Genomic DNA, 144179 nt, shown 5'->3' with positions numbered 1-144179 from the left:
AAAAAGCTATGTAGTGTTGGGCCAGTTCACCTGAGCTTTGGGATAGATTTAACTTATAAAATCTTCATTGCAGTTAAGCCTGGATTACTGTTTTTACAAAAAATATTTTTCCATATAGTAAAATTTGTGTTACGGACCCTGCACAACATTAATATAATTGCACACAACCATGTGTATTTTTGGATGTCCTTGTGGCAGCAGAAACATTTACCTTGGAATAAATATTTTTAGAAAGTTTTGATTTTAAGTAAATAAGTTAAATTATACTTTAAATGGTGCCTTAATGAATGCCATCTGAGTGGAAAGCATTTAGCAAATTCTCTAAAAGAACACAGAAGCCGTTTTGGTCAGTGTTTAGCTTTGTGTAGAATTTTACATCTAGAACTTCCATAAAATCTAAGCTATGTGTTAGCATTATTGTTATAATCTAAGGTCTCGATGGATTGCACAGTGAATTCAGTAACTGTGGAATCTGAAATCTTCTGTGGGAACATAAAATTTTTTAACAGTACATGCTGGGAAGGAACTTCCTTTCCAGGATGTTTTCTAATGGAGAAAGAGGGTCATGCACATATATCTCAGTACAGGATGTTTGCCAAACTAAATAAAGTGAGGATAGAAGTTCCAGATTGGCTTGAAACTGAAGAACCAATTTTCCAGAGCCAGCCCTAAGTGTCCAATACCACCTGTTCCTTCTCTTGCTTATTTTCTGTGAATTTGCAATAAAACTTTAAAGAATCTCACTTTTGGTCAATGTGAATATACTTCTAGGTTGTCAGGTAAACTGTTTGTTACCCATCTTACTTTTATATCACTTAATTATTTGATTCTAAAGTCTGTAAGAAGGAAGTGAGAAGGTAGGCTTTAAATACACAATCAAGCCTTTTCCATGACAAATTCCTAAAACTATGTTGTATATGAGTTTTTCTTAACCTAGGGAACCAGAGTTATTGATCAGTCTTTAAATTGTTTCCTACCAAAGCAAATCTTTAATGTCACCTGTGTGTTTTGGGAAACACCTAATACATTGTCATCCAACAATATAAATGAAAACATGGTTTTACATTAACTCTAGCTCTCAGTGAAAAGCTTATTATTTAAGATTTTGTTTGAGAAAATTCTGTTCTCAAAAGTGTAGGGAAGTATTTTGATAAGGCAAGAAAGTTGTTTCAGTTCTTCCTAGGTTCAGCTGAAGGATATACTTCAACAAAACCCTGAAAAAAAAAAAAAAAAAGGGGGCAAGACAATTAAGAAATATGAAGTTGCCATATTGAATGACTTCTCCATGGGTTCTGTTCAAGTCATGTTTTGATGCCAAAATATCAATACCAAACACAATAAGAGAAGTGTTACCACTGCTGACAGACAATTCTACTTGAACTGTGCAACAAACCCTGCTATTTAAAAAGCACAAATCCCTTGCTAATTAAACATAATCTTTATGACCATGATGCAGAACTTTAGCATAACCATTAAAAGACTCTTTTTTTTTTGTACAGGATCACCCTTGCTTACCTTTGAGACATGTATCATGCTAATCACTCAGTTTTGCCACTGGAGATTTTTCATAATTAATTACTATCCCCATTCTCTGTTTAGCCCAGAAATGTTTAATCCCTTCCATTTCAAGATGATATACATTTATCTTTCTTTTATTTAAGATGTAACCTTGTGATCTGCTATGATAGGCAGTATCAGAACCTCAGTTATCCTGTTTAAATAGATAGGAATATTTTCTCGAGAGCTACCATCTCTCAAGAGATACGAAGAAATTAATGGAAATGAATGTCTTTGACAGATGGAAAACTTCACCTAGCAGCATGTAGTGTCTGTGAGCTAATTCCCAGGAATACTCCAAATGATTGTGGTTTTCCTTTAAAAAGTGCAAGATACTTCACAAATGTTATCTTGAAAGACGGATAAGCATGTTGATTGCAGGGAATTCAAGTACATCGTTGATTTTTCCAGTTAGTCTGATTAACTCTGCTGTAAAGACAATTCTGCATGGGAAGTTAATGCAGAGTAACTTCTGTCCAATACATTAATATCCTAGCTTATGGTGTAGTAACTCCTACAGGTAGGCAACCTCTTAGTGTGGATGGATTTACTTGGTACTAAAGCTTTTTTGATAGAGATATTAGTCCAAATGTGTTGGTGTTGGTTTTTTTGTTTGGTTGTGTTTTTTTGTTTTTACATAGAGTTTTTTTTGCTACAATTTCACCCAAACTACAGTAAGATTAGAGATGTTTTACTGTGTTTGATTTTGGTCTTATGAGATAGCAACAGTTAACTTGATCAAATGTGTCATAGTGAACCATTTGTACTATTCTCAGGGAAACTCAAAGCAAATTATGTAAGTCCCCCTATGGCACTAAACAACATTTTACATGGTTGAAATACTGCAGATGGTACTCAAGAAGTGGGAAAGAAAAACAACAATGACAACAACAACAACAACAAACTAAATAAACTGTATAATTTTGCAAATTAAGAAGAATGCATGTTGATGATGTTTGTGTGCTTGACTTATTTTTTTTTTCTTTTTGTATGTTTGGACCAACAGGAACAAAGCTGTACTAAGTGCCCATTTTCTGTAAAATCTTTAAAAATCTTTAAATCTTTAAATAAAGTGAGTACAGAAGAAGAAAATAAGATCATGCACAAATTATACAGAAAAGATATTTGAAACAAAACTGTAGTATAAATTTCAATATATGCTTAGGATTTGTTTAGAGTTTGGGTTTTTTAATATATATATCAGGATTCATAAGTATAAATGAGACTGAAGTACATAGCTCTCAAAGACAAAATTGTGAAGTAGTTAAAAAGCTGAATCTTGAAGAATGAGTTTTGAAGAATGACTGTTGTAATTACTGGTAGGTTCATGCTCTTTCTGAATTCCATCATGTACTTTATTAAACATATTTTATTATTATTATTTTTATTATGGTATGCTCTTTGCTGTTTTCTCACATCACAGCACTGTCATGCCATCAATTTTCCTTCTGACTATATCTGCAAAATTCCACTTTTCCGTTAGCAGGCAAAATGTACCATCTACTCCAAGGACACTGATAACACCACTTCTGTTAATCAAACATTTGGGAACTCCTATGGAAATACATTCAGCATCCAGTCCAAAAAGCTCTAACTAAAAGTCACCTCCACAACATCCCACCATTCCTGTAGTAGTTGTTACAATATGTTAACCTCCTGCTTCTATTATCCCATCAGGCTGAGCCTCAGCTAGGGCATTTTTGTTTAGCGACTTCTTTAAATTAGAAGGTATAAGTCCATCTGATTGGTATAACTTGCATTATCCTCTGCCTGCCCTACTTAACATTATTTTTCTAGCAACGTGCATGCTGATGTGTAGGTATACTATTTTTATTGTCTCAGTTTCTCTACAGGTTGAGTAGTAAAAGTGCCCTTCACATTCTGCTTACTTGATTATTAATAGGCAGATAACCAAAATGCTTTAACTACATGCATGGCATATACAAAGCAGTCAAAAATAAAGTCTTTTGTTTATGAATTCTCAGATACTAACTTTCTCCTACAGTTTTGCCTTCATACTGGAAATAATTTTAATTTCTTCTGAGCTTGTTGATGCTTAAGAAAGTTTTATTGCAACTTAAGGTTATGCTGATCTGTATTTCATGGCAACAGCTCATTCAGCTGTTCAAGATGTGCAATGGTGATAACCATTGTCCCCAGTTGTGTATAAATGTAGCTTAAATGTAATCAGAATACCTAAGCATTTACAATCTATCTGGTTGGATACTCCAGGCTTATTTTCTAGTTTTCACTTTCAGTTGAATTCTATTCTGTCCTATGGTGAACATTAGTCTTGGTCAGTATTGTCCTATCTCTACTATGTCTGTCTTGTATATCTGGTGTATTTGTGCTTTACTGTACTATAACGTAGTTGTTTGTTTGGGATTTGTTTACAAACTCTTATTATTGTAACACATCATATAATATACTGTAATGTAATATACCATAATGTACCATAATATACTGCAGTATCCCATAATGTACTGTAATACTATACAATGGAATACAACATAATAAATGGAATAAAATAAGGATAAGGATAAGGATAAGGATAAGGATAAGGATAAGGATAAGGATAAGGATAAGGATAAGGATAAGGATAAGGATAAGGACAATGACAGAACAGAACAGAACAGAACAGAACAGAACAGAACAGAACAGAACAGAACAGAATAGAATAGAATAGAATAGAATAGAATAGAATAGAATAGAATAGAATAGAATAGAATAGAATAGAATAGTTATAACATTGCAGACCAAAACTTCTGAACTTTTTAGGAATTGGATGAAAATGCAGATGGTGGAGGAGCCGACTAGGAGAGGTGCACTGCTGGATCTCATCCTCACTAACAAGGAGGGTCTGGTTGAAGCAGTAAAGGTTGAGGGCTGCCTGGGTTGCAGTGACCATGAGATGGTGGAGTTCAGCATCTTGTGTGGCAGGAACAGAATAGCAAGTAGAATTGCAACCCTGGACTTTAGCAGGGCTAACTTGGGCCTTTTCAAGCAATTGCTGGGGGAAATCCCATGGGCAAGACTGCTTGAAGGAAAAGGGGCCCAAGATAGCTGGATTGCATTCAGAGATTGCTTCTTCCACGCTCAGGATCAGAGCATCCCCACATGTAGGAAGTCAAGGAAGGGAGCCAGGAGGCCTGCGTGGTTGAATAGGGATTTGTTGGGTATGCTCAAGCAGAAGAGGAGAGTTTACAGGTCATGGAAGCAGGGGCTGGTCACTTGGGAAGAATATAAGGCTGCTGTTAGAGGATGTAGGAAGGCAGCTAGGATAGCCAAGGCCTCCTTAGAATTACAGCTGGCGAGAGGGGTCAAGGACAGCAAAAAGAACTTTTTCAAATACATAGCAGATGAAACTAATACCAGAGGCAATGTAGGCCCACTGATGAATGGGGTGGGTGCCCTGGTGGCAGAAGATACAGAGAAGGCAGAATTACTGAATGCCTTCTTTGTCTCTGTCTACTCTGCCGGAGGCTGTCCTGGGGAGCCCTGTACCCCTGAGATCCCGGATGAAGCCAGGTCAATGGAGGAATTTGCTTTAGTCGATGAGGACTGGTTTAGGGAGCAATTAAATAGTCTGGACATCCATAAATCCATGGGTCCAGATGGGATGCATCCGCGGGTGCTGAGGGAGCTGGCTGAAGTCATTGCTGGACCGCTCTCCATCATCTTTGCCAAGTCTTGGGAAACGGGGGAGGTGCCCGAGGATTGGAGGAAAGAAAATGTCACTCCAGTCTTCAAAAAGGGCAAGAGGGAGGACCCGGGTAATTATAGACCAGTCAGCCTCACCTCTGTCCCTGGGAAAGTAATGGAACAGCTTATCCTTGGTGTCATCTCAAGGCATATAAGGATAAGAGGGTTATTAGGGGCAGTCAGCATGGCTTTACCAAGGGTAAGTCATGCTTGACCAACCTCATAGATTTTATGAGAATGTCACAAGGTGGATGGATGATGGCAGAGGGTAGATGTGGTCTACCTTGGCTTCAGTAAAGCCTTTGACACAGTCTCTCACAGCATCCTCACAGCTAAGTTGAGGAGGTGTGGTCTGGACAATAGAGTAGTGAGGTGGGTTGCAAACTGGCTTAAGGAGAGAAGCCAGAGAGTGGTAGTCAATGGTGCGGAGTCTAGTTGGAGGCCAGTATCTAGTGGAGTGCCTCAGGGGTCAGTACTGGGGCCAATATTATTCAATATATTCATTAACGATTTAGACGAGGGAATAGAGTGTACTATCAGCAAGTTTGCTGATGACACTAAGCTGGGATGGGTGGCTGACATGCCAGAAGGCTGTGCTGCCATCCAGCGGGACCTGGACAAGCTGGAGAGTTGGTCAGGGAATAACCTAATGAAATTTAACAAGGGAAAGTGTAGAGTCCTGCATCTGGGCAGGAACAACCCCAGGTTCCAGTATAGTTTGGGAAATTACATATTAGAGAGCAGTGTAGGGGAAAGGGACCTGGGGGTCCTGGTGGACAGCAGGATGACCATGAGCCAGCACTGTGCCCTTGTGGCCAGGAGGCCAATGGCATCCTTGGGTGTATTACAAGGGGAGTGGTTAGTAGATCGAGAGAGGTTCTCCTTCCCCTCTACTCTGCCCTAGTGAGACCACATCTGGAATATTGTGTCCAGTTCTGGGCCCCTCAGTTCAAGAAGGACAGGGAACTGCTGGAGAGGGTCCAGCATAGGGCAACGAAGATGATTAAGGGAATGGAGCACCTCCCTTATGAAGAAAGGCTGAGGGAGCTGGGTCACTTTAGTTTGGAGAAGAGGAGACTGAGGGGTGACCTTGTTAATGTTTATAAATATATAAAGAGTGAGTGTCATGAGGATGGAGCCAGGCTCTTCTCGGTGGCAAACAATGATAGGACAAGGGGTAATGGGTTCAAGCTGGAACACAAGAGGTTCCGCTTAAATTTGAGAAAAAACTTCTTCTCAGTAAGCGTGACAGAGCACTGGAACAGGCTGCCCGGGGAGGTTGTGGAGTCTCCTTCTCTGGAGACATTCAAAACCCTCCTGGACACGTTCCTGTGCGACCTCACCTAGGCGTTCCTGCTCCAGCAGGGGGATTGTACTAGATGGTCTTTTGAGGTCCCTTCCAATCCCAAACATACTGTGATACTGTGATACTGTGTGAAAATGCTAGAAACCTCTTTACCTCATTTTAGACATTGGCTGAAAATGCTAGAGGCTTCCTTATCTCACTAGTGGACTAAGTTGCCTTCTCTGCCAGGGACAAAGGTATTCTACAAACAGAAGTTTCTATTCCATTTCTTAGATACTCAATGTGGAATGATTAATTTACATCAGCATTGCAAACCTTGACCCAAAAATTATTACCCAAGGAAGAAAACAAAATTGTCCTCATAAAATAGTTATTACTATATTACACTGTGGCATTTCTGAAGAAATGCTATTGCTGTAACAGTGAAACACATGTAGTAATCTGGTTTTTATGCACAGAAATCTGCTAGTTAACACAACCAATGTATAAATCTACTGATCAATACAACCAATGGTTGTCTTTTATCTTGCCTTGACATTTGCTTTTGCAGTTTTTACCACCTGAAATTAGAATTGAAGAACTCGTCGGATCTGATTTGTAATCACTGATAAGATCCTCATCACTGACTCGTGGTGTTTTTGTTGACTCAGACTTCAGTGAAGGCCAGATTTCTTAGGCACTGTCAAGGTTTAATTGCAATGCGACAATAAACCATGGCAGATGCTCTCTGTTAACCCCTCCCACCATAAAAGGTGATACCAAGATGAGGAAGAGAGTCTTCAATTTAGAATGAGTCTTGGAAATTGGAAAAGTTTTAAAGGCTTTACTAATGCTACTAATAAACAGGGAAAATATACAAAATATACAAAACCAATCTAGAATGTCCTGGGGTAGAGCAGCTTTGCTCAATGTGGAGTTGATGTGACTCTAGCAGCTGCACAGCAGGCACCTGGAAGTCCTGGGTGGGACTTCACAGAAAACCAGAAACTGGATTAAGGAATGCAGGTTTTGGAAGTAGGCTTGGGATTTGCAGGGACAACAGGCAGGGTCCTCTTCAGATGCCGACCATGGTAAGAGAATGAGACCCTTGTGATCTCCCACTTTTATAGGGTGTATGACATGTATGGGATGGAATAGTCAGTTGGTCAGTTTTAGTCACCTGTTTTGTTTACCCCTTCTTGCAAACGCACTCCTCTCGTGACATAATGTACAAAATTTTATCAGAATTCTTGGTTGTCATAGCAATAAATCTAAATATGAGCTTCTTCAGCATTATATTAGTCACTTTTATCAGTCTGGAGAGCGGTGTCCGAAAAACATGCAGTTACTTAAAAGGTACTTAGAAGAATTTAGGTGAAAGGAAAATTCACTGAAAGAGATCTGGTCTTGTTTTTAACAAAACCAGGACAGGCACATAATGCTGGGTTTACTATTGCAGTGTCACATTTGACCAGCACTCTGTTCCTGATAACATTCACCAATTTTTCTTTTTTAAATCTTTTCCCTGTGTTTTAATTCTGCATTATATCACTCTCAAAGTAACCCTTGTGAATATTCTCCCTGGCCCCATCCTGCCAATGCTTGTAAATCATTATTAAAACATGTTGATAAAAATCCAGCTCCATAAATGCCTACAATGCATCTCTACAAGATACTAAATAGATCTTCAGACACAAAAGTAGGCTTTGTGAGAGGTTTCTGCATCATTCTTCGAAAAGTCTGTTTCCTTATATATATTGGAAATTATCTTTCTCATATTATAAAAATTTGCTACTTTTCTCCCTTCCTTACTAGTTTTGCTTTGCTGATAGGAATTAGGACATTCAAAGACTCTTTGAACAAGGAAGATCAGTATTCTCTAATGTCTTCCTGATAACATTTTTCTGAATGATTTGTAAAAAGAGCGCTCCTGCTTTCCTCTCTTTCCTTTGCATTTAAACGTTCTTCTTCCAGACGGAGAAGTAAAAAAAAAAATCTATGTGTGCCAGCTGGTTGAGATAGTTTGATTATGTTACTGTCATGTAAATAATTATTTATGTCAATGTAGTGTGATTTTGAAGTATTACATTTTAACCCTATTCTACTACTGAATTTATTAAAAAAAAAAAAAATTACCATAAATATTAAAACCTGGTTACTGCATGTGTTCCATAAGTGAGACAGCAAAACAAAACATGCAGTAAAATAATTGACAGGGGAAAAATACAAGAAATAAATTCAGAGATTTTCTGTTTTCAGAGTGCCTATGCAGTAATTGCTACTCTAAAAGCCCTTTAGTCTTTATGAATTTCATATAACTAATGGAGTAAGGGTTAAATCTCTGTAATTTAGTAGGGTATTAACTGTGAGACATAGTTACAGTTAATGCAAAGCATTATTCCATGTTCTTTCTCCCCAAAATGTAAAACTATGTGTTATTAAGACACGTTTAACAAACAAGCTTTGAGTTTACCCTTTGAGAACTTCACAATATTCTGCATTAAACTCACTGAAGAGAGCTGCATTTCACAGCAGTCCCAGATAAACTTGTTGCTTTGTACGTCTTTCACATAGTTTATTATAAATGCTTAATAACCTCTGGATAAGCCCTGACTTAGCCTATTTGGTTGCCTGGTTTGTTTGCCACAATTTTATATGCAGGCATCAGTAAGATTTATTATTTTTGTACTGTAAATAAACACAATAAAGAGGTAAAATCACCATAAACAAAATGCTACTGTTTGTTTTATTGAGAGATATTTTGTAGAAATTTGTTTGCCTGAAACTCTTCTCCATAATGCCGTTTTAGTAGCTCTGATACCCTTTGCCTCAGTAAAAAATTTGAATAGATGCATTTTTTTTTTATAAACTTCAGCAGTTTATTTACTTTTAAAAGGCTCTTCAGAGGGATAGAACATTTCCAAATGTTCTTCAAAGAAGAACTGGTGTGAAATTTACTATAAAGGACAGATAAACATTGTAGATTATGTTTGGTGCACTAAATAGTGAAATAAATATATTTGTCAAAATACGACACTGTACTACAATCATCCTGTAGCAGAGGAACAAGAGTTTTTTTTCATGCACCGATCTTTTAAATATAGTGCAAATTTATTTGTGAGAGATTGTAGTTACAGTACTCTATGTACAACTGTAAACTATTTATTTGATGATAGCTGACTTCAAAGAAGGATTGATGTATAGATTCAGAGTACAAATGGGTCGTTATTCCTTTGCACTACTAGTTCTTCAAAGCAGCAAAAATATACAGTGGAAGCCCAGTGACCAGTATCAGCACATCCTCCCAGAAAATGCGTATCTGGTGAAGTTATGGCTCATGACATTTGGTTGAAGAAAGCCATGAAAGCGGAAATTGCTTCAACCTTTGTCAATTATTGTCTGTCTTTCTACACCCCTTCTAACTTGCTTTCCACTTGAACTGTGATCTCAAAAGCAATTTTTCACTCTGAGACCTATAATTTTTAGCTTATCTGCCTCTCAGCCAAATGCCCTTCCCACACTCATAAGTAGCTGGGCTTTTGGTAAAGAAGGTTCAATATTTTACTCGTTGCCAGGAAGCTGAGCAATGGCTGTGAATTCTGGAGATGTCTAGCGTGTCCAGGATGAGTTTGCAGTCTTGAGACATCTGATAAATTCTCATTAGCAGGGTAACCATTATATTGCTAACATCTTGGCCAGTACTGCAGTATTAATGTCTGTACAAAGAACCACAGAGATAGATGAAGTGTTCTGTGTTTGTTTGTTTGGTTGTTTTATTTTGTTGTTTTGTTTTCTAGAAAATGAGAATATCCACTGTAATGCATATCAGGACTATAAAGCTGACATATTAAAAAAACCCCACAAAGCTTACATTATGAATGTAAAGTTAAAGATCTGCTGTAGAATTAAAATAAACTTGTTTGTTTGGACTACCTTAACTCTTTCTTATGTATATTCTCCATTTATCTTTTAAAGTATGGCAGTGACTGGTTCATTAGAATTGTAGATCAGCAACATGATAAGCTTAAGCCATTTCTGTCCTAAAAAGTTTGTTCTTTTATATATTTTTTTTCTCTTATTTTTATTTTTCCCTAACAGGTAATGCAATGAGGCAAGTAAGGAAAAAATAACATGTGAATCATGTGACTTTTACGTTATTGTGTAAAGATCCTTTTTATAAGCTTGTACTTGATGAAAACACAAGTTGTTTGTTTGTTTGTTTGTTTGTTTGTTTGTTTTTCTCCTGGAGGTTACCTGAACTGTAGACAAAATATGACATTATAGAAGTAATTCATAATTCACAAACTGCTTTTTATGACCTGCCTTAGGTCTCGGTGCAGTGCAGCATTTCCCTAAACAAACATAGGAGCTTAATAGATGCTAACAGCAGTGTCTGATTTCTATTCTCCTTTCCAGTCTGTAGACATACTCAAAAGAGCATGTGTAGTGCATTAATAGTGCGTTTCTTTTCTAGGCAGTGTTAGGCAAATCAGAAGATGTAGCAGAAACTTTGATGAGTTATAGAGGACAAACTGTGGTTTCAGCCAGTAAGGGCATCTCTGAGACAGTTTTGCTTGAGGAACTAAGGTTACTTCTCATAGTTGACATCTTGTACCGTATACTAACATAAATCGCCAAGTGGCTTTTATCTGCCTCAGATTCATGATAAAAAGCTTTACAGTTTGACCTTTGCAAGGCACATGGGTTCTAACCAAATTTTACAATGTAAAAGTCACCTTTAAAGAAAGAAACGGGACAGGCAGAATAACAGGAATCTCTTTAATTGTGTATCATGCAGGGAGGTCATTCATCATGTTGTTCATTCTTATAAACACAGTGTTTTGGCTATAAAAGTTTATTTTCGTATCAGTACAAACGTGGAAAATGAACTTTGAAATAAATTGTTTATTTTTGCATTTTTCTATTGTATAACTAGCCTGCAGGCTAAAAAAAAAAATAAAAACCAAAATGTTAGTTTGCCTAAAGGATGTTCATTTAAGTTAGTAGTGAAAATTTTTCTGACAGCTGGTAATTTGCCTATTTACAGCTTCCATATTAAATCTTCAAGTACGATAGATACAAATTAATAACCTTCAGTTGAAGAGCCATTTTATGCTTTTGATTGCTCCAGTTGCAAGGCAATGAAACTTCCTTTTGCCTTTTCTGCTTCTAATTATTTTCTTGTGGCACCCTGTTCTATTTTCTCTCTTCTACAATAAGTTCAAATATGTTTCTATAAAGCGGAAATAATTATTTATGAGGCCAGTTGTATAACTCTCAGTTACTTAGTTGTGGCATCAAAATTATTATACACTGGATTTTGGTTATTTTTTTTCAAGAATGATCTCCCTTATACAACTTTCATTTCATACTAGAAGCATAAAGCAAGAATAATGTAATTAGATTATTGCAAACATTTAAAAGTACATACAGACACAAAAAGCAGTTAAGAAGTCTTGTTACTAAGATAGCCATGATTTTCAATGTTGTTTAGATTTTTCCTTTTTAATGTAGTTTTTTTCTACTATCTATTACTTTTATCATTTTCAAAATTAGATTAATGCTTTCTGTATAGCTAGAGTATTTGTTCAAGAATCTGCCCACCCACATACTGGCCTTTCTCAGACAAAACACAACATCTGTGCTTTAGTAGTCTTTACTGACTCCTGGTTCATTTTGAAGTGCAGTTGATCCATTAAAAGCCTACCCCTTAATAAACTGAAATAATCTCATTGGCTACAAGCAGAAGTTAGCAAAGATTTAGTGTAGTAACATATTCAGATTATGCTGAATAACAGATGTAGCAATTTTAGCAATGGAAGAGTAACAGAATGTACCAGAAGCCTGAGGATTCAAGAAAGGAATCTCTGTATATAATGACACTTCCTTTTCACTTCTATTTTTGCTTGTACTGCTGATATTAGGCTTACACAAATACATCCATCCATAAAATTGCCATGAATTTTTCCAAAATGCAGCTGTATTTTTGAAGTATCTCTATAACTCCCAAATCTAACTCACTCACTGATTAGGTCTTCAAATTTATCGACGATATTTGTGTATGGGACACTTCATCTGTTTGTCTAGAAAGTAGTTAGAGAAATTATACTACCAAACCTTTTTTCAGGGCAGGAGTGCTTTAGCCCAAACCCATTAAAACTGATATGAGATGAAGTAAACAATTTTTTGTATTTGGTTATTAGTGTGGTACACTAGAGACATTTGTTAGATCCTTTTCAAGATCTTGTAAAATAGAAGGAACCTAAAAGAATCTAATACGTGGTGGATTAGTTGGTTTGATGAAGTCAGTGGAGTTAGTGAAACTTACAATAGTGGTGAATGCAACCAAACTGAAAGGGGCAGGATTCTTGCAGACAGGCAAAAGTTACATTTGGTATTTCTTTTCCTGCTTATGTTGGGTGTTTTTTTGGTGTTTGTGGGGGTTTATGTTTGTTTAGCTTTGGGTTTTGGGGGTTGTTTTGTTTTGTTATATATATATATATATATATATATATATATATGTGTATTTGCTTTGGTTTAATTTTCTTCTGAGGTCACGCTGAGCTTGAGAGTTTCGCTGTTGGGAAAATTGTCCCTTTAAGTACTGGGAAAATGTAACGTACTCATACTTGACAGACAGTAGAGGCATTGAACAATTTGATAACTTTCCTCACGATAGATTTCCACCTTGAAATTTTATATTTATTAGGTCAAAAAAAAAGTTACAGAACACTTTAGTGAGAAACAAACTTTTTTTCACATGGTCCAATACACTATAGGGAAACTAGATTTTTTCTATAGGTTCTGTCCATGTCCATGTCACTGTTGGTTTGAACATCCTTGTTACTCACATGTTCCTTTATTCTTGACATCTTTATTTGAAAAGGGAAATCTGACCACATAATTTGTGTATAAAGTTTATATACCATAACAGTGAAATTATACTTTGTCTGGCTTATCTTTCTCATGAGGAAAGACTGAGAGAGCTTGATCTGCTCAGTCTGGAGGAGAAAAAGCTGAGAGAAGGCTGAGAGGGGATCTTATTTATGCTTATAAATATCTCAAGGATTGTGTCAAGAGAATGGGACTAGACTCTTTTCAGTGGTGCCCAATAACAGGATGAGAGACAATGGGTGCAGGCTGAAACACAGGAGGTTCCACCTGAATGTGAGGAGATACTTCTTTACTTTGAGGGTGACAAAACACTGGAACAGGCTGCCCAGAGAGGCTGTGGAGTCTCCTTTTCTGGAGACACTCAAAGCCTGCCTGGACACATTTCTGTGTTATCTGCTTTAGGTGAACCTGCCTTGGCAGGTGGGTTGGACTAGATGGTATCCAGAAGGATGTGTAGTACATTTTGTTTGTTTTCTAGGTACCTGACCTGAAACTCTGGGTGTGTGTTTTGAAGAACTGTTGGATCTTCAGAGGGCAAATAGAAAGTCCTGCCCCTTTTGATTTTTTGTTGTGTCTTAATATCTGTATTGATATATTAAAGACCTCGAGGTGTTTAGCTGCTAGGGAAACTACGTATGCATTTCTACATACACTTAAAAATCACAGTGTCCATCCTTTATGTTGAATTTCCCAAAGCAGTAAACATTCTTGCATTGAAATCTCTATGTATTTGTTCTCCATTTGCAAAGTATGATGGATGGTAGTAGTTAGCCATATTGCAGTTTGAGAAACAAACTAATTTTTGGTGAGAAGCTAATATGATGTGAGAACATCAGAGTAAATTTAATGAGATTATCACATAAATTAATCATTTTCACCTTACTCCAAAAACTGAATGGAACAGACAGAAGATTACAGAGGTCTGCATACTGAATACAAAGTCCAAATGAAATAGTTAATACACTTTTGCATAAAGTACACAATAGTTTGAGCTGTTGAAATAAGCAGGTTTTATACAAATTGACAAACTATGCTGTATAAACACACAGAAAGATGTATTTTGGTCTCAGACAATGACTGCATATAGTAATTATAGTACTTGGATGTAAGTTTGCATAGTCTGTCAAAAAGAAGCTGAGTTTGCTTGGAGCACAAATATAGCATTTTTGGTTTTATCATGGAATGTTTTCCACCACTGCTTCTTCAGAGATTTGGTTCATTAACTGAGTTTTATTCTGGTTATACAAATGTAATCTGGTGTCTCATAAAAATGTGAAAATCAAAATAAATACTCCAGTTATCACTTCAGTGAAACTCAGCACAAAAAGAGACAGTTCGATTAATTTTGTTGCCTTTTCCTTAGAAATAAATGGTTGTGCTACACATTGTTTCTAATATTATATGAACAAACCAATAATAATATTTATCTTTGGAATATAAAAACAATAGATTATTCAAAGCTACTGAAGGATTATGCTTTAGGCACAGTTTAGACAATCCTATGCTATGAAATATATTAATAAATTCCCTTTTAGAAAAACAAAACAAAACAAAACAAAGCAAAACAAAACAAAACAAAACATTTTATTTAATCATTTGAGACGTAATGCATGTGAGTGAATTTTCTATCTCTATACAACCAGTTTAAAATAAGTCTTCTCAGCTAGGCTCCATCTATTGCATCAATCTGATCATGGGGGTATAAGAGTCATCCTGTTGCCAGGGAAATTTTCTCTCATAGAGCTATGTTCATACTGTTTTGTCTAGTACTGGTTTGCTTGCAGGATATTTTGTCTTTGTTTTCTTTCTCAGTAGTATTTCAAACTGACTTTCTTCATAAAGAATCCTATATTTTATCTTCATATTGTACTCAGCAGCTGATTTTCTGTTTTGTTTTGTTTTAGTAACCATCAGGGAAAAAGACTTTTTGCTATTGATATTTTTCTCCATGCTCATATACTTCTGGCTACATCTGGATGAATGCTAAAGGAAAAAGGGAAAAAAAAAAAAAAAAGATGACTCACCAAAAGCAAATACAAACCAAACCAAGCCACACAGAGGCACAAAACGAAAACAAACAAACAAACAAAACACACACATTGTCTCAAGTCTGTTGAAAAATCCTTTGGAATTTTCTCCTACACTATTTCAGCAGATGCACTCGCTGGCACAGATGCTTCCAAGAGAACACAGGTTACGCAAATGGTGGAGAATATTGACTGACGGAGAAAAATCACATACAATGCCTGATATAAAGGTTTTCAGTCACATAAACAGTAGGGTGAAGTAATTCAGTTCATTTATACTGATTTAATGGTCAAGCATGGTTTGATACTTCTTGAAAATAAGGATTACTTTGTCTTTCTTCTTTTTTTCTTTTTTCTTTTTTTTTTTTCCCTGTTGGGGGGAGTGGAAATAATTATATTACTGTAGCACTTGAAAGCCTTTTACATGTCCTTGGATTTTATTTTCAGAGGCTGTCAAGAACAGGTTTTTTCCATATAATAATGCCAACTACTAAATAAGTTAAATAAATAGACAATGCTTAGGTGCTTTTTTATCAAACATTTTATTTGCTGCAAAATACATATTTTCAATACTCACCTTGTTAATGCCTGCTTCTGCCATTTGTCAGTTCATGTTATTTCAGAAGGGATCTTTTTATTCCTGAAAAGTTATTTGCAAGAATTTTGTTTGGAAGATTTAAAAAAGAAAAAGATTGGATAACTGGGGTGAATTTGGTAATAATTTACTTAGGAGTGGTAGGAGGTTCCGCTTAAACTTGAGAATAAACTTCTTAGTGAGGGTAACAGAGCACTGGAACAGGCTGCCCAGGGGGATTGTGAAGTCATCTACTCTGGAGACATTCAAAACCCGCCTGGACATGTTCCTGTGTAACCTCATCTAGGTGTTCCTGCTCTGGCAGGGGGATTGGACTAGATGATCTTTCGAGGTCCCTTCCAATCCCTAGCATTCTATGATTCTATGATCTGATATATTTCTTAATACATTGATAAAAGTAAGTTGTTTACTTTCAGTTTTGACTTTGTCAGACATCGTGTCATTGTCAATTGTTTAAATATGGAGAGTCATGCATAATTTTGCTTTGTGATGTTTTGCACACATTTGAGAAGTATGAATGTCTTTTGAACCACAGATTCTACTTCAGAGTACATTGAATCACATTTATCTTCGCATTCCATATAATCAAAACAATTTTCTATTTTGCCCATGCAGTTGGTAGGTGCATGCCACAGTTTCATTTCTCACTGCTACATAGGTGCACCAGAAAGGGAAAAATAAATAAATAAATAAATAAAATGACATATTCAATGGATTTAGGTTCTATTTAGTTTTTTTCATCACTTGCATAATGTGTAGTATATAGACTTGAACCACATAAGAAAAGCAGATGTTGATCAAAGACTTTCATGCAGCTTCACATCTGTTGTGGTTTAACCTGACAGGCAGCTAAACACCACGTGCAGCCGTTCACTCAATCCCCTGCAATGGGTTTGGGAAGAGAATTGGAGAAAAGGTAAAACCTGCGTGTTCAGACAAAGACAGCTTAATAGGACAGAAGACAAAGGAGAAAAATAACTAAATAATGATAATAATAATAATAATAATAATAATGATAAAAGAATAGGCAAGCAAGTGATGGACAATGCAATTGCTCACCACCCCCTGATCAATGCCCAGTCACTCCCCGAGGAGTGGGCCCCCTAGTTAATCTTCCCCCTAATTTATATGCTGAGCATGACATCATGTGGTATGAAATATCCCTTTGGTCAGTCAGGGTCAGCTGTCCCAGCTGTGTCACCTCCCAGCTTCTTGTGTCGTCACAACATCCCCACTGGCAGGCCAGTATGAGAAGGTGAAAAATCCTTGACTTAGTGTAAGCTCTGCACAGCAACTAAAACATTCTTCTCATACTAAATCCAAAACACAGCACTATAGCAGCTACTAGGAATAAAATTAACTCTATCTCATATGAAACCAGGACAACATTTAAAAAATGTGATTAGATGTTGCCCACCCAATGTTAAGCCTCCTGTGTGCATTGTCTTGCGCTGTGTTCTTACGCTTTGAGACACAGATAGTCAGGTAACAATGTTTCAGTTTAAACTGAAGGTTAAGCTGTTTCTGAAAGGGGGTTAGATTCTTTACTCACACCATGGAAACCACATGAAATGCTTAAGCGTCAAAATACAAGCTCAATGGGAGACATTTTTACTTTTAAAATCCGTATTAGCCATAAGGTGGCAGTGTGGCAACTATTTTTAACTAACGTAGAAAAAGGGAACTGTAACTTCTAGACTGGTGTAAGAAAAGTAACACAGTAACACTTTCAGTGTTGAGGAGATTTTTATTTTTTCTTGAAATGTAAAGACCTAAACCAACTTAGGTTACTGAAAGACAGAAATTCCTAGGAGTGAAATCCCTTTTGCTAATACCTGACTTCAAGCAAAGAAAGATTCTGGTGAGCTATAGAGGAAATATGTAAAAGTATGTTAAATATGTAGTCTACAAAATATTAATCAGAAGCAGAATAAGATGTGTAGTTATGAATATGTTACAGGGTTTATACACTTGCCTTAAATGAATTTCAGTCTTTTCTTAGAGAAATAACATTTCTTTAAAACATTAGGAAAGCAATAGTATGCATGTGCATATACTTATATAGGTACATCCACACATGAAAACAATTCCAAAAATAAACCATTTCTAAACAACCCAAACTTCTAAATTCACAGACATCTTCCCTCTGCTCCCCTCCTCCTATATCCCCTCAGCATCTTTCTTTGTTAAACACCAAAGCTTAGACAAAACAGATGTGGGAATAGTCAGTGGATTCTTCACTGGCTTCAAGTATGCATCATCCCAAAAAGCTTTCTCCCAAATATTCTTGAAAGATATGAAATCTGTCACCAAGATGCAGATGGAGATCTCAGTGCCTGTTCTTCTCAGATGTTTTCAATAGGTTTGATCTCATTTCTGCTGTAAAAGTACACATATAGAAAGCAGTCAGCCATTCCTACTCAATTCTGAACATGCAGTGGATAATGAGAATTTTGGATCAATACCAAATGTGTAATTTTGATACAAATTATGTGTTCATATGGAGTCTTCGCAGAGTTAATTTTTCTTCTGAAAATATTTACTATAAAGGCAGGGAATTTCAACACAAACAATTTTTTTTGTTTGTTTGGATTTGGAACCAGAGGACTTTTCTATTCTAAAGAATTAAAATACATGAAGAGTGAAAAAGAAAAGGACAAGTTAATAATGTTCAGAACTGAATGCATTGTGTTCTATTATCTACAACACACTGCTGATAATCACTGGTTTTGCTATTTTAAGTCAAATTACCATGCCTAAAATCTAGTTCCAGTACCAGATTTGCAGTTGTGCTTTTTGGCTTTTAATCCTTTGGATTAACAGTTTTTTTCACAGTACTATTTTATACAAATCACATAACTACAAAAAGAAAATAAAATGAACCTGCATTCATGATGAAATTATTTAAGCATTTTTCTGTGCATTTATTAAGGGCCTACAGAATGTCTTTTCTGTTCCACAGAATTGCTAAAGTTAATGTGTATCTTCTTAAGAATATCTTTTCTTTCATGTCTTATTTCTAATTGATAATATAAAACTGTAGCTATTTGCAAACATAGTAACTTTGCCATTCCCTCTAAAAAAAAAAAAAAAAAAGCAACCAAGTAAATAAAAAATATATGCTACCAGAGAAGAAACTGCAAAAACTACGTTTTCCCAAGCTGTAAAAATGCTGTCTTAAACTCTGAAATATATCAGCAATAAATGCTCGTATTTCTGACAAGTATTAATCAAAAACAGTTAGAAATGGTTAATCATATGTTTTATATGGAGAGTACTGGTGTTTTCTTAATAGGTAATTATTTTTTGCATCTGCTGAGTGTTAGGCACCACCATTTAGGTATCAGTAAACCAACCAGCAAACAGGAATGAAACAAAAAAAAAAAAAAAACAACCAACCAAACCCACAACCTGCTAAAATCAGATTAAAACAAAATAAAAACAAAGAAACCAAACCAGACAAATGAACAACCAAAACCTGTCCTTTTGGTTACTTAGGTATAGAAATGGTCAGAAATAGACTGAATTGAAAAAAGACAAGGACCAAAATCCACCAGCAATAAAGCAGTGCATAAGCTGCTCGGTGCTTTAGGTGTCTGAAATAAATGTTTAAAAGCAGACAATAACACAGCTAGATTGGCACTGGATTTTGTCACTTCACAAGGGTAGTTCCCTCTTGAACCCTACAAATTAAAAATGGAAGCAGGTTGCAGCTTTCCTGCCTAGTCTCCCTAAATAAACAGGTCCTGAAGATATGGGTCCATAGACCATAGCTGGCCTAGAGCTCTGCACCTCGTCAGCTCACAGGTGAAAGGGATCTGCCTCCTGCAGCCCTTAAGCTGCTTGTCTTTCTGCAAGGCTGCTTGCAACTTCCACCTAGTGAGTGGCTATTTGCCCTGTGCATGTGCCCAGGTGCTGTCAGTGGGTTCTGCAGGGGTGAGCTCTGTGAAAGAAAGGCTGGGGCCTGCTCTGTTTCGGGGAGAAACGTCTTGGTTTAATGCTTGTCGTTGGTCTCACTACCTGGATATGTTTTAATGGTCAATAAGTTCATTCTCACTAAAACAATTATGTTTTTTCTGCAGCAGTAATTAGTAAGTGATCTCCCTACCTTTACCTTGATTCGTGAGCTTTTTTCATCTTATTTTCTTTTTCTGTTCTGCTGTGATTTGGGAGTGAGGAGCTGGGTGAATGTTTAGCTGTTTGCCAATGCTTAACAGCACAACAGGCTTCCCTCTTTAGTGCCTAAAACTGTCACTCTTACTACTGCAGGTCTGTTTGCTTTCACAGTTTTTCGTCAGTTATATCCTTTCCTTTGCCTCTCTTTCCACCCTGCTCTTGTTAAAAGGGTAAGTCCCAGCCCCTTGTGCAACTTGACCTATTTAGACAGCAACAGATTTATATAGGAACACAGGTATGCCTCAGTCATTTTTTGTTTCAATTTTCTTCATTTTTTTTTCCTCTCATTTCATCCATATCTCTTGCTGCCTTCTCCTATATTGTTTATAACATGTTAGATCTTTCCTCATTTCTCTCCTGTTTCTTTGGTGATATTTTTTCTGTCTGAAATTTATAACACCTTATTTAGAAGCTCACTTTCCCACTGAGAAACTATACTACATTTATAAGAAAGGAAGATTATAGGTGTCATTATGAAAAAGAAATGTATTGGAAAAACAAACAAACAAACACAAAAAAAAACAAAAGAAAAAAAAACAAAAAAGAAGGAAGGAAGGAAAAAGAAAGCAGTTTTCTTGAGAGGGTTCACAAGAGAATTAAACTGCAGTGAACAATATTGTTTTCTCTTGCCTGGCTTTGGGGTCTTCAGGGCTTAGTCTCTTGAAAACTCAACTTTAAAAGCTCAGGTCTCCTTGTACTCCTAGGCATGCTTTTGACATTTTGCTTTCCAAAGTTAGCAAAATCTAAAAGAAACCAGTGTTTGGAAGTGTATTCTTCCCTTCTCTATACTTACACACAAGCATATGAGTAAACTGCACAATACTTGTTTTCTACCACCATGTGTTTTGGGAGAAGGTGCATCTGGGAAAATGGGGAAGATAGTAGATGGCAGGTATGCCGTGACAGGAGTAATAGAGCAGAAAGGTTCCCAGAATGTGATCTTTCCCTTTCTTCTGTTTTGTCTACTCAACACATTGGTGATCAAGGAAAACTTTTCTAAGGTAATGTCACTTGGACAAGCAAAATTCTCATGTGTGAAGCCTTTTCAGCCTGGATTTCATGTCATTGTTTGTCCTTAGACTGTATAAGAAATTGGTAAAGCACAGGGTCATGAACTGGACCACACTTTTTCTTGTTATCACACTGTCAATGAGTCCTGTTTAAAACAAAACAAAGCAAACAATCTCAGTATGGTGAAGAGAAGTATATGGGTAAGAAAAAATGACTGTTTATTTAATGATCTCGGACTATTTCTGTTATTTTTAGAAAAGGGATACTTAATTTCACCCTCTTTCTTGTCCTTTCTTCATACCTCTGTAATTTAAAAGAAAGAAATAAACTCATACTGAATAATTTAGTAATCTGTTAAAAAAGTTATTCTGTGTTCATCTACCAAAATACAGTGTTTCAACATGGAGAGCACTAGCCCTGTGCAAATCAAATAAGATTCTTAAATTTTACATCTTGTTCAGTTCTGAGTACCCTTCCTGCCAGCCACCAATATGATTGTTTAAGCATTTGAGTTTTTACACTTATCTTCATACTGTGGCAAAGTTAAAATATCCCCAGACTATTCAGTGATCAGTAGTTAATCTTCTCTGTATTCTTTTTCTCTTCCCTCTGTTCCTAAATCATAGTTTCTGCAAAATACATTTCTAAGCAGTCTCAGCAATATTTTACTTTCAAATATATATGAAGGAATTGATAATTTCCATTGCCCACTCAGATTCTTTGTGACAGCACCAGTCATGAAACAATTTTCAAAATATCTGCAAGGAAGGCTTCCACATTGCCAAGAATTATTATACTTTTTCCAATATTATAATAGTGGCCTGTTACTGTTTTTTTGCAGTGAAGTTTTTCTACTCCACTTTCAATCCTAGGGTGGATTTCAGAAAACAGTCTAACAGCATGCACAGTTTTGTCAAAGTTAACCTTTAAGGAGCCTTCTGAGTTGATGATTAGTAATGAGTATTTCCCAGACCCTAGTTTCATCACTGCAGGTTGGGGCACCTAAATGTACCTCTCCCCCAGGGGAGGGAATTTTTTCAGGATTTTTGGTGGAGTAACTATGAATTCTTTATTAGCATTGTAGAAAGTGAAATCCAAAGATCAAGAGTGGCAGAAATTTCTCCCAGCAATATCAGTAGGGAAAACACATCACTTTCTTCAAGAAAAAAGGAAATAGAGATGCCTTAGAATAATTAATAGCAGATCCAGAGGCTATTTTGCAATAAAAAATCCCTGTTGAATCTGAATCATGTTAGTCCAAAATATATTAACCTTCCCCCACTGTCCAAAATTTGAAGATCTTGTGAATCTTATTAGCAAGGAATTCATCTAGGTCTGCAAACTACTGTGTCAGAGTAAGACCCCTCAATCTCAATAAACAAATTGCAAGAAGTGCTTTAAAAGTTTAGAAGATTTTTATTCTTTGGCATCTCTACATTTTATTTAGTGTGTGTTAAAAGGGTGCAAAATGAAAAAACAGTGAAAATAATCTAATCTTAACACAAGTTTTGACGAGTAATTTACTTTTGTGATCAGGACACCATATTATGCTTGAGTGGACTAAATGCTATGAGCATGTTATCATCTGAGGTAATCACAGTGAATTTTAATTTTGTTGTGGGATGTTAATTTGGAATGTTATGGCCACCAAGCACATGTTTTGCCTGAGAAGGCTTGATCAGATGATACTATTATTTAGCATATTATTTCCCATGGACAAATTAAGCTCAAGTGTTTAGCTCTGTAGATCCTTGAGACTCTAATGAACTACTTCGGGATGACACACAAGACAACAGTGCATACACATTGTTATATAGCAAATCTCACTTCAATTTCCTCAAACAAATAAATAAGTTCTGATATTTTAGGGGAAAAAAAATAGATTTTCTTTCTATTTTAACACTCAAGTAGTTAAACATTTATGCAATTATACAGCGCTTAGCACTACATTAATTTGAAATAGAAAGCAAATGGAATATATCACGCTATCTCTTTTTTAGATACAATGAAGAATGGCATTTGTGCAGCCTTTAGGTCTATTCATCTGACAATACAATGTAATTTGGGACATCAGCTAATACTATATTAAAAAAAAAGCTATCTTTATCTGTTTCAGCACAAAATGTCTGTTTCAAGCAAGTTTATGAAAGATATACTTTTGTGGATTTATGAAAACTTTATTTGTCGAAGGAAGGGAATTGTCTACTGAATCCATTAGCTGTGAGATGCATGTATGAAGACACGGAAATCTTCTGAAAGATTTAAAAAATCCAAAACAAAACAAAAACCAACAACAAAGCAATAAATAATTCATCTGGTACAATTTTTACCTGTTAGTGGGTAAGTGACTTTTCTATTTAATTTCACTCAACAAACAGAGAAAGAAGCTTTTGCAAGACCAGTTCCTCATGCTATGAATTATCAAGACAATATCTTACTAGGATGAACATGCTAATCACCCACAATCTCTCATTTGTCTTCTGTTGTCAAGGACAAGGTCATATTCTCCAACTTCTTTATTTTTCTCCCTAAGAAAAAGGCAAAAATAAAGATGTAGGAATCAGAACATAACTTAGGAAACAAATTAATGAATTTGGAAAAAATAAAAATATGTAACAAGTATAGATTTATTATTTAGAAATTTTATGTGCTTATTCTTTTAAATGATTAGTTGTTTTTTATATTAGAAAGAATTTCTCTTACTGTCCGAAGTCAGATTTTAGTAATATAACCCACCACCTTATTTACCATGAGTTTTAACAAGCTCCTTCTTCTATTTCCCAAGTATAAAAACAATCCAAAATTTTAAAATAATAAAAAAATAGTATGTGTTGTTGGCTTACGCTTGTAATCTGAAATACATTTTTTCCTGCTATTCTGACTATTTGACTGGATAACATTCAGTTGAAACATTTCAGGTTCCAAACTGAGGAAGCTTATTCTTGCTTGATCCATTTTGTGTCTCATTCTACTCTTTCACTGATAGAAAAAGTTTTTTTTTTAATCACTGTTACTAGGATTTTTATTAAAAAATAGATTTAGCAGCGGTACTAAAATGAGAATAGCACGGCAAAAATACTTAAGGTACAATAAGTAAAGCTCAGATTAGTTTGGATGATTACGTAGCAACTATGTAAACTCTATAATTGACCATTTTTAGTAGAGTTTTAATAAGTCACATGGAAAAGGAAAGATTATCAGCAATAAAAAAATGACCCAAACATAATCCTATGCCCATTTCACTGAGATCCAACATTTCTGTGAGCAGTATTGTATATTTACGTGTGCATCTTTGCAGAGAACTTTGTCAGGAAGGAGGAAAGGAATCTATTTCCTAATAGTTAAGAATGCTTTTTTAAATTATAAGCACTGCATCTTATAATTTTCTCATTGTAAGACAATTCTAATGAAGAGAAAATAACTATAATAGCCTAACAACCACATTTATCTATAAAGAGGGTTAGTTTTGTATCAGATCTCACCTTCAGCTCTATGAACCTGTGCTGTGATAGAAAGAATTCAAACAATAGGAGAGAAATCTCCAGAACAATGTTGGGGTTTTTGTCAGATATCCAGGCAAATCTCTGTATCATTTTACAGTTGCATAGTCACAAATCTAAGGAAGCATCATGATCACTGGAACTAAGGAATGTTTTGTTTTCTTTGTTTTTTATAAACATATAGTCAGAGCCAAGAAGAACAGTCTATCATTTTAATCTCCAGTCCAAAATCATCTGTAGATGAAGATATATCTGAAAAATGATACTTCTTTCAATAATGGCAAAAGCATGCTGACATGAATCAAATCAGCTGGTCCATTTTGTGCATTTTGTGTTTGGCAAGTGTTAAATGCAAGATACTGAGGAAAGTACAAAAAAAATCCACCCAAACTTCAAACCTCCACATCAAGCCTTTCAATCTGCATATATGGAAGTTTCTTCTTAGCTGGAGGTTTTTTCTACCCGTTCTTGAGCTTGAATGCTTCTCAGAATTTGTTTAAAATTTGCCACGGTCTGGGTTGCCTTGCATTTGCCAGGAGGTGGTCACAGCAAGGACCATTCTGGGTGCTGCCCTTCACTATCTCCCTGATGAAGCAGGTTTTCTAGAGCTCCCATTGACTTGTGAAGGTGCTTTAGTGATTTTTCTGTCAATAAGAATCTGCCTGCAGGGAATATCTAACCAAGTTAATCTACCATGAGCACTCAGCTTTTAACATATATATGCCTGGGCTCTTGCTGGAGTTTGATAATTCTACTGTATAACCAGGAAAAGAAGAAAGAGCCAATAACTTGGACAGAGGAGATTTCTAAATACCTCTGTCTGTGTTTTGGGTTTGGTGTTGGGTGTTTGTTTGTTTGTTTGTTTGTTTCCCCTCCCCTGATATTACTGAGAATAATTGCTTTTTGATTTATTATTTTAATCAGAGTAAACAAGAGATAAAAGAATTTGGGGGTGGGGGAGAAAGGCATAAGAAAAGAAAAAACAAATAACAACAACAAAGAAGAGCATTTCAGAGACTTCCTTTCCCTTTCCCTTTCCCTTTCCCTTTCCCTTTCCCTTTCCCTTTCCCTTTCCCTTTCCCTTTCCCTTTCCCTTTCCCTTTCCCTTTCCCTTTCCCTTTCCCTTTCCCTCCCATTCTCCTTCTCCTTCTCCTTCTCCTTCTCCTTCTCCTTCTCCTTCTCCTTCTCCTTCTCCTTCTCCTTCTCCTTCTCCTTCTCCTTCTCCTTCTCCTTCTCCTTCTCCTTCTCCTTCTCCTTCTCCTTCTCCTTCTCCTTTCTTTCTCTTTTATTTATTTATTTATTTATTTTTAAATTTCCAGAGGACCATTTTTACCTCCTCACTGCAATTACAGAGTGTAAAGCTATGTACTAAAAGCTGATGGTGAGACATTTTCTTGGTGGGAAGAAAAAAAACAACCAACCAAACAAACAAAAAAACCCAAACAAACAAAAAAAACTTATATCTATTAGAAAGAGACTATGAAAAAGGTAGGGAATAACTCAAAACTAAGCAGAATTTATTTATTTAATTACTCATTGATTTGTTTTAGATCAGAGTATATTTACTAGCTATGGTCCTCGGTCAAATTGCCACAGTTCTGGTTTTCCAGGAAAAGAGGTGACTGTTCAGATATGAATGAGTTAATTTTAAACCATTCCTCAGTTATGTAAATGCACAAAATGTAGTGTCACTTTCTATTCTTATTACAATAGTGCGACTGTCACTATAATTGATTAATTTTGTGCCATTCTTTGCCAGTGATCTCTTTGTCACAAGAATGAGCTATCACAGAATTTTAATGCTTAGTACATTTTAGTTTTCATAATATATTCTGATTCTCATTCTAATGACAAAGGTTGGCACAAAATCAGACCATATTCATAACAAAGGCTGCAAAAATAAAGCAGGAAACTGTATAGAATCCATCTTCATGACAATCTCAGAACAATGAGAACAGAAATATCACAAAACAAAACTCTTTGTTCTTGTGGCAGTCTTGGTATTGTAATATCACAATACTCCAAAATTCATTTCTGAACTTTTTGGGTTGGATGTATTAAACTCATTTTTGAGTATGGATATCTTTCACAATATTTTAAAATAGGGACAGTGTGAAAACAAAAAAAAAATCAGAATGTGATTTGTTAGGAATAGTTGAAGTTTAATGGAAAACAACATTTGGCTGCTTGCTAATTTCTAAATCCACCACTGATTTCCTGGGGGGAAGGAGTGGGGGAAAGCAGGAAGGAAGGAATGAAAAAAACAAGAAAGAAGGAATGAAAAAAACAATGGTTGTTTTCATAGCACCTTTGCAACACAAACTAGTTGTTTATTTCTGGGCCTATTGTTAGTACAATTATTTGATAAACTTCTAACATGGCAAACTGTAAGTATCAGATACAAGAAACCTTCAGTGAGTTAAAAATAATTGCCATGTATTGAAATTGTGGGTTGTGATGTTACGAATTATGTGTATTCTCCATGTTCTGCTCCTAAAAAGAGTGGGAGCCAAGAACCTATGGTGGATTTATTTTCAGTTCTATAGGGTATACTAAGCTATATTCTGTAAAACCAAACTCAGTGATTGCATACAACCTGTACATTTGTCTGTCCTTCTGTCTACTGTTAGTTTTTCTTTTAGCACCCCAACTTTTCAAACTCTCTGTTGGAATGAAAAATGCTATTTTATTTTATATTAGTTTTTAGATATAATTTTGCAATCTAAGAGGAGTGGGAGGGAATACCAAGTACTTGCAGTAGTATTACTAACTTTTAGTGTACTACAATGCAACTTTAGAAAGCACACTAAAGTGTTTATGAATATATGGGACATCCCCTTTCACCTGTACTGCACTACTGCATGTAGAATCTTGATACATATTTAAATATTGCAGACTGGAATCTAAGAAGATATACTAGGGAAATACTCCATGCCTAGCTTTTATGTTCTAAACTTTGTCTCTGCTATTGCTCACTGTTGAACTTGGAGTATTTCACTGGGTGTGTTTCTGGTCTGACGTGACAGAACTTGTCTAATAGCAGTTAGATACCAAGAAGTATACAATCTTTTGGAAGAACAGTATAAAAGAAAAAAGTATTTCTTGTTATTTCTTGTTTCCATCGCACTGCAATTCCAATAGGTATTATAGTAAGAAAAGCTTTCCTAGCTTTGCCCAGGTTAGTACATATGTGATACCACTGTTTTTCAACATTGTGAGATTATTAAAAAATAAAATAAAAAAAAAAATAATCCCTTGTTCAGACTCTGGAGAAAGATCTCTTCTTCATGAGATCAGGATTAGAAGAAACAACTCATTTAGCTCTCTGAATGTGTAAGTGTATGATTGTCTACTGCCCTGCGAGTCCATGAACAATTCAGGAGGGAAATACAGAGGGTCTTGCTTGCAGAAATTGTATTTTTAGACCACAATTTAGTACCACAAAAAGAGATGCAAGCATCTGTTACTGAAGCCAGTGAATTTTAAAGCTCAGCTTCCAAACACTGATGACCAAGAACTACGCTCACATGTGTAGGTGTTCAGATGTCCTTTAGAGATTCACAGTGTCCCTGATACATCTGGAGTAAAGGCTGAACACATCCTCTAAAAGGAAGCAGCCAGAATCTTATCTGAAAAGAGACAAATATGCAATTGTTTTGGAATAAAATTAGTGGAAACCAGGTCTGGTTTTATCCCAAATGAAAATATCTCAGGAAAAAGCAAAAGCAAAACCAAACAAAGACCAAGACCCAAAGATCAGGGATTTCATCATCTATAAGCTATATGTGGAGTTCCTCTTTACATTTGTCTGCGTGTTTTTATCTTTTAGGGTCAGAGAAAGCTGTGCAATTGTCTATGAATCTGTGTCCACATACTAGATTTTCCAAAGTACACAGGCATTTACTAATTTTTGCTAACGTCGTCCCCATTACATTAAGAAAAATAAAAATTCTGGAGGAGTAGTGCCTATATTCTTGTTAACAGAGCAGGACCTGTTGGTATACATTGCATGCTTTCTTTTTGCATGCCTGAGTCTCTCCAATCAAAGGAAACAGGGCTATGGGAGGAGAGAGGAAACAAGTATTTGTGACCTTTCACAGTATTCAGTGAGTAAGATTTTCCCTACATCCAGGAACAGCTAAGGGAATGAAATGCTTCCATTGAATTAATTTTCTCTGGGAAATGCTTTCATAACTTTCCTGTGGTACATGATACTGCAATCCAGGAGCCCATTTCAAGAGTTTTGAACTATCCCTGCTAAGTGTTATTGTTCATTGATAAGGAAAGCATCAGCCTTTCTCCTATTGTAGTAGGCATATGCTTTCCATGACCACAGCTGATTTGGGTGTCCATGAAAGGATTACTGAAGGTGGCCACTGCCCAGGCATCTCAAACGTTGAATCTGCAGGGTTACCAACAACTGTTCAGAAAACTCAAAGGGAGTAAAACTGTTCTAATTTGTTCAGACTTCCACCAGTGGATACCTAGCCAATGTTGCTGGGCAGGGGGTACTGTTCTCCTAGACCACTGCTGTCTGTACTGCTGCATGGACTGAGGTGATCTTTGGTTATGGAGGAGGGATAGTGAGACCTGGCCAAAGACCTGCCACCACCTTACCTTCTTCAGCCCCAAAAGATGGATTTGCACATTCTAGGCAGGAAGGACATCCCTAGTCTGAGACAGCTGGGTCACATGGCTACAGCAGAGGGGAAGAGTGGCCGGGCAGCACAGAAGCTTCCAGCAGGAGCTCAGTCTGGTGACCCAAGAGCTCTCCAATAGCAGGGGCCCATGCTGCCTGCTTCAGCGACTCCAACACTCCAGTGCCACCTGGGGGCTGGTACACCAAGCTGGTTGTGTGATTGTATCCAACTGTGTGTGTGACTGTGGGTGTCCTGAGTATTTTACCCTGCATCCTGCAAATTTTGCTCCTCTGCTTCAAGCAGAAATAAAACTCATAAACAAGACAAAGTGCAAACGGTTTATATCAGACTAGTTATCCCCCTGGGTGGCAAGTGCAGGACGATGTCCAGGTTGCTGCTCCCTGTTTACACTCCTCTCCCTACCAGACCTTGAGTGTCTGTGATTCCTCCTCCATGTGGTCAAGTGTTTGTGCTCTCACTCTGAATTGTAATGGATGCAAAACAGGCTAATAGGATTAGAGCTCCAAATCTTTGCTCTAGTGAGTATCCTATCAAAACCACCATAAAATTAACATTCAAATTTCTCCCCACAAAAGGAAGTGCTGCCAAGGATCACACTTGTGTAGCTGCAAGTAGACTCAAGAATGAGGGTCAGTTCTATAGCCTACTCTGTTCTGTACGTTCAGGGAGAAGAGTCTATTTTGCTTCTCTGAGGAACATTATCCCAAGTACAAGTGAAGGGAGAAGGGAACCATGTCTCAAAGAAAGCAAGTGACCCATTTCTGTATTTTTGTTTGGTTTTTACACATATTTGAAACATTATGTGGATATATTGTACAAACTATGAAAATACAGTATTGTTTTATGAAATTACAACTTTCAAACCTGGCTCAGAGGAACTTTAAAAGTTATATGCTGGCAATACTCTATCTTCTTCACTTTTAAGAATTGTTCAGGGTAAAGTATACTTTTTTTTTTTTCTTCTTTTTTTTCCTGAGGAATCAAAACAATAGGTAGGATCTACAGACAAATCTCTTTGTCAGTCTTAGTATCAATGGTGATTCTTCTGGATGCTCTAGAAAGGCAGTGGTGAGATAAGACAGTTGACTGGAGGATGCTGCTTGCGCACATTGAACGTGGCTACTTACAGTTTCTGTGTGTGGACTGTTAATACTGGTATCTATTATGACAAGCCTCTGATCAGTTGCTCTTTCTCAACGCTCAACTTCAGCATTTCTCATGTCACCATCTAAGATCCCTGTGGTAGTAAATCTATAATTTTTTTGTGGCTAGTCCAGTTTCCTTGCATCTTCACATTCTGTCACTCCCAGAAAAGATGATGGAGGCTCATTTTCCTTCTCATTTATCTGACTTGTGCCTGTCCAAGTAATGTTGCTAACAAATTCAATACTTTCTAGCTCCTTGTCACTATCACTATCAGTTGTTATCACAACTGGAAAAGAATGTGCCAAGTTACTTGTGTGATTTTTCTGTTTGTTTTAATGATTTTCCTTTTTCTTTTTACACTGCCTCATTGCATGATTTTTCCTTCATAGACTGTCTCCACACTTCAGTCCCTACTCTCTTGTTTTCTTTTTCTTTAACTTTGTATTGCTCCTTGCTTGATTGTCAGAAAGGCTTTCTTCATTTTTTTAACAGTCTTTGAATTCTGATAAAGATTTCTTCTGGTCATTTCCTTTATTTAGAATGGTCCTGTCCCTACCTGCACTGTCCAAGTGGTTTCACACTTCCTTTTTCCAAGAGGCTTTTCACTTCTAATTCCATCACTACCTCCAGAAGGTGACCTTGACATACTGCTTGAATGACTCCTTGACCTGCAGCTTTCAAAATAACAATAGTGTCTCTCATAGAGCCCCCTCCAGTTATGCAGACCTATAATTTCAATAAAAGTCTGTAGATATATTCTGGACTAGTAGATTGCCCTCAATATTGAGCATTAGATTGAGTTATCCTCCTGCATGAGTATTTGTAGGCATATTAGGTGATGTTTTGACTATAAAAAGCAGAACTATCCTGGTTTCTACTTTGGCAATTGTCTCCCATGGAGTAATGATGACTGTCTATGCTTTTTTTCAGGGCCTTTATTATGTGCTTGTGATCTACTTACTTCTCTGGATGTAGTGCTTTCATGTCTTAGTCTCTCACTGGCTTTCTTGAGAGATGTTGGTGTCATGAGTTCTCAACATGCTCTTGTTTCTTTTGCTCCTGTGTATGCTACTTGATCTGTTACTTGAACATCTCTTTGTAAGCTGGCTTTTGCCATGATGTATCTTCCTAGTCCTATGGCCATATCTTGCCTCAACTGTGCTGTTAGTAGGACTGCAGACTCATGCACTTTCCTTTTCTACACAATCTGTGATTACAAGAAGACCACATTGTGTTCTTTCCTGAAGAGGGACACTAGATCAAGTCCTGCAGAAACAGGCCTTTCACTTTACATTTGTCCTTATCATCTTCTCAGCTGCAAGGGATGAGCAGCTTCTAAACCTACCTATATTCTCTGAATACATGAAGGGGTATGGCAAAGAACTTCTGCTTGGTTCACTGTCACTGTAACAGTGTAACTGATTTGGCTGCTGTTTCTTTTTTTTCTTCCCTCTGACTGACTCCTCAGTCTCCAAGGGTACCTTAAGAGGTTCTAATGTCCTCTCTGCTAATGGCTTGACATAACAAACAATAACACAATTGTCCAAAGAACAACCACTGTCATTTAAGTCAACATCAGCCTGTATCTGAGTTTACTGTTCAGTTGTCTTCACAGCAGTCCTCACCAGGACTTTCTGAAACCTCTAGAGCAGAACGTATTGTGACATGAACCTCTCCCTCCAGAAATGAAACATGATAGCCCTGGAGTTTTGTCACTCAAGGGGGATGATCAATACCAGTAAATAGATGAACCTTGATCTGGTTCTTGAGCATCTGCCTCATGTGGAGATATTGTAATAACCAATGAGTTTGAATAGTTTTCTTCATCATACAATGGAGCAGGAGACTGATATTTGGCATTCTGGTCATATGCTTCTAAGTTAAAAGGAGACAGGGAGAAACTGACAAACTCAGCTGAAGTATGGTATTCCCACGTTAGGGAGAGCTCCAGCCCTCAGGGCTGACAAAAGAGCCATTTTCTCAAAGTCTGAATATGTATACCTTAAAGTCATCCTCCTCAAGAATTCTGTGGAAAATAGAGTAGAAAGACTACTTGAATGGCTGGCAAAACAGAAACAGAACTTGTAAAAGCAGTAATTTATACAGCCAACATTGTCAAACCTGTCCAAGCAGATGGGGCTTTAGAATCAGGAGATGCTTGTTTAGAACCCCCAGGTATACTGATTTTGGCTGGGACAGTGTTAAATTTCTTCATAGTAGCTTACATGATGCTGTGTTTTGGATTTGTGATTAAAATAGTGATAATAACAGCAGAATATTTTAGTTATTGCTGAACAGTGCTTACACAGCCTCAGGGCCTTTTCTGCATCTCAGACTGCCCTGCCAGTGAGTTGGCTGAGGGTGTGCAAGAAGTTGGGAGGGGACACAGCTGGGACAGCTGACCCCAGCTAAACAAAGTGACATCCATGTGACATCACACTCAGTAATAAAAGCTATAGGAAGAAGAAGGAAGTAGGGGGAGTTTGGAGTTACTGCATTTGTATTCCCAGGTAATTGTGCATGATAGAGCCCCAATTTCCTGAGGATGGTAAGACACTTCCCTGCTCATGGGAAGTAGTGAGTCAGTTCCTTTTTTTTTTTGCTTTGCTTTCACGTGTAACTTTTTTTTTTTTTTTTTATTTATTAAACTGTCTTTGTCTCAATCCACAAGTTTTCTTACTTTAGCCCTTCCAATTGTCTCCCCCATCCCACAGTGTGGTGTTAGCAAGCAGCTGTGTGGTGCTTAAGTCACTGTCCAGGGTTACAGTACTATAATCATAGAATAGTTTGAGTTGCAAGGGACCTTAAAGATCATCTAGTTCCAACCCCCTACCATGGGCAGGTATAACTTCTCCTAGATCAGGTTGCTCAAAACCTCATCTAGCCTGGTCTTGAATACTTCCAGGGAGGGGGCATCCACGGCTTCTCTGCACAAGCTGCTCCAGTGTCTCACCATCCTCACAGTAAGTAATTTCTTCCTAATATATGATCTGAATGTGCCCTTTTTCAGTTTTAAACTGGTACTCCTTTTCCTATCACTACACTGCCTGATGAAGAGGCCCCCTCCTCATCTTTCCCTTTTAAGTACTGTAAGGTGGCTACAAAGTGTCCTTGACACCTTTTCTTCTGCAGGCTAAACAACCCAATCTCTCTCAGCCTGTCCTCATGGGGGATGTGCTCCAGCCACCTGAACATCTTTGTAGCCCTCCTCTGGGAGGTCCTCCTCCAATATGCTTGCATGTGGTGCTACTTACTTGTGTCAGCTTAGGGCAAAAAGTTACTGTTCTCTGCGAACTCCTTCACTGCTGAAGTCATATTCTACAAAAGAGTGAGACACAGAAGTCATTAGTCTTCCAGAGAGAAAAAAAGTGTTAAAGTCTAGACAAATAAACCCATACCCGTAATATTCGAGGTTAAAAAAGCCAGCAATAGCTACAACTGAGAGCATATGAAACAAAGACAAAACACAACACTACTTTGCTTGGTTTCTATGCAGAATGCTTGGGAAATGTAGGTATCATGGATAAATTTCATCCTGACACAGAAAGGAAGGACTTCAGAAAATATCCAGTCTTAGGAGCTACATTCCTTCAAAACCTGCTCTCCCCAATTTCATCTGCCTTCACTAATGAGCAGAACTGTCTTTTCTCCTCTGTTTTTAAGCACAGGACCTCCTTTGCAGCACCACCTCTTTCAGGGGAATGCAGAAGTCTGTATAATCATGTGTTCACAACAGTCTTAAAACAGCTGGTCCTTTACAAAGGCAGACATGCCAAAAATACAGCAACTGACACCTGCTGCCATCTAAATACTGACATTCTTTCCATCCTTAGAAGCCCAGCCTTGACACTCCTGTTTGTTCTTTCTGATTTCTAAAGGGCCACATTTTTGCTTTTCAGTTCTACTTTTCAGTTTCCTACTGATGCTGTTCCTCCACTGTCCTCTTTTTCTCTCTGAAGGATCAGCAGCTGTTCCCTTGCTGCAATCTCTCTGCAAAGCTCTTCAGGAATAAGGCACATGAGAAACTGGCTGAAAGCGGGTCTTCTGGGCAATCAGCATGCTGTAGCTTCTGCTCAGTGGTGCTTCTATACTGCTCAAACAGTATCACAGAATAAGAATGTATCTCCACAGAACAAGATATATTGAAAATGAACAAGAAAAGTAACAGTGGGGTATAGTAAGACTTATGGTGGGAGAAGAGACAACAGACCAACCTAGTGACTTTGGAAACAGTGGAAGAACCAAGAACCAACCACATTGCAAGGTGTGCTCCTGCACTAAGCTCATTACCCTGTGACATCACAGCAAACTCTGAGTTCTGCTGGTGTCAGGATCGATTACTACTAGTACATAATGTGCTGTAGTTTACCCAAGCTGTACATGCAAATAGTAATTTTTAAACTGTTCAAGCAAATCCAGGTCTCTGTTTCACACTAAAATCAGGCTTTGAAGTGTTGCAAGTTTTGAGTGGAACTTGAATAATGCTAGCATATGGGAAGGACTTGCTCTGTCTTCTACCCCATTCTTAAATGACTGTTTTGAAGCGGTTCAGTAAAATTCTGGTTTACATCCTGTGAAGCACATTTCCAAAAGAGACCAACCTTTACATATTAAAAAATATGAGAACAGTTAGCTCCGTCCTTTAAGAAAAACCAAACCAAACCAAACCAAAACAATTATAGAAGTATTAGCAGTTCTGTAGGTCCTGTACTGCTCATACACCATCTGCCTCTGCTTTGTTGGCCAAAGAGTGCTGTCTACTATTGACAGACCACACACAGAGATTGTTGGCCTAGATGACCTCCAGATATACTTTACACCCTAAATTAGTCAACTGTAGTTGAAACAGACAAATATCATTCCTACACCCATCTTCATCTATGCAATGCCTTTGTATCCAGTCATACCATCACGTACGCCGTCTATTTTATTTTATGTATCAAGATTATGCTTGGGCATTATGAGTCAGTAGAAGTGAAAGACCATGTTACTTACTCAAAAGTGATTAAACTGTATTTTGCAGCATGCCTAGTGGCAGGTTGTAACCACATGCTGAATTCTGGGCAAAGATATTTATGCCTTACAGACGTATGAGTCATACACATGGGCACACACACGGGCACACACACATGGACAGAAAAGTTGTGGGTTTGTGGAGTAGCCCAGCAATGAGTGCATCTAAAAGGGTGTATTCCATTCTGTATGCAATCTGTCCTGATAGAGCCCTCTGTGCAAAGACCTCTGTAATGTCAGAGTTGGAAAGATTCATGTGAGAAACAGTTTTCTCACAAGAACTCAAGCTGCTGCAGAAAATTAGTCTTTCAGGTTGCATTTTTCCCATTTTTTATCTGATGAGAATACAATTGCACAGCAGCAGTAAATTGAATGTTAAAAAAAAAAAAAAAAAAAGGAACCACAGCAAAACTCACCTAAACTTTAAAATAAGTATTTGGAAATGTGTGGGAGAGGTAAAACCATTTCCACACATAGAAGAGAACTGTAAAACAACAGCTAAACTAATATTCCAGCTGAAATTATGCACATTCAACACTCTGACATCCAGATGTTGATATTCCTGACACTTTATTTTCCTAAACAGCCATAGAAACCCGATTGTCTCATCCCTTCAGGCAAAGAGATGATGCTATGCTATAGAAATCTCTGTTCTGTTTGAAAATGTTGTGTTTTTCTTTGATAGAGGCAAGTTAGTATTCCTGAAGCACATGATTTCTCTGTTTTCATAATTATTTTTAAGAAGGGATTAATTATATTTCTTTTATTATATCAACTTGTGAGTTTGTTAATTTAGTTTATAAAGCTTTTTGACCAGGATTTACAAATATCATTCTGCAGTTTGGACAGCTGAATTTTAGCTGACATATTTGATTTCGATGTACTTTATAAATTATGAAATTTGTAAGAAAAAGTTGTGCATTCAACCTCAATTTGACTCTATTTGATTGTGAATAGCTTAAATTGTGAGTATCCATAAATTAACAGAAACAAAAATTGTTTTGTGAAATCCAGGTTTTAGCTTTTATATAAACAAAGGTTTTCCATCGTGCCAGAATTTATAGTTGATCCTTCAGTGAAATTAATAAAACCTTGAATGTGCTGATCCCGTTTATACCTGTCATATTAATCCTTGAATACAATGATTTAAGATTATTTTTTCTGATAAAAAGAAGACTTCAGAAATATATAGATAAAAACAAGGCATTTATTTAAATTAAAATATTGGATAATATAAAAAACATCTAGGAAAATGATTGTTAGGTAAATGAATATTTTACTTTTTTAAGTATAACTGCATATAAAATGATGTCTCTTCCTTCTTAAACTTTCTTCTGACCAGAAGAGGGAGTTAGTAAATTTTATCTTGTAATTTTGAATGTAATATATGAAAGAAGTATTTTGTAGTAAGTGTAGAAATAGACCATTCATGAAATATCATAAAGGTGAAATTTTATGGAGATTTCTTTGGATGACATTAAATTAAAATGAGAATTATCAAAAACCAATTTGCACAAACTGAACTCATAGCAGAACCAACACAACTAAAACAAATAAAAAATATAGTACAAATTATTTTAAAATTAATGTATTTTCTTCAATTTTTAGTCTGAAATGCTAGTGTATCCTTAATCTAAGTTCATTATTTCACCTAAGGTCTTAAATATATTTTAATTATTTTAGGTTCTTTTATATTCTTCTGGTGGTTATCCTCCTTCTGTGTCAGGAAAAAAAAAAAAAGTGTGTTTTTGCTAAAATTAATATTTTTCTTCAGACTAAATGCAAATAACTACTTGACTGAAGCATTTTTGACATTATGATTTCAGAAAATCTGTTTTCAGTCCCATTATGGATAACTTTTCACCTCTGTTACTTGGCCTCTTAAAAGCCTTTCTGATCCAATATTAATGCAAATTACATTGCCATGTTTTGTGACTTTTCTACACTTATCACTCAGATATAGCCTAGATTCATATATTTTTAAAATTTATTTATTTTTTTTGATCACTAATGGATTTGCAGCTAACCTATGGCTCCAGCCGTGGTCAGTTGCTTCAGTATCATTGATGTATGCATTGTGCTGATAAGTACTGTGGTTCATTTTCCTCTTGGGTAAGCACAGTCAAAAAAATAAGGGGGGCTGGTGAGAGAGAGACAGAAACTCTCAGACTAATAATTACCTTAGCCTGAGATGCGAATGGCAAAACACAGTTGATTGCTTTCTAACCTTCAGTGCTGTGTAATGAAATATGGCTGCTTCAGGACAAAAAACGTGTGATAGCTTCTTGTCGTTTTAATGTTATTTCACTGAATTCCTCAAAACTGCATTACACTCAGCATTATCAGTCTGATAATGTTTTAATTAAAGGACAAATCTTGGTCTAATTACAAATACTTTCCCTATATCAAAAGGACTGTTCCTAATATTCTCAGTGTCATCATTTCATATTACATTTTAATTTGTTACTTCATCAGTGTGAACTGAGTATCCTAATATGTAAAGAATCATTTGCCATGATTCAGTGATCTAACAAAGCTTGTTGAAAGGTGGTTAGTAAAAGGGAAGAATATTTCAACCTTATGGAACATATTAGGAAATGAATTTTGTATACATAAGAGTATTTGTATCACATAGGGATACAGAAAAGACTGTTCTGATATTTGTTTTGATGTATCATATACTATTTTGTCTGTTTCTTGATCTGAAAAGGAAAAAAAAAAAAGGAAGACATTGAATTTCTTGCTAAAGAGATTTTAATTCAGCAATAGTCATTGGTGCTGTACAAGAAGTTAAGATTTTGTGATTTTCTTACATACTGATTACAAAGATCCAAGGTAGACTTGGCCAGATAAATCAGAAATTATGTATATCTCAAACTATTAAAAAAAAAGTTGATCTCTATATTGACATGTTTACACAGTTCCTGTCATTAGTATCCCATAATTCCTTTACCTAGAGCTAGAAAGTAAAAAAGGCAAATGAACCAACCAAACTAGAGAAACATATTCATATATAGCTGATTAAAACCAAAAAGGACTTTGATTATAGATAGTCATGCTTCTTTTAATACGATTTAATTTTAGGAAAAATCACACCTATTCTTTCCTTCCTTTGCTACAAAATTAGTGTAGGTATCTCTAAAAATCTATCTGTTGTTGAGGTTTTGCTGTATTGTAAGCATTTCTTACATCATGTTATCTGTTGACATCTTAAAAAACTCACAGATACTTTTATGGCTTGCTTCATCTGCAGATGCTTTTAGAATGTATGAACCTGAGAATTTGAGAAACACCACCTTTCTAGAAATGTTTTTTCCAGAGTTGTGCAAGCAAGGAGATCTTGGAATAAATCTCTTACTGATTTGCCTTTCACTTTGAATTGTATCATCTGCAAATGTAAAGTCAGTTTCATTTACTGGAAGATTTACAAGTAAAGTGGGTTACAATAATATTTTGCAAACAGTATTAACATTAACATTACAGTTCGGATCAACCTTTTGAAGTGAATCTTCTGACTGTCTCTACTGACCGAGCATTTGTTCACTTTGTGTCCTGGGTCTGCAAACAGATGAAACCCAAGTGAACAACCTGCTTCAGGAGTGCATAAAATATGACCCAACTACTATTGGGCATGCATGTTGAATCACATATAGATGGGATGCTAGCTCAGTCTTCTGCCACACAGCTTTTAATATGCCTGTGTTGTACCAGTTTTCAATGACTGAATTTGAATCTTCAGTGCTGAAATCTGACTCTTGAATCTTTGAATGCTTGTTTTAGGTGCCGCATACATTTGTGTGGAGAGCTAAACTGAAATTCACAACCACTACTCCAAGAAACTACATGTAGCTTGACTACAGGTCATGATAAAGACAAACATGATTTTTACACCACATTTGCTCCAGTGTTTCAATATTTTTTCCACTGATGCAGACAAATATCTTACCTAGTTCTTTGCTCTGAGATCTCTTCCAAAATTTCCAGAGACCTTTCTCCTAGTTAGGTCATTCCTTTCTACCAATACACAGAAATGGCAATCACACCTCCTATGCACTCCAGCTACAGCTAGGTAGAGATTATTCACTTGTGATATGATAAAAGTGTTCCAATTCTCTGTTTCTTCTGATGGAACTCATAAGCATGTATGGTTTCTTTTCAGTAGGAGAAGAAAAGTAGGAAATATTGACAGCTGTGGACTAATGGTATGCACAGCTGTTCCTACACAAAGTGTTCCATTTTACACAGAATGCAACAAATAATAATTAAAGAAAACAAAAAACAAAAAAGTTCTATATGCTCAAAGAAGAAAGGTGATGTGATTGTGGTTCCCTAGTGTACTTCTTATTTCAGTGGGTAGAAATCCTGATTTTAAGGATCTCTCTGTATCTTTGTGTTATACCAGATATCTGACTCTTTCCTAAGCTATCTGAACTTTTTCTGAGAAACGCTACCGTCACAAAAATCTCATTTTTCTGATATAGATTGCAGTTTAAAAGTCACAATGCAGCTAATTGAAAGCCCTGTTGTAAGGCTCATCTCATTAAATACTGAAATTCAAGCATCTCCCGAGTGAAATGTGGCAGCTGTTAAACAGTGAACAGCAATACTGCACAAGAGCTTAGGACAGTGAAAAAGAACACTGTATCTAATTGAAACTGCAGGAGAATTGTTAGTAGACAGAATGCAATTATCCAAACTGGAAAATGTCCAAAATACTAGGGTTAACATACATGCCTTTTCCTCATTTTTTAATGTTGGAGGAGAGGGAAAATGAGGCTATTATTGAGCTACATTAATGTTTAAATCATTAGAATTCCACTTGTTTGTTCCAAACCATAAGAAGATTCTTTTTGGAACGAAGTCCACTACATTACAGAATCAGAATAAAGCTAACTCAGCAGGAAGCATCATCAATTTACCTCCTTCAGCACAGTTGTCCTTTTGGGTCTCACAAGTTGTTTTCTGCACAAACTCTGAACTCAAAGTCAGTGTGTTGGCTGAGAAACACAGCATCTCTTAAAGAGTGGTTTTACAGAATGAAGTAATGCAGAGAGCAAACATTGGTAAGAAGGTACTATTTTCTTTGCAGCATGATGCTATTATGTGGTGATGTCCACGCTAGCTGATGATATTATTCCTGTAAAGATATTTGAGGTTAAAGGAAAAACAGTAGATTTAAATAAGCCACATTATGAAAACAACAGTTATAAAAAAAATGGCCATCCTTTTAATGATAAAGATATTACATAGTTACATAGCTGTTTTACTAGAGTTCAGAGGCTGGAGAGAGACAGACAACCTAAATGGCTGACTGGAGAGAAGGAACAGGGAAGAGGAGAATGAAAGTAAAGCTTTCCGTGAGCTTTTTTTTGAGAGAACAGAGTGATGTAAACACTAGGACGTGGCTAACAGAAATGATTGAACTAGTTGGAGTATCTCTAAAGGTACAGAAAATGGTGAGACTTAAGGGAAGATGAGAATGTTTAAACATTAGTCACTGTCTTTTTTTTTTTTTTTTTCCGGTAAATTTTAGTACTAATAAACAACCTTCCCATAGGTCAGGTTGACTATTTACTGGGCACAGTTTCTGGGAACACTTAAAGTGAGATAAACAGGCTGACATTGTAACAGTACCTGAAGATATTGACGCTAACCCTGTGCTAAAGGTTAGTGTGTTGTGCAGCTCTTCTTGGACACATGTGGTGATCTGAGATCCAGACTTGAAAACAGAGGTGCCTGAAGGTCTGAAGTGATGCTGTGAAGGTGTCTGAATCACTGTAGCAGAGGTTAGAAATTAGTTTATCATGGTGAAAGAAGGAAGACAAATCACATAACTCAAATTTATTGAGCAGATGAACAGTGCTCTCTGGGTGTGTTGAGCATGCTTTTGTTGAGAATACTATCAGCAGGTTTACACAAAGGAAAAATGTTAAATAAATCTAATAGAGAAAAAAAATAATAAAGGAGGTGCATAGGTATTAGTGTGGTATCTGTAGAAATATTCCTTCACATGTCTTGCACATACAACATTTTCTCTGGTAAAAAATGAAAAAGAAATCAAAGACAAATATTACCTTTCCATTAATGTAATGGTATAGTGCTGTGACAAATTTGTGTCAGTGTTGCAGGCAGATAATATGGTACAATTACCATTTTGTCACTCACAGGTGCAGTTCAGCTGCCAGAACTACAACAGACCACACTTACACAGATTCAGACCTTTTACCCCTATCAGAGGTTCTGATAGTATTTTATGAGCTAATATGAGTAAGTCTGGGCATAATTCTGACACTGCTGTCATTGCACATTAATATAACTACTCGCTTTGGCAGTAGCAGAGTCCTGCAGTGATTTTGAAAGAAAAATGTTAAGACATGCTTTTAGGAGTGTGATGTAATGTGTATGTGATGAAGAATTATTGCATTTATTAAGTCATTATGAGTATAATGATTAAGAATACCTCTATATCATATATATATAAGAGCAGAATGGGAGTCAAGTATAGCATGATCATGCAGAAAAAAAAAAAAAAAGTTTTCTTTAAGATTAACTGTTTCAGTGTTGAAATATTCACTGTTGCTTAAACTTTCTACCTCATAATTGTTATGAAACTCTTCATGAACTGTAGGTAAATAACCTTAGTGATTTTGGCCCAATCTGCATGCTTTAGTGGGCTTACTCATGTCTTGAATATCAAATTCGAAGACTATGTGCTCAAATTTATGCTGAAATAGCACAACAGTATTAATTTTCTGGAAAATTCTACTAATGAAGCTAGTGAATGAAAACAGTAATATCTTTCTAATAGACCTGATAATAAAGGAAAATACTGAAATTTGACAATTAATGGTTGTTCAGTGTTGCCGAGGTAGAAAACAAAGAATTAAAGCACTTGTTGGAGTTAAAGTTGAGACTATTAGAAAACAAAGATATTGAATGCAATTTATGTTGCTTGTTTGTTTTGTACAATAAAACAGTTATGCATATTTTTCTTTAAAGGAGCCTCGTGGTTATTTTTTGTGCCTATAAATTTAAGTCAGGGTTTTAACAAGACTTTCCCATGGTTTTCTCTTCTTATAGGAGTAAAAATGGAGAACAGTCACAGCTTTGTCCAGCTTTCTTATTCTGATACAAAACTGAAGATGTAATACTTTCGACTGAGTGTTAAGTATTTGTATTAGATAATAGGTAGTTAAGTAGGAAGAGAAAGATCAGGCACATTCTATGTTTCTGAAGAGCTAGTAATATTTTAAAATTATCATTTAGTGGTAACATCTGAAGAGGATTTTGGGGATTAATATGCTGTGACTGGAAGTGGTTCATTTCAGTCCTGATTCTAAATCTAGCCAGATACTATTTAAGAAATCAAATTCTCCTCTCCTGTGTACTGTGTTATGTAAGTAAAGTCACACAGATATGAAATTAACCATGATAAAATGAGGATTTCTGGATGATATGCCAAGACACTGTTTTTTATATATTTTCCTCTTTTCTTCCTCTGCTGTGAATTAAAAATATGTTTATGGACCCATGTCTTGGAGAAGGCTTTTCTATTTATTTTCTTTATGTAGGTGTTTAGAAGATGCAGATTTTATCTGTTAATACCAATTCAAACAAAGACTTTGGTACACAAATAACTCTTTAGTTTACTACCCCTGTTCTGAATCTTCTTGCTTTTCCAACGTGTATATTTAGCTATAATTGACAAACCATTGCAAGGAATTAAGTATGCCCTACATAGCTGGCTTTTGCAAAGCAGAACCTTAAAATGCAGTCAACAAACTGAAACATCACACATTTTCTTTGCCTGAAGTTCCTAATAAATCACTATGAGGCAAATATTCATACACTAAAGGTTAAATAATTTAAGCCTTTAGACAGTAATTAAGTGTATTTTCAAGAGAGGTTTAATTTTTATAGAGATTCTTTTTTTTTTTTTTTCTTTCAATTTCATCACCGTTTGCCTGAGATAGTAAAAATTTCATACAACTGACTGACACTTCACAGTTGGTGCAAGTAAGTATACAACAGTCAGATCTAGTTTAAAGGCCTCCAGCTGCAACTTTATTAAGAAATACCATTCCATAAATAAAGCTAATGTTTGCTCGGTGGCTTTATATCCATGGAAGCAATATTCACACACATATCAGATCTGCAATAGCTGAGACTATAAGTCTCCCATCAGTCCTAGTCCCAAAAGAAGCATCAGATGCTCTTGATTAAGTTGCCTCCATAATCTCGGAATAGCTGTTGATGTCATTAACATCTGTCTAGTCATGGCAACACCTCTTTAATTTCGAACTCTGAGATAAGGCTTGCAGACTATATTTTCAAAGGAATTAGTATGCTTGGAAAAGCACCTGAACACCTAACCTACACAGGTGCTTTTAGAAATCACATTGATGAGAGTTAGATGATTAAGTGTTTTGGCAAATCTACATATATCTTTAAGGTACCGAAATATCTTTCAGAAATCTTAGAGCTTAGACATCTCTAAAAACAATCAAGAAAAAAACATAAGACAAATCCAGACAGAACTATGCCTGGGGACAGCAATATACTGGCCAGAATAGCTTTTTCCTTTTCTACATTATATACATCATGGTCATAGGATAATTGAGGAACAGGCCTTGGAGTTTGGAGCATGACAACTCTGCTATTCAAATAAAACCGTTTTTTTTTTTTTTTTCCTTAGTGCAAATATGCCAATCATCCAAAATACTAAGAGTTATTTGAAGAACAAAGCTGCCATGTAGTGTTTTCTGGTTCCACACATCATGAAAGCTGCATAAGTCTGAAACAGCTCAACCACAGTTTAGTGCCTGATCAGATGAAGTAAGTTGGAAGATTATTTTCTGCTCAGTTATGAAGCAGGTTGCCAGATCTTGCTTAGCTTTCATTCACAAAGCTGCCCAAAAGTCAAGCAAATGAGGTTGAAATTTGTCAAACAGATGTTATCATAAACCATTTGAAAGCATCATAGAAGGTTAAGCTATTTTTGCCCATTAGCTGATCCTATATTTGGGCAAAATTTTATTTTTTTTCTCAAATACATATAGTCCTAAAGTATCCTTTCCACTTTTGTAAGTGAACCAAGTCAGTTCACAATTTTGGTGTGAAATCTTGTAATTTATGTTTACTTTCATCATTGTAAGATATCAATTTCACTGACCTTGTGTTCAATTGATACTAATGTAAATAAGGTAAGAAGGAATTATTTCTCGCTAACTAAATATCACAGAGGTCACTCAGTTGCTGCCAAGCAACCTGTTTGTTTTCTTAAATGATCAAGAAAAGCTCAAACCACATCTTTGATCTCTGTTTAGGTTCAGTGCATAGTTCTTTTTTTTTTTTTTTTTTCAGTTCCTGTCAGTCTTCTCAACACTAACTATTTATGGAATTCTTGTAAACATTAATCCTTCAAGTTAAACATAATTAATCTTCAGGTCCAGGAAAACTGACAGAGTAAGAGGAGACAGGGCTGTTATTGGAAGCCAATTACTAAGTTATGTGGAAGGACTATTGTCCAATACCTCTGATTTTAAATGATAAAGGAACACAACAGAAAATTTTGTATTTTGAGGAAAGGTTAGGAAAGATGACAGAAGGGGGTAACCGTACTATGAGGAAACATGTCACTTAGCTGCCAAACAGACTTCACCTTGGAGTGTTGCTAATCTAGGATGCGACTTGTTTGCAGAGTAACTGCTTGGTGGTCTATGGAATATTTATTATTCTGAGAATGACATCTTGAAACTAGGTATTTGTCTTGTGAAACAAACTCTTACCTTCTTCTTCCTCCTTTTTTTTGTTTTTTTTTTTTTTGGTTGGTTGGTCAGAGGGGTTTGTTTGTTTGTTTTTTTCAAAAGTCCTATGTGCTTTCACTGATTCTTACAGATTCTTAACTTAAAGAAACTTAAAGAAAATGAATGTGTTATTGAATTCAGCAGACTTCCCTTTCACTTCAAAGATATGCCTTCTAAACTCAGCTAAAGTATTCTTGACGAATATGATGTACTGTTTCTCATGCCCTCCATAACAACATTGATCAGTAAACCTTGACTGAAACATTTCAACAAATCTGACAAGTGATAAAATCAGTCACTGCTCTTAAAGGTGAGCTGTAGAAGGCTTTTAGAATGTCTGAATTATTCTATTACGTTCAAAAGAAGAAGGAAAGTAATAATTTACATTGTCACTGCTAATTACAGCTGTAACCTTGCAAAGATTAAAAGTGTGAATAACTCACAGCACTGTAACTCAGCTTCTGAAGTAAATAAAACCAAAGCCTAACTAGCATGAACACAAACTGAAATTTGTGCATTGTGAGCACTTGGTTAGATTTGGTTATTTTTTGTTTATTTGAATGCTTGCTTGCTTTTGGTGGTGGTTTTGGTGCATGTGTTTTTGGTTTGGTTTGGGTTGTTTTGTTGTTGTTGTTTTGTTTTGTTTTGTTTTTTGGTCAGCAGAACTGGAATTGTCAGTAACTGTTTAGGCGAGAAGCTGCATGTATAGAGTAGTAATAAGCTATGTAGTCCGTCATGTAGTCAACTGACTGTATATTATTTCTGAAGTAAATCCTGATTGAAATTCTTGCTTTTACCTGTTTTCTGTCCACTTTTCCATACTCTCAATAATATATTTGAAAAATCTTGATCCCAGATCAGTTTTAAGTATTCATTATCTATACAGTCACATTACTTAAGAAATGTATCTTCCTCTGTCCCCATAGAATGAAATATCCTTCCTGGAAGCAATCAATCTTTTACCATTTGGACACTTAAGATTCAGCATTTCTAATTATTGCAGGGCTAAACCCAAGATCTTTGTCCACTGGTATGGTAGATTTCAGTTTCCTAATAATATCTGTTGTTATTGTCAGACCTTGCAGACCTTAAAATTTCACATTTATAACAACCTTAATCTTTTCTGAATAGAAAATTTGGAAGACTTACGTGAAATTTGTATATATATATCTTTCATGCTTGGGTGCATATATACTTGTATCAGCAGAAGAAGGGGTGAGGTAAACTGATGAATAGAGCTTTTGAACATTTGTCTTTTCAATGCGTGAAGATCTTAAGAGGTACAAATTAGAAATGTTAGTACCGATATTACATGTGATCAAATCATTTGTGAATAAAGTGCCAGTTCTCGAAACAATCTGATTAAGCTTTCATCCTTTCATTATAAAACATTGCAGAGTTCTGAAATGACATAATAAAATTCTATATATGAGTAGATCTGTTGCAACAATATCAAGAACCCAGATGTCGGAACACTGAAGTTAATGTTGATAGCCTACCCTGGTTATTATTATCTAATTGTTATTACTTGAGTATTGCTTTTCCAATTTTTTAATATATATTTAATAGAACGTTTTATGCATCCTTGCAAACAGTGCATTTAAGTTCTTTGCATTATATCTTTTGAGTTGGTCTTTAAATATCATTAATATCTGTAAACCAATGGAAGCCTGAAAAAATGTTTCAAGAATTACAAAGGTATATATCTGGAAATGCTGACCCATAGTACAAATATTGAATTCTGAATCACTCTAGACTTTCGCTCGTGCTATCATTTAAGCATTCCATTATGAAAATTGCAATTAAAAATGTTCTCTGATATGATTTGAAATTCATAATAAGACTTGTAGAAAATTCAGAAATATCAGATACATTTAGAAAGAGGGAAGAAATAACTTTTATTGCTAATTTTTCTTTTCAGATATTTATCAAGTATTTCAATGTTTATGAGTCGTAATTCTTTCTGACTATTCCTATCAAGAAATGTAGATCTGTCTAGGCATAAAACACAGTGTTTGGTATTTGACAATGATTGTTACTACTAGTAATATCAAATGCCTTTTTTTTTTTTTTTAGATCTCTATCCTGAGACAGAACAACAGGATGTGCCTTGGAGAAGAGTAAGTAAAAAAATTCCTTGTCTTAGATATATTTTTTCATTATAATAAGAACAACTGGATACCGTTTCTCGAGATTCAATTAAATTAATTCATTATCCAGGAATTCTAAAAATCATAAGCCAAGACCACTAAATCCTGTTTGCTAAGTCCTACACTGTTTATAGAGGTTTACCCTTGATTTTGACAGGATCTTTGCCTCAGTAACATTCTTTTGAGTATACTGAGTGTAAACATTAACAGCTTTAGTAAATTACTATCAAATATTTAAGCAGCTATGTTTCTCATTATTTTCTAAAATTTTATGAACAGTAAAACTTCCTAAGTGGTTTTGTTCCTCCAGAAAAGAAACCCTAAGGAAGATGATTTAGTCTTGCAAAACAAAGAAACAAAGGAGGTGATAGAGTACACTTACAAGTGTCTTTTCATTGATGTGCATCTCAGATACAAAAAGACTGAATTTTTTTTAATGTGTTTAACTACCTAATAATCACTAGGCTTCCTTCTTTCTCTATGCATTGAAATGTCTATTTTCTCTTAGTGCCTGAAAAGTTGTTTCAATTGCAAAATAAAATTACATAAGGCTTATATAAAATTTATGTCCATCACATGGCATACTTGATGAGCTTTAGAATGGAAGCATTTTTCATGCACATATTTTGTACTGTTTTGCTTTATCACAATAAAAACAAGTTAAAATGCTAGTGACTCAATGACAGCTTATGCAGAAATGAACGATGTCCTTTAACTGCTTGGTATTGAGGAAGTGACTAAACAGCAAAGTCTTTGCTATGTCAAGTCTCTGCTGAGTCAAGAAGGTGTCATGCTGTTTTCAACAGCAAAATTAGTGCAATGTAAGTAATATTGATTTCCAAGTGGTATGATGTTACATTACAATGCTGGCTGTTAATTCTTATTTCTACTTGTTAAAGATGCCTCAAAGTGTATTTGAGTGCAAAAATTCAAGTTACTATAATCTTGCCATTGTATAAGAGAACAATAGCACACTTGGAATTTTGCCTTTTGTGATGAGTTTGGGACTTGCATTTTAGACCAAAGATTAACCCCAGTTCCGAAAGGAACAGAGTTTCTCTAGCCAGGAAAATTAATATTGTTTCACTGCACACACATACACACACACACACACACACAAAAAATAAAAAGTAATGAGTAAAGGTAGGAGCACTGGGAGTAGATCATCTGTGCCTGGCTCCTAGGGGAATCTTTCATTTTTCTTTTCCCCAAAAATAAAAGCAATCTTCTACAGCCACTGAAATCACTTGAGGTATATCTTCAATTCATTTCAATTGTCATAGTTCCATTTCATTCAGCACAGTGGTATTAATTTTCATCACCTCACTGCTTGAACATAAATCTTTATTCCCTCAATTAATGAGTTTTCATTTTTCCCTTCCTTTGGTATGTTTTGTGAGAATATGCTATATTTCCAGTCACATTTGCAGGGTACTCTAAGAGACATTTGGCATGAAACCACCTATTTTGGAGCTATGCTGTTTTCAGGACTACTGAGAGATTGGTATCATACTCAATTCATTAATGTCTTTTTGTTCTGAACTAGTCTTTACTATTCACAGTTGTATCCTCATAATGCCTCAAGATATTTTCACTAGATGGGCAGAGACAAAGTTTTAATGGGAGGAAGCAAGCCAAGACAAGAAAACAAAGTTTTCTTTCTTTAAAGTGATTGTGTTGCAAATATCTGATCATTCATAAGCAAAATCTAAATGACACGTTTAGACGTTAGAAGGATAACTGATCTTTTCCTAAGTCAAGACATTTTCAGATACGAAAAAGTATGGATGCAGTTTACTTCATACAGTTGCAAGTAGCACTAGCAAGACATTTCTGACAAACTAGGAGGGAAAAGGGATAGTGAAAAGGAAAATGTGAGTATTATGTCATAAAACCAGTATTTTGATTGAAAATACGTTAGAATATTTATGCCTTGTTACCTTATACTCATTTTAGGTGTGCTCTACACTCGTAGTCATAGAATCATAAAAAAGAATCATAGAATCATTTACATTGGAAAAGACCATTAAGGTCATTGAATCCAAACATAAACTGAATGGTACCAAGTTCGCTAATAAACCATGTTGTCCCTAAGTGCCATGTCTAAAAGTCTTTTAGTTACCTCCAGGGCTGGTGAGTCAGCTACTTCCTTGGGCAGTCTGTTCCAATGCTTGACAACCCTTTTAGTGAAGAAATTTTTCCCAATATCCAATCTAAAGCTCAACTGGCACAACTTGAGACCATTTCCTCTTGTTATATTACTTGTTATTTGGGAGAACAGACTGACACTCATCTCACTATGAACTCCTTTGGGTAGCTGTAGAGAGTGATAAGGTGTCCCCTCAACCTCCTTTTCTCCAGGAAAGGACAGTTCCTTCAGCCACTCTTCATAAGACCTGTAGTCCATCCTTTGCCAGCTTCATTGCCCTTCTCTAGTTCAATGCTTTTCCTGTAGTAAGGGGCCCGAATTGAACACAGTATTTGAGGTACAGCCTCACCAGTGCTGAGTACAGGGAGATGAGTCCTGCTGGCCACATTATTCTTGATGCACATGAGGATGCTGTTGGCCTTTTTGGCCACCTGAGCACACTGCTGGCTCATGCACAGCTGACTTTCCACCAACACCCCCAGCTCCTTATCCATTAGGCAGCTTTACAGCCACTCTTCCCTGAGCCTGTAGTTCTGCATGGGGTTGTTGTGACCCTAGTGCAGGATGCAGCACTTGGCCTCATACAATGGCCTTGGCCCATCTATTCAGCCTGTCTGGATCCCTCTGTAGAGCCTTCCTACCCTCAAGCAGATCAACACTCCCACCCAACTTGGTGTTGTCTGCAAACTTACTGAGAGTGTACTCGATCCCTTCAGCCAGGTCACTGAGAAACATATTAAAAACAACCAACTGCAATACAGAGCCCTGAGGACCACTGGTGACCGACAACCAACTAGATATAACTCTATTCACCACAACTCTTTGGGCCCGGCCATCCAGCCAGATTTTTACCCAGGGAAGAGCATGGGCATCCAAGCCATGAGCAGCCAGTTTCTCCAGGAGAATCCTGTGGGAAACACTGTCAAAGGCTATACTAAAGTCTATGTAAACGGCATCCACAGCTTTTCCCTTATCCACTAAGCAGGCCAACTGTCATGGAAGGAGATGAGATGAGTCAAGTAAGACCTGCCTGTCATAAACCTATGCTGATTGGATCCGAACACCTGCTTGTCCTGTACGTACTGCGTGATGGGCCTCAAGATGATCTGCTTCACAAACTCCTTTGGCACCATGGTCAGACTGACAGATCTGTGGTATACATGATCCTCCTTCTGGCCCTTTTTTAAGACAGGCATCACATTTTCTAGCCTCCAGTCAACTGAAACTTCCCCGATAAGCCAGGAATGCTGATGAGCAATGGAAAGTGGTTTGTTGAGCACTTCCACAGTACCCCTGGGTGGATCCCATCTGACCACATAGGGTTGTGTGTGTTTAAGTGATGGAGAAGATCCTTTGGATTATGGGGTCTTCATTCTGCTCCCCATTGTTGTCTTCCAGATCAGGGCCTGGGTACACCAAGAACAGCTGGTGCTTCCCTTTAAGACTCATGAAGGCAAAGAAGGCATTAAGTAACACAGTGTTTTTTCCTCACTATCACTATGTTTCCCCCTGGATGGAGATTCTCTTGAGCCCTACTTTTGTTGCTTATGTATTTATAGAAACTGCTGTTATTATCTTTTGCCTCAGTAGTCTTATTAAGTTCTAGCTGGGCTTTGGCATTTCTGATTTTCTCCCTGTACAACTTCACAACATATTTGTAATCCTCCTAGGTTACCTGCCTTTTCTTCCAAAAGTTATAAACTCTCTTTTCTTACTGTATTACAGCCAAAGGTCTCTGTTCAGCCAGACCAATCTTCTTCCCCACTTATTTGTCTTTCAGCACATGGGGATGGTTACTGTTGCACCTTCTAGATTTCCTTCTTCAGGAATGTACAGCCCTTCTGGACCCCTGTGCCATTCAGAGTTGTCTCCCGAGGGACTTTGTGAAACAGTCTCCTAAACAGGCCAAAGTCTACCCTTTGGAATTCCAAGGGACTTGTTCTGCTGACTCCCCCCCTTACTTCTCTGGGAGTCAAAAACTCTTTTATTACATCATTGCTGTGCTGAAGACAGCCTCCAACCATCATATTCATTTGTAATATTCTTTCAGCAGTACGCTTGGCCAGAGCTATTAAGATAGCTACTCCATAATCATTGCTAGTACTTACCAGAAAACAAAGGATGTATGTATAAATCATGTTGCCAATATTCAAAACACTCTCACTTAATAGACTATGAACAAGTAAGTTTGCCTTTTGTTCTTAGCTTCTCTCATTTCCCAAAACATATGTAAGTTGTAAAAAAATACCATCCAAGATGTTGTTTAGTCTTTGAGGAAGAATGTGTGAGACAGGAAAGGTGCACCCACAGCAGCACTGATGAAAAAACCTCACTGCCAAACTGCTTTGCAGCGATGACAGCAGGGGGTACCCATGTCCACAGACATAGTGGTCACCACCTAGACACTTATATTGGCTACTATTCCTATTGAAATATTCCTAGTTTTACCTTCTTCTGGCAGGTAAAAGTAGGTCCACTAATTTGCAGATTACTCCTTCATGTCAGCAGAGGTGTCATTAAAATAAACATATGTCATAGTTTAATGTGAGCTAGCAATACAACCACATTAGCCACTCACTCACCTCCTCCCCCTCCCCCAGCCAGGGGAAAGAATCAAAAGGGAAGGGAGAAACTTGGATTGAGATAAACACAGTTTAATAAAATAACAAGATACTAATACACTACTAATAAATATATATATAGAATAGAAATAGAATTTAAAATAAAAGATACTCAATGCAATTCCTCACAAACTCTGCCCACACTGAGCAACACCCTGGTCCTGAACAGCTGATCCCAAAGAGAGAAAAAAGGAGGAAAAAGGCAGAAAAGCCCAGAGGCCTCTGCAAAATGGCAAAAGGTCAACCTAAATGTCCAAAACTGAACCGCCACAGCTCCAACAAAAAGAACAAAGAAAAAGCAGGTGAGAGAGAAAACTCCTGAAAGCAAACAAGAGTGAGAATGCCTGACAGAGAGACCAGAAGATCCCAACTTTCCTTAAGTATGAGACATGATGCTAATGGGATGGGGTACTCTTATTGATCAGTCTGGATGTCAGTCAAGCTCTGCCCCATCCATGCCCCCCTTCCTTGATGCCTCACACCTGTGGGCAGAGAACTCAGAATGTCCTTGGCTCTCAGACCAGAGCAATTAAAAACATTAGCTCTGTGCTGAGGTGTTATCTCTTGTTCTCAAACTAAGTCCAAATAATGACTGTGCTAGCTATGAAAAATAAAGGTTTCTAACTGAATGAAGAACATTAACTCATTTTCAGTCAAAACAGCACATGTTTTCACACAAAGTTCAGATCACAGAGTTAAGCTAACATTATGTCAATAGAGATCATATGATAATCCTTGCAAAATTTTATTTCATTAGGTTGATCCTGGACTGCACTAAAATGCAAAGCACCTTAACAAAATCAAAATGTTTTTAATTAAAGCCTTTTAAAAGTCTTTAAACTTAGCAAGGATGCTTTAAAAAAGCTTTAGAATATGGGAGAACAGGATTATTTCAAGAAACAAACCAGGTCTTTTTCTGGAGAAATAACATGGGTAGCTGAAATTTAGTTTTTAACGGATCCTGCTGTGTCCTGTCAAATGACAAACGTTGAACACCTACTCTGCGTATTTGCTGTATCAGTCAGACTAAAATGAAACTCCATTGAAACTTGATTAACAGATAATGTATATAATTGAAAAATTTCTAAGCAATAGTGCCAGAAAGTAGGTATTGTTTTTAATTTTAAAATTGTTTTCTTGATTCTTTTAAATGACTTCAGGGTTCAAAGTTCATACAGAGTGAATATTTTCTGGTTGTTGAAAAGGATCTCGGGGTGTTGATTGACAGCTGGCTGAATATGAACCAGCAGTGTGCCCAGGTGACCCAAAAGGCCAACAGCATCCTGGCTTGTATTGAGAAACAGCATGGCCAACATGACTAGAGAAGTGGTTGTGCCTCTGTACTGGCTCTGGTGAGGCCCCACCTTGAATGCTGTGCTCAGTTGTGGGTCCCTCATCATAAGAAGGACACTGAAGTACTAGAGAGGGTGCAGAAGAAGGCAACAAAGCTGTTGAGGGGTCTGGAGCACAAGTCTTGTGAGGACCGGTTGAGGGAACTGGGGCTGTTTAGCCTGGAGAAAAGGAGGCTGAGGGGGGAGACCTTATCAGTGTCTACAACTACCTGAAAGGAGGTTGTAGCATGGAAGGTGTTAATCTCTTCTCTCAAGTAGCAAGTGATAGAACAAGAGGAAATATCCTCAAGTTGTGTGAGGGGAAGTTTAGACTGGATATTAGGAAAAAACTCTTCACGGAAATGGTTGCCTGGTACTGAAACAGGTTGTTCAGGGCAGTGGTGGAGTCACCATCCCTGTAGATGTTTAAAAGGCGTTTCAGATTAAGTTCTTATGGACATGTTTTGGTACTAGAGTTAGATTATTATTGGATTCAATGATCGTTAAAGTCTCTTCAAACCAAAATGATTCTATGATTCCATGATTCAAAACCTAATCTCCCTCATAATGACAGAAGATGTTATTTCTTACAGTAAAACAAATCTAGATCTCTAAATATATTTGGACTAGAAACTTCCTAGAAAGGTAGCATGTGCAAAAGGACAGAAAATTCTGCCTTTCAGCTTTATTATTCTTTGGATATAATAATATAATTTCCCAAAGTCAACTAAACATTTCAAAAATGTTGGATTAGAAAGAATCTTCACCTGTTTCCTTTCTTCTGATCAGCCAGCAGCAGTGTTCAGGTGTGTTATTGGTTTAACCACAGCTGGCAAGTAAGCACACAGCTGCTCACTCAGTTCCACCAGCTGAATGGGGGAGAGAATCAGAAGAGTAGAAATAAGAGAACTTGTGGGTTGAGATAAAGACAGTTTAGTAGGTAAAGCAAAAGCTGCACACACAAGCAAAGCAAAGCAAGAAATTCATTCACCACTTCTCATCAGCAGGCAGGTGTTCAGTCATCCCCAGGACAGCAGGGATCCATCATGCTTAACAGTGACTTGGGAAGACAAACACCATCACTCCGAATGTCCCCCTTTCCTTTTTCTTCCCCAAGCTTTTATTGCTGAGTATGACATCATATAGTGTGTAATATCCCTTTGGTCAGATGGGGTCAGCTGTTCCAGCTGTGTCCTCTCCCAACTTCTTGTGCATGCCCAGCCTACTTGCTGGTGGGACAGTGTGAAGAGCACAAAAGGCCTTGACTCTGTGTAAGCACTGCTCAGCAAAACTAAAATATCTCTGTATTATCAATACTGTTTTCAGCACAAATCCAAAATACAGCCACATGCTGGCTACTGTGAAGAGAATTAGCTCTATCCCAGCCAAAACCAGCACAGGCTTCAAGGGAGAATAATTATGTTCTTTATTTGCAAGTAAAGGTTTGAGTTGTTGTTACAACTGCTATTATGCAGTAGTAGAGTTAACAAAATAAATTTAAACAAATACATATCATAAAATTGTATAATGTAGGTAATAATTTGCAGATGATTGTGTTTACTACACATTACCCGTTTCAAGGAAATGGAATAAAATAATGCTATGCAGTTGCATTTCAAATTGATACTTCTAAAAATCTTGTATGTTAAGATAAAGTCGAAGGAGATGAATGAAATAAATATATTACACACATGTACAAAAAAAGAGATTCATATGAAAAAGAATATAGAAGTGCTTAAGTGTTCACAGTTTTCATTGTCAATATGAATTGAGACAACCATGTTCATATGATTTCCAGCAAAATTCTTTCAAACCTCCACTTCAGCTGATCACTGCTGAGATGGAATACATTTCAGTGATCTTTGGGGCTGTATAGTTAAATATTTTTTAATTCTGTGTCTGTCTCTCTGCATATATCAGAATTTTTCTGTTAGTACGTTTTTGGATTCTTTTACTCTTTTTCATATTATGTGTTCCTTAATTAAAAAGAATTTGGTAACATTTCTAATTCTTTTTATTTACAACAGTCAAATTAGTAGAAAGACATTAGTGTTATTTGTAACTCGAGGTGAAAGAGATAAGAAAACAGTTCAGTCTTAAATGTGCTAAAAACTGTATACTATTTTGTAAAATGCATCTACATCTTACCTACATATTACAAGCAGAAAAAATGGCATATATATGAACTGAGAAAAATTTTATAGTCTCATAAAATGATTATGCAGCATATGGCTCAAATTAGAATGGCCAAAAAAATTCAGCCAATAAAAAGTCTGTGTGTATGTTTTTGCCTATGAATCACTGCTTTTTCTCCTTGTGTATTCAAAAGTGACTACAAAACTCCAAACCTTAGCACATTATTTCTGTAATGTCTGAGAAGGTCCTGAAAAAAATAGCAATGTTTTCCTTTTACTTGCTCTAATACAAAAACCTTATGTTTATTATAATGGCAAAAGTAAGGTTTGTTAGTGTTTCAAAAACAAACTCCAAAGGTGATATATCCTACATGACCACATTGGATATGCTCACTCTTTTTTTTTTTTTTTTTTTTTAATGTCAAATAGTGGAAAACAACTGAAACAAAAATAATCAAGCTACATACATTTTGTGAAAAGAAAAAGTAAATCTCCCACTTGGGAGATCTCAACAAACAAATGCAACCCCAATACCTAGAATGGAAGCGAGCGATATTTGCAGTTTCAGGACGGCAACCTCCATCTCTGAAAAGCAAAGACCCCTAGTGTATTAACCAACTGGCACAAATTCCTTAATACTTTGTAAAGTATAACAGGCAACTTAGCACAAATTTTTAGCATTGTGGTGCTTCTGAGAACTCTACATGTTTAGAAGCCTATAGGCAGTTACCCCAAGATACGAGATTTTCTACTGCAACAATGACAACATATTCCCTACATAGCTTCCTTTAATAAATGATCTGCTGATGTTCAACTTATAATCCAGAATAACTGTCCATTTTGGAAATGATTAATTCACCAGGTACTTAATTTCATCAGGAAAGTTGTAGGTGAAAAGTAGGAGTGAAACTACCTCAATAATATCTTCCTCAGATGCTACTAAATTGGTATGTTTCTGCTGAATAAAATACATCTATTAATTAAACTTATGCTTCTTTCTCAAGGGGCTGTTTTTATTTTGAAGTCTTTACAACACATTGATTTTATTAAAAAAAAAAAAAAAAAAGAAAAGGAGCACATTTGGATTTGGCCTTTTTCTGTTTTGGTACTTAAAGTGTTGGAAGCTTTGATCTCGGTTCTGATCTCAGTTCTGATCTCAGTTCTTACAGTTACTATGGCTGCACAGAGTTTCTGTTAATTATTTTATTGTTTAATTTGACACATTATAAACAGTATAAAACATTGCAGATGGTTGATAGACCAGTGGCAGTAATATGTAATTTTATGTAGAACAACATAGTTGGTTCTGACAATAAATTTCTGAATTAACTTAAGAAACTGATATTATTGCCATTTAAGGTAAATACCATTTTCTCTTTTTTTTTCCTGTGTGAAGACAGAGTTAAGATGAACAGTGAGAGAATATTTTTCTTCTCTTGTATGTGATTCGTATCTGAGGTCAGTACATGAGAGTTGAAGGAGTTGCCCACAGATGACTGCTATGCCATGTCTGGGAGAGGGAAGTTGCAGTCTGGTCTGATTTTCAAGGCCAGAAGTCAAAGGCAAGTCTTGTCTGTCGCAAAGATTCCTAGTATTTTCCCACCTTTCTATTTTAATGTTCAGAATGTTTCTAATTAAATATTTTCTGATAGGCTTAATGCTAGGTAGGGCCAAAAACCTAAATGTGTAAATTTTACACAGATGGAAAAGTCTCTATTGAAGTTTGGATACGAAGAGGTCAGACAAAGAATTTAAGTGTTTTATCTGAATTAAAAATTTTCCATGAGGTACCTGAAGATCTGCATTGTAGTATTTTTCATGTTCAAAGCAGAGGGGAAATAATTAGAAATGTGTTATGGAGAAAAGTAAGGCAATGTAGTTTTTGTCATTATCCAAACAGTAGTGTTTTAAATTGTTCGCTTTTCTGACTGTATTATTCTAAGAGCAGTGAGTAGTCAAAATAATGCTAAATGTAGAATTTTTGTCCTAATGATGATGTTTCTTTAAAGCACCATAGCATTTCTCGTAATATATTCACTGAAAATATTTTAACTATGCTTATTTTGAAGTCTGTGATATTTTGCAGATTTTTATAAGCATTTTTTATTTTAGTCATCTTAAAAAAAAGGGGGAATACTATGAACAATATACTTGAAACAATAATCAGAAAAAAAAATAATTTCATACAGTTATCAGTAAATGATTGTAGACAAACAGAATGTGGTATTTTCCCTCTGCCAAAGAGATAAACATTTTGCATTATGCAAAATAAACAGTTTTATTTTGCTACAGTTCGGAATTTTGCCTACTCATTCCAATATCATGGATCAGGCAGCCAAGTTATTATTTCTCTTCCAGCCACAGTGTTTCTATATGTTTACCCATTTATGACTTCCAAATAGATTGTTTTGCCAGGCTTGTATTGCTAAGGAAGACTTTTTTCAAAGAGTTAACTCTGTGTGATTTGAAACTTAATTCAAAGGGAAAAGAAAGAGGCAACTAATCAAATATTTTTTCAAAAAATCTGAAATAATCTTCTCTACTTTATAATCATAAAGGCAGGAAGTTCAATATTTCTACTCAAACAAAAAGGGTGGTAGACATATTTACCAAAGGCCTTATGATGTTTGCAGTCGACTTTGCAGAAGACAACATTTATAAAACCTTTACAGTGTCTGGCAAGTGCCATGCATTCTCCTAGGGATTACTGTCATTCAGATATTGTCTTTCATTTGAACTTCAAACCCTTTATCTTTTTTTTAGACACAGCTTTTTAATAGGTTTTTGAAATTAAAACACTTTTATTTTTGTCACTGTAACACTCAATATGAATTTACTTTTGGGAAATAAATGCTAGTAAATCTGAAGATTATTGTAATTTTTAAGAGGGAAAAGAAGAGGAAGAGGTATAAAAGTAGTGTGAATCACTAAAAGAACTAAAAAGTATGACCTGTGCCCTGTTATTCTTTCTTTTTTTCAACTGAGTAGGGCAAATGCAGGCATTTTCCAGTATTTCCATCTTTCAATACCTAGATCCACAGGGACCTTATTGTGCTATAAGTAGACAAAATATTGTGCTTATTAAGACTTAGTCTTAGCAACAAATATCAGTTAAAAATTCCGTTTCAGAAGTGAAAAATAAGATCTGAAGAAGAGCGACTTAACTCATTTTGCTTCTTTAAAACCACAAACGTAGGTGAAAGATGTAGATTCCAGCTTTCTAGATCCTAGATTTCTAGTATACATAAATTTGGGAACAACAGAAAGAATTTAGGAACTCAAACAAAATGGTGCTCAGAGAGAGAATCACTAGACGGTTGCTTATAAGTTGTCTTTCCTTTCATGCCTTTTGTATTTAAAGAATGTGTTTAATTCCATAGTATAACTTAAATAAGTTCAATGTAAAACTAAAATGTAAAAAGAATAATCTTTAAAATATCAATAACAGAATTCAGACTGTCAAAGATACCTGTGTATCAGCCAGGTTGATATATTGTTTGTTTTTAGAAATAATAAGCACTTCTTTTCCTAGTTACTAAAAGGAAAGGTTTCCAAGGATCTTTTTTCCATCCTGTCTGGTTTAGCACTGCTCTTTTGGGGACTGAATGAAAAGGCAGTCAACAAAGGTCCTACCATTTTGTTCCTAGAGCAGATAAGAATCTTTTCAGATCTCAGACCCTCTGACAGCTGAATGGAAATATGTTTACATTTTTGCTTGTTTGCCTTTTATTCTAGAAATGCTTAGTAAACAAAACTCCTTTCAGCCAGGCTTTTGGCTGCTTTCTGCTGAACTGTAGGCCTGTGGTTCCGTCCCATAAATTTTCATGCTGCTAATTTCCAGCTGTCTTCTTCTCACCTGGCAGCCCACTAGAACATTGTGTCTTCTGGATTCCTCTGTGCTAGTGCAGATTCTCACTGCTTCTGCTTGGGGTCCTTATAACACTGTTTTCATTGGTTATAAGCATTGCTGCCAAAGAATCTTTGAGGTACAGCTCCAAGAGGAAGAATAAACAGTTTGATAAAAGCTGTTTTCAACAGCAGTTTTAGTTGGTTTTGGGGTAGCACTGGGCTATAAGGGTTTTTTGTTATTATTTGGTATAGCAAAGGAAAAGGATGGAAAAATGCTGTGAGAAGCTGCACTGAGATTTCTGAAGAAATAGAAAAATGAGCACAGGGCTTGCTGGCACATACGGACGTGTTAGTGGAGAAAAAAAAAAAAAAGTGCAAACTCTGAAAAAGGTGAAAAGGAAAACAGGAAAGAACCAGAAATGTGAGAAGGTCTGCAAAAGTGTGAAGAACTTTGTACTGTCAGATTTACACCATCCGCAAACTGGCAAATCTCCACAAATGCCTGTCACAGTTACGTATTTTGGTCACCTGGAAAGTTTTCCAAATAAATTTCTGGAAAATTGATATTTGTTAAAACTTGTTTGTGTCTTAAGCTGGTTCCCATAGATTTCCTGCTCACTCTTAGATCTTCCCTGACATAGAGAAAGTTGTTTTTAGAGTAAGAGAGGTTTAATCAATGCTTAGCTATGTGTGTTTCATATCTTGTTGGTTGTGAAAGGCTCAATCTAGCAACATTTTTTATATTGTTGTATAAAAAACTATATGTGTTCCAAAAACTCCTGGATGAACTGCTAGGCAGGAAATGGACAGTTTCCCCATTAGGGACCTTTAAACAAAAATAGACAAACAAATAAACAAAAAAGTTATTAAAAAGGATGATAGTACTTATTTAATAATTCAGTAACTAATATGAAACTTTTTCACAACTTCATAAAGTGGTCTGATATTTAAGATGTTTTCCTCCCAAAGTGAGGTGGAATCATCTTTCCTAATTTGAATTTTAACTTATTATAGCAAATGCCAAATATTAACTAACATTCTGCAGATATGATTACTATGTGATTACTTAACAAATGGCTAAAAATGTAAATAATCTTTTTAAATCAAATTGTTTTCTAGTTTAGCGGGTTTTGTTTAGCTTTCTCCAAAAATAAGTCTGAAAGACTAGCTAGAATAAATTGGAAAAAAAGCACATTTATCATTTTATATTTCTCTGATTCTTTTTCCAAATGTAGACAAATACCTGAGTTTCTAACCTGATGCATACTATTTCATACAGTTGTGTGCAAACAGTATGCTTTGTTAGTTGCTTTATCTCAATGCACATTCAGAGAAGTAACTGTGGATTATTAATCAGTGCTCTACAGCTGTAATTAGTTTATCAGACAGTGAAGACTCTTCCAGAAGATCTCTCTGCTCAGGGAGATATGTTTTGAGAGGAGTGAAGTGAAGTGAAGTGAAGTGAAGTGAAGTGAAGTGAAGTGAAGTGAAGTGAAGTGAAGTGAAGTGAAGTGAAGTGAAGTGAAAGTACAAACTTCTAACTGAAAAACAAAAAACTTTTTCACTGACTTACTAGCAGAACCTGAGTTTCTTTTTAAAAATAGTGCATTTTTAACAAAAAATACATTTTTTTGCCTCTCATGAAATGCTTTGGTTTTCCTTTTAAATTTCTTTTCAACTTGTATGAACATACATTGTAATTCTGACTACACTAGCATAATGATGCATCATGACTTTCCTGCATTTTCCTGCATTGGGTGATCCACATCACCCAAAATAACTTTATATCTGTCATTAAGCACAAGGTGGATGTCTTTAAAAGTAAGGAGAAAGACTGAACTAAGGCCAAAGGGAAAGGTATATATTTTGATTTTTTTCTCTGTCAAAAATAATTTATGCCTACATTTAAGGAATAAACTTCTGGATCCTATAGAAATTTAGAAAAGCAGTAACTCAAAGCAGCAATTTGGATTGCTTATGATCTGAAACTGAGTTTTAAGGGCTAATTCAGAACAGCATTATAGGGCAACCTTAGTTCTGCAGTTCCCTCCATACTAGAAAAGCCTACATGAAATTGATCTTATTACACTGTTGGCTTACTACTTTTATGGTCTACAAAAGCTTAGTAAACTTTGAAGAACTAAATAAAGGAAAGAGTTTCTACTTATGAGCTCACTAGAAATTATAGAAATAAGAGGTGATGTAATGAAAGGTGAACATTCAAATGTCTTCCTTACAGAAACTGATAATGAAATGTAAGTTTTGCTTTAATTTGGCTATACATTTTACTTTAACTCAAAGAGAGATTTTTCCCATTTCTGACACCAATTTAAAATGTAAGTTCCGCCTGGAACATTATCTTCACTTTGGATCTGTTCAACAATTAAGAATAGTGAGAGTCACAGAGTGGTAGAGAAAACATATTTTATGTCTTTCTCTTTCTTAAACTACATAATCTTATATTGGTGTGGGAATTCAAAGAGAAGGAGGATATCTACTAGAATATATATTCTTTCTGGTCATTTTCCTATAGGCAGTATTATTTATGTTAACCACTTATCTCCTGCATTAAACCTTTTCAAATGCATTTTGAAAAAGTAATTTCACAGAATTCTGAGAATTTATTGTATCTGTCATAACAGAAATATTTTCAAAGGATGCTTTGTAACAAAGCATGAACTCTTCTGCCTGAGTAGCAATCCTAAATCAAACTGTGCTTTTCCAGGTGTTTCTGCAAGTCTTTTAGACTATTTCTATGCATATCCTCTTACAACTAGCATTTCACTGATTGTTCTGGCATTTCCTGATTTTCATCTTCTTTTTCTTTTCTTTTTCTCTTAATGATAGCTGTGTTCTAGAAAATCTCCATAATATTTTTCTTCTTTTTAAATTGGATGTATTTCCAAATAAAATTTAAAGAAATCTAAAGTAGAGAAATTTACTTAACAAGTGGTTAAAAGGAAAGTATAACTTATAGCAGGATAGCTTAATTTCTCAATTTCCTTTTCAGCTGCATATAGTTAGATATAGAAAAGGCTTGCGGAATGATACTATTCAGTACCATTTAATGCAAGGCTGGTTTCTGCAATACTATAAGAAATATAATCACAGAATGGTCATAGATTTCATGTTTGTCTGACACCGTTTGAATTCCAAATAATCACTGGCTCATATTGGCTTTTCTTTGAAAGCTGTGTATTCCAGAAATGCAAAAGTTAATTCTTAGTGCAGCTAACCTCTGCTTAGTGTGGTGTCTTTTATCTGTGTATTTTTAGTTCCTGCTTTGACCAGACTTCAAGATGTCTCATGTCCTTCTTCCTTTTTAGATACCCTTTTAGGAATACTTTTCTTCATGCTTACCAGGCTAAAGTTTTCATTTCAACTCTTTCCAGTAAATCCTAATTAGAAGTTCTTCAGAACTTTTTTCGCTCTCAGTAATCATGGACAAGACCTACATCCTAAGCTTCTGGCCTCCTAAACTGTTTGTGGTGGGACTGCACTTGGGTGTAGAGGTTTTTTAACTTGGGTGGTTGTGGAAAAAGAGGATGTTATTGGATAGACACCAAGGAAATCAGTTACTTGCAGAAAACTGGCAGACAAATTTAACCTTTCACACCTTTCCAGATTTTAATAATCTGACTTTTTTTTTTTTTTGTGATAATCAGTTGATGCCACTTTACACTTTGTCTTTAATTGAGGAGAGATAATTTAAAAAATGTTTTAAAAAAAAACTATCCGTTATGAAGGATAAAGAATGGATAAGAAAAACAAATATTCGTGCATGGACCAATTACTGTAAGTGGTGTGAAGTTATTTTGAATTATGCAAGGCTGAATCTGTTGCAGGGTATTAAACATGAAAACTCCCTTAATGACTCAAATGCCCAAGAGCTAAAATATTAGATTTCCCAGAGCAATGAAGGAAATCTTTCAGTTGATACGTGGCATTTTCCCAAAAAGCAGAATAGAAAGAATTTCCATACTGTAAAAGTGAGCAAAGTATGTGAATAAATCTGGAGATAAAAGGAAAATTGTTAAAGTAACATTATATTACACAGCATTTCGCCCCTCATTAGATAATGGATCTAATGATAAAAATACAGAAGAATTGAATGTCAGAGACAATAGAACACACTGGGCAGTTTCCCCCTGCCCCGGTCAAAAACAAACAACAAAAAAAATCAAACAAACGGACAAAAAGCAAATATAAATCAAATATTAGCATTAAATGTGGAGTATTATGCAGAAAAAAGTCCCATCAGAGTTCCAGACCCGAGCGGACGGAGGAAGAAATGCAGCCGACTCAATATGAGTGATAAAGCATACTTCAGCTTTATTGCCCGAGATAGCGTTCATTTATACCAAATACCATAATTATGCATACTTGTCTCTATCTAATAGGCTAAGCACATTTACTTACTCCACCTACTTGGGTTTAGCTAGCTATGCGCATCCCGCATTCTTCTGACTCTTATCTCTTCAAGGATATCCTGACCCTGCCTTAGTTAGTACTTTTCCGTTCCCCCCTTTCCCACGGCCTAATAGACAAGCTAACTAAGGCCTACTTATGTCAACTAAAATGGGCTCTGCTCGTACAGTTGCTTGGTGGACTCATGTCCGTGCTCCTTGAGCCAATCCCCGACATCTCCCCCCTTTTCTTTTTTTAATGAGCAGAGCCTGCCCAACTGTCTGCTCTAAAATTTTCTTAATACATGATATAGCACAACTCAAGCATATTAATGCAACTACTACTATGATTAAGAGAGCCAGAGCACTCTGCAAAAGCCCTTTTACCCATCCTCCTAGTCCAAACCAGTTCATGAGGCCCTCTAAGCCAAAGAGGCCTACATCCTCTCTGATCTTCTGTGAATGGTCCGTAAATTGTTTAATCTCCTTGTGGATGGATCTCGACTTATTCTGTAAATCCATACAGCACATTCCGTCAAATTCCTCACATCCATGGCCGTGGGCTAATAACAAAAGTCTCCTGTGACTGTATTCTGCAGTGTAGCATGTCTTACAGAATCTACATCTAACAAAAGTCCACTTAAAGCCTTAGAAGTTCTGTTTATTTGCTTAACTAGCCAGCATCCTAATTTTTCTAAAGTATTTAAAGCTTTAGTTGTGCCAACACTAGATACAAGAGATCCTAAAACCCTTACCCTGATCCTCAATAATCTACATTATCATCACATTTTGACTCATATACACGCAAAAAGTGTTTTTCTCGTCTTGCTCTTCTGTGATCTATTATCATAGATACATTGGGTCGTTAAGAGAGTTAATAGTCCCAAAATACACAGTCCTCCAACAGCGTTAGAAGGAATTCCTGGTCAGGCTCTATCTTCACAGATCAAGAATACACCATACAGGAGGTTTTAGGGTCGCTGTCAATGACATCCCTTGCATTCTTCTGTGAAGCATTACACCGTCGAGTTTCATTTCTGTAGTCACCAAGGGTAGCATTAACATTTTGTAGTTTTGTCCATTCATGTTCTTGTATACTGTTCTGACACTTTTCACAAACCGGCTGAATACAAGCATCCATGGGCATAGATGCCAGCAATTCCAGTTCCTGTGGTTCGATGTCTGCTTCCAGGTGGCAATTAATCCAAAGTGCCGTGTTAGTATTATTACAGTTCGTTGCAATGCCTCTGCATCAACCACTATTTGAAACAGTCGTGTGATGCTGCTGTAGTCATCAAGGAAGACACCAACCAAGCATGTGTGGAACGTTTTTTGCCAGAGACATCGTAGTTAGGCATATAGATAGTCAGTCATGTTGGCTAAAGTAATCCACATGTTACTCTTTGTCTGTGCAGGCATCCAAAACACAGCAGCTGCAACAATCATTGTCAGGAAGATAACACAGGTTTCACGTTTCGTGCTGGCAACCATTGCGGCCCTTGATCTGTAAAAACACAAGAATAACCTCTCCCCCAGGTTATCAATTGGTGTGGCCTTTTCCATTGAACGTTAACTAGTGATTGACCATAACTAATGCAGGTTCTTTCTGATTTAGCATGGTTTTGGGTCATACTTACAAAGTGTTTCATCACAGGGCAAATTTAGGCTGCACCACTTAGATATAAGTGATTCATCACATACAATCCTTTTGACAGTATTAGAAATAGGGCTCAGTGTGATGTATTATTTTTTGTTATTGTCTATTTGAATAGAAAGCACCATATTTATCTGAACCTATGCTGTTTGAAAGAAAAACACAGAAATAAAAAACAAAAAGGATAAAGACTATTTAGGAAAAAAATACACAGCTTTACTATTTTCACAATAGAATATTTAGATTTATAAATCTGTTTCAAATTAAATAAATAACAGATAGTATCTATTTATGTTTGCATAGTTTATACTACAAAGCTTGAGGACTAAAAAAACCTTCTGTTTTATTGAAATCAGTTATTCATGGATTTGAGTTTTATATGTAATTGTCAGAAGTTATTAAAGCCTTTTGCTTCCATAAAAGGTAAAAATATGAACAGGCAAGTAGCCAGCAAGTTTTTTGAGGCATCTAGAATGGAAAGTATGATCTGGATGTATATATACTGTCTTAAAAGGTACATATTTGATTCTTAAAATCATGCTGATATACAACGTTATCTCTAAAAGTGTTCTGAGATTTCCAACATCTTAATTTCATCATATGTAGCATTCAGTAAATTTGCTGCTGCGGCAGTTTGTATTGTTTCTTAAGTTACATGTAGTGAACACTGAAAATATCAGAATCATTAATTCTCCCAGGAAATACATAATACATACAGAGTGCTGCTAGTGTTTCAAGCAATAGTCAGTAGTTTGGATTTCACCCCATTCTAAAACATTTAGAACCTCTGTTCCTCTTACGTTACATAGACTAATTTACTTCCTGTTAGGTGATCTATTTTACATTTTTTCCCTTACTTTTTGAAATCAGGTTTAAAAGTAGAAATCATACTTCTTTATTCTCTGGTATGTTCTTAGTTTACTTTTATATAGGACAAGCTATTTCAGTGGAGAATTACCCAGTCTAAATCTAAATGTTGGGGTAACAGAACAGAATGGAAGATGAGGGAGGCATGGCCTTCCTATAAGTTTGCTTTTCAGACATTCTTTTGGAGTTCACCTTGATTTAGATACTCTTCATTGGTTTATTTGGTGTGAGAAAATACTTTTTAGTGGTTATGAGTGATTAGTCCAGCTTGAGAATCACATTTTTCTGGTCAGATTCTTTGGTTTTGAAGACAGAATTCCAGATCATTTAGCCCAGTTTTCTTGTTGGAAGCCTACTCAAAACTAGTAGATAGGCACTTAAGTGACTAAGAAGTACTATTGCTGACAAAGAAGCAGGCAGGAGCCCTGTTTCTCTGTCAGTCAGAGACTGAAGATCTACTTCAAAGACACTATAATACAAGAACACTTTGTGCCAGTACACAGATGTAGCCACTCACAAGCTAAGAGGAGATATAGCTCTGATCAACCTTTGACTCCTCCTTTGGAGTGTGCCATAGATAACTTTACAACACTCCTGGAAGAAAGTTGAGTAGGGTCAACTGCCCAAACAACATTTTAATGTTGAAACAACAGCTTACTTCCTGCTTGTTAGTCAAGAACAGTATACTACAAAGACGTATTCCACCTAAACTCTTTTCTGTCAGTTGTGCGTATGTACATATGCACAGAGGCGATCACAGGAGCACAGAATCACAGAATGTTAGGGATTGGAAGGGACCTCGAAAGATCATCTAGTCTAATTCTCTTGCCGGAGCAGGAACACCTAGATGACACTACACAGGAAGGTGTCCAGGCGGGTTTTGAATGTCTCCAGAGAAGGATACTCCACAACCTCCCTGGGCAGCCTGTTCCAGTGTTCTGTTACCCTTACTGAGAAGAAGTTTCTTCTCAAATTTAAGTGGAACCTCTTGTGTTCCAGTTTGAACCCGTTACCCCTTTGACCTACCATTGCTTGTCACCAAGAAGAGCCTGGCTCCATCCTCGTGACATTCACCCTTTATATATTTGTAAATATTAATAAGGTCACCGCTTGGTCTCCTCCAAGCTCAAGAGCCCCAGCTGCCTCAGCCTTTCCTCATAAGGGGGTGCTCCACTCCTTTATTCATCTTCATTGCCCTGCACTGGACTCTCTCCAGCAGTTCCCTGTCCTTCTTGAACTGAGGAGCCCAGAAAAGGGCCCAGTTCTGGCTCATGGTCATCCTGTTGTCCACCAGGACCCCCAGGTCCTTTTCCCCTATGCTGCTCTCTAATAGGTCATTCCCCAGCTTATACTGGAACCTGGACTTTAGACTTAAAGATGCACACCTGATTACCAAAGGAAGGAGGAGGAAGTTTTTACTGAAGAAATTGCTAGTTAAAAAATTAAGAATAGTAGATATTGAATGGTCAGACAAATTAATATTTGTATGACTACATAGGCTGGAAGAGTACCAAGATTATCTCCTGCATGAGTTAGATTATCCACGTTTTTGGAACTGTCTGAAACCTCAGTTCTACAGTACTTCCTTCAGACTGTCCTGAGGGCAAAATGGTGCACACACCCCCACCACCACCCCCGGTATTACATGGGCTAGTTTGGGAGAATCGTTTTGGGAGAAGAAAAGCAATAACCACCTTTTTCTTCACTGATGTTAATCTGAAGAGTATACTGACACACCTGAAACTAGTGAAGAGGGCATGGTTGGAAGCTGAAGACTCCCAGAAAGGTTTTGGTCTTGTCCCCACTAATCCACTTTTAATTCCTGTGATGTTAATTTCTGTTTTTTTTTACATCTATTAATGCTAGTGACAGGGCAGCCATCATTAGCTGTATCTACTTAGAGGTTACATATTTCATTAGTGTTTATGTATTAGATATTGATGATGGAAAAAATTATATGCATAGTCTCAGAATCTATCCTGTTAATCATCGCTATTGAAGTGTTGTTCAGCATGTGACCAGTTTTGACATGTCTTCAGGTACTATCACAAGGGGCTGGTGATTCTTTGATTTATCTCCCTGTCCAAACTGATCTTATCAGTTTAACTGATCTTAAATTTGCCCTTTGCTATTGAGGCACTGCTGTGGTGTAGCATCCCCAATTGTGGGGCTCTTGCCCCACCTCAGAGAAGAAATCTTGACACCAACACCAGAACCACAGCAAAAATGTACTTGTTTGTGATGAATTAAAATATATATTACCTAAATCACATATAGAGATTGTCAGAAATAGGTTGTTGCTGTATGAGGTAAATATTATAATGGTGTTTTGTTACTGTTTTCATAAAGTACATTAAGCAGTTTTGGTTGTTATGACAGGTGACCTCTGTTATTTAAGTTACTAGTGTCTACACCACCTGTATTCATCAGACGTAATAAAGAATTAGTCTCAAGGGAAAAGGAAATAAGATGAGAAATAACCACCTGCTGCAGTTGTACTATCAAGACAGCTGTATAATTCTCCAGGTCTTGTTTGGCATGCTCCTTTATTTTGTATTAGGATGTTACATGGTGATATTCTGTGTTAGGAATTATAAGAAATAAAAATAGGACTGTGATTACAGTACATTTATTAAAAATATAATCTTCCCAGTGTTATGCTTTAATCTCACAAGCATCTCCTTTGACTCAGCTGTGAAGACTCAGTTTCTTGGGATGGAAACTTAAGACCTTTAACAGACCAAGAAGTCAACAAATCTACAATAATGGAAACTGCAATGATGTGAGCTTTCAGCATTGGGGCTAACCCCTGTTATGTGTTGTTTCTTTCTAGCACATTACTCTGTCTCTTTCTTTTCCCTTATCACTTGTACACCCTTCCCACTCCTTTCCTGAAGAAGTCATTCAGTTTTGAACCTCAAAACACTTGTTGCTCAAATCTCAGAAAATGTCGTGATTCTGACAAGACTACCGTGAGAATAACTCCTCCAGTTCACATGTACCACAGACATTCAGGGAAACAGAAGCTCTGACACTGGGACTGTCCCTTTCTTCTGAATAGGATCATTTCTATGATCCTGTTTAACCAATAGTTCAACAGCAGCTGGGCCAACACAGTAGATGGGGGACATTTGCCATGTCATAGAGACAGGATAAATTACTTCTGGAGAGAGGTAAAAAGGCATTTCTTAAATCAGTTTTGCTACCATAAGAAATGCTGGAGTAACTATGCCCTAAAAGGTAATATCTTAATGCAGTAACTCAGTAGAGTGCAATCAATAATAAGTAGCCTAGACACAAAACATCTAATTCTGTTCAAGTTAATGACTGAAGAAAGTATGATTCCTTAGAGGAATAGTACAGTAGAAGGCTAGTCAAAATGTCAAGCAATATATCGAATAAATGCAGGTGAAACGTATCACTGTGCCTTGGGGTCATTCATTGTGCTAATTTTATTTTTCCATCATTCTCAAGATCTTAATCAGGGTCACAATAGAAGCCTGTGGTCTCGTGTACTCCCTCACTTCAGAGCTTCAATCTCTGACTCCTGCTGTTTTTGTGCTTCAAAACCCTCTGAAATTTCACATCACAGAAATCTGAAATGTCCTCCCTTTTTTCTATTTTGAAAAGAAGTGTAGACCTATAAAATACTACTTAATTACATTCTAAGGATCCTAATTCTGCCCTTTAAATAAAAAATACTTTTAGATCTTCAGTGAAGGAAAACAGAATTTGTGTTGTATTTTCACCTCTTTCACACATATGCATTTGCAGATCTAGGATTTGAGTCTTAGTTCTCCTGTCATAACAGGATTATAGCGATGTTGCTGTACATCTTAACTCATTTTTAACTCATGACGCATAAAGTTGAGAATGTCAACTATCATGTTTGTGTTGTGATGAAACCGTCAATATTTATTTCTGATTTTGTGCATTGATGAGCTTTAAGCTGACAAATTGAGATAAAGATGCTAAAGTTCAGGAATGCCCAGATATGAAAGCTAGGTTCGTCAAGTATGGATATTACACTGCAAGGGAGACATCCACACAGCATAAAGCAGCTTAAGGCCCTGAAGCATTGCCTAGGCTGGCATTTCTACTGATTAGCATGTTAAATTTCACTAGAAGAGTAACACACCTAAATGCAATAGTAACATTTCTGATGTTTTACCCAACTTGAATGTATTTTGTATATTAATAAATAGAACTATAAAGTGAAAACTTATAGATATAGAGATAGATAGATATAGAGATAGAGATAGAGATAGAGATAGAGATAGAGATAGATATAGATATAGATATAGATATAGATATAGATATAGATATAGATATAGATATAGATATAGATATAGATGATATAGATGTAGATATAGATATGTGTGTGTGTCTGGTTCATGTCTACTGTATTTTAACTTCTAGGTCAAACATAGGAAAATACCATATATCACACCAGGTAGGAAATTACCAAGTAAGAGTTTTGAGATTTTTAATAACTTTAACTGAATTCACCCTATGTGGAATCTGGATTATAAAATCTGTTCCCAGTATAGTAAATCTATTCTTTTGTCTCAGAATGGTTTTTCAAAGTGAAGTTAATTAATTTTCATAGCTATCTGTTCCTTATCACTAACTAACTTTTACACAAGACTTAAAATTGTTTGTTGGAGATATTAATTTCATAGAAGCACACAGACTGACAGGAGAATAAAAATTCAGACTGCAGGAGAGCTTTTTTCCTCATTCTGTCCTCATAAAGCTGCCATTTGTGACCTCCATGACAAGTGAAGATTCATCTGCAGAAATAAGAAAAACCACAAACGAACAAACAAACACAAACCTGAAAACAAGCAAACACAAAAAAAACCACTTTTATTTCAGCAAATAGCTGCTCTTGTCATTAGTTCCTTTTTTTGTTTGTTTTGTTTTGTTTGTTTTGTTTTTGTTTGTTTGTGGTTTGTTGGATAGGGTTTTTTTGTTGTTTGGGGCTTTTTGGGGTGGGGGGAGCAGGTAGAGAGGATAGAGGATCTCCTGAAATATACGTTCACCTACATTCTCCGCTGTGGAAGTGTTACAGATAACAATAACATGCAGTTCATATATTATCATATCTTTATTACAAATTAAGTGTCTGTTAATCCAAAATAAATTAACATTATAAGAGTAATTGCTTCCATCCACTGCAAGGCAAACAGTGTTGTTCTCCCAGTCATCCATGAGATTTTCTGTTGCTTGCAAAGCCAAAAGATTGTTGAATAATTTTGCCTCCTTTCTCTGCAACTAAAGGAAAACTTTGCTAGTGTACCTGACTGTTTCTTGGGGCCTGTACACTCCTATGGTGTCCCCCATTCATCCTTCAACTAATAGTATTGGCCAAATACATATATATATATATATACATGCATACATATACAAAATACATTGTTATTCTGGCAATTGTTATAAAAATTGTAGTGTTATTTTCATTTTTATATAAATAATTATACATGCACATAGATGTGTAAATACTATTTTATACATACATGTTAAATATAATCATCAAAATGTAAAAGTACATTTCTGTAAAAATCAGAAAAATAACTATATCTATGTGGTACATATATAAACAGAAAAATAACGCATTTTGTTGTCAGCAATATAGATTTCATTAGTTCATTCTAAACTGATATTACACTCTATAAAAGTCTAATAAATAATATATTTGAACATTTTTGTTTGTTTTAATGTTGTATGCAATATGCTGTTGGCACAGAATATCCATACTAATTCTTTTAGTTACCAGGTGGCAGTGCAGTGCAATCTTTGGAAAATAAATCCTAGCAAAATTTTCTAGGCATGTATTTTAAGTCTTACCTCACATATACCATGAATCTCAGAGGGGATGCCTTATGGGCGAAACTTTGTATTATTCTGGGAGGTTCTTTCTTTCTTTACTAGGGATGCATTCCTGCCTTTTTTAAATGCTGTAGAGCATGAAACTGCTTTTCACTAAGCACATCAATTTACTGTAGCTAAGTAATGCGTTTTTTGTTGTTTTTCTTACATGGGAGCAGCTTGAGTCAGATTGATGCAAAGGATAATGAAAGATACTGTCAAGTCAGCAGAAATTCCAGTGTAAAGAAGATCTTGAATTATAGAAAAAACTGTCTTAGCTGGTTACATGTATTTTCTTATTGGACAATTTGATATACATGGCATAAGGGGCATGGGAATATACTGCTGCTACTTTAGAATTCTGGAGGACATACTTTGGCCTGTGTAGGAGCTTCACTGACAGGGTCCCTTGGGAGGCAACTCTGAAGGGCAAAGGAGCCCAGGAGGGCTGGACACCCCTCAAGAAGAAAATCTTAAAGTCACAGGAACAGCTGACCCCATGTGCTGAAACACAAGCTGGTGGGAAAGAAGACGTGTTTGGCTGAAGGGAGACCTTTGACTGGCATTCACTAAAAAAAAAAAAAAAAACAAAACAAAACAAAGTTTAAGGCCTTTGGAAGAAAGGACAGGAAACTCAGGAGGACTGCAAAGATGTTGTGAGGTTATGCAGGGAGAAAATGAGAAGGGCCAATGCCCAACTAGAACTTAATCAGGCTACTGAGGCAAAAAATAATAAAAAATGTTTCTATAAATACATTAGCAACAAAAAGTGGAGTCAGGAGATTCTTCATCCTTTACTGGATGCAGAGGAAACATAGGGATAGAGAATGAAGATAATGCTGAGGTACTTAATGACTTCTTTGCATCCACCCATTGTTAATAATAAGACCAATTGTTCTTGGCATACCCATCCCCCTGACTTAGGAGGCAAGACCCCATAAGCCCAGAGGAAATGGCTAGTGACCTGCTTTGTCACTTAAACTCACACAAGTCTATGGGGTCAGATGGAATCAAGCCAGGCGTACTGAAGGAGTTGGTGGAGTTGCTCACCAGACCACTTCCCGTCATTTATCAACAGTTCTGGCTAACTGGGAAGGTCCCAGTCGACTGGAGGTTAGCAAATATGATGCCCATCTACAACAAGGGCCAGAAGGAGGCCATCATGCTGTATGTATGGGACAAGGAGGTGGTTGGACCAAATCAGCATAGGTTTATGAAAGGCAGGTCTTGCTTGACTCACCTCATCTCCTTCTATTACAGTTGACCTGCTTAGTGGATGAGGGAAAGGCTGTGGATGTGGTTTACCTAGACTTTAGTAAAGCCTTTGACACTGTTTCCGACAGCATTCTCCTGGAGAAACTGGCTGCTTGTGCCTTGGATGCATGTACTCCTTTCTGGGTGGATGGCCAGGCCCAAAGAGTTGTGGTGAATGAAGTTAAATCCAGTTGGCGGCTGGTCACAAGTGGTGTTCCCTAGGGCTCAGTATTGGGGTCAATTTTGATTAGTGTCTTCATCAACAATCTGAATGTGGGGATCCAGTGCACTCTCAGTAAGTTTGCAGATGACACCATGTTGAGTAGGAGTCTTAATCTGCTTGAGAGTAAGAAGGCTCTACAGAGGGATCTGGACAGGTTGGATGGATGGTTGAGGCCAATTGTATGAGGTTCAACAAGGCCAAGTACTGGGTCCTGCCCTTGGGTTAGATAAACCCCAGACAATGCTACAGGCCTGGGCAAGAGTGACTAGAAAGATGCTTCACAGAAAAAAAGACCTGAGAGTCTTGATCAACAGCCAGTCTTAAAATCACATTAGGCCTTTTGAAGGTAAACATGAGGCTGACGTGACACCCAGTGATAATGAGCTTGACAGACCAGGTCTAAAGAGCAAGTCATACAAGAAACAGCTGAGGGAACTGGGGCTGTTTAGCCTGGAGAAAAGGAGGCTGAGAAGTGATGTTATTGCTCTCTACAATTGTCTGAAAGGAGGTTGTAATAAGGTGAGTATTGTTCTGTTCTCCCAAGGAATAAGTGATAGGAAAACAGGAAATGGCCTCAAATTGTGCCAGGGGAGGTTTAGATTGGAAGTTAAGAAAAATTTATTCACAGAAGTAGCTGTCAGGCTTTGAAACAGGCTGCCCAGGGAAGTTGTTGAGTCACCATTCCTGAAGGTATTTTAAAAATGTGTAGATGTGGAGCTTAGGGACATGGTTTACAGATAGACTTGGTAGTGCTAGGTTTACAGTTTAATTCTATTAACTTGAAGGTCCAACATCTATGGACATTTAGGTCCAACCTAAATGATTCTGTGTTTATGAGCCACAGTGTGACTCGCTGGACTATGATTTCCTAACCTAGTTACTGATGCCCATGACGGCCTATGACATGCAAACCTTTATTAATAAAGTCCAGGTTTCCTATTTTGTTTCTTCCTTTTCCAGGTGTTCTTTTGCACTTGTAAGAATCATGCTTGTCTACCTTTTGTCTGGAACTCTTTGGCCTGAAACAATATTCATACTGAATTTATTCATGCAACATCACCTAGCCTGAGTACTATTGCTTCTACAATGAATCATTAATATTTTTGGTTGTAAAGGACCATCAAAAGTTATCTAGTCCAACCATCCTGCCTTGAGCAGGAACACCTCCAACTAGATTAGGTTGTTCATAGCCCCTGTCCTGCCTGGCCATGAATGTTTCCAGGGACAGGGCATCTACTGCTTCTCTAGGCAACCTGTTCCAGTGGTTCACCACACTTATTGTGAAAAGTTTCTTCCTTGCGTCTAGTCTGAATATCCCCTCCTTTAGTTTAAAACTATTACTCCTTGTTCTATCACAACAGGCCCTGCTATAAAGTTTGTTCCCATCTTGCCTATATGCCCAGTTAGGTATTGAAAGGCCACAATAAGGTCTCCCCAGAGTCTTCTGTTCTCCAGGCTAATTGAAAGGCCAATGTGATGTTCTACTTCCAAAGGGGGAGTCCCACCTAGTCTCTATTTAAATTTAAAGAAATATAATTTTAGCAAAAACTTGACAGATTAAAAGAATTACCGTCCCTCTTTGCATCCCTCTCCTATGCCTTTTATTCTCTTACATTTTTCTCTCACACTAACCATCTGCCCCCTATTCTTGCTACTCCTTAAATCAGTGTAAAATGACATGCTTTTGTGATAAATTTGCAGGACAAAATAAAAATGACAAATTTTGTAATAAAATTTGTCATATTTACATTCAAAATATGGACAGCTAAGAACTCAAACTGGAGAACAGATTACAAGGACAGTTACTGGCCAATAAAGAATTCAGCGTTAGCAGAATTTCCTTCTTTCTTAGGTGTTGGTTCATAGGACATTATTTATGGTGACATTCAAATGCACATCCATCTCTGAGATCTCTGTCTAGCTATTGCCCTCCATTAAGCGGAAAGAGAGTGTGTCTTGGTGCCACCACATTTCTTAAAGTCTTCCTCAGTCTGGGTAGCAACCATGACTGGCTCTTGGAGGGGAATAAATAATGTAAGTGTGAGAAAGATAAGCCAAGTATAGAGTAATTATATGGTGTGTTTTTTTTTCTTTTTAGTTAGATAGTTGGAAAAGCCTGATTTGTCTGAGACTTCCAAAGTTTATTCAAAAAAAAAAAAAAAAGGATAATTTTAAAAAGCTTAAGAGAAGTCTTGGGACATCTTTGTGTATAAAAAGTTTTGAGCTACAATATCATAATGAGGCAACAGTCAGGATTAATTTCCAATAGCTTATGCATCAATATGAATGATTACTCCTTTACAATGCACTTACTAAGAATTAGGAATTAAGAATCTGAGAAATAGTTCATGTCTATTTTTGGCACACATTCACTACTGAGCAGAAGTGAATGTCATTATAAGATTTTTAATGTTGGTACATGGTGACTTGAGATTTTATTTGTCTCCGAATGTAAGGTTTATAAAGCTGATCTGCTAACAAAGCCAGCTTCCAGTACTACTATAATTAAAGAGCTAGAAGGAGAATAATGTTGATACTCTACTTTAAATACTAATTCAGGTATTTCTGTATAGGGGAAATACCTAATATTGTGATACAGAAAGGCAAGTCAACAAGAATAACAACAACAACAGAAGTGCTATATCTTTAAATTATTGCTGCAAACCCAAAAGAACAATTCTTCAATGAATTCTGGTTATGGTTAACTGAACAAAATGTAAGAAAATTGCAATCTCACATGTTAAAAAGAGGAATGTATCTATGGATTTAGACTTCTAGAGCTATTATTGAGTACTTCAGTCTCAGCTGAAAAATCACTCATGTTTGTGAGAGGTGCTGAAAAGTCATGATTGATTTATTCATCCCATTCTTCTAATGTAATAGCTAATTTGGTAAGTTTATTTTTTCTAGTTTATTTAAATATAATTTCTATATGCTTTAGAGACAATGGAAGCACTATTGAGAGTCTTGAAAAACAGTTGATGTACAATGCATATTTATTTTTAACTATGTTATTACACAGTCATTCTCCTGGTAGGTATATGACATTTTAAGGAATCTAGTGACCTCGTTATTTAAAATTATGCTGCTGATATTTGTTAAGTGTGTACATGAAACTTAAGTATTTGACTTTTTGTAACAAGCTCTGATGTTAAGTATCTAGGTTAAAAGAATGTCATGGATTTGGCTTCTGAATATTGGCAAAATTGTGAGAGCTGAGAGTATTAATAGACACTGTCCTTACACCTTCTAATGAAGTGTCTTTAAAACAATTATTTTCCCTGCAGAACTATTGAGGGTTGAATTAGACATCAACATAATAAAATGCTGCAAAGTAAAAATGTAAATTCTAAAGTATATTTTAACATGAGAAAATGTTAGAGCTTTTTCCAGCCTCTGTGAAATAGTCACACAGAAATGAAAACATTTACTCTGTTATCCAGAAAGGAGACAAAATTTCACCTGTCATTTTTTTTCTTAGAAAAAGAAAAAGTCTTTGTGTTCTCTGTAAGTGTTATCATAAGCGAAATTTCCTACATATATTATTCCAATTTGGAAATAAAAGAATATTCTCATGAATTCATCTTATTCCCGGTTATGAATTAGGTTTGTCTGGTAAACAAGGAAAAAAATAGTATCTTAAAATTGTTTTACTCAAATTTATAGTTGGTCACTTCAGCAGACAGTTAAATGTCAGCTACTCATTTCCATCTTACTACAGAGGAACTTCCCACTGGAAATGAACTGTCACACATATCAGTACAAATTACCTTGAAGAAATAAAGTTTTTTTCAGTCAAAAACATTAAAACTGCAATGACTATTAATCTCCATGAAAGGTAGACTCCTCACTGCTTAGCACAACCACTAAGGTCAATAGGAATGTCAGTTTCACAAGAAAAAAATAAAAATTATTTAGCAGTAAATTAATTCCAATATCTAATTTGCTTCATTTGAATTTATTTTCCTTATAACTAGTTTTTTATTTCAAAATGTGCTGTAGTTCTTATTTTTGAAGGCAATCTTTTATTATTTCATCCATTTTTCATCTTGGAGTGTTTTCTTTTTTACTGATTAGTTAGAAAATAAAAAGGACGTAAATGAAAACAAAAATGAAAAAAAGACTTTTTTTTTCAACATTTAGAAACTGTGAATGAACACAAAATTCCAAAATCCCTGTCTGTTAGTTTCCATAAAATATCTCCCCTTTCCAGTGAAGGTTTGTTATTTTTACATAGTTCGAAAAACTTCAAGATTTTTTAAGTAGGTCAAAGCTGTATGTCTTTCATTTCTGGAGTGGGATGAGATTTTTATCAGCTGGGAAGTACATTCAATATTAATTGAGTTTGCTTCCCTAATGAAGCACCACTTCTGATCAAGATTACAATCCCCACCAACTTCATAAAGACATACATAACATTTATGAATGTACTGCACTAGTATCTGGCATTTGGTGATTCCACACTCCTGCTCACATCCCCAAAATTTAACTAACTTTAAGTAACTCACTGTTATACAGCATTTGTCACAAATATCATTTTGCGTTCAGGCAGTGGTTACATTTTGAAGGGGACCTGTGACTGTGAGACTAATATCTGACATGGTTCCTGACTAAAATGCTTTTCCTCTTTTATACAGTCTTATTTTTTCTATATCTTTTTACCCTAGAAATAAAAAGATAGTACAAAGCCACAAATTGTTGTATTGTGATACCATGGCTTGATTGTATTATGCTTGTGAGATAATGCCTTTGATCTTCTCTTGCCTTCTCCAGATGAATGCCAGCCAGGATCTCTTACATCCAGGGCCATAGACTTCCTCTGCTTTGCACTTCTCAGTGTATAGGCATGACAGCAGGCCTAATTTGACCCTTATATTGTGACAACGGTCTCATTAGGAGATCAGCATTTTCTGGAATAAGAGTGGCTTAGCGTACCTCAGTGAACAAATAATTTTCAGCCATTCTTTCTAACTGAAAATAATATTTTATGCGTGTAGCATATACTTTGCACTATCAAATAAAATTGAAGTCTTGACGTAAAAAATGAATTATTATGTACACAGAATCACAGAATATTAGGGATTGGAAGGGACCTCAAAAGATCATCTAGTCCAATTCCCCTGTCCCAGCAGGAACACATAGATGAGGTTACACAGGAAGGTGTCCAGGCGGGTTTCAAATGTCTCCAGAGTAGGAGACTCCACAACCCTCCTGGGCAGCCTGTTCCAGTGCTCTGTCACCCTCACTGTGAAGAAGTTTCTTCTCAATTTTAAGTGGAACCTCTTGTGTTCCAGTCTGAACCCATTACCCCTTGTCCTACGACTGGTTGTCACTGAGAAGAGCCTGGCTCCGTCCTTGTGACATTCACCCTTTATATATTTGTAAACATTAATAAGGTCACCCCTCAGTCTCCTCCAAGCTAAAGAGACCCAGCTCCCTCAGCCTTTCCTCAGAAGGGAGCTGCTTCACTCCCTTGATCGTCTTTGTGGCTCTGTGCTGGACTCTCTCCAGCAGTTCCCTGTCCTTCTTGAACTGAGGGGCCCAGAACTGAACACAATATTCCAGGTGTGGTCTCATCAGGGCAGAGTAGAGGGGAAGGAGAACAGTCAGCACAAAGATAGGACCTTAGTCAATGCAAAGTCACATGAATTTATTCTGATAGAATCTGAAATTATCACTTTGTCTATCTAAAATCAGAAAGTATTAGCTGTATTATGGCACATTTATAATACTACTTGTTATATCTGTCTGCTAGAATTTTCAACATCAGAACTAACACTCAAGCCAAAGTCAAACACAGTGTAAAATAATAGCAATACCTCTACCTCTTCAAAAGTTGCTTAAATTTTACCTTGTGCTAATCTTAAACAAATGATGCACTACATTACCAAAATATGGTATGTGTTTGCTTTTTTTGTTTTCCATTTAAAAAGGCACGAAATGTGAAATGTATTACTTAATGAAGCAGAGAAAAAAAGCCTTGTGTTTGTATTAGTACAGGTTACTTATGTGAAATGGAAGCAAAGCCTGTAAATAAAGATAGCTCATTATAAATTCCTGTTTTGCAGTAATTTATCTGTTTCAATTCTGATTTTTACTGTTCTATATCTAGCTTGTATCACTTATCCTTTTACTTAATTTCTGAATTTTTGATACATGTTGCTCAATTTTGTACCAGTTAAAGAAGTATTTCTAAATTAATGTATTTCCTTCTCTCCTCCATGACAGCAGGCATAAACAGGCACTGGCATTCCCTAGGACCTCTAGTGAGCATGGTGTCACCAGAAAATGATTTAAATAGCTACTTAATTTTCTAACTATTTATAATAAGAAACAAATAAACAACCTAAACAAACAAACAAACAAAACAAACAAAACCCAGACAAAACAAACTAAAAACAACTAAACAAACAAACAAAAACCTTGAAAAGAAGGCTTGACAAACTCTAGGAAAACACTAATGTTGGCCATTGCTGCAGACAATTGTAAGAATCTATTCTATTATATGATACTATGCAATATTCTGTATAATTATTTGTGATATATTATTTATTATTATATCAGATTGTATTAATTATGATGTTATATTAATTATGCTTCTACATTATAAGAAGTATAGTCTGCCAAAGCAATAATCAATTCAAAACCTTTTCTGGTTTTGTTTATATATATATATATGCCTTGAGATACATATGTATGTGTGCAGATGTAGAGGCATATATATTTCTGTGTTTTAATGATTTCTGTAATATACAACTGGTCTTGTGTCAGATTTCAACACAGGAATGAACTTCATTCATATAGTAACAAATAATGCCTGACAACATGTATCATTTTCTTGGGGGGAATCTCACTTTTCTAGCAAAGAAATACAATTTCACCATATTTTAGTCAATCATTCAGTCATGCTTGATATACATGCCACTATGTGCTTAATTTATGCTGGTTCCCATATTGAAGTTTGTGAAGTTGAGGTACAAAAGAGTAATATTGAGCTATCCATTTTTTCAAATAAGGATTCTTCAATGGCCTAAGTGTTGAATTTATTTTAAATGCCTGTTATAATCTAAATTACAAGGATACTCCTCTTATAAATTTACTTTTGAATCATACCCTATTGAAGTTTTTCTTGCTATATAAATTCCATTCAATTTTGCAATTTATATTAAAAAAAAAAAAAAGAAAAAGACAATTGACCTGTGTTGCTGCACCTTTTAGCACCAAGTCAGACAAAGTGACTTAAATGTTGAAACACAAAGTGTTAGCTCCCGCTTTAAATAAAATAAGCTAACTGTGAGAGAAGCCAAGGAATACAAAATTTTATTATATCTTATAAGATTATTGAAGAAGAAAAAAGTAGCAAAGAATGAATTTTGCATTACAATCTTAACAAGCATTAATTTAGAAATAATTTTTATGGGTTTGGATTATCTGTTTGGAGAGAAAGTGATTGCCCAGTAGTGCAAGATAGACAGTGACTAAAGGCATTCCTATCCTTATAGCAGTGCTTTGCAACTTTAGATTTGTTCTTTGAATGCATTGCTGTATGATTCTTAAATAAACCAGAGATAATTTAGTCTGGAAATACTTTCAGATTACTTCTCTGAGGTATGTGCCATAGTTCTACTTTTTGATTTTTGCACTTATTGTACAAAGAGTTTTAGGATTTTTTTTTTTAATATAAAATTACAATTAACTTTGCCTATTATTTAAAGATGAATCTAAAAATAACTATGTGTTCACCACTTTGAGTAAAACCTACTCATCAAATAAATTATATCGTTATGAAATGTCTTTGGAAATCATTCTCAAGATCATATTTTTCTGCCTGTTTCCATACTTACATGTGGAACTGAGGTAGATGCACATTTTTTGCCTAAAAAGTGTGAAAAATGAGCCCTAAGTGGAACTGTGATCTAGTATTAGTCAGATAGTTCAAGATCATCTGTAGTAGTTTTCTGCTGGATTTGGAACCTGAGCATGTTCAGGTAGAGATTCAGAGTTCCATATCAGGGAAAGGAAGAGAATGATCATGGTAGAAACTCCATTTCAAAATTTTGAAGTAACTAAGAAAAAGTTCTGGGGGTTTGTTTTGTCTGTTTAACAAATAATCTGAATTAGGACCTTCGTAAGAAAAAATATTTTTGGCAAGTCTACTGTGTTTTTTTAAAGATCTCTTCCCATTTATTATTCCCTACACTGAAGTGATTTTTTTCCCCCCCTCTGTGTGGTATGTGTTCTCAGATAGAAGGCTTCAGACCAGAATATAAGAAATCACTTGATTTAAACTTTATCTGTATTCTGTTTGTTGGATTATATGCTAAAACAAAGTTGTTAGTTGCATTAATTTTTAATAACGAAATTTGTCCTCTGTGTTTCATATTCCCAACTCAGAGAATACTGGAAACTTGTAAGTAAGAAAAAATCTTTCTCTGCTTTTGTTTGAGACAGGTTACAGGTTAGAAAACCAATATTACAAATATTAAAAATCAATGGTTTTCCACTAGTTCTCTTATTTGTAAATGTTATGTAACAATGTCCCTGATAATTCATAGTGAGCATGATAGACTGTTACTGGTTTAGGATCCTGCTTTATATCTCTGGATCCTGGTTTAGGATCTCTTATACATCTCCTTTGTTTTGCAAAATTATTACATTAGTCACATATTCTTAACTTTATATAGCGTCATTTTGTTCTGTCAAGTGTCTTAAAGACTAAAGGGATTCCACAAGGAAAAACATGAAATCCTAATTCACAAAGGCCCTCACCCAAGTTTCTCTGCTGACTCTAGTAGGGCCATTTCAGTGATGTTTATCTGAACAAATAATAAATTTTATTTTAAGTACAAATGTTTCTCCTTTTGCCCCTGCTTACCAAACAGGTGTGTGTTTCTGTCTTCACACCTGTTTGCTTCTCCCTCAATTGTTCTGGAAGAGCTTTATGTGGGACTCTACTGTAAACGAGGTAGCTGAAATGATTAGAGTAAATACCAGTGACGCAGTTCTTTTTGCTTACCCTTCCTACTTTCATGCAATGGTGCTAGCAACGAAGCCTTCTCCTGCAAACAACAGTTTTGGTTCAATTCAGAAGGCTAGCTCCATTTCAGGGGAGCAATAAGGAGCTTCTTAAGCTGGTTTCTCCCTGAATAAAACCTGTTCTGGAGCTACATTGTGAGTAAGTGTTCACCTCTGACAATACTGTCCTGCAAAGAAAAGTAATCATGGACTTGATTATCCACAATTGCATCTGATGTAGTCATTTATCTTACAAAGTAGTTGTGAAAAGCTACAGTTAATGGTCTGGCAGCATTTTATACATCAGTTTTCCCAGGGGTAAATGGCTGTACAAAGTGTAGTTGTAATAGAGAATCAAGCGTATTGTGCTACTATGTTCTATGGAAGCCACAGCACTCAGGTTGCATTGTGTTACGTCCTCCTGAAAAGTAAAACAATATTGTGAGGTTTGCTGTACTAAATTGTATCAGTTTGTGCCTCTGATTGCTATGTGTAGAGAGCTATTACTTTTATGGCACAACAAGCAATCAGCTACTGAACAGCATTATGTGTATTGATGACACTGTCTTCATGATTATTAATAGTAATGCTCAAGTACATTCTGGTACTGTGTGGAATAAAAAAATCAAACAGGAATATTTTGCTTTTTCTGAAGTAACTTCTAATAATAATTTTGTCTTCAGTTTGAAGTATTAACTTCCAAATGTTGCTCCTGTGCTCAGTTCCCCACAAAATTAATTTAATTTTGGTATAAAATAGATAATTATACATCTCCAATTTCAGCTGAATATTAATTCAGCTATTGTAGTTCAGCATGAAAGAATGGGCAGCTTAGGGATGAAGAACCCATTATGAAATATTACCTGTCATATGCAATTCTATGACTGTTTACTGAGCAGTACTTGACCTAAGATACAGCTGAGTATGTAAGATGGATTTCCAGCTCTTAACAAAGGGCTCCCTGCAGCATAAAAAATAAAGGTTCAGGCTAATTCCCAGGAGAATAAAAAGAAGCAATAGAAAACTGTTACTGAGAATTCTTTCGCTCTTCAGCCCCACTTCCAATCATAGCTCTTCTGTATTTAGAGATGCTATTTCATTACTGTGATTTTGAAATGCCTTCATTGAAAAGCTTTGCTTTTGACCAATGTGCTTCTCAAGCACATGGTGTGAAATGATATTCCAGTAAATTATATATTAGTACAGCAAACCTGAAACAATGCATATGTTGGTATACAATTTTGCTCTTGATTTGACTGTATTTACTGTAATATATTTGTAGGTTCAAGCTGAAGCACAGTCAAGTATTTGCTATTTTCTCATAAATGATTGTCAGGTCTTGCTCATTTAAGGTCAAAACCTAATCTCATTACTAGCAATAATTCATCATTCTGTAATGTTTGAACAGAAGTAACTGAAAGAAACAGCTGCCTTCATGAAACTAAGAAAGAGGATTATTTGGATCGTAGCTTTATCTTCAAAGACTGGAATATGATTGTAGTAGAGTGCATTTTTGGCTGAATTTATATTCCATCTTTTAGGGAAGGCAAGGAAGATAAAGGTTATTAGACCACAGCTGTATTTTCTTGCTGTTTATTTCCAAACAGCACTCAAGTTTTCACATATTTACACCTCTGTTGAGCTTTAATAATTTAAGTAGACCAGAGCTGGTAATTTTCCCATCTAGATTTTTTTTTTTTTTTTTTAATTTTCTTTTTCTCCTTTGAGGAACAGGTCCTAGTCACTCTGGCTAATAATCTCTTAGCAGTGTCCTGGCCAAGGTCTGTTCTGCAGTATTGTTGCCATGGAGTCTTTCTGAGAGAAAAGAAAGAAGCAAACAAACCTCCAAAACAAACCTCCAAAACTTATTATTTTGTTTTTATTGTTTTATTTCAGAGCACTTCTAAAGGATGGTGAGATAGTGACTTGTAGTATCCTGCCAGTTTCTTACATCTAGCAGAAGTTTTTCTCTTCTATCACTCTTATTTTGCAAAGGATGATGGGGAAGAGAAAGCCTTAATGAAAATCAGTTGTAATAGCAATAGTCTGGGGGCTGGCACATCATCTCTCTCTTTCTCTGAACTACTGTGAAATCCACAGATATCAGTGAAACTGCAGCAAGAAAATTAGGCATGATAGTAATTAGCAAAATCATTATACAAATATGCCTGGCTTCTATTTTATCTTGAAAGAACAAATGTGTTCCCCAAAGGCCTCCATGACCAAGTCACTACTATTATTTTTAAGTGAGAAATTCCTGTTTGTTCCTGCATTTTTTTTTCCAAAAAGTAGAGAGAATTTAGATATTCCTTGAAGATTTCATATTATTTATGAGACCTGCAGAAAATTAATTACTTTTAAATAAAGGTGAGATGATGTTTAATAAAATTTATGGAATCTGAGTCATACCGCTAATTGTCCTTCTATGATAGGAACACCACTTAGGGTAAAAAGATAAACAACGTGTTGTTTTGTCTTCCCAGTTTTGTCCTTTCCTATTTATGTTTCTCTCCACATCACTGTTGAAGCTCTATATAAGGTTTCTCTTTTTTTTTTTTTTTTTTTTAATTTCTCTTTTGCATAATATGATAGCACTTGTAGATTTCACTTGTGATTCTTTCTAATTATTATAGTACATTTCATTATAGTATTATATACTGCCATCTATTCAAATGACTTTGGGAATTGAACTGTATCAACTTATGTCACTAAAACTTACAAAACCTACATAGGTCTTAATTTTATTAATGTTTCTTCTTAGTTTTATTCATGATTCTTTGAAATTACTGGCAATATTGAAGGCGATCATATGCAAAAATCTCAGCGGGCATGCAATTAAGGCTGTACTTTCTTGCAACAAATAACCTTGAGGCATGCATAGCTGTAAAATTTCGGCATCATCCCATACAGATTTGTCTCCTCAGAACAGAACAACACTGCAACATAAGATTAAATGAACAGCTGGTAGAGAGTTTCTGCTTTGATCATGTTGCTTTTTTAGACAGACTAATTGTTCTGATTTATGGTTATCACCTGTATTTAATGGGTGCTTGCTCCAACTCTAATTAATGGATAATTTTTAACTGCTGCAACTTTAACCGTTCCCTGGATTTCAAGGAGTAGAAGAAACACGTGTGTTAGCAAATAGAGGCCTTACTTCTATGGCCTCTTCTGTGTTAGAAATGGAAATTATAGTTGTTTGTATTTGAGCTTTTCTGAGTTATGGAATTTTGCACAATCTATGAAATAAGAATATTATCCTATGTATATAATTATGGCTATCATTAAAAGTATACAAAATTCATCTGTAATGCAAAATTAGAAAAAAAATATTTTTAAAAAATGTAGTATAAGGTTGTTTGACGTTATTTAGGGCACAACAGATCATTTACATATTTTGTTCATTTGCTCCTGGTCACCATAAGGCACAATAACACAGTTCTATTAATCCCTCAGTGACCTTTTTCTTGGCTTATGACTTACTTTCAGAGATACATGCAATCTTTGTCTGAGGATTTAAAGAGATTGAATATCCATTGTTTCTCTTTGTTATGTCACCTCAGTGATTTTGCTGTTATTTTTTATAGAAGCTCTTGCAGTCATGGTATGAATAATGAAGAAAGAGTAGATAAAAACAGAGCATGGATTATCAGAGTCAATGCTGTTACCAAAGGAACAATAGGGCACAGACAAATAGGAAGTAAAAAAAAAAAAAAAATCCTAATTTTTACTTACAAAATAATTCATGGTACATTAAATAGAATGCATAAGCTATAAGACATCACAGATTGTGCTGAGGTTGTAGCTAGAAAGAGGAGATGAATATTGAAATGTTTTTTAATAAAGTCATCCAAACTTCATATATCCTCACAACAGAAAATAGAGAAAATAAAATTAATTCAAAATAACATCCTTGTGAATGAGATTTTATTGAAACTGTTTCTAGAATTAGAAAAGTTTCTAGCATTTCATAGTTTTTTAAAATTATTTTGAATATAGAGACTGGCAAATCAACTGTAAAAACCAACCAAACAAACAAAAAACAAAACCAAAACCCCACCACCCATCTGATTCTGAACGGTGTTGGTTGGTTGGTTGCTTCTTTTCAGTCTACTAGTTTTATAAATCTGCATTTCCCCAAGAGATCGTAAGTTTCCCCAACATCTCTTCTTTGACCTTTCATTAGTCCTTCCTGTCACAAAAAATCCCCCATCTGAGTAAATTTTTACATGTGATGTTACTGGTACTTTCTTTTTTGTATCTTTCAGACTTTCCATAACTGTTTTGAGATTCATTCCTCAGATTTACTTTCTGATTTGTAGAGCATATATGAGCTTAGTGGAGTGAAAACCACAACACCAAAAAAAAAAGTTCTAAATCTCAGAAAATAACTAAAAGGTGGAAAAATTATACTGGGGATGTACAAGGAATGTGCACTTGATCATGTAGCATTTAAGCTTCCCTTTCAATACACTTCAAGAATATATTAAATACATTCATTAGAAAAATTGATTGAATAATTAAAAATACATACAAATACACTCTGTGGAGTGAACTAGGGTACACTGAAAAAGTTAAAAATTATTTCAGGAGCTTTTAAAATAATTAATATATTTATGTACACATAGATATAGTTTTGTTAAAAACAAACAAACAAACAAAACCTTAGTCTTTTTTCTTTCAAAACAAAAAATTTTGTGAAAAAGTTGTAAATTCAACACCATCTTAATCTGAGAATCCTTTCAGTATTTTTGGACTAGAGTGTTTAAGAGCACAAACTCTGTCTAAATCCTGGTCATAAAGCCCAGCACTAAGGTGGCATGCAAAAGAACGAGCTTTAAGACTTTCTTATGCCTGTTTTCATTTTACCACAATTGTTTTACAATTTTGGAAAAATACAGACATCTTGATTTACCTTTCAACAAAAAGGTTAAAGCAGGTTGTAGCCTTGAATTCTCCTTAAATTAGAATATTCTATCCAATAAAAAAAATTTAATATATTTTTCAAAGAATAGAGCAAAAAAGAGATTGAGAGATGTGGCTAATACATATAAATACCAAGTCAAAATTAATATTAATGTTAGAAGAGGATGAACTGGTTTGGTACTACACAAGTTTTTATCAATTTCATTTGTGAAATACAGAAGGTTTTGCCAGTTTGTTATTAATTACATTTTTTTTTCCAAATAAAGAGTAGTTCCATAATACTGTGCATTAGCCAAATATGATAAAGGATTTAGATCTTTCTGTATTATAAATTTGTAAGTACTGTCATGAATTTGAGTATTCATTCCTTTTTATTTTAAAGTATCTTTTTTTCTTTCACATCCAGAATAAAACTGAAATTTTAAACCTCCCAGTAATGAAACAGAATGTCTCCTACCCCTTTTGTTTTCCCTTTCCTTTCCATAAGAACAAATATTGATTTTCAGAGAAGTGTATTCTTGACTCTGGTAAAGCTGTTCCACCTACTAGTTAAAATCCTCATCTAGCTTTCAGATTAAGCCCTCATCCCTAGCCTATCTACATATTTATATGACTGTTCTTGCCTTTCATCTGAGGAAAATGAAGTGCAACAAATGATGTTCAACCACTGTTATATCTGTGTGTGCAGGGCTCCATTATCAGTGGTAGAATGGTAATTGAAGAAGGTTGGGATACTAAGTAAAGGCTCATTTTCTGAAAACAGTCATTCTGAAAATTGCAGGAAAATTGCAGTGACAAAATCATTATTGTGTTGTAGTCATCAAAAGGAAAAACTCTCCAACTAGGCGAAGAGGGCTGTGGTACTATATTGTGCTAGAGCCCATCTTAGCATGTATTAATAGTTGATCTGCCTTGGTTGGGTAGATGGATTTTGCACAAGAACATAAGTAGAAGGCTGCACTCACACCTTTCTTTTGTTAAATAGACTTAATCTAGGGACTATGGCTACACAGTTGCACAAAAAGTGTAGTAGTTAATTTAGAAGAATTACCTGGTGAAATACAGTTTTAAATAGTGTGTATTTGAGAGCTACTAAAATATTTCAGTTGTTTAGTTTTGTCTAGATTTGCCTACAGAGCAAGTTAAGGATTTCGGAAAAAAAAAAAATCTTTAAACATTTTAAAATGGTAAATATTCCAGCTGCTCCTTGTCACAACCGAGACAGCTTTAGCCTGTCTGACCTTGATTAAGTCAAGCTCCTGCTAACTTGGTAAATACTCTGTTCATGTGCTGCATTAGTGAGCTTGGCCTTTGCTGATGGGAAGGAGGGGAATACAGGTTTATTGAGGTCTATTATGTTCCCATTAACCTAAAAAGCAGAGACACTTTCTGTCATTTTAAGTGTTCATATTCTGGATTCAACACCATCAAAGTTGGCCACCTCTGCCCTTACTAACATATGTCATTATAATAAAAGGGAATTACTAAAAAGCTAGAGTACTCCATCTGTATCTTGCAGATCAGGCTTGGCTTGTATTCATGGGAAACCTCTCCTTATGGATATGAATATTAATGCTTTAAAATGGTAATCTTTGTGAAGAGCTGTGCCCCTTTATCCTCTTGTTTCCGTTTTGAACTTCAGCATTTGTTTGGTATTTCATAATTGTACCCTTTCTGTCACTAAATAGACATGGACATGACCCTCTGGTCAAGGTTGCATTCAGGTTCTCCAACCTTTAACTCTGAGACAAAAAAAAAAAAAAGTTGTGACGTCAAATTACTTACAGGGTGCCTTATAAAAACAAATCAAAAACATGCATAACGGGGGTCACTAGAAAAACTTGGTAATCCTGAAGGACATTTTTGTTTATCTATATCTGTTTGGTTTCAATAGATACTACTTTTTAAGCTCTGTCTTCTAAGTATATTTGTGAATGCATAAGTTTGGCTAGCAAATACATCATGAAAACAAAAGGATTTGTGTTTGTTCATAGAGTTGAGTCTAAAACTTGGGTGTAGTAAATTAACTTGACTCTACTTGTAATAGTTTTCTTTTCCAGTTGCTTTGTTTGCTTTTTCATGTCTAGTTTTCTTGCACTATCTGGTGGATAAGTTCCAAAGAAAACATCTGCTTGTCGATCACATACTTGCAATTTCCTTCAAATATTGGTTACTTTATTTTTTGCTGGAAAATATGCAATTTCCTATCACATTACAGTGGTCATGTCAATGTGTTAATACTGTACCTCATGTTTACCCATACCTTCCTCTCTGAAAATGAAAAATCCTAGGGTAATCATAATATTTAAAAGGTATACAATACATTACTTAAATAATATATTAGAAAAAATAGTACAAGAATAAACTAATCCATCAGCATGGTTTCTTTTGTCTTTAGACTATGAGTGCTCTTTCCCTCAAATTTTGAACCTTCACAGCACTGCTGCATCAAAGAAGAGTGTCTTTTAGAATCTTCACCACGTGAATTTTGAAGAATTGCTGAAATTGCTTCTGATATTTTCAAAGCAGAGTGCATTTTTGTTTCTGTCTGCAATCTATAGAAAATGATGGCTAGATGAATAGATGAAAAAAAAAAAAAGAAAATTAGATTGAATAATGTATGAATTTTAATTTAGACTGATTGTTGAAACCACACACATGTAACATTGAGTACCAAGTGCATACAGATAAGGAGGCCAGGGGGCAACCTTTAGTATATGGCTGAAAGTTTTATTTAGCTTCCTTTGAATAGCAGAAATGAAGAATAAACCTATTACCTAAATAGAACTAAAATTTTTGAAGAGATGGGAGTTGCAGCCCAAGTATTCCTTGTGTCTTGTTACAGTTTGTTTTTTTTTGTTTTTTTTTTTTTCCTCTGACTGGTCAACAAATATTCAGTTGCTGTGCCAGCAGTTGGCTTAACATAAGAGTTGTATTAACATCCATGTGAGGTTCATATTATAGCATTTCTTTGCTGTTATCCAGGTGCTATTTAGGAAGGTCTTCCACAACTTAGAAATCTGGCAGTTTAAAGAGTCTGTCAAGCTTGTCAATTGTCAGGGACAGAAAATCAGCAATCAGGAAGAAAGTTCAAGGTGATATTTTTGCTAAGATGCAGAGAGCAAATAGCAGCAAATAAGCATGAACATGAGCAACCTCTACTGAAAATTATAGACCTTTTTGCAGTATCTCTGTGCCTTAGAGTACAGCTAAAGCCCTCCAACTGGCTTCCCTTCACTGGTTATTGTGTGCCAATATTTTCAGCATTAAAGCCAACACAGCTAAAAGAAGCCCACCCTATTGTGATCATCTTTTTGATAAACTGTTAACTATTAAACTTTACTTGCAGCTTCTTGTTATTATGGTTACCATATTTTTCAAAAGGATAACACTAAAAAGATCAGTTTCCTCAAGGAGGTGAAGGATGTAAGAGGAGGAAGAAGCAAACTCTTACTTCCTTGTAAGGCGATCTGTCAGAAAAAAATGATTAAAACAGCTTTCAAAAGGGAGAGTCTTTCATGCATAGCCTTTGTTATACAGTATGTGATTACCAAATTTTTTACTACTGGAACTCTTGACCTCTTGTAATTTCAACCAGTAGGCACTTTTCAGTTTATTATTTTGTTTGCAATGCAGAAACGCCTGCAATGTTTAAACATCGTGAAATAGAGTGAATAGAGAAATCAAAGGGAAACCAAACCTTGCTGCTTGTGTTTATGTATCATAGTATGAATAATTTCAGCAGCTGACTTGTTTAACTCCTTTATTTTGTAACTATAAAAAGGTATGATGCAATCAGATATCCTACATGTAATTTAGATATTCAACAAGGAAAACTATACAGAAGATTATTATTGATTTTGCACAATATTCAATCAGAACTAAGCAAATTATCTTTACTGTTTTTTTTAACCTAAACTTTGAAATAGACTAGATTTTTAAAACTTTTTAGCACTTAATAACTGGGTTTGCTAATAAACTGTAAAAGCTCTTGTTTCTCTGGAAATGAGTCCCATTTTGTTTGAGTTCTGTCATCTATCTGGTTAAAACTTCAGAATTAAGTAGAGTGGCCTAAAAATAATACTGCTTCTTCCTATTTTGATGAGGTTTAATTAACCTCTGTGATTCCTACCTGTTAACTTGATCATTGTTTATATAATACTAAGCAAATTTTCTCTGACATTGTGAATTCCTCAACCTCAAATACATCTATTGAAAGGGAATACTGTCTATTAAAATTAACGCTGCAACCTGTGTATTTTATTAGATGCATGATAAAGTAAATAATGACAATTCAGACTCCCTCGTTTATGCACAATGTACATTATTATGGTTTTAACTTATTTTGCTTAAATGTGCAACCTGATATGAGTCATAGTATTTTGTCTAGCTTCTGAGGAAGTGCACAGTTCCCATACAAGTCAAAAGGTTTTGCAGGAGCTCAGCATTGACAAGGATTTGGTATTTAATGTGTGTATGTACACATAGATGCATAATACTTCCATATATATTTTTATGTTTGTAAGTACATACATACATTTATATGCACAGGTGTATGCATACGATTCTGCAGCATGGATGATGTAGATTGATCTACCAGACAAGGTCACTATCTCACGAGTGACTAGAAGTCAAGTTCAGATTTCAGATACGCTGTTTTGAAAATACAGGAAATTTTTGACCGAGGTTAGAGAAGGCAACTGGGCTTTGAAGCTTTCTAAATGTACAAAGGAGAATCTATGTCTGCAGATATCCCTTGCTTCCTTATGGTCAGGTCACTCCATACTGGTTTGTTTGGTTTGTGGTTTTTTAGGTTGTGGTTGCTGTTGTTGTTGTTGTTGTTGTGTTTGTTTTTGTTTGTTTTTTTTTTTTGCTAACTATGGTTTGCTGAGTAATTTGTAAAAGGCTTGGTATAGAAAGTTATTTCTTTTTCTGCAGAGATAAGGAGGTCTAATTCTTGATCCTAGCGTTAGGAAATTTGGTTCTCTATTGCAGAGAATATTTCAAATTGTAGATGTCTTTGTCTGAGGATATATTCTTTCCATTTTAAGATTAGCAGGTTTTTTATGACTTGACTCAAGTAAGCTGCTAGTTACCAAATAGTCAAGACAGTACTAGACTTTTTAACTGTAAGGAAATAAATACCAAAACCACAGTGGAACCATAGCCTACAGTTGTCTTAAGGAAAAGACTTTTTTCTGAATGGAGTTTTGCAATGGTTATTTAAAGGATTATTAAAATCGAGGAATGCAAATAGATTGAGTTGTTCAACCTCTGTAAAAAAAATGGCCACCGAGAGAAGCTCCACAATATACTATAACACAGATTAACACAAAGCAACATTTTTTTTTTTTTCTAGTGCACTGCTCCATTAAAATAAGGTGTGCTGCTACGAAGAGATTTTTTTTTTTTTAAACTGTACTTCTTTAAGTTACATTTTCCACAAGAAACAAAATGCCTAGTAGATTTTGAAATACATTGCACTTCACACATATAAGTACAGCTCCAGGACATCCAGTAAAATGCTTAGAGTAAAAAACCTAAATTCATCAGACCATTCACTTTAAGAGGTAAAAGTCATAGGTAGTAAAGACCTAGGGAAATTAAAAAACAGATCTCATGGAGAACTGCAACTTCTCCTAAATATTGCTTAATACTCCATCATCCTTGAATTAGAGAGCTAAAATTTACATACAGGAATAAAAGTCTAGTTCTGAAGTGCAAAAAGCTGTTTAAGTTCTTAAATTTAGTCTGGTTCTACTATTCAAAATTGTTTTTATCTGTACTAGCTTTAAATAGTTTATTTATTAATGTTCCTTACTCCACCCAAATACATGAAAACATAAAAATAGCTTTTAGGGGACAAAATGCAATTCATTTCTAGAGATTTGTTGAAATGATGTAAAAATCTTAATATCGATCCTGAATTCAGTATGATGACCATGCACTTACTGGATTTTGTATGATAACAGATAAAATACCCTATTGGAACTTTTGAAGCTCCATGGATTTTGCTGCTGAACACCACTGAAAACTCTGGACCAGATGTTTAGTGTTGCTTGGGAGAGAAGAGATGAAAAAAAAAATATAGAGAATATAGGTTACAAGCTGATATATTTAACTTTGTGTGGCAGTTTTTCCAGCATTTTAACCTGAAAAGTAGTTCTGTTGAAAGATTGACCATACTCATATAATTGAAGAATTGCTTAAAGTGTAAAAAGAATCTCTGTATTTAAATAAGACAAGCATTTCCTAATGTCTGCTATTGCCCAGTATTTTACTAGCTTTCCCTGGATTAAAATCCGTCCACAGATTGAATAGATTTTGTACTATTTGAAATAAAAAGGAAATGTGTATCGACTTAAAAAAAAAAAAAAAAATCCTCAGTTTCAAGTGCTGACTTTGAAGTTAGCATGCTGCATTTTAGAAATGACCTTGTGACTTTTTGGTTCTGTGCACTATATTACAGATAAGTCTGGATCTGCATTAGTCATCTCTTTTACTTTATTGACTAGCCAGGTGATGATGCCTTTCTGGTTTAGTACACGTTATGAAGAAAAAAGTATCAGTTTGTAGAGGGGTTAGTATTTTTCAGCACTTCTGAACTATGTTGATATACCATGATAGAGTATATTCTATTGGGAATTACTTGCTTACATGTTCAGGAAGGCTGAAGTAATATGTGCATCTTGATGAGTTCTGAGCCACAGAGTTATTTTAATTTCATTCAGATACCTACAAAATCCTGTCACCTATAAATTATATTTATAGGTGATAGTAAAAACTGACAATGTCCTAGAAGAGCTTATATACTTGACAACATTCTCCTGTCCTTAGGATAATTTTTAAGCATTTTAGTAATAGTGAACTATGACTTTGGAGGAAAATAATCTGTTGGATTTTTTTGTTTGGTTGGGTTTTTTTTATGTTTTCTTACTGAAAGTTTTGAAAGGGAATAAATATAAACTTTTTTTTCTTTTTTTTTTTTTTTTTTTCAAGGGCATGTGAATGTACTACAAGTTTAACATCATGTGGAGGAGTTACTATATCTAAGCTCCATCAGTAGAAACTTTTTCTTATGTTTCTAACTTCTAAATTTGCTTATAATTGTACCACATTTTTATCCATTTTGAATTTACATTTTATCTCTTCCAAAGTATTGCAAAAATTTTTCACCCATTGCTAAAAATCTGCACTTGAATTTTTCACAGAGAATATTGTTCATTATGCAGAGGTTCCCTCAGTTTCTTCACAGAGCTTCAGATTTTTGAATCACCAGTTCACTTGCTAGAAATTTAATATGAATTTCTAAGCAATTCTTTTGGACAGAAGAGGCAATTGCTAAAAGAACAACCTACATGTCAGCTTAACTGTATGTCCAGCCAGCCTCCATGACATTCCCTGGTCAAAGGGATATTCTGAAGCAAAGAAATTTCCAAGACTACTATAAAGTAATGGGACAAAAATCTATAAAGTCTTTTTGGATTATTGCATAAGAAGGTGGTTTAGGTGGGAAATCCTTAGAGAAATACTTAATGAGAATTCCCAATGTAGATTATGTAGATACCCAAGTCCTTGTTCATTTGGTCAGTTGGGAAACAGCTACATGACTTTACTTCCTCTGGAAAAAAAAAAAAAAAAAAAATAGCAAGTATGACTATAACGGATTTCATGAACCTGTCTGAGTTGTAGCTAATATCACTAAGTGTATGTATACAAACTGCCTTTAATAAAAAAAAAATAATGAAAAAAAAATGACAAAAATTGGCTGATAACTGGTTAGTTCTTACATCATTTCTGATAATGAACAAACTTCAGACTCTGTACTAAGTTTAAATTACTAGTCTTTTTGCAAAGAAACTCTTGAGCAGAGCTAGTTTACTATCAGAAGTGTTCTCTTTTTGAGGACACACATAACCAGGATTTTTCGGCCATCTTGTAAGCTTTTCTGAAACAAATTCAATTATCTCTTATAAGTTCTTACACAAATTATTGTTGCCAATCATTTCACTTGCACTTTCTTTTCGCTTTAAGATATTAAGTCTTTGGAAGCTCCACTTCTACATGCTACTGGTTTTGATAGGTTTCTCTTTGACCTTGTTAAATGTACTCAGGTCATCACTGATTGCTGCAAAGAATTCCCAAATCAGTGATCTATTATTTAACAAGGTTTTTGACTATTAGTTTTGTTTAAAGGAACTAATTCTTACAAATAGACAAATGGGTTTAGAAATTCTAGATTTAATTTACTGATGGCTACAAACGATTCATTAAATTTCCTTCAAATTGGAATCCTCTATAAAAATCCTTTCTTCCTTTGCATATGTCAGCTATATGCAAAGAAACCTAGATTTCCTGCTCTGGCATTGAAAATATATTACTGTCATTACCACCTTGGACTAAGATCATAATGACTCCTCGCTCAAGGAAGATGCATATAATCTATATGGGAAGGTGAATTTATCTCTGCCAGCGTATTATAATCATGTAACTAATTTGTGACTTGGTAAGCTATGAAATTTGAATCTTCTACATCACTTTTCATTCCAGAATCCAGAACTTTTCATATTATTTTCACATAAAAATAATTTCACAGGATTCCAGCCTTATATACAACAATGAACAGGCAGCAGAAAAGAGACAGGCAAAATTTGTGGTTTTGTAGCACAGCAATGGCTTGAAACGTGGGTCAAGGGCTGTAGTCTTCACTCCAGTGCATATTTTGCCTTTAATACTATGCACAACTGTGTGTTTACGTATTCAGCATCCACTGCTGCATACCTTTGCCAAGGAGCTGAGGTGGAGATAAGTCACTTCTTCGCTACCTTTCCACTGTTGCACTGTAGCAGTGGTCAGTCACCTTCTCAATGGATAGTGTGTGGACCATTTACTGTCATTGCTTATGATAAACAGGGCATTGCAGCTGTTCACTGCAGCTTCTCATTTCAAAAGGATTAAAGTATGGTTTTGTACTAATAATGAAAGTTGTAAATACAACTACACATGTATAGAAAATCTCTGATAAAGAATGAACTGTCACCAATACTTTATAATATTTTCCAACAGCAGATGTTTACTTATCACCTAGGTTTCCCCCAATTTCCAAAGAATTAGATTAAGTAAGAAAAATTAAAAATGCTTTCTTCCTTTAAGGTCTTATTTGGAAATTTCCATAAGACTAGTATTTATGAAGGTAACTTAAAATATTCTAGGAAGAAAACGTACATTTCTCTCTAGCTATAGATATAACACTTCAGAACAAAAGGTAATGGAAGTAGAAGAAATATAGAAAACCTAATTAATTAAGTAAGTATAAAATTAAACAAGTTTTAGCAGGAATGAGCATGTAGATAATCATATTAATTAGGGTACTGACAAACAAAAATTTTAAAATTACTTATTTTCTTATTTTTAATCAGCTTATAATATGAACTGCAAGATTCCTTGAAAAAGAGATTGTAGTGTACCAATAACACTTCATGAGTAATCTAGTGGCCTGACTGCACCTTATGGAAACATTTTTGGTTTTTACTGATTAGTTCTCTCCACAGTAAAATAAATCGCCTACATTTTGATGAAAGTGTTTGATAAAGCTGTTTTACTGAAGCAAGCTGCCAGAGATTATAATACTGGTTTCAGTTTAGATACCTGTTACAATGCTCTCTTATTTGAATAAAAAATACACAGTCCTGCAATCATGTATATTTCTCCCAAAACATATATTAAGTCCCACAGGAGTTCATTGCAACACCTCATATATATGAGTCCTTCATTGAATTAAGATACAGCACAGTTCTACTAGTTGTATGACAACTATCATGAAGGAAAGTCCACTTTGATTTTTCTTAATAGTTATGTAAACATGCCCTGCATTTCATTTTTGAGCAAATGATATAATGACTGATTGATAACCATCTACAGATAGGTGGCCAGTTTCATTTTCCAATGCAAGCCAAAATACAGGTACAAAAATGTTTAAAATTGGTTTTAGACTAAAATACTTTGAAAAAAAACCCCATGTTTATTATATATACTTAAATAGAAATTACTGTTATCTGATAAATACCTCTAAATAAAGAATAAGAAAGAATCAGTCCAAAATTGTCTAGCCAATTGCATGCTTAGCAACATGACAGCAGATTAAATTGAACATGGCTAAATGAAAAGTGATGGTATTTGGAAAGAGTGTATGAATTTTATTTTGCCTGCTAATAGATTTTCAATTAATACAGTGCAGTCATGTTCAAAAGTGAAGCAATATGTTAATTAAGATTAAAAATTTGTATTGAGTAATACTATACTGTACATAATTTCTAAAACAAGAACAAGGATTTCTTAGGTCAATTGATAAAGACACAAATATTAGAGGAATTATCAGTTTAACAAGTTCTAGTCTCTAGGCTGATGACTGTGGGTTCTCTGCTTGCTGCCAACATTTCTGTCAGACATTTTTAATCCACATATATATAATTAAAAAAAAAAAAACAAAACAAAAACAAACACAAACCAAAAAACCCCACAATAATGTCTAGCATTACATTTCAGTATTCAATTTTGATAATAGTCTTCTTTAGAGGAATTAAACAAACAATGTTAGAGGTAGAGATAATTCCAGAAACTATTTTTTTTCCAAAGGAACAGATGGCTGTGAGACCTGGACAGGCTGGAGACTTGGGCGGGGAAAAATCTGGGTAGGAACAAACCCAGGTTCCAGTATAAGTTGGGGAATGACCTATTAGAGAGCAGCGTAGGGGAAAGGGACCTGGGGGTCCTGGTGGACAGCAGGATGACCATGAGCCATCACTGTGCCCTTGTGGCCAGGAAGGCCAATGGCATCCTGGGGAATATTGGAAGGGTCGTTGTTAGTAGGTCGAGAGAGGTTCTCCTTCCCCTCTACTTTGCCCTGGTGAGACCACATCTGGAATATTGTGTCCAGTTCTGGGCTCCTCAGTTCAAGAAGGACAGGGAACTGCTGGAGAGAGTCCAGCGCAGAGCCACAAAGATAAGTAAGGGAGTGGAGCACCTCCCATATGAGGAAAGGCTGAGGGAGCTGGGGCTCTTGAACCTGGAGAAGACTTGGAGACTGAGGGGTGACCTTATTAATGTTTACAAATATACAAAGGGTTAGTGTCATGAGGATGAAGCCAGGCTCTTCTTGGTGACAACCAATGGTAGGACAAGGGGTAATGGGTTCAAACTGGAACACAAGAGGTTCCACTTAAATTTGAGAAGAAACTTCTTCTCAGTAAGGTTAATAGAACACTGGAACAGGCTGCCCAGGGAGGTTGTGGAGTCTCCCACTCTGGAGACATTCAAAACCTGCCTGGACACCTTCCTGTGTAGTGTCATCTAGGTGTTCCTGCTCCGACGAGGGGATTGGACTAGATGATCTTTCGAGGTCCCTTCCAATCCCTAACATTCTGTGATTCTGTGATTGAAGAGAAGTAGCAGAAAAAAAACAAAACCAAAAACACAAACACAAACACCACAAAACGCACAACTTTAACATGTAGTATGTTGAGTGCTATTGAGATCCATCACTTTTATTGATATTAAAAATTCTCTATTAGGTACTTTAAACGAGGAGTTAAGGCTGCACTTGTGTGAGGAATACCAGAAATTAGCCACAGTCAAAGCCTGGATAAGGGAACCATTCTTCAGTTCCACTTATGATTCTTATTTTGTTTTGTTTCAGTTCTCTCTCCCTTCTTCTTACTGTGGTCTAAAGGAGAGTAGCTGCTCTTTCCCCAAGCACAAGATTTAGAAATGTAAAATTATGTTGTTTTTTTTGTAAGAAATATTTACCAAAGGAAAACAAAACCAAAGTCAACACCATAAACAAAACAATCAAACAACAAAAAAAATGAAACATAACCACATATTAATTAAGAAACCTTTTTAGTGACATATTTCTCTATAGTTCTGTACTACATTTTCTGCAAAACTGGTGAAGAAAATATGTCCAAAATTTGAAATTGTAATCTACCTGCCTGCATGATAGTATTACCAAGAAATCAATTATACTGTCGCCTGTAGTTGAATAAAATCTGTTCATTCCTTACAATTAATTATTGGAAGACCAGTACATTATTTTCTAAAGTGTTTTATCCAAGACGATGGCCTTGAGAGATTTCAGTTTTGTATCCCTATTCTGATTTTGTCGTATTCTAAGTGAAGTCATAAGTCCATAATATCCTGGCTACATTAGAGACAAAAGAAAAAAAAAACCCATGTGTATCATGTCAATTAGCTAGACAACATTCAAATAAGCCTTCTATTCAAAATTCTATTCTGTGTCATAGCAATAAAAAGAGATATTAATATTAACTAAAAGTTTTTATTTTTAGTACTAATAGTCCCTAAGTAATGTCCCACCCAATCTAGGTCAGAAAGTAAGCTAAAGGGCAGAAACAGAAGAAAAACAGAATCAGGACCCAGGAAAAAAAATAATGGTTGATTTTGAAGTACAAGTGTCAATGAGGAAAATTTGATTTGGTAAAAAAGTTACTAATCTAGCAGACTAAAATCATGATCTTAATTTCCTTTGAGTAAAAATTCTAGGGATTTATTTAAGCAATTAATTTTTATTTTATTATTTTCTGTAAGCCTTATATATCACATTTGTAGGTACTTTTTCTTTTCTTGAATACCAAAATTCTGTAGTGCAACTGTATTACTTAATAGTTTAGAGACCTTACTACAGTGGGACGGTCATGTGCTTCTCTAGCTTGGGTATGCCACATCTGAATATGCAAAGTTCACAGTACTGTGAACATCAATAGAGGGTCTGCAATATCCTTAAAAGCTTGCAATGTGAAGCCTGAGATCACTTAATCACAGATTCCTACTGGGAAATATGGATTGCTTGTGCTTAGTGCTGTGCTCCTATGAAGTTAAAAAGCTCTCCTTGTCCCAGAAGGGTAGGCAATTTTCTTGTACAGATGTCAAGGGATGTTGATGGAAAAGGCAGCAATAAAGTAAAGGAGACAGAAAAAACAGGAGGATGGACTCAGAATTTGGCAAAATATGCTACCACAGACTTGTTTACCTAGCTTAGATTAATTCAGATTTTTGGTTATTTTTCCTTTCTATGCTGCAACAGATTTATAGTTACCTACACTGTTGTTTTGCTTCATAGCCCTCATAGTTAAACACTGTATTTGAAAGTGGTTTATGGTTTATTTCTAAGTAGAATCTGGCATGCTTAATTCTTAGTAATAAAAAAAAAAAAAAAAGAAGTTAAAGAGTTGGCAGATTAATCTCTGAAATATGTCTTCTATTTCAGAAGGCAGAAAAAAGGTTCTATACTATGTGCATATATTTATAACTAGGAAAGGTGTAGAAAACAGAAAAGGTTACTGCATCCAAAATTTACATTTTGATTAAAAGATTGCTATGTTTGAACAGAAAAACCTAATTCTAAACAATAATGCTGGAAATAAGAATGTTTTTCTTTCTTAGAAGTTGCAACTCAAAGCATAACATTGGGAAATACTATAGAAGTATACCATAAAAAGAGATAGAAAACAGTAATTTAAGGTATTTTTGTCAGGCAAAAATGATTGTCACAGCACATCCAGACACAAAGCTGGAAATTTTCCAAAATAAAAGTTAACATATTAATTGGTTATGAAGAATTAACTAAACCTTGGTAGCTCTGGACATCAATTTCTGTTTATTCTCACAATGTTCCTTCCTTTCCTAACTCTGACTGGTTTTAAAATGTTTAACTAAGATGATGGTACAGATTGTAGCACAGAATTTATTTAAAGACTGTGCATGTTGCAATTGGAGTTCTCTGCTATCTGAATAGAGTGAAATGCTACAAGCACATCACATAGCGAAACATCTCTTTTTCCATTCCCTTTTCAATTCTACATGCCATGGAGGTTGTTCATTCTGAAAGCTCTGAGTATTCTAATTGTTAGTCTTCTGAAATAGCACAACTTTCCCTATATTTTTAATAAAGAAGGCTGTTGCTGGGCTTACTAGGTTAAGACTCTTCCAGGGGTTTAAAAAAAAAAAAAAAAGAAAAGTACTTTTTATCTTTCATGTCAGGAAAGATTATAAACCATGATGAAATTTAAAATAACCCATCTAGCAACCTTGAAGATCAAGAACCTTTTGTAAATACGTGAAATATGTACAAAATACCTCATTTGCCTGACATAGCACTTTTAAACTAAGCTAAATCTGATCAAAAGAGGGACTTAAAGACTTTCATCCTAGTTAGTGAGACTTTAATTATAGTTAGTCCTTTGACTCTACTGGGAGTGGTTAGGTGCTGAACTTTGCTGCAAACCGATAAATCCAAGATGACCTCTAACTAATATACATCCTTGAAAGTATTGTTGCGATAGAAAGATCACTGAAACACTAAAATTGAAAAACAAGGATACTCCATAACTTCACTGCATCAAATATCTGTCTTAACCTACCCAAACAGTCAGATCCTATAAGGAGAAGGAATAACTTCAAAAGTCATCTTCTCTGTTAAAAGTTACTTCTTTACCTGAAACAAAAAATTACGCACTTGATTGAGATAGGAAGATTTTATATTAGAATTGCCATTTGATTTTTTCCACAAAATTTTGACTCTTTAAGTGAGTGGTAGCTCTGGTAGTTAAATACATCTGGATTAAGAGCTAACTGTAGAATAAACTGCATCACCTTTGTCTTTTCTAATGTTTATACTTTATTTCTTCTTGGAATTATAACACAGGTATATGGTACAAAAAAATGTGTTTTATTTAAGGCATTAACTTTATTTTGCTTTTTATACCACTCTTGTATGTTGACTTTTTAATATATTCTGGCTTTTTTTAATAAGTATGCTTATAACATTTTTAAAGTCATGTAATACTAAAGCAACTTTTAACATTTGGTTTTGAAGTATACAAGACACTAGTAATTTCTTGTGTGATTCTATGGTTAGAGCACTGTGCTGCAGCAAATGCATGCAGCTCCATACTGAATTATATACACATTTCTGCATGGGCTTATGCACTCCAGACATTTGTAAAAAAAAAAAAAAAAAAAAAAAATTGTATAGCTTGCCATGCATTGTGGGAAGACTGCTGTAGGAACAGTTGCCCTCTCAGGGAAGATAAAATCTTTTTTTATTTCTATATATAGTTTGTCTTTATCCTAGAGAAATGGAAGTACATTTAAGCGCTGTTTTTAAAATACAGGAGTAGAAAGCAGAGTTAAAAAGAGCAATAATTTCATGAAAAATATGTTTTTTAAAACTAGACTATAAATGGGTGCACTTTACGTGATCAAGGGTGAATCAAAACAAAATGGAAACTAAGTTGAGCAAGACAGCCAGTAAAAATATGCCACCCTAAGAGCTAATTTTACAGCTGTTATGGAAGCAAGTAGTTTCCACTAGATTAAAGCTTGATTATTAAAAAAGAAAGTCTGGTGAAAAAATATTATATTCCAGTGTCCATTGTAAGGATTCCGTATCTGCAACCCACACATTACATAAAATTTGTGTTTCATTACATCTAAAGGCTTATTCTTCTATTGATATACGGTTGAAGATATATACATGCATCAGAACAAAATAAAACCCTTCATTTTGAATTCATCAAGTTGAGCAATATGACAAGTTACATGAGTACTTGTGCTCATTATAATAATTTGCCCTTTATAAGTAAAATACATTGTTATTTCAAGAAGAAAAGATATCATTGTGGGTATTTTCATATCTACATTTTAAGCTATGCTGGTTTTACAGATTGAGACTTCTTTTATCAAAAAGTTCTCTGAACAATAAATCCGAAGTACAAAGAAGTAGAATACTTATTCCCTTAAGAAAGAGGAAATTATTTCAGTAGGTCATTTAAGTTTTAGATTGGTTGCACAAATTCAGAAACCTAAAAAAAACAAACCAAAACAAAAAAACAACCACGAAAAAAAGGGTTGAACTGCCATCTTCACTCTTCAACAACCTTAAAATTGTATTTTCATTATAAACATACAATCACATAAGCTTAAATTCACAATATAACATTATGTTCAGTCCTCTAAAACAAATGAATGCCTCTGACCCTGAGGCACTAGCAATAAGACACTTCTTATAGTTAACAAAATATACGAGTGAACAAATATAAAAACAACCAAATTGTAGCTAATTAAACTTTATCAGAAGTTAAGTGACTCAGAATGTTTTGTTTGGGTTTTTGTTTGTTTGTTTAAAATATCAATTATTAAACTATTTTCAAAGAGATAAAGATCCAAAAAAAGTGGCTGTTATAATCAGAAATCTTTATCAAAACATATATGAAGCTCAGTTCCTACACAAATAAGAATTACATGAGAGAGTTCTCATGTCCTCTGAAATTTAAAGACTATGTAGTGTAAATTTTAGGAGACAAAATAAATCAGTTCAATTTATCAGCACTTACTGTTCCATCTTTAGATACTTCTTGGGATCAGTGCAGGGTTATATCATGTCCCTCATGGGTAAGTAAGTGAAGATGAACTCTCTGTTAAGTTTCTACTTCCCATGTTTTCTTTCTGTTGTTCAGCGAACACTTAACAATTATGGGTGAAGTGTCAATTGGAAGAAGAAATGGAGGTAAAAGCAGAATGAAAACAGAATATGTGAAAGTTATGGCTGGCATTCATTTAGAAAACTGGAATTGCTTAACAAGAAACATGGCAAACATGAAACAGCAAAATAAATCCATAGAACAGACAAACATCCTGGTCCACTTGATCCACTGCAATACCAGAGAAGGCAGCAGGACGTGGATGGAAGCAGTTAATATTTCAGGCAGAAGCCAGAAAAAGCCATGGTTGGAAGAGAATGAAACAAGAGAAATACAGAATAAACAAACAAACAAAAAAAAAAAAAAAAGAAAGAAAGAAAATAGTGAAATTTTTAATACTTCTGGCCTGGAAACTACAAAACAGTCAGACAATTGAGTTTTCATTTGTACCTGTTGTGAAAGGAAGAAGTGGAAAGATAAGTGAAGAGGTTACAGAGCTGGGAGGAAATGTGCTTTGTCCCAAGTGCTGGGCTTTGTGTTTGCTTTTGATGAACTTCATTGAGTTCCTGTCTACCTCCTTCTCTAGCTTGTTCTATGGGAGCCCTGTCCTCCACTGTCTTTACCACACCTCTCAGGTGTCATGTACACACTTGCTAAGGGTGGCTTCCAGCTCATTATTAGGTAATCAATAAAGATTTTTGGCTGCAATATTGACCTTAGACGAATGATACTCATAAATGTCTTTTGTACTGCCCATCATATTGTGTTGAACTTAATCATCCGAGTAATTTTCTATCCACCTTGTAATCCAGTTACCTGGTACATGTCTCACCAATCTGACTATAGGATTCTCTGGGAGTCCACGTTAAATGCCTTTCTACAGTCAAGGCAAACAGTATTTACCACTCTGGTGAAACATGGAGCCTGTCACTTCATTATAGACAGCAACCAAGTTAGTCAGAAGTTCTTTGTCCCAAGTTAGTTATCAGCAACAATCCATGATGATCATGCAGAACTGAGTTTATTCTGTTTTGGTGGTAGTGGAAGTATATAAATTTTATTACCAGGGGCTCAGGAAGAACCCAAGAGAAAAAACTTATCAGCAGGGCTTGTGTAATAACACATAGCTCAAGACCAGTTTTGGGAAGCTGAAAAGTGTAAATACAGAAGAAAACTACAGATTTAGAACTCATTTAGATTAGTTTGTAATCTTAAGAAAGCACTTCAGTATTTTTCTAAAGAATGTGGGTTTTTTGTCCTTAAGAATGATGTTTTCCTCAATCAAGACTTCATAAAAGAAATGGCTTGTTTTAGTCTTTTCCCCTTTTTAGATAATTTACACCATTGGCTAATGCAATAACAAAAATTACAGTGAGTATAGATAGCAACTTTTATGTGAGTGCTTAAGGTGCTTTGTCAGTCAGATGACTGAATTGTTATTGTTGTCCATATGAATGTATTCTTCATATATTTAGCAGCAGCATAGGATCTAGATGTAGATTCCATCTCCCCTGCAGTCAAATAAAAGCAAATTTTTAAATATAATGTTTCTCCTAATCCATGCTATCCTTTTGTAATTTTACATGGGAGAAAATGAATAGTTATTAGTGATACTAAGCATCCTACTTCACTGTGAACTTAGAAAGGCATAAATACTGTATTGTGTTATGAAATCTCAGCTGTGATTATGAAGTGTAACAAAGACTGATTTGCAGGATTAGTTCATCATAAAATCTAATTAATTGTATTTAAGGTAGTAATTCAATGAGTGTTCTGATTTTATATTTTTCTTTTGCATGAAGAAAATAAAAAGTTACACACAATCCAACATGCATTTTTGATACGAGTAAATAGTTTTCAAATCTGACCTCAATATTTATAATATAAAGAGTGTGAGACAAAGACTAGTAATATGATTTTGTTTGTGTTTTAACAGTGCTCTTACATGAATCATGAGGAAAACAGAATTTTCCTGCCAAGAACAAACAAGCTATTTATAAAGTTTTTAGTGCCAAAGGACTGAACAGAATAAATAACCCATATTTTTAGTTTTAGTCTTTAAAAACCCTCCAAAATGCAGAATTTTGAGTTACCTAACTTTTCTTTCTGCATGATAAAAGAGCTCAGCATCTCACACAAACAGCTGCCATTTGATATGTTGATCAGGAAGGCAGCGATGTTTGCCATTTTCAGCAGAAAATTCCTCAAACTAAAGAAAGTACAGGTGACCAAAGGAAATCCTACATGGATCTGCTCAAACACTGAATTCCAAGCTGTAGAAAGGTACTTTTGTCCATATATTTACAACATTTTGTTCTACAGTTAGATAATCTTCCTAAAGAGCCTCTGACCATTACCTTAGCTGACTAACCATGTGTCCATTAGTCAGTCAACGAAAACACGTGCTTTTTGCTTTGTGCCTTAAAAAAAAAAAAAAAAGTTTTATTTCTTATGTCAGAAAAACATTTCTTATTACATACAAATAGTACTCGGAGTTCAAACAGTTCTCAAATATTTAACACCAAGGCTTGAAATTAAAATAGCTTTTATGATTATCATCTTTTTAAACATTACCTTTCTCTTCTCATCCTCCGAGTCCACTAAAATAAGAGTAGCATGCACTGGCCTGCCAGAGAGGTTTAATGCTACAGAAATCTATATACCTGCCTCTTTGAACTTTCAAAAGTCATTACTGCCCAGATCTCTCTAGATCTGACTTAGAGGTATATTTGAATCATAAATTAGTTAAAATAAGGGAGAGATGTGAATTGACTTGCTCGATAAGAAATATTTAGTTCCACTGTAGAGTTCTTGGGGTATCTTAGATAACTTCACAGACCTGGCAGACATAAGGTGACACATAGCTACTACATAAAGTGACATGTGGAGGTGAGCTGACTCATCCAAATGTAGAAACGTAAAGATGATATTCAAACGAAAGTTGGAGACAAATACCTGGCAATTCTTGTCTAACTTCTGCTTATTCAAAAAAAACATGGTCCTCTAAAGACTGTGGAAGAAATAAGGTAGTTAGAACATCTGTATCATGAATGTCTTTGATCTTTTCAATAACATGAAGGAGAAAAATTAATCCAATGCATGCTTGTAGCTGTGGGTCTTTTGCCTAAACTATTCTTCCTGGAACACTTGATGACTCAGATATCAAGTCGTACAAGAAAGGGACTTTTAATTTGGCTTTCACGCACAGACAAGGAGAATAACTAGTGAAACTGTAAAGGCTTCTCCATCTTCCATTTTTGGAGTTACTGAATCTTTCACAATGAGACAGTTTTCCAGAGAGATCATGTAGTCTCCATGTTTGGAGACATTAAAACCCAATCAGTCGTAGCTGTGGGCAGCCTGGTGTACTTGGCCCTGCTTGAAGAGCATTGAAGCTAGGCAATCTCCAGGCATGACAGCCAGCCTCAGTTATTCTATTGAAAATGTTTCTATCATAGGCAATGTTTCATTCAGCATATATTTTCAGGCAAAAATTGTCAAAATTACTTTGTTCTAAATTCTTTTTTAGATTATTTTTGTCTTTTTTTGCCAGACCAATTTGAAAATGACCTAATAGGGAGCGCTCATCAGAGATTTCTGGGTAAAAATTAGAAACCAAGGCAACAAAGGAAACCTTGTTGTTGGTGTTTGCTGTGGGCCTCCTGGTCAGGTGGAGCCTGGAATCTGGAATAACTGAACAGCAGCAGCTACAGTTCACTGTGTATTAAAAGCTGAATTGTAACCATGTCTTGTCACAAGATCAGTGTGTCCTGATTAGAAAATAAAAGCCTGAGCTTTAGTGTAGTGGACATATTTATCTTCTTTGGAGAGGTGCAGATGGAAGACAAATACCAAACTGTTGGAAAAATTATACTAAATTATTTCTCTTTAATCTTTTTACTCAGATTCATAAACTTATGTCCCCTGTACACTGCTGAACAATTTTTTCTAATATTGTAACTTGTTTTGAAATAGACTACTGAAGGATTATCAAAATGAGAAATTATTTTTTATTCTTTTTTGTTTGTTTGTTTTTTGAAGAGGTACCAGTAAGTATTGTTACAATTATTGTCTAGTATTGTTACAATTATTGTCTCGCCGTTCCTGTGTACCCTCTGATTTGCGTCTTCCCAATGTTATCTCTGTGAACTACTTAAATTCAACTTAAATTCAACTTAAATTCAACTACTTAAATTCAACTACTTCAACAGATAACTTTTTTCCTAAGTAGACCACTATTTTCTTAAGTAATACTATAATGCATAAGGATTAGAAAACCTGTTCAATTCCACTTCATATAAGAACTACTAGTAGTTGATTGGAACAGGTTTTCTTGAAGCAAGTTTTGAAAAATAATTGTTTAGCTCCCAGTTTTATATGAAACCAGCTACAGTGATACCCTAAACATCTTTAGAATTTCCTGAAAAGCAATGGATGCTGAGTGTATTCAAAAGACTTTTTAGGTGATACTAGTGAGAAACTATAGAACAGTTTATCTAATGCCCTAAGAAAAACTCTGTAGTTACAAGAAAAATGAGGAAAGGATCAGGAAAATAAATTAGGGAAACATAAGCAACTTTGATTTTTGTATTTGCTTTTTAACTCTAAGGTATACAGTGGCAGTCTGAATATTTTTGACAAAGTAGATTAATCACCTGTCAGAGCTGCTACGTTTTATTCAACTTAAGGGGTTGGATATTTGAAAGACTGAGAGGAATTCCCTTATACCACAAGTTTTGGAAAAACTATATGTAAATGCCAGCTTCTGAAATTACCATACATAAGACTAACTTTTTCCTATTTATTGAAGATTGGGACTTACAGTCAGTCTGCATGTTTACAATAGAATAGTAGTCATCCAATGGTACCTTATTTTTGTACCAAAAGCCTTTGACACAGAAATTGCCTAATCTTCCTTAAAGCCTTTTAATTTTTTCTCAATTTGATGGGTTTTTTTAGAAATGAGTTGTGAAACAGAATATGTACCAGAGATTCAAACTTAAATTCTTTCCTCTGTACAATTACAAAGCAATGAACCAGTTAGTACTTAACTAATGAGGGCAAATTTTTCAAAATATTACAGTAAATCTTCTGAGAGACAAAGAGAAATGAAGTGTAATTATTGCTAATTATATTCAATAACTAAAATAGTAACTTTAAAATAAATATGTAAGTTGAATCTATATTCAAAAGAAAGAAAAAGGACTTTGAATTGAAAGCTTTGAAAATAATTTATTTGTAATATGTAGACATATCTGTTAAAATTAATGACTTTTCACACAGTTGAGAAAGAACACTTCTGGCAGCAGATACACAAAGATGATAATGATTTTCTGAATCCTGAACTATATGATCCTCAGACATAATTTATTTACTGAAAAAATAAAGGAAAATATATTAACTTAAAATGTTTATTTTAAAGACTCTGAATATTAGGAGTATCTATTTCTTAATGTCTAACCTGATTAGGAGATAATGGAAAGCTATTGAATTGTGGAGTGATTCATGCACATGCATGAAATATGAAATTCTGAAATAAAAATGGTTTGCTAAGACTTTGGAGCTTTTGAGCTTTTGAGGGGTATTGAAGATAGTCTTTGTTTCCACAGCTGTTTTTTGAGTACCTGCCCAATTATGTTGAGCTATGTACTGATTTTCTGCTTGTACAAAGAGAGAAGGCTAGAGGAAGAAGCTGTATTCTTAATTTAGTATAACTTGCATATTGCAGACTTTCTTTGTCTGTAAGGACAGTATTTTTTTAACATCTGCTATAACTTATAATACCAAGGGAAATATTATCTCTGAAGTATTTGGTACTGAAAACAAAGATGTGTCAACATAACACTAGAGCTACCAGTCAAATTCTAATTCTGTCATTAAAATTCTGCCTTTGATTTAACATTGCAGTAAACTGAGATTAAGCAAACATTCTAATTAAGTATTTTTCTACAGCTGTAGCATGCATAGCTTTATATGTTAAACTGTGTTCAATAAATTAACCATAGGAGCTTGATTCCCCAAGATTTTTAATTCCATGCAGATGTTTTTGTTTGTTCGTGTTTTTTTAAGTATAAATGCTATTAACCTATGTTTATTGAAATTTCATTACAATATCTGCTCCAAAGACCATCATTTCATGCATGTGAATGATACCAACTGACATGTTTCTTAGGGTTTCAGGGAGGATTTCTCAGGAGGTTTCTTAAAGACACCAATAGGGAGCAGCAACAGCAAATTAGACACAGATCTTGCTTTTGTAAGTATCTGAGTCATGGCTTGCTCCCTTATCCTTCCCCTGAGTTCCTCCCAGAGCCATTTGAAAGAGGGCAATGGAACTATGGAGGAATGAAGAAGTGGAATTTCTGACAAGTGCCCTGCCTAGATGACTTATTCTTCAATAAAACGGAGAACTACAGAATACAGGTTGTTTGTTTGTTTGTTTGTTTTTAACATATCACTATCCAGCATGGTAGAATTGTCAATATAAATTCAAGAAGCAAAAAACCAGTTACAATAAACTATGAACTGAAACTACTGATCCCACTACAAAATTATATTGTAAAATGAGTCAGTTATGTTTAATTCTTTATTTAATTAAAATAAATAAATAAATAAATAAATAGAAGATACAGTCCTCTAGCTTGTTTTTGTGTTGATCTTGTTTGTGAACATGTTACATGATAGTTAGGATTAATTTTTCTTCACTGTTCCTGAGTATCAGAGAATTATTTCCAAACACCTCCTCTTTGCTGCTTCCTGTGCCTTACATACTCCTTTTCTGTGTTTAATGCTTCTCACAATTTTTCTTTTACTTCAGTAACCGAGTATTCTAGATATTTCACTGTGTCTCCACAGGGTTTTTCTGGACGTTCTCTAAGGTGAAGTCCCTCCTTTCCTTTAGACACTCAGGGGTTAAAAAAATCTTTAGTCTTTCACTGCCATTCATGTAGTCTAAAGAAAGGTTTCTGGGAACTAAACAGTCTTTTTGCAAAACAGTAGGAAAGACTCAAGCCTATCCTGTCACTTAGACAACTAATTATACCATTACATGCTGCAATTACAATTAAAGATGTTCAGCTGATGAAAGGCATGTTCTCTGCATTCCCATTACCTCGCATTTCCTTGCCAACACTCAAAAGTATCATGATTCTGATGAAACAAAAACAACTCAAAAAGCTTTACTTTCTTAGTAACTTCAACAGGTTAGCTAGATCACACGGCAGCTCCTTCTCCCCATTATATATTGACCGTGTTATCTGAAGGAATAACATACATCCTTTGTGCTGAAAGTATTTTGTTTAAATTGGTCTTTACAAAATGTGTTGCCAGGCATTGATTACAGCACTACCTTTATTGTTCAAGCCAAAAACTTTAGGTCTCATTTTAGGCTCCTTTCTTAGATTAAATCATGCCAAAATGGGGTAGTATATATATGTGATAAATACAATTAATTTCTCTGATAATAAAGAAACAAGTTAGTCAATACCAGTTTAGCAGACGAAAAAGAATATTGCATTCCCCCCAAGTGTGGATTAGTTAGTTTGATAATAAACCATGGACTAGTATCTGGAGTCCCAGAATAAGTAAAATTACAACAAAAGAAGTCAGAGAATAAGTGTTTTAAAGACCATATAGAAGTTGGTTCTGTTTATTTGACAATATTTAGTAAATCCTGGATCTGCAAATAGGTCTGGGAAAGTAGTATACTTGCCCTACTATATTTTGGAAATTCCTAATCTTCCCTTACTATTCATAAAATTTAGCAGATAAAAAAAGTATGCTGCATAGAATGTGATATTTTATATGGTGTGATATTGTTAGTTATAAAAATTAGAAATAGCTTTAGAGAGAAACTATATGCTTGGATGTCTGATGCTTAATTTTGTCTTTACTATTGTAAGAAAAAGAACTCAGCCTTAAGAGGCACTAAGTCTAATTGTTATTCATCTTTTACATTTTCTAATATTCCATCCAATTCCTGCTCCAGATTACAAATATGCATGTGCAGAAGATCTTTCTATAACACTTATTCTTAATTTCTGGTTTCACAATGATTTCCATAGCAACAGAATGATGTTTTTATGAACACTACAGTGTTGTTTCTGGTTTCAGCAGAAGAAGCTGACATATGAATCCATACCTGATTTTCATCTAAAAATAACATTAAGAGAAAGATCATGTAAAACCTTAATATTCAAATTAAGTTACTCACCTGGTTTGCTTTCTTATTCTTCCCTTAAACAGGTAATTGAAGTATTTTAGCTTACTCAAGGATATTCTTTGTGGAGCTCACTTGTTAATAAAGATGAAAAATCCTGGTGCCAGATGTATTACTGCAGCCAAATAACACGTTTGCCACTCAAGTGGGTGGAAGTATGGCTGCTGCAGAAATATAACTCAGAACAAGTTTCTAAGGAGCTGCCATTAAATTTGTTAAAATCCAAGATAAATAGGCTACCAAATGAAAAGGACCACTTTCTTTAGTTAGCTTACGTGTTTTATCTTCAGTTATGTCTGACCATCCTTGACTGAGGCTGTTTTCTGGTTACCTTTACTTCCACTCAAGAATGTGAAAGGACTACACCACCTTGTCATTACTCCTGAACTATATGTTACACGTGAACTGTGTGCTAATATATTTACAGACTTAAATTGCCTCCCCTGGGAAAGCATTTACTAGAAGGAAAGGAACTCTGTATAGTACTAATTCTGTTAGTACTCATGAAAGAGTCCTTTGAACATGTGAGTCCTTTGATTTCAATATTTTATATTTCAAATTTAAGATCTGATTTTTAATCTGTTTCTTCAGTCAGGACTGCCTTACATGTAAACTGATGGATGTAACTCATGTTTCACAAAAGTGGTGTTTAAACCTTATTAAGTTTAAAACTTTCAAATTCTGTGGGTATAGGTTTCAAATATATTTTATAGTGTGTTTTTTTTCCTAAAGTTCTACCAGTTGATGTTTTTAAAACATTACAATATTTTTTTTTACTTAGCAAAAAGATGTTACTTACTCTGCATGACAATAGAATGAAAGGTTTCTATTGAGTTTACACAGTAATTAAATGTGGTGATAATAATAATAACAACAACAATAACTTCCATATACTTTTCAATTAGAGAATAAATTATTGCCAATCTCTATTCTGTATCAGTCAAGTGATTAGACCATTCACCTGTGATGTAGGAGACTCATTTTCAAATTACTATTATAAGAGAAACTCCAAACTTTAACTATAGGTGGAATGTCAAGTGGAAGTATCCTTTTTTGGAAATAGTACTTCTGCACACACACACACAAAAACAAACTGAAAGACAAAAACAAACAAACAAACAAAACAAACAAAACCACAAGCACAGAAACAATCCAATCAATTCAAAATTTATGAAATTCAGAATAAAAAGGAAAGCCATAATATTGTATTTTCTGCTTAAGTCAGAGTTTCAGTTTTTTCTCTAAATATCTTTCATAGATTTCATCTAATGACTGTTTACAAATAAAGAAAACCTTGGACTTGCATGTCTTCCTCATAATGTTTTAACTACTGCAATGTTTTTGAAGTGCAACCTATACTTTTTTTCCTAAGAAGATTTTCAAAGACCTTGATCTCTGCTCATTGCTGAGCAAGAGGTGTTAGACATGTTTAAGAGGAGGAAAAAGTCCCAGAACAGAGATTTCCTCTGAAACCACAAATTTTGTGCTAAATGAAAAAGACACACTTGCTACTCACATTTTTATTATTTAATTTTGCCTGGGATGATTTCTATATTCTAATACTCAGAATGCTTTCAGTTCCCTGGGGTTTTTTTGCTTTGCTCTTTGATACAAGGTCAAGCCACTTAAAAGGTAGCAGGATAAAGTGGCCTCTTGTATTTGGATGACAAGAATATATTTTATTTGTCTGTGATAAAACAGAAAATGAGGGGAAAATGTATTTGGAAACAAACAGGAGGATAAATGCTTATCAGGAGTTGTATGGGAAGTGTAAGAGGAAAGCAGGAGTTAGAAAAGGACAAGAAGTGCAGACCGTATTCACACCAGATTCCTAAATTACAGAATCACAGAATGGTTTGGGTTGGAAGGGATTTCTGGAGGTCATCTAATTCAATCCACCTTCTGTGGGAGGTTTACCTAGACCAGATTGCACAGGTATGTGTCCAGGTGGGTTTTGAATGTCTCCAGGAAAGAAGACTCCCCAGCCTCTCTGGGCAGCCTGTTCCAGTGCTCTGGCACCCTCAAAGCAAACAAGTTTCTCCTCACATTCAGATGGGACCTTCTATACTTCAATCTGTCCCCATTGCTTCTCATCATATCATTGAGCACCACTGAAAAGAGTCTGGTCCCATCCTCCTGGTCTGACATCCACCTTTGAGATATTTATAAACACTGATGATATCCCCTATGAGCCTTCTTTTCTCCAGGCTGAAAAGACCCAGCTCTCTCAGTCTCTCTTTATAAGAAAGATGCTTCAGACCCATAGTCATCTTTGTAGCTCTCCACTGGGCTCACTCCAGTAATTCCTTGTCCTTCTTAAACTGGAGAGCCCAGAACTGGATGCAGTACTCCAGATGCACCCTCACAAGGGCAAAGTAGAGGAGAAAGATAACCTCCCTTGACCTGCTGGTCTCACTTTTCTTAATGCACCCCAGGAATGCAAAATTCATTTTGGTAATGTTGTTTTGCTAATTTTGGTTTTCTATGCAAGATGGTGATTTCTTCAGTATTGGTATTTGACCTGTGCAATCGCAAACGTGATATGAACTGAATGGCAGAACCACATTTTGACTGAATTAGCCGGAACAAATGACAAGGAGTGATCAGAATGAAGAATATAGAGCTTACACTATCTGCAGAAGAACACATGATAGACTGCATAAAATTAAAGTGGCTCAGTGTAATGTTCATTTGAGTGCAAATGTTTATTATGGTCCTTTTTATAGAATACCTGAATTGGAAGAGTAAGTTTTCATTAAAAATAAATTTTAGGAAGTGTGGCATTTTTGAGCTTGTACCAGGTGACCTAAAACCTGAATGCCTGTTGCTGAACTAAATCCTCAATAGGAATGCTGAAGAGAAATAAAATGTTACAAGAAGTAGTAATTGTTAAATTTATTTCATTAAACACCTATATTGAAGATAGTATCTGCATTCATGAATCACCAACAAAATACATTGTTGTCAGATATGAGTAACATACAAAGTGGCAATCCAAATAGCAACATACATTCATAAGAGCAAGTATTTGATGATTTGATTTTCTGAAGAACTGAATTCCTTAAATTTTGTTGAAATCTTTTAATATACTGCCATACTGCTGTGAATGCAGTTACCCTCAGAAGAAAAGTGTGTTAAAGTACTTCAGGTGCTTCTCACTGCAAAATTAGCCACAGTCAGTTCCTGTGGAGTGCTTATTGCAGCACCTGTTGCTCTTGAAATTAGCTACAGCTGAGTTGACCCAAGTTTTTGTGCAAGGTGTGGCATGGCTTCATGCTTCATGTAGATTGAGCAGAAAGGTATAGAAAGAAAACATATTTTTCTATGTAAGGTAATTGTTCTGTAAAAGGAAATAAGAAAATTGTGCATTGTTTAGCTAGGAAGGAGGATAAAATATGTTGTTGCAGTGATTTGGTGGTATAAAAATTAAAGTTAAATATGATGGCTACTAAATAAAGTGCATGTGTAATAGGCTTATACAGAAAATATTTTTCAGATATTCCCACAGAAGTTTTGAATTGGACTGCAGAAAGTACCTTTTGCATGTGTAATTTGGTGTTATTTATTGCAATAGACTAATAAGATGTATAGACAAATGAAGAAGACATCCATAAAATATCTCAGTTGATTCTTCCAGGAAAGTATTTTACCTTATCCCAATCCAACCTTAATTCATGTCACAGAATCACAGAACAGATAGGTTTGGAAGTGGCCTCTGGAGGTCATCTAGTCCAACCCATCTGCTAAAGCAGATTCACCTAAGGCAGATTGCACAGAAAAGCATCCAGGTGGGTTTTGGATGTCTCCATAGGAGACTCCACAACCCCTCTGGGCAACTTGTTCAAGTACTCTGTCACCCTCAAAGTAAAGAAGTTTTTCCTCATTTTCAGATAGAACCTTCTATGCTTCAGTCTGTGCCCATTGACCCTCATCCTATCATTGGGCACCACTGAAAAGAGTCTGGTCCCATCCTTTTGACGTCTGCCAGCTCTAAGCACTTGTGTGTGCATCCCATTGGGGCCCATGTATTTGTGCATGTCCAGTTTGCCTAAATGATCTCTAATGCAATCCTCCTTAACCAAGGTAAAGTCCTCGTTTTGCCAGACTGCCAGTCTTAGCAATAAAAACTGAAGCAAAGAAGGCATTCAGTAACTTTGCCTCTTCTGTATCCTCCACCACTGGGACACCCGTGTCATTTAACACCAGACCTACGTATTTCCTAACCTTCCTTTTGCTGCTGATGTACTCAAACAAGCCCTTCTTGTTGTCTTTGACATCCCTAGCCAAATTTAATTCCAAGTGGAGCTTGGCCTTCCTCACCACATCCCTGCATACTCTTAACAGCCGCCTTATATTCCTCCCAGGTGGTCTGTCCCTTTTTCCACATTACATAAAGAACCTGCTTCCATCTGAGTTTTAACAGAAGCTCCTTACACAATCATGCTGGCCTCTTACTCCCTTTACTTGATTTGTTCCTCATAAGAATGCATCAGTCTTGAGCTTGGAGGAAGTGATGTTTGGATATTAGCCAGCTCTCTTGGATTCCCTACCTTCTAGGCTCTTAACCCATAGGACTTCTTCCAAGTAAGACCTTGAAGAGGCCAAAGTTTGTCCTGCTGAAGTCCATGGTTTTAGTCCTACTTATTGCACTTCTTCCAGCATGCAGCATCCTGAACTCCACCACCTCATAGCTGCTGTAGCCAGGACTGGCCCCAAACATGACATCTCCAACCAGTTCTTGATTTGTTAGGACAAAGTCCAGCAGCACACCTCTCCTCATTGGCTCCTCTACCACCTGTGTCAAGAAGTTTTCATCAATTATCTATAAGAACTTCCTGCACTGTGCATGCTTGGCTGTGTTGTATTCCCAGCAGATGTCAGGGTGATTGAAGTCTTCCGTGAGAACCAGGGCACGTGATTGTGAAGTTACATCCAGCTGTCTGTAGAAATCCTAATCAACTTCCTCTTCCTGATGAAGTGACCTGTAGTAAACACCCACAACAGTGTCCCCCTTGTTAGCCCGTCTCTTAATTTTTACCATAAGGACTCAACTCATTCTTCATCCCTCTTCTAGGCAGAGTTTGATACATTTGAGTTGCTCTCTCACATGAGGAGCAACTCCTCCACCTAGCTTTGCAGACCTGTCTTTCCTAAAAAGTACATAGCCTTCCATGACAATATTCTACTCACTTGAGCTGTCCCATCATGTCTCTGTAATGGCAATGAGATCATGGGCCTTTGACTGCTATGCACATTGGTGTACAGACACTTCAGAGAAGTAATTGAGCATGCAGGTTTCCTATGAGGGGTGCAGAAGGATCCACCATACCATATGTACCCTTGAGGTGGCCGGCCTTCTGGTTTCCATCTTGAGAGGCAGCTAATGAATGTTTGTCACTGCACTGTTTGGGCTGGGTAATTCCCCAGCTGGACATGATGGTGTGAACATCGCAATTTTGGACCCTACCCAAAAGGGTCCTTGTTTTGTAGTCTTCATTTTTACAGGGTTTTCTGCGTGCGTGTGTGGGGGGGTGTCTTTTGTTTTTCTTTCTGCTTATAGTGAGGATATATTTGCTTTAATGCTTCTATTACAAAATGTATCTTACAGCTGTTGAGAATACCACAGTATCTCCTTAGTTGTTGACTTTCTACATAGCCTGTTTCCCTGAAAATAAGACAGGGTCTTACATTAATTTTTGCTCCAAAACATATTACTTTTTTACATGCAAAGCTGCCTGGACACTATTTAAATTTACTTTTTTAATGAGCTGTAACTAGGGCTTATTTTTGGAGTAGGGCTTATATTTCAAGTATTCTCAAAAATCCTGACAAATCGTGCTGGGGCTTATTTTCAGGGTAGGGCTTATTTTCTGAGAAACAGGGTATTTCCTGTTTTTAATTTTGTGATGTAAGAAAATAGAGGATTCATACAAGTTAACAAAACCACAAACAATAGCTGATCTTGGATCAGGTTTCTTTCTGTCTTTCCTTAATTCCCTAAAATTTTTGTGAATGGCTTCATTACATGGTCCTAACTTATACTGAGCAATGTTGTTCTTAAAGTTTCCCCACATTAATATTACATTGAATGTATAGATTTACAAGATGAGGAATAAAGACTGCAGTCAATTTAAAAGGCAATAGTAGGACAAAAGTTAAAACTGTGTTTAATAACAAAATAATAATATTAAAAATACTACCATCTTTCCATTAGGAAGTGACAGATATTTAACTTTACCTTCATCAATAGCTAGTTTTACACTGAACAGCAAAAATAATTGATTTTTTATCATACTTTGATGTAAAGTCAAAATTATGCTGATGGACACAAGTAACACTTTAAAAATGCTGTTCTTATTAATATACTAGATATTAACAGAGTTTCCATATTCAAACCTGCTTAATAATAACTAAATTATAAGAACTTAAGCATTTTATTTCAACAACAGACCTAGCACTGGGAGACATTTGTAAAATCTGGGTTTTTTAATATTTAAGTTTCTTTAGAGTTGCTCTGATTTAATATGGTTACAAAGCTAGACATGTGAATATTTCCACAGTACAGATATGTATCCAATAATTAAATACAGGTTACATGTCTAAAGAAAAGACTAAGGAAGCTATACATTACACTGAATTGAGAACAGGTGTCTGTTAAAAATTTTAGATAATTTTGAAAATTTAAGATCTGTTTTGCTTATAACCTTGAGTCCAAGAAACCTCTCATTTCTTTGTGATTCTTGTTGAGATGGCTATTTTTAGCTGAAAAAGCAAAGGATCGCTGCATAGCTTTAGATTTCTACGCTACCTGCCATGTATTCTGTGTTGTTCTTCAGTATAATTTTAATATGGCAAAAGCAGCTTAACATAATGTTCTTCCTGATGTCCAGGTGTGTTGTCTGATTTAATTCAGTTAGACAACATGTAATACAATATGCCGTTTTAGCTAAATTCGAGTTAATTTTCTTCATGCAGATAGGATTTATTTTAGTAGGTAGTGCAGTCTTTTGGTTTGGATTTAATATGAAAATTATATGATAATACACTATGTTTCCCATGTTTTGCCTGACAAGAGCTAACTTCTTTCTTTCCAACAGCTAGACTAAGTTTTTTTGGAGTTGGTATGAAAAGAATGTAAGAACTCACTGATATTTCAGCTGCTGCCAGCAAGACCATGGACTTCCTCAGTTGTCCAGCTGCAGGTGTATTCAACAGCTGAGAGGGAAGACAAGTGGGACAGCACTTAGATTGACATCTAGACTGGTCAAGGAAATATTCCCTAGTATTAGCGTCATGCTTAGTATGTAGCTGGAGCCAACTCTTCCAGCTAGTTAGTTCTGTTCCATTTGGGAGTTCCATTCCATTTTCAGATTGGTGTTCAATCAACCTTTTACCATTCTGCCATTTGCAGTTGTCCATTGGCCTTTCTGCTTTTCGCCTTTTTGCTCTCCTGGCTGTTTCAGATTAGACTGAGATCGAGATTGACTGCTTGAGAGTAGAGTGCTTTCTTCTTTCGAGGACTGGCTGTTTGGCTCAACTGGAGTTCATGAGCAATTGCATTGAGTATCTATTATTATTATTATTATTACTATTATTACTACTACTACTACAATTACTACTACTACTACTACTACTACTACTACTACTACTACTACTACTACTACTACTACTATTATGTCTTATTAAACTGTTCTTATCTCAACCCACAAATTTCTCTCTTCCTTTTTGATTCTCTCTTCTACCCACTTGGGGGTGGGGGACAGAGACTGAGTAGCTATCATAGTCTTAGTTGCTAGCTGGGGTAAAACAATGACATACAAATAGCTGAAACAGACAGAATTTTCTGCAGGAGAAACCTAGTTAAGAAAGCACTAATGAAAGATGCTGACATTCTGTGAGATGCTGTCATTCTGTGAGATACAAATCCAGAGCCTTAGTTCTTGTATACCCACAGTGACACATGTTCTGTCCCTCTATTTTTCATTTTTTGATAGGGGATGGACAGGTATATGGAGAGAGAGTAAGAAAATTAAGAGTCCATGTGACTATTGTTTGTTGCTAATGAGGTGTGAATGATATCAAAGTGTTACCACACATCTTGCTAGAAAAGAGTCCTCAAGGGACAAGAAAAGTTAATGAATTTTGAAACCTCTCAAGCAGATCTGCATTGCTCTGAAGTCAGAATTTCTGTTTAGGTACGAAGTTAGACCAAACTCTGACCACTTGCACTCTTCTGTAATAAAAGAACTGCTGTGTTTCCTGAAAACACTCCTTTTCATGCATTCATATCTCAGGGCTTTGACATCTTGGTCCTTACTGAAGCTATACTGAAAACACTGGATGTTCAACACTCCAGCTAAGCCCCCTGCAGCCCCTCTTTCCTTTTCTTCAGCTCCTTACCCTTTTTACACTGAACAAACACTGACTTAGGATTAGATCCTAGCGTAAGCTAAATAGGAACACAGGTCAATATAACATTCAAGGCTAGTCAAATTAAAATAAAGTGTGTCTATATTTTTCAAAAATTCTTTCAAAATTGAAAGCTGTGTGTGGGTCTGTCATTGTTTTATAAACTTGTACACATAACAGCTGTGCAATTTGCGGTGAAGTTTTGTAAATGATGTCCTGGCAGCACAGAGACACCAGAGTGGTGTAGTGGTGTGTATCCACTCCCTCATGCTTTTCCACCTCTTCTTTTGTTTGCCCTTACTGTGACATTACTCCTGAATTTGTTTGGAGAGAGAAGAGAGAGAAAATAGCACGGCTAAGAAAGGCACAGCATGGAGGTAATGCAGAAAGCAGAGCCCTTAGGGATACCTGCGCAAAGCTAGGGCGGGAGTGTGGGAATGGGTGTGTGTGTGGAATGGATGATCTGCAACACTTATGTTAAGCTCACAAAACAACAACAACACCAAAAACAACCAGACAAAAGACATCAACAACAAAAAAAAAAACAAACATAATGACTAAAATAAAATTGCATGACTGTATCCTTCTGACTGAATCAAATATATTTGTTTTCTATGGACTTCAGTATGGTATCCAAGTATAGGTTTAAAAATCTGCTACTTTCATCCCAGTTCTGTTCTGAAAGCCATGTAATCTAGTGACATATAAAACACAAGTATATTTTTTTTTATTTTCATGTGAAAGAGTTTCTTGTATTTTTATCTGATTTTTTTGTTAATGGGGAGAGTAAATTACTTTAAAATTTATAAAATTAGTGAAATTAAACATTAATTCAGAGGACTTCAGCTGTTATTTTGTAGTTTGTTTTAGTTTATTTCTCTGTTCTGTTTTTACCTTAATCTTTTTTTTACCAGTTCAGTGTGACTCTGTAAATATGAACAAATACAATCAGGACTGCATTTTTTCTAGCTGTGAAGATTAAACCTGTAACATATAATTGCAAGTTTCTGTCCTCACATTATTGTTACATTTGTTTGGTTGTCTTATGCTGACTTGTTAAATATCCAGTAATTAAGCTGTGTTTTCTCTGTTTTCAACTGGTTTGAGTACTTAATGGTATACGAGGTATGTCTCTACAAATTATTGCTTTCTAATGTTTTAAGGGAATACTTTGAATTCAAAATGAAGTTCCTACACATCTTAGAAGATTCAAGTATTGTATTTATATGGATGAAACTTACATTCACTGCTTCTGAGAAACTCATGACAGATTAAAAGGCAACTTGCTGTGCATGAATCTCATTTGTTTATTGATTCTGGTATAACAGAATAATATATGTGTTGTTATCTTTCAGATGCTTTCTTGATTTCTCTACCTTGAAGCTGGGAAAAAAGTTAACAACCAGATCACTAACTACTTTAAATTTGTGTAGGTACTTTTGTTGAAGTATCTCTTTTTTTTGCAACTGAGTACCTTAGGATAGATACATAAATAAATAATGGAACACGGGTTCCTAAAACCGCAGTGAGCACTGAACAGGAAGACAGGAATGGGGAGCAAAATAAAACCTCCATAATCCAGGGGGAAATGTTTATCAACCTGCTATACCACTTAGACATGCACAAATCTATGGGACTGGATGGAATCCGGTCAAAGGTACTTAGGGAGCTGGTAGAAGTGCTCACCAAGCCACTTTCCATCATTTATCAGCAGTCCTGGCTAACCAGGGAGGTTTCAGTTGACTGGAGTTTAGTAAATGTGACATCCACCTACCAGAAGGGACAGAGGGAGGACTTGGGGAGCTACAGACCTGACAGTTTGACCTTGGTGCCAGGGAAGATAATGGAGCAAATCATCCTGAGTGCCATCACATGGCACATACAGGACAACCAGGCAATCAGGCCCAGTCATCATGGATTATAGAATGGCAGGTCTTGCTTGCTTATCCTGATCTCCTTCTATAACAAGGTGACCTGCTTAGTGGATGAGGGCAAAGCTGTGGATGTGGTTTACCTGGATTTTAGTAAAGCCTTTCACACTGTTTCCCACAACATTCTTCTGAAGAAGCGGGCTGCTCGTGGCTTGAATGGGTGTACTCTTCTCCTGGTAAGGAACTGGCTGGATGGCCAGGCCCAAAGAGTTGTGGTGAATGGAGTTAAATCCAGTTGGCAGCCAGTCACGAGCGATGTTCTCCAGGGCTCACTACTAGGGCTAATTGTCTTTAACATTTTTATCAACAGCCTTGTTGAGGGGATTGAGTGCACCTTCTGTAAGTTTGCAGACAACACCAAGTTGGGTGGCAATGTTGAACTTCTCAAGGGTAGAAACACTCTACAGAGGGATATGGACAAGCTGGATGGATGGGGGGATGCCAAGTTTATGAGGTTCACCAAGGCCAAGTGCCAGGTCCTGCACTGGTGTCACAGCAACCCAACGAAATGATATATGTTTGGGGCAGAGTGGTTGGAAAGCTGCCCCAGAGAAAAAGAGCCTGAGATTGTTGGTCAACAGACAGCTGAGTATGAGCCAGCAGTGTGCCCAGATGTCTGAGAAGCAGTCTGGCTTATATCAGAAACAGTGTGACCAGCAGGGCTAGGAAAGTGATCATCCCCCAGTACTTAGCACTGGTGAGGTCATACCTCAAATATGGTGTTCAGTTTTGGGCCTCACACTACAAGAAGGACACCGAGATGCTGGAGCATACCCAAAGAAGGGCAACAAAACTGGTGAAGGGTCCAGAGCACAAGTCTTACAAGGAGCAGCTGAGAGAACTGGATTTATTTAACCTGGAGAAAAGCAGGCTCAGGGGAGACCTTATCACTCTCCACAACTACCTGAAAGGAGGTTGTAGTGAGATTGGTGTTGGTCTCTTCTCCCAAGTAACAAGTGATAGGACAAGATGAAATAGCTACAAGTTTGCCAGGGAAGGTTTAGATTGGATATTAGGAATAACTTCTTCACTGAAAGAGTTGTCAGGCATTGGAACAGGCTGCCCAGGAAAGTGTTTGAGGCACCATCCCTGGTGGTGTTTAGAAGACAGGTAGATTAAGTTCTTAGGGACATGGTTTAGAGGTGGACTTGGCAGTGCTAGGTTAACAGTTGGACTTGATGAGACTTAAAGGTCTTTTCCAATCAAAACAACTATTATTCTACGATTTTATTTCATTGTACCGGGTATGAGATTCACAAATATTTAATGAACTTAGCATCTTTAAAACAAACAAACATAAACCAAACTAACTTTCCACTTTGGAAAAAAAGATGTACTAATTCAGAGTGCCACTAAAATATTAATCTAAAATATAAGATTTCCTCACAGAATTTTATAACTCCTGAAAACTTACTAGTGTAATTCATATAGCTGCACTGGGGCAAGCAAAACATAAAGAAAGAGTTAAAAGTTGATACTGGTCTATAGACCTTGCTTTGATACATAAGAAACAAGTTTCATGGAAATAATTATAAAGTTATGATTTTTTAGACATACTATTCTTGGGAAGACTAAACATCAAGACAAGAAACATAGAACACTCAGATTCATAAGAGTTATAACGCATTTAATATCCAGGTGAGGCAGATGGTATTGACTTTTTTCCACAAAAAGGGAAAGACGGTTGTGGAAAGTTAAGGACTTGTTCGATTTTGCATAAAAAGACTGTGACAGAGATAGAAAACGAAACTACCTTAAACACGCCATTCATAGTTAGTCTTGTGGATGTGGTACTTGTCTGGAAATTAATATTTGATCCTCATTTATTATTGTCTGTATATATAATAGAGAGAAAAAAAGAAAGGATCTAACTGGTTGAGATGGTCTTAAGTTTGGAGGGATGTGGGCTATATTTATCTTGGCTGTGCAGGCATTTACAACATAATATTTCATAAATTAATTATAGTATTACATTCTTAGATTTCAAAGTTTGAAGGAAGAAGAGTTTATGGAAGTCCATGTAAGCAACTGTTGAGTTTTTTCCCCCTCTGGCAAATACATTGTGCCAGAAAAAGTGACAGAATTATTAACATCAATAGAACTGGGCAATCTCGGCAAATAGGGGACATAACTCTGGAAGTATCTTTCTAAAATTATTATCCTGGTGATCAAATATTCAGTTCAGCTTGGTTCTCATATGTATGTGTCTGTACAGTTTTTTCCCTTTCTTTCTAGTTTGACTTTTCTGATTTACTTTTTTCCTCAGAATTCAAGTAGGAAATGTAAGTCCTTAGTGTCTCTGAAACTTGAATTCTAATCATCATTGAAATGAAACTATCTCTAAAGTAATGGAACATGAGCTTGAAAATACAGAGTCATTAAATTACAGTAAATCAAAAGACTGTGTTTTGATATCTTTTGTCATTACTGCAATAATATCAGAACATGTCATTGCTAATATCAGAAGTCATCTAATGTTGTTATCATCCTCTTACACATTTTAATAAATACATCTCTGGAGCTTCAGTAACATTCCATATATTTTACAATATTATCATCCTTCAGCAAGTGACTTCTGAGAAATTATCTACGTTTGTAGGAGATCTTTGACTCCCATGGACATCCTGGTGGCTGAAACAACCCCATATGGAGATTGGTTTACATCAACTGAAATATATAACCAGCTTTTTCTGCACTCCTAGTTGTCTTCTGTTTCTGAAGCTTAGACCTGAGCAAGACAAATGTGGCTGTTGACAACTCAATCAACTGCTTATACCTTGAGAAACTACCAGAGCTACTGATAATAAAGTGAAAGAATGAAGCTGAAGACCTGTGGTTTAGGGCAGTGTCTGAAAAAGAGGGAGACAGAATATCCAGAAAAAAGAAGAAGGTTAATTCTGGAAAAAAAGGAAACAAAAAAAAATGTTTAGAATCTAAAAGGAAAGTATGTGTCTGAAAGTAATAAAACAGTTTTCTGTATCAAAAACAAAAGCAGACCTTTTCATATTAAATATTAAATCATTTGCCACAGCCATTCATACCATTCAGTTGATAAAGGGGTATGGTAGTTATCTAGCTACACTATCATCACTGAACCCCCACGCAGTCTGAAATAGAATTAGACTCAGAATCCATGTGGCCTAAACCATTTTTTTAGAACCTGAGGCAAACAAACACTTCAGTTTTGTGCCAGTGCACATAGTAGGACCTTAGAGCACTTAGCTTTAAAAATGTTGCTTTATCTAGCATAGTAGTCCCTTTTCTTGAAGCACTTGGGCACTTTCTGAGGAAAATGAAATGTCTTAAGCTTGTAATTTTTTTCAAGAGTTACCGGTTTTTATAGGGTGTAAACATTTAAAGACATTTCATTCTACTGTGCTTCAGAAAGTCTTATCGGTATTTCACAGATATTGTGCAGGGTAACCTGTGATATATCATCAGTTCATCATCACAGCAGACTGTGGATTTCAGAAATATGAAGAGATTTAAAAAAAGAAATAAAAAGGATAAATTCACACATGAAAGACCTGTGAGGGTCCGTTGAATACGAAAATGTACATATTCCACTAACTGATTTTCTATGATTTTCCCCTGACCTAGCTGCATCTTCATATTTTCCTCACAAGTTCTCTTTTGTGAGTTAATGTAAGAGCAAGACAGTACAGTGCTTACACTGTTGATTTTTTATTAGTTTTTCACAGAACCATAGACTAGTTGAGCTTTAGAGGGACCTCTGGAGGTCTGGAGATTTCACAACCATAATATTATTAACAATTATTATTAGTATTATTATTAATCACTTTCATTCATCTGTCATTTTCTGTTTATGTTCATTAAGTGTGGCCAGAAAAGATGGTTGAATTTACAACTGTCTGAGGAATATGCCATTTTTGGGAGAAACAGAATCCATGGTATAACAGTGTAGAGTTAACTCATTTTCCCTTAAATTCCTCAAAACCTAAAAAGCAGTTTTACGAACACTTTCAATATTCTTTCTACTAAAAAAGAAGTGTGTATGTACATATTCACCACAGTCAACTATATTGTACAGAAATGAAATTACAATTTTTACTCTGATTGTATAATAGAATTACAACTCTGATGATCTAAACACATAAAACAAATATTGCATCTTTTTTTTTTTTTTTAATCATGTTGTAAAGCACAAAAAAGAAAAGAGAAAACAAACAAAAAAGCCTTCTGTTTTCTTCCAAAGATCTACCTGACAGCACACCCTATTCATGCTATGGCCTTTAGTGTTATTTCACAAATACTATTTCATTCAAAATAAGGAATGTGCAAATAAAAATTTTAAATGTGAAACTTTTCTTTATATTTTAGATAAATGATCATTTCTGGCACCTTGTACTTTGCAAGCAAGGCTCTCTTATCTTAAACAATCTGTTGTCTTTTTGTATACATTCTTTTGCAGAGTAAGGGAAATATTTCCACTTATATAAGAGAAGACTTAAAGGGGGACTATAAGAAATATAGGGACAGATTTTTTAGTAGGGCCTGAGGTGGTAGGACAAGGGGTAATGGTTTTAAACTACAAGAGGGGAGATTCAGACTAGATGTGGGAAAGATATGTTTTACAATGAGAGTGGTGAAACATTGGCAGAGGTTAACCAGAGAGATGGTAGATGCCCCATCCCTGAAGACATTCAAGGCCAGGCTGAACGGGGCTCTGAGCAACCTGATCTAGTTGAAGATGCCCGTGCTTCTTGCAGGGGAGGTTGGACTAGATGACCTTCAATGGAGCCTTCCAACCCAAACTGTTCTATGATTCTATATGTCTTTAAGATATTAACACCTGGAAAGTCAAAGCCTAAAAGTCCTCTTCCAGAAACCCCAACAAAAGAATCCAGTTTTTCAGAATAGTCTCTATACAGCAGTACTTTAAAGACTCATCTAATGAAGTAGAAGTGGTCACCTGTAAAATTAATTACTATTCTCAAGTGCTTACGGTAAATATTTTGTTTTAAACTTCTAATAAATATATTTCTTTATAAACAAACCAAGTTTCCTCAACAAAGGAAAACATCAGTGTGGGTTAGATCTTTAGACTATAGTCTTTCTAAGAACTGATCTAAATGAGGCTTGTAGGGATATATGCAGTCTGTAATATTCTACCTACAAAGACATACTTTGAAACTGCTATTTCATTTCATGGTATATATATCTTCTTGTGACAAAATATGAAAAGCAGAAAATGAACCTATTTATCTTGGCAGCCAGTAGCTTTGAATGATGGGTTTAATGAGAACTAAACAGGTGAAATTAAACTTGAGTACAGCAGGTGTAACAGTAATAATTCAAAAACATCAAGCTATGCCCCAGCACCCGTTTTCTCTTCCCTCTAGAGAGTCATACAGTATTTTGCTTACAGCATTACTGCGAGTGAGCAAGATCACGGTTTTGAGACACTCATCTAAAAGGGTTTTGAAACCTCATTTTAACGACGCCCTCAAGAGAAACATAGTGTTTTTTAAAAACAGTACTATCCAGAAAACTCTTGGCTATATACACAGCATTTCCATCATGTCATGACAGGCCACCCTGAGCTGTCAATAGTGTCTGCTATATAAAAAATTACAACACTTCTAAGACATGCTTCACTTTATACTTAAATTATCTTAAAAGTACAGCGTATCATGCACTTTTCACTTGCCTGTCTGTTTTTAATAAGTGTCTTGCTATAGAATGCTGTATTTTTCACATTTCTAGTGACCAGTGATGAGACTTAGCTGATCTGTAGATATTCGTCCATTTCCACACGTAGGTCTAGTAACTTCAATATTATTCCGCCTGAATTAATAAGTATAAACACAGTAAGAATCAAACTCCTTGATTTGACAGTATTGGCATATTTTCCTGCTGGGGTGTCCACTTATCTCTGTTAATCTGGCTCACTGACAAGTGAAATCAGGTGAAAACCTTATTCCTCTCCTGAATATCTGTAATAATTATTTGTGCTCTTGTGGACTATACAAGAATGCTCAATCTCACAGTTTTACAAAACCACAGTATCTTGTATTTCCAAAGGGGAAAAAAAAAATACTATTACTGTTACTAGTTACTAGAGAGTATTTGTGCTCTAACAGCTCACATACTCTAGCCATGGACTATGAATTCTTTGGATTCAGTGACACAAATTGCATGAACAAGTAAACCTCTCTGTCCCAAAATGTTTTAAATCTGTATTGGTTAAAAGACTTTTAAATATCTGAACATGAGCCTGTTCTTATCTCTTAGGCATAAAAGGATACCTTCACAATATTAGAGCAAGCTGACATAGAGATTATCTGTCAGTTGTCTTCAGTTGGAGGATTTATGAAAAAATCTTTCAAGATAGTCAAACTTTGATTACCCTAGAAATGCCCAGATTACCAGTGATTGTCATTTAACAAACTAAAATTTAATCACTAACAAACTAAAATTTAATTTAATATTTAATCATGAAACCTCCTCATTGACTTGACTGATAACTAGTACATTTCACACCCCTCAGTGACTGCCGTCAGGTGTTAATTTTCAGTTATATTTGGCCTAGAGTAGATTTGAACTATTGACCCGTTAATGACAATGTCTGTATCCCGTAGCCAATCTTTTAAGCTTCTCTGTCATTACTTACCTTTAAAAAGCTAAGAAAAAATATTAAAATATATCCAGTATCATGAGCACCATTCCTCTTAGTCTCTTTGAAATGTTGATCTGCAGAAATAATTGCACAGCAGTTAATAAATATTTTGCTTTGGAAGTGTTTCTTTGTGTGAATGAAAATGGATATTGTATTAGTTATTTTTCTCTGAGAAGATAGACTTTTTCCAGTTTATAGAACATTTGCACCATGTTTTTGAAGGGCACATAGTTCTAATTTGCCCAAGTAATTTACAGGAAGTGAATGATTCATATGGGTGTTTCATTTAATTGTATACATTCTTACTTCTGATGCTAAAAGTAAAGATAATAAAAAAACCTTTAGTCTATTTAAATCTGTTTCATTTTGTAAAAAGATACAGACCTTAAAAGTGCAGAAACTTTATTGATCATAGAATCGTCAAAATATGATATATGGTTGTGGACTAGCCTCAGTAGCCTGTTGAAGCCCACACAGCCACCTGCTCACTCCCCCACAGTGTGAAGGGGAAGACAATTAGAAGCATAAACATGAGAAAACTAATGGGTTGAGGGTAAGGCAATTTAATAGGCAAAGCAAGAGCTGCACGTACAAACCAAGCAAAGTAAGGAATTCATTCACTACTTCCCATTGACAGGCAGATATTTAGCTATTTCCAAGAAAGTAAGGCTTCATCATATGTAACTGTTACATGTGAAGGCAAATGCCATAATTCTAAATGTTTCCCACCCCTGATTCTTTTCCCCAGATTTTGTTGCTGAGCACATCATATGGTCTGGGAAATCCCTTTGATTAGTTAGGTTCCGCTATCTTGGCTGTGTCACTCCCCAACTTCTAGCAGGGCAGAGTGGGAAACAGAGAATACCTTTGAAATATGTAAGCACTGTTCAGAAATAGCTAAAACAACAATATGATATCAACACTGTTTTGGTCACAAATCTTAAACGAATTATGAAAATGAATATGAAAAATGAATATGAAAAACACTAACTTCATCTCAGCCAAAACAGTATATGTACATAAAAGGGAAGGCACCCCCAGAGATCAGCTAGTCCAATGACCTGCTTAAAGCAGGTTCTGTGAATGCATGTTCTTCAAGACCCCTCCAGTAAGTTTTTAAATACCTTCGAGCATGATATTGGTGTCAATGTTTAACTATTCTTAAGATGCAAATGTTTTCCTTCCATCAAGTCCGGCTAACTTTTGTTCAGATTGTGTTCCTTTCCTCTCATCCTTTCATTATGCACCTCATACAACAATTTGTCCGTTAGGTATCTCCAAACACCAGTAAGACTAAATGGACCAAAAGGGACCAAAGTTGTCCCTTCACAGACTGAAGAGACGCAGCTCCTGCAGGTTCTCATCAGATGACCCATGCTTCAGTCTCCAGCCACCTCATGGTTTCTTCAGGACTTACTCAAATACATCAGTGCCTGTGTTGTATGTGGGAGCCTCAGGCTGGGGACAGCACTCACGTACATCTCACAGGTACTGTACAGTAGGTCAGGTTCCTTCCCCAGACCTGCTAGATGCCCTCTTGATTGTGCAGCCTAGGATGCAGCAGCTTCTTTGCTTGCCAGGGACACTGCTGCCTCATAGCCAACGTGGTGTCTTCCACATCCCTGAGAACTTTTAGCAGAGTTGCTCTTAAGCAGTTGGCCCCAGGCTGTTCTTTTGCAGGGTTTGTCCATCCCAGGGCTGAGGCTTTCTGTTTGCTTTCACTGGGGTTCATGAAATTCCTGTCTGCCTACTTCTCCAGATTGTCCAATGTCTCTCAATAGCTGAATACATGTATGGCTCCAGCGCACTGACGGCTTCTCCCAGCTTGCCATCATGAACTTGCTGAGAGTGCATTCTGTCCCATCCCAAATGTAGCTGACGAAGACATTAAACAGTATCTGCTCTAACATCAAACCCTGAGATACAATACTGCCAGCTGGCCTCCATTTGGGATCATCATAACTATTTCAGCCTAGCTGTCCCACTAATTATCCAGCAACCCTTATTTCTCATTCTAGTCCACATTTCATCAATTTGACTAAAAAGATATGATAGGAGACTGTGACAGACATCTCACTAAATTTAAGGTATGGAAATATCCAATCATCTCTCCTGATCCAGAGATCAACAGGCAAACTGGAATGTTGTTCCCTGCTTAAAGTTTAATGAAGCATGAAGGTAGATACATGTAATTTAGACCTCTACCTTACTTGACCAGTGAAATTAAATGAAGAAAAGCCTTAATTTTATTAATTACTTCAGTGAAGCTTATCTATCTTATTTCCAAATTGTCTGATATTGCTACTACTAAAAAAAATCCCTTTGGTTTAATTTGGCAAGAAAAGTTAGAAAGCCATGGCAACAGCAGAAAGATTAAAATAAAGCAGTCAGGCTTTCAAGGCAGGTGATAGTACTTCTCAGTAAAGGAAAAATACTGTTTTTTTTTTTTTCTTTTAACTCCTTCTGTCTCATTGTCTCATGTATTATTGGTGATAATACATACTAGTCTTGAGTCTTTCTGCCTTGATAATCTTTATAGTCAAAACCAGATAACCTCAAATATCTATGTCATAATTAATTTCCTTTCCCATTAACAGGTTTATCTCCCAGAATATGACCTGTGCCCTCTGTTTATTCCACTGTAGCTTCTGGGTGTAATTCAATGACTTCATTTTAATTTCCGAGGCTGACCATGAGTTTACAGAAATCTTCACAGAGATAATTTATCTCTTTTCAACCTCGTGCAAAAGCCGTTGTCTTCAGGCATGTGGAAAATATCAGTCTCCAGAAATGAAGAGTGAAGCTTTCTTTCATGTTTTTTTCCTGGACTATGCAATACCTGAGGAAGGGGAACCGTATTCAGTCTAACCATCTCCATTGTGTTCCTTGTGCAGAAACCTGAATGGAATTAGATGCTAAGAATGAAGCTGAAAATAGGGATGAAAAAAAAACAGTTAACACTCCAACCATAAGATATCATAAAATATGAAAAAAAACTTCAGTTTTTCCAGTCAAAAATATTGTAATTGCTTCCAAGCAAATTAACACTCTTTTTTGAGACTGAGATAAAACATGTGTAATGGAAACCATCAGCAGATATATACCAGTTAATAGTGAATGAGAAGGCTATTAAGAGGTGAGAGCAGTTTTTTAAAAGCTACCAAAAATCTTGGGCTAAGCTGTGCAACATAAAGTTTGATTAAAAAAAAAAAAAAATACCTGGAGAAGAAGAGGTTCTTTTTTTTTTTTTTTTCTTCTTTGTGGCAGAATTTCAACCTCATGAGCCAGTTGGTTAACAGTGTAAATTTTCCCATCTCTTTAACTTTCTGATTTGTTGGCTTTGAACTGCTGCTGAGAGACCTCCAGGCCAAGGACTAAGGAAAGCTGCTTCTCACAGTTGGAAAGGCTAAAAAAGAATTATGCAGGCATTTAAGTTGTACAAGTCTGCAGCATGAGGAAAGCTATTACAGCAGTGATTTCCTTTGAGAGTTCAACAGGCTGCTAAACTCAAAAAGAAATGGATGTGATTAAGATACATGCCATCCTCTGATGATTGTTGTTTCTTTTAAAAAAATAATTTCCAATTCTCCTCCAGTTGCCTTGCTAAGAGATTTAAGTTCAAACAGAAAGGCTGGTAGCTCAAATCCCAAAAATACATGTTTCCTTCCCCTGTTGACAGTCATTTTGGATCAGCATAATCAGCATATAAAGCTCAGAGAAAGAGCTGTGAAATGACAGAAGTTATCAGGCTACTGAGGAATGAAATATTTCTTATTTTTAATGAGGTGTCATTTTCACAAAGCATGGTGTGCTTCCTCAAATCAAAACAAAAATACAAGTACACTTCAACAAATGTATGCAGGAAAACAAGGAAAACCTGGAGACCCAAAGAAGCCCTAAACCTAATATTACTGGAGGTCTTAATTCCCATAAAAAATACTGAGAGGTAAATTTCATGTAGGATTTGCACATTAAACGTTAATATTAGGCTAGCTTTGTTTTAGTATTACTGCCAAGCTGAGAGTGGAAGAGATTTTTCTCTTGTTAAAGTATTGTGAGGCAGATACACATTCAGGATGACAGCTTCCAAGTCTCTTTCTAAAATATGCTACTTTCCTTCCTCTTTCTTTCGGATCACATATATAAAAGATGGTCAGCGTAGGCTCTGCTACATTCCCATGAGCCTGAGTTCAGTTTCTCACAGTGCCACTGTAGAGAAAATAATTTGAATTTCTCTGTATTACAGGACATCCTTTGCACATCGAGGATATGTGTACCTCACAGGGTTGTGTTATTATAATAAATTAAAGATGGATAGTTTCATTATATTGCTTCCCTATTACAACCATGGAAGAGTAACAAATTTCCTCTTACTTTCAGCAAGATAAAAAGCCTGCCATACTTAACCATACTTACTATTGATCGGTAATGTAGATAAATTGAGTAAATAAAAGGCAATACTCATAACAGAGGTATCTCAGCCCATCACAAAAGTATTGCATGATTTTGGGAGGTGTGTAAAATCTGTCTTGTCTTTGTTTGAGCTAATGATAACACTTTCAGTCAGCAAAATGGGAAAGAAAAGCTCTCTCAAGTGAAAAAAAAAATCTACTTGAAAGACTCACAGCACTTCTGCTGTCTACTTGCTTGGAAAGACTCCCGTAAAGACTCACAGAAAGACTCCCATTTGTGCTTTATCTTTTTATCTTTTCTGACCCCAGAAATATAGAAAGAAAGAAAAAATATCCATTTAACACTTCAAAGTAGAAATTATTATAAATTTAAAGGTTTTTAAATTAGTACTTTCAATTTTCCAGATTTTTAATTATTTCTTGTTTTATTCTATGCTTAGCTTTACAAAATGTTCTTGTGTCTCCTATATTATTGAAATTTCTACTAATCTAAAAAATGGTAGTACTGAAATATAATTGCTTGATCTATTTGTTTTCTATTTGAGTCTTAGAATACTGTATCATCTACATCTAGATTTCCATATTTTTCCATTGAGAGAATTACTTTTGTGAAAAATTATTTGTATTTTAATGTCTCTTTCAGGAGTACATTAGTTTACAAATTTGATCTCTTTTTCACATTTGATAACTAACATTTATTAATCTATTAATCATTAGAACAAGATTGAAGTTTGAAGTATTTGAAGTGTTATAGAATTTTTACATCCACACCATCAGATATTTAACCATCCTGAATTTAGAGGAAAGTTGTTGTCCTAAATATGCACTCCAATAACTTAATCAAGCAGACCACGCAGTAAACACATCAATCTGAAATGCCCTATCTGAACAGAATTCCATCCCTTTTGTTTTCAGGTGTTCAGTACCTTTGCTCAACAATGACATTTTAAACATCATCATTAATGGGTTGTACTATGGGGCAGTGTTCCTTCAGTAAGTCTGCAAAGGGTACCAAAAGGAGAGCAGCTCATAAACCAGATGGGTGTACCATTCAGGGACACTAGGACAGGCTAGAGAAAGAGGCCTACAGCAACCTTTGAAATTCAGCTAAAGTAAGTGCCAAGCCCTGTCCTTGGGAACAATAACACCAGGTACGAGTACAGGTCATAGACTGACCAGCTGGAAAGCAGCTCACAGAGAAGGACATGTAGATTCTGGTGAACACCAAGCAGACCATGAGCCACCAACATGCTCTTGGGGCAAAGAAGACCTCCTGTGCTGCATTAGAAAGAGCATTGCTTGCAGATCAGGGGAGGTGATTCTTCCTCTGACTCAGCCCTGGTGAGACACATTTGAGCCCTGTGCGCAGGGCTTGTCTCCGCCATGTAAGAGACACATGAACATACTAGAGGAAGTCAAACAAAGGGCCACAAAGATAATTAAGAAACTGGAGTATCCATCATATGAGGAGAGGCTAAGAGAGCAGGAGTGTTTAGCCTGGAGAAGAGAATAAATACACATTGATGAGATCCCCCTGAGCTTTCTTTTCTCTAAAAATGCGATTGATGAGGGCTTGAGTGAAGAAGAGTGAAATAGTAGTGCCCAGTGACAGGCCAAGAGGTAATGATCACAAGTTAAAAGACATTGTAATTCCATGTGAACACAAAATAAATAACTTTTTATAGAAGGTAACTTTGCAATAAAGTTAATGTCTTAGATATTTAATTAAATATTTAAATCAAATTGAGCAAATAATAAACACATGAATCTGATATACCCTATCCAAAGAGATTTCCACCCCTTTTGTTTTGAAATGTTCAGTGGCTTTACCTAAATTGAGAAAACAAGGTTGGAGAACAAATACCAGCAATTTTCCTCATAAGACAATAAACAATTGTTAATGGTATCAGGGACATAACATACAAGAAAAAGGCAAGTGAGGTAAAAACAAAACTAAGAGTCTTAACAGATCTCTGGGCACCAAGTTGCAGCACAGAGACAAAACCTGCAACAGTAGTGCCTGAGTGACAGTCTGATGTCTGCATGACAGCAAGAGATGAAAAACATAAACTAGAAAACTCCAGCAACATTGTCTAGAAGCATGAAGCATTTCTGAACAGAACTATTAACCAAGAGCTGAGAAACTCAGCTTTCTCTCCAAAATTGAATGGAATGGAATGGAATGGGATGGAATGGAATGGAATTGATAGAGTAGAATAGAATAGAATAGAATAGAATAGAATAGAATAGAATAGAATAGAATAGAATAGAATAGAATAGAATGGTATAGTTCCATTTGGAGGTAACCTGTAACAGTCATCTACTCCCACTGCCTGATCATCAAAAGCTCAAGCATATTCTTGAGGGCATTGTCCAAATGCCCTTTAAATAGTGACAGGTGTGGGGCATTGACCACCTCTCCAGGAAGCTTGTTCCAGTGTCCGACCACCCTCTCTGTAAAGAAATTCTTATTAATGTCCAGTCTGAACTTCTCCTGATGCATCTTTGAAGCAGTCCCACACCTCCTGTCACTGGACACAAGGGAGAAGAGATTGGCACTTCCTTCTTTACTTCCCCTCCTCAGAAGCTGCAGAGAGCAATGAGGTTGCCCCTTATCCTCATTTTCTCCAAACTACTGAAACTGAAAGTGCTTAGTCACTCCTAGAGACCTTTCACCAGCTTTGTTGCCCTTCTCTGTACATATTCATAGCATCACTTAAGTTGAAAAGACCTTTAAGATCATTGAGTCCAACTGTCAACCTAACACTGTTCAGTCTACCACTGAACCATGTCCATACCAATCTAATCTATTAATCTTTTAAATACCTCCAGGGATGGTGACTCAACCACTTCCCTGGGCAGCCAGTTCCAGTGTCTGACAACCCATTCAGTGAAGAAGTTTTTCCTAATATTCAATCTAAACCTCCCCTCATACAACATGTGGCTGTTTCCTCTCATTCTGTCATTTATTACTTGAAAGAAAAGACCAATACAGACCTCACTAATAACCTCCTTTCAGGTAGTTGTAGAGAAAGATAAGGTCTCCACTAAGTGTCCTTTCCTCCAAACTTAATGACCCTAGTTGTTTTAGATACTCCTCATATGTCTTATTCTCTAGACCCTTCAACAACTATTTCTGATACAAACCAGTATGCTATTTACCTTCTTGGCCACCTAGGCACACTGCTGGCTCGTATTTAACCAACACCCCCAAGTCCTTTTCTACTGGACAGCTTTACAGCCACTCTTCCTCCAGCCTGTAGTGTTTATGGGATTGTTGTGACACAAGTGCAGGACCTGACACTTGGCCTTGTTGAACCTCATACAATTTGCTTCAGCCCATTAATCCATCCTGTCCAGATACTCCTCTAGAGCCTTCTTACCCTCAAGCAGATCGACGCTCCTACCCAGCTTGATGTCATCTGCAAACTTATTGAGGGTTCACTCAATTCCCTCACTCAGCTCACTGATTGTCACGGAGGCACCCCAAGGTTAGTTTAAGGGACAACAGGGTCCAAAACAACTTTTATTAAACCGGTGAAAAACAGGATTTTAGCATTCCAAAAGTGACTTGAATACAGGTTCAGATATCAGTTGAGGAAAATTATTAAGGGGCAGCAACTAATACAACAGGCGGTCCACAGAGTGCATGCACGTGGCTTCACCAAAACAATGCCGGAGCCATCTCTGAGTCCAGGAGGAGTACACACTTGCCTGTACACAGTGTGGGATTATTTTAAAGAGATACACGTACTCATAGTGAGTACGGAATGTGTACACTCACGATTCTGCGAGGGTAATTTTATAATACACTTGCAATCCTGCGAGGGTTAATACATGTACAAATGTGCACAGAATATTACATGTGCGTATGTGAAAGCATGGGAAGAAAATACACTCACAATTGTGCAAGGAAATAGTTTATACACGTGCTCGTATTGAGCACAGAAAGTTACACGTGCAAATGTGCATGGAAAGGATAAATATACTCGCAATCCTGCGAGAAATTTTACTCACACACGTGGCGGCAAGGCAAGAAGAGTCTTCATCCCGGGGAGGGGGGCTCTCGACGGCAGCATCTTGCTCATGCTCCAAGAGACCGGCGACAATGGGCGGAATCTCGACGAGAGTCCCGTTTTTTATAGGCTGATCAGCTCTGACTGTAGGCATTCCAGAAGCTTCTCTGCAGCCCCACACTGGCTGTGGGGTGCCCCTGAAGCCTCCAAACATCCCCCACACTGGCCGTGGGCACCCAGCAGCTCCCTGGTGCCTTGGCACTCCCTTCTCCTAACGGCCCTGGCCAGGGTGCTCTGGGGCCAAACAAAAGAAGCTGTTAGCCTCAAGTAGCAGAGAGAGAGAGGGAGATGTGTCTACTCCTTCCATGATGAGGGAGGGAGGGGGGACAAAGGGGGATTTGTATCCTGCCACATTGATAAAGACTTAGAACTGGCCCCAGTCCCGAGCCTGGGGAATATCACTTGTGAACTGCTGCCAGCTGAATTTAACTCCATTCACCACTATCCTTTACACCACGCCATTCCAGCCAGATTTTTACCAAGCACACAATATGCCTTTCCAAGTCATGAGCAGGAGTTTCTCCAGGAGAATGCTGTGGTAAACAGTGTCAAGGCTTTACTGAAGTTCAGGTGAACAACACCCACAGCCTTTTGCTCATCCACTAAGCAGGTCACCTTGTCACAGAAGGAGATCAGGCTAAAGTCAAACAAGACCTGTCTTTCATAAACCTACGCTGACTAGGCCTGATTGCCTGTTTGCCCTGTATGTGCTGCATAGTGGCACTCAAGATGATCTGGTCCATAACCCTCCGCGGCACTGAGGTCACACTGCCAGGTCTGTAGTTCCCCAGATTTGTGATGAAAACAGTGTTGATAACACACTGATATTTTAGTTAGTGCTGAATGGCGCTTGCACAGTGTCAAGGCCTTATCTGTTTCCAGCTTTGCCCTGCCAATGCGTGCTAGGGGTGCACAAGAATTGGGGAGATGAGACAGCTGGGACTGCTGATCCTGACTGACCAAAGGGGTGTTCCATATCATATGGCACCATGCTCAGCAATGAAAGCTATGGGAAAGAAGGAGAAGGTGACATTCAGAATTGTCATGTTTGTCACCATTATGTGTGATAGAGCCCTGCTTTCCTGGAGGTGACTGAACACCTGCCTGCCAACAGGAAGTAATGAATTAATTCCTTATTTTGCTTTGATCATACATACAGCTTTTACTTTGCCTATTTAATTGTCTTTATCTCAACCTACAAGTTTTCTCACTTTTACCTTTTTGATTGTCTTCCCCATCCCACTATGGTGGGGTACGCAAGTGGCTATGTGGGGTTCAGCTGCCTACTGGCGGTAAACTGTGACATAATGTTATCAGCAGAAGGTTTGTGTTCAGATTTTGGACAGTCTTATTTATATGATTAGTAGTATTCTTGTGGAAAATCTAAAAGAATGCCTTTATATTATTTTGACTGAGGTAGCAATTACTACTGTTGGAAAATTATATAAAACACAACGTGAAAGTGACCACTTGCAGCATTTAATGGGGTGGCTGGCTAAGTCACTTTGCAATTCATATTCAGAAAACTGTGAACTTACAAAGGAGAGTAGCTGCTTAATTGAGAAATGCATAGTTGACAATGTTGACACTTGACTGGCTAGAAGCATCTACTTGAATAGTTCAATCATCAATGTCATTTACCATGCATGACTGTAATGTAGAATAGCTTTCTAGACTGTTAAGCAATTTCTTTTTTCTTAAAACGGTTTTCCACGTAGAAGGATAACTGGCTATCAGCAATGGGCAATATTCTGTAATGCATTATATGTGAACCTGTTATCAGTTAGAAAGATCCACTTCAAGAGTGCAGAAATATCCAATTTTATCTGATTTTTTCATGTCCCAAAATTCAACTTCAACTTCACTACCTTTTTAGATTTTTAAAAAAAGAAACCTGAGGGAAGGGAAGGGAAGGGAAGGGAAGGGAAGGGAAGGGAAGGGAAGGGAAGGGAAGGGAAGGGAAGGGAAGGGAAGGGAAGGGAAGGGAAGGGAAGGGAAGGGAAGGGAAGGGAAGGGAAGGGAAGGGAAGGGAAGGGAAGGGAAGGGAAGGGAAGGGAAGGGAAGGGAAGGGAAGGGAAGGGAAGGGAAGGGAAGGGAAGGGAAGGGAAGGGAAGGGAAGGGAAGGGAAGGGAAGGGAAGGGAAGGGAAGGGAAGGGAAGGGAAGGGAAGGAGATTATTTAGTTATATGAGTTCAAGAACACATTAGTGTCCTTTTAGCTATTTCTGCATGTAATGATTTGAGAATTAAAAACAGTTATAAATCAATATTTGAGTGTGACACGTACTGTGTTCAAGTGAATGTAACTCTAGTATAAGGATCCTCAGGGAGGTCAGTATATTTGTTTATAGTAAAAGCTGTAGCTTGTATCAGCTCTGAAGAGGGTGAAGGTGTTAACTCATGATGTGTTTAGCTGTCAAAAATAACTGTGCAGGCTACAAAAGGGAATTGCACCACATTTTCATCTATTTCTCTTCATCTCAAACACACAGAGTGATTGTGAAACTGCAGGGACCTTACTTTTCTTGGAAGTAATTGAAGATGCATGAAAGCATGGCAGATTGCCACTGTAACTGCGTCTTGACAACCTCTGAAAAACTGTTTTTATAGGTTTCCATTGGCTAGAGGGCACAAGATCAGAGGGACAACTGAACCACTAGTGTGGTTCATCTTCTATTGTGCATAGTAAACTAGTAAATTCATTTATGAATTCAACATGTCCTAATTACATATGATTAAATAGAAGATGTTAACAAATTGGAGAATACTGGATGCTTTACATATATATCTTCAAGGTTGAATTATGTACATCTAAGTAGCACTTGATGGATTGTACACAGCCTGGTACATGGGTCTCTTAATGCTCAGTGCATTCAATAAATTTTAATGAATGCAAATTCCAGTTACAAAAAAGAATGTGTAAGTACAGCCTAGCCTTTCCTAAACCATTTTGGCATGAAAATATTTTCATAGCACCTGTTTGTTCTTTGCTTGTGTTGTTTAAACAAGCTGGATTTCCTCCCCGCACCCAAGTCTTTAAGAACTGTATCTCTAGGAATTTCACACCAGGAAAAAAGAAAAATTATATGTTGCAACATTTTACATGTTTTTTTCTTCTTATATTTGTGTGGTTGTTAAGAAATAACTTGTAACCACTCAATCCTTAAGACTAGTTTTTGCCTTCACTTACCAAAAATGCTAAAAAGTGACTAAATAGGAAAGTTATCACAGACACAATATCTGTTTCCATCAAAAACCTGCTGTATAAATGTGTGAGTTCTGTGTATGAGTTCTTTAGCTCCACACTTGAAGCTCAATGAATAAAAAAGTAATGACTGCAGTTTCTAAGATTTGAATGTGAACCTTAACCACAGTTTGCAGGACATAAATTTGCCGTTATAAAATGCAAAATGTGCTTAAACTTGTGAAATAAATTATATGGGGAAAAATAAAGAAAGCAAAATGTAAGATGTTGTATATGGTTTCAGAATATTCCCAGATTGGATTCATGGAGGTCATGGTGGATTAATTTGGAAGAATTTCAGATATTTCTTCTTTTTTTAAAAATATCTTGGTTGTTGAAGATAATTTTTTCAAAACAAATGTGGACCTCTAATCTTAGTTTTGTGTAGGATATGAGTGTATTTGCACAACTTTTCTATTTATGACATTGATCTTTTAGAAAAAAATAATATTGAAATAAGCTTTTTAGAAGATGTTTTTTGTCCAGATTCCTGGAGTCTTGCATTGGTTCACTTTGAACTTCATTAATCAGACAATTGGATCTCCTCAAAACAGGTAGCTGAACTGATTGTTTAATCTACACGATCATATAAGGAAAGGATTAACACCTATGTAGATCAGGCTGTCCTAGTAATGATTAGATAAGACCAAAATGTGTAATGTCCACAGCTGAACATTGTGCCATATCTCACATTGATCCCACGAAAGCTGTTAGTCTGCAGGCAGACTAATTTGTTAAATTTTCCAAGTGACAACATGGAATTTATGCTCCAGACTTCTGAGATGCTTACTCTTATGAGTTGTATTTTTCTTTGCAAACACTTTAGTGAATATATTTTTCATTCTCTACCTCTTTTCACTATTGTAAATGCCTGAAACAGATGGGCAGTGTTTATCATCACACGCGTGAAAGTGTACTTGCGTGGATATCAGAATTCTCTTCTGATATAGCTGATGGTAACTTCTTCCTCTTGCCAACTCCTCATTTTTTTCACATGAAATTTCATTTTAAATACTTAACTAAAGACACGTGTTAATTGAAGTAGCAACTTTCATAAAAGTGTTTCACTTATTAAAAAGCTATTTTTCTGAATGTCAGGAACATAAAGGTTCTGCAAGTATGTTGAAGAATTTTTTTATTTATCTGTATTACAAATTTTAGAATCTGACTCATATTTTGCATTTATACAGATGGTACAGCTCGTATGTTTTTGTAGTGTGAAGAAGTGTTATGTCCCCTTAGAGGAAGACCTTGCATAGTTTTTATTGTGTAAAAAGTGTTTTAAGCTTACTTATAAGCAGTGAAACACTTATTAATTGAAATCCTGTTAGTTACAGTGTCTTAAGAAAGAAGAAGGCATCAGAAAACATAGAAAGCAATGAATACTTATTTTACTGCACCACAGTCTTCCGAGCAAGGTCTTTTTAGGAATTTAAACCATGTTCTTATTCATTAAATTTAAAGAACATTCATACAGGAATAATAATCAACATTGAAATTACAGCACAATATTGGTTTGCTGTGATACTAAAAATGCAAAGAAACTTCATTTATTAATTGCTAATGTACATTTGTGTCATGTTCGCTATTCATATGAACACTGTGTGAACATAAATTTAGATATTAGTTGTCTGGAAATGGGCTGGTTGTCTAACAAGTTAAATCCTATGATATTAAACAGACACCTCAGACTACATTGCTCTGGCTTCTTACTTTTCACTGTATCATCTGAAAAAACTGTGAATCAATCATACACCATGCATTTTTCCATTTCAAGAAGAATGTGCCAAAAGTCACTAGTGATATATGAGATGACTGTGACAGGGTGAGAACAGCAACCATTCCTCTCTATTAACTGTAACTTTTGACTCCATTCAGAGAAAAAAAAAAATCCTTTTTTTTTTTTTTGGTGATGTACCTTTTTGTAATTTTGTATTCATAAAGTACGTACCAACTGTATTTGACATCATCTTCAGGAGTCATGCTCTGTCTCTGGTACTGAGTCAGGAATACTTGTGAAACCAGACAGGAGCATTAGGAAGGAGGGTATGAGTCAGAAGAAAGTGAGGAAAATCAGATGTAGACATCCAGGGAAAAAGTGAGGGAGAAGGTAGCAGCAGAGTGGGTGCTACTCTTTTACTCATCCTTCCTCTGTCCTTGTAATTGTCTATGGCCTGTGGTTGTCTCACCTTACTATCTTGCCTGCTTGTGTGTTTTGCAGAGAAAATGTGAACAAAGAGACATTTACAGAAATGTTTGGAGAGAAATTATTGTTTAATGTTATGCTGGTATTTATACTGAAATATACTAAAAAGGGGGAGTGTTTTGTTCTACATTCTGTAGATACATTAAAACTATTATACCTCCATGTATGGATCATATAAGAGTTAGGGCTTCTTCCATCAGAGAGGTGACGGGATCAGTTGCTGAGCTGAAGTGCATCTATACAAATGCACATAGCACGGGCAACAAACAGGAGGACCTGGAGGCCATTCTGCAACAGGAAAACTATGATATAGTTGTCATCATAGAAACATGGTGGGTCTACTCACACAATTGGAATGCTGCAATGGATGGCTATAAACTCTTCAGAAGGCATAGACAAGTAAATAGAGGTGATGTATGTTAGAGAGTATCTTGATTGTCTAAAGCTTAACGATAATGATGATACGGTTGAGTGCTTATGCATAAGAATCGAGAGGAAGGCCACTTGACCAGGATGAAAAGGTAGATGAAATATTCTGTAAGAAGCTGGGAGAAGTCTCACAATCGCTAGCCCTTGTTCTCATGTGGGACTTCAACTTGCCAGATATCTGCTGGAAATTCAGCACAGAGAGAGGAAATAGTCTAGGAGGCTCCTCGAGTGTGTGAAAGGCAAAGTTCTCACACAGCTGGTCAGTGATCCAAATAAGGAAAGCACCTGCTGGA

General features: G+C 36.0%; 2 pseudogenes; both read right to left on the bottom strand.

Moving 5' to 3' along the window:
* Positions 1-28912: 28912 nt before the first annotated feature.
* LOC135577420 (E3 ubiquitin-protein ligase Topors-like) lies at positions 28913-31698 on the bottom strand (annotated as a pseudogene).
* A 139-nt stretch (positions 31699-31837) lies between these two features.
* On the bottom strand, positions 31838-32769 carry LOC102097138 (E3 ubiquitin-protein ligase Topors-like; annotated as a pseudogene).
* Between the last annotated feature and the right edge of the window lie 111410 nt (positions 32770-144179).

The sequence above is a fragment of the Columba livia genome, chromosome Z (genome assembly GCF_036013475.1).
Source record: "Columba livia isolate bColLiv1 breed racing homer chromosome Z, bColLiv1.pat.W.v2, whole genome shotgun sequence".
NCBI lineage: Eukaryota > Metazoa > Chordata > Aves > Columbiformes > Columbidae > Columba > Columba livia.
This window is presented reverse-complemented; position numbering and strand designations above follow the sequence as displayed.